General features: G+C 47.7%; 3 protein-coding genes and 1 long non-coding RNA gene across 10 annotated transcripts; all 4 read right to left on the bottom strand.

Moving 5' to 3' along the window:
- Positions 1-12,620: 12,620 nt before the first annotated feature.
- On the bottom strand, positions 12,621-48,739 carry Oscp1 (organic solute carrier partner 1). Of its 2 annotated transcripts, XM_028885445.2 has the most exons (11): positions 48,086-48,739; positions 41,356-41,385; positions 32,011-32,165; positions 27,650-27,817; positions 26,642-26,722; positions 18,453-18,556; positions 17,816-17,944; positions 16,852-16,921; positions 15,033-15,172; positions 13,681-13,744; positions 12,621-12,988 (listed from the first exon to the last, which is right to left on the bottom strand). In XM_028885445.2, the coding sequence occupies exons 1-11, from the start codon at positions 48,195-48,197 to the stop codon at positions 12,863-12,865; spliced, it is 1,179 nt and encodes a 392-aa protein (XP_028741278.1). In that variant the 5' UTR covers positions 48,198-48,739; the 3' UTR covers positions 12,621-12,862. The 2 variants fall into 2 exon arrangements, with proteins under 2 accessions (XP_028741278.1, XP_028741279.1); XM_028885446.2 differs by lacking the exon at positions 41,356-41,385 and having other exon boundaries at positions 48,086-48,320.
- A 2,867-nt stretch (positions 48,740-51,606) lies between these two features.
- Mrps15 (mitochondrial ribosomal protein S15) lies at positions 51,607-60,215 on the bottom strand. Of its 2 annotated transcripts, XM_028885447.2 has the most exons (8): positions 59,952-60,215; positions 59,679-59,720; positions 58,562-58,640; positions 56,861-56,909; positions 55,973-56,057; positions 53,647-53,705; positions 52,092-52,283; positions 51,607-51,770 (listed from the first exon to the last, which is right to left on the bottom strand). In XM_028885447.2, the coding sequence occupies exons 1-8, from the start codon at positions 60,079-60,081 to the stop codon at positions 51,633-51,635; spliced, it is 774 nt and encodes a 257-aa protein (XP_028741280.1). In that variant the 5' UTR covers positions 60,082-60,215; the 3' UTR covers positions 51,607-51,632. The 2 variants fall into 2 exon arrangements, with proteins under 2 accessions (XP_028741280.1, XP_037058821.1); XM_037202926.1 differs by lacking the exon at positions 59,679-59,720 and having other exon boundaries at positions 59,952-60,175.
- Positions 60,216-63,872: 3,657 nt separating this feature from the next.
- On the bottom strand, positions 63,873-81,652 carry Csf3r (colony stimulating factor 3 receptor). Of its 4 annotated transcripts, XM_037202924.1 has the most exons (18): positions 80,185-80,360; positions 79,980-80,109; positions 78,727-78,824; positions 77,579-77,662; positions 75,412-75,711; positions 73,765-73,888; positions 73,453-73,640; positions 72,010-72,179; positions 71,774-71,927; positions 71,607-71,686; positions 71,005-71,218; positions 69,643-69,822; positions 69,160-69,261; positions 67,301-67,447; positions 67,050-67,190; positions 65,513-65,606; positions 65,239-65,320; positions 63,873-64,767 (listed from the first exon to the last, which is right to left on the bottom strand). In XM_037202924.1, the coding sequence occupies exons 4-18, from the start codon at positions 77,640-77,642 to the stop codon at positions 64,291-64,293; spliced, it is 2,517 nt and encodes an 838-aa protein (XP_037058819.1). In that variant the 5' UTR covers positions 77,643-77,662; positions 78,727-78,824; positions 79,980-80,109; positions 80,185-80,360; the 3' UTR covers positions 63,873-64,290. The 4 variants fall into 4 exon arrangements, with proteins under 4 accessions (XP_037058819.1, XP_037058820.1, XP_037058818.1 ...); XM_037202925.1 differs by lacking the exons at positions 79,980-80,109; positions 80,185-80,360 and adding an exon at positions 81,500-81,652; XM_037202923.1 differs by lacking the exon at positions 79,980-80,109.
- A 19,686-nt stretch (positions 81,653-101,338) lies between these two features.
- Positions 101,339-112,132, bottom strand: LOC119087363. 2 transcript variants are annotated; one of them, XR_005090774.1, is made up of 3 exons: positions 111,552-112,132; positions 103,926-104,117; positions 101,339-101,870 (listed from the first exon to the last, which is right to left on the bottom strand). It is a non-coding gene; the product is annotated as an uncharacterized LOC119087363 (long non-coding RNA). The 2 variants fall into 2 exon arrangements; XR_005090773.1 differs by lacking the exon at positions 111,552-112,132 and adding an exon at positions 110,899-110,936.
- Between the last annotated feature and the right edge of the window lie 13,816 nt (positions 112,133-125,948).

The raw sequence follows: 125,948 nt of genomic DNA, 5'->3' as shown, positions 1-125,948 counted from the left end.
TATAGATATGTAAAAACAACATCGAGTTCAGTGGTCCTTCAGCATCTTCCACTTAAAGGTTTTTTTTTTTTTGAACATAAAAATAGGTTATAATTCCAAAGTCCAGAGTTATTTGAAACTGGAAAATATTTTCTCTGTAGAAAATAGTAGAAATAATAACATTTCCCAATAAGCCCTTTTAAGCCAAATAATAGCTGAATTATACATATAAATATTGATTAGATTCTGGGATACAGAAGAAATCTATCTTCATCTGTTCAGAGAGCTATGTTTTACTTAAGTTGTGTAAGTGAGATTCATCTTCATTTTCTTCTTCACTGTTCGATTTATGGCAGACATTTTTCTATAGGCTAATCCATAATCCAAAAAGATTTTAGTCCCCCCTCCTGAAAGTATGGCCAGCATTTTCTTTCATCAGCTTGATACAGAACAAATTCTTATCCTAATAGTGAAGTGTTTCACTAAAGCATTCCCAGTGAAACCAAAACTTACTATAACCCACAGTCATCCTAGGGTCCCCCCTGCTAGGTAGCCTCCCTGGATCTGTGGGTTGCAGTCTGATTGTCCATTGCTTTATATCTCCACTCTTGAATTTCTGACCCTTCTGTCTCCATCTCTGGAGTTCTGGGATTACAGTCTGGCCCTGCTGCACCCAGCTCAGGCTGGGAGTGTGACCTTGGGGTAGAAGAAAGGTCTGGCTTTGTGCTTCCCTGATGTGCCAGAGGCCTCTCCACCCTTGACCAAGTCAGGGAAGGAAGCAAAGGGCTTCTTCAGGTTACAGAGGAAAGTGTGTGGAAGTCTGTCACCATCCCTTCCAGTATGAGGGGACATTCTGCTGCCCAAAGGACAGATACCGTTTCCGATCCTTGTTAACTACTCTATGGACTTAGTCCTTAGGACTCAGCAGCCTTTAAATCTGGAGCCAGGGACAACCCAGCAGGGTGTGTTTCAGCTCAGTGCTGGTGTTGATGTCTCATGTTAATGTGCCTAGGCTGACATCGGGCCTATGTAGCTGAGGCTGCTCTTGAACTCCCAATCCTCTGGCCTCTACCTCCCAAGAGCTGAGATTATAGGCAAGTGCCAGTATACCTAAAAATCTTACCTCATTTTTGTATTTTTGGGGTCAGGGTTTGACTATGTAACCCAAGCTGAACTGGAACTCACAACCCTCCCCTCCTCCTGCCTCAGCATTTTAAGTGCTAGGATTAGGATAAGGAGCTGGAGAGATGGCTCAGTGGTTAAGAGCATTTGCTCCTCTTCCAGAGGTCCCAGGTTCAATTCCCAGCACCCACAGGCCACCACGCAACTGTCTGTAACTCCAGTTCCAGGGGATCCAGAGCCCTTTTCTGGCATCAGTGGGCCATGCCTGCATGTGATACACAGACATACATGCAGGCAAAATACCCATACACATGAAATACAACTGTTAGTACCCTGCTCTCACTCTTCTGGGTGTAAAGTCCTACGCCATCAGGGTGTTGTAGGTGACTGCTTACCACCACGTGATCCGCAATCTCTGCCTTAAAAAACCACACATGAGCAGGGCGGTGGTGGCGCACGCCTTTAGTCCCAGCACTTGGGAGGCAGAGGCAGGCGGATGTTTGAGGCCAGCCTGGTCTACAGGGTGAGATCCAGGACAGGCACCAAAACTACACAGAGAAACCCTGTCTCAAAAAAAAAAAAAAAAAAAAAAAAAAAAAAAACTAGAGCTGGCCAGTAGTGGCTCATGCCTTTAAGCCCAGCATTTTGGAGGCAGAGGTAGGTGGATTTCTAAGTTTGAGGCCAGCCTGGTCTACAGAGTGAGTTTCAGGACAGCCAGGGTTACATAGTGAGACCCTCTCTGGGTGGGGAAAGTGTTAGGATTAAAGATGTGTGCAACCAAGCCCAGCCAAAGTTTTATCATTTAAAAAATGGTTAGATACTTTTGTGGACAACAAAAACAACAACAAAAAAATGACTTTCCTTTTGAAACTAAGGGCGAAATAGTTTTTCTCTTTTTTTTTTTATTCCAAGTTTCTTTGGGCAACTATTGAAGTCTTGTCTTTTTACAGCCTTGCCTCATTCACCTCTAACTCGGTAAGAATAAGAGGGGAACAGTTTTATTTTTTATATATTTAATGTACATAGGTGTTTTACCTACATGTTTGTGCAACATGTGTGCACCTGGTGCCTGCGAAGGCCAGAAGAAAGCCCTGGTACTGGAGTTCCAGACCTTCCAGAACGTTGGGAAGCACCATGTGGGTTCTGAGACTCGATCCTGGGTACTCAGGAAGCAGCAGGGGCTCTTGACTACTGAGTCTTCTCTTCAGGCTGTGCAGTTCAAATAGGAAGAGGAAACGGCCACAAAGGAGCTGGAAGGACAATGTGAGGAATGCAGAGTGCAGGGCTGTGTGGGGACATTCTAACCCCTGGGTCTCACCGGGGGCAATGCCGGGACTCTAGAGTGTAGCACATTCCTGCTGAGCTCCTGGCCTGGCTCAAGAGAGCAGCACCTAGCCCTAATCCTTCCTTTGTGTAACTACACCTTTTGTTTCTCTTATCACCGGATGTGAATCTTGTCTGAGAGTCAAGGATCAGAGAGTTCCCCAAGGATCTAAGGCCTATGCAAAACTTGGTTCTGGAAACCCAGAAAACCATGGTACCTGATCAAGTAATTTGCACTTGGCATTTGGTCTCTGGGAGTTCCTTTTAGGTTGCTTTGAAGGTATGGGAAATTAACTGGCTAAACTGTAAATAGAGAGTAAATAAAAATGCCTTAGGTGAAGGGAAGGTTTTTCAGCCCTTGGAGGCTGGACCCCGGCAGCCATGAAAGGCTAGATTCATTCTTAAGATGCCTCTGAGTCTTCTTTCCACGGAGCCTCGTGAACCCACACACCTGTGTCCTGACACACAGTTATATTGGAGATTTAGCACATTCACTTGGGCCGGCTGGATTGGAGTCACTGAACTAAATCTGCCTCTCTCTTACAGTCAGAGTACTGATGCTTGGTGTGGTAACTGGCCCATGGTGGGTAACTGGCTAACATGGTGAATTTTGGGGCAGAGGCAGGACCAGAGAGCACAGTGTCCCAACTCCAACCATACTGGGCGTTGTATGAGACCCTGTACCTCTTTGGCACGTTTTTATTTGTTTGTTTGTTTATTGTTTGTGAGTGCATGGTGTGTACATCACATGATACAGTGCACATGTAGAAGGCAGAGGACAACTTTGCAGAGTGGATTCTCTCCTTCCACTTTTACATGAAGTCTGGAATTGAACTCAGGTTCTCAAGCATGTGTGGCAAGCACCTTTATCTGCTGACCTGTATTGCCCACCCTTTGGTCTGATTTTAAATGGAGACTTGTGTATTACTTAGTTAAATTTTTAGGTAGGGTTATTTATTTATTTAATGCTAAGAATGGAGCCTGGGGATTCATATTGTGCTGGGCCACTGAGTCACCTACCAATTCCTATTTTCTCTTTTATTATCCCTTCCTGACCCCCATGCTTTAACTACCATGCCGATAGACTTGTTTTCCTCAATATTTGTGCCGGTCTAGAAGCACGAAACTAAAAGATTGCTTCATCAGCAGAGATGCCTATCTTGTTTATTTACTGAGAAGGCGGGTCTGTTTCAGGTCCTCAGCACCTCTCCAGGACAGGAGGAGGCTGTCGTTTCTGGGCAGCTTGTGGCCCATCTCCTGGATACACTCCCAGATGACAGTGAAGTCTACATCTGTGACTGTGTGGAGAGTCACAGAATCTTCCGTTTGCCTTCACCCCGTCTGTCCTAGGCTGTGGGCCAGACTGCTTGGAGTCTAAACAGAATGCACCTGGTATTTGTAGCAGGCTGTTCAAGAAGTTTCTCCTCTAGCAGAAACAGGTGGATCTAACCTGCAGCCCGCGGGATACCTGTACCTCAGGAAGGCCATAACTGCAGCCTGACACAGAATTGTAAATTTAGCTGCACGTGGTATCGAACATCTTTGTTCTCAGCACTTGGGAGGCAGAGGCAGGCAGATCTCTGTTCAAGGCCAGCCTGGTCACATAGTGAGTACCAGGACAGTCAGAGCTACTGTCTCAAACAAACAAACAAACAAACAGAAAATGTGGGCCCTGGCCCCCCACTGTGAGTGGCTGCTGCCTTGCTGGCCGACCTTGACCAGATGTCCTCCCTATTCAGATTCCCTGCCTAACGATCACTGATCACTGGAGAGATCACCGGAGGTTCTTTGTTCCTGTATCCTGCATTTAGTGTAAACAGCTTAGATGGAGAGATCACCGGAGGTTCTTTGTTCCTGTATCCTGCATTTAGTGTAAACAGCTTAGATGCAAGAATGTAGAACATTCGGTAGCGAACTTCTGCCCTCCAGGGATCCTCCATTGTGCTATAAGCCTGTATTTAAATTTCCTCCCTCTTTCAATAAATGGCATTTGGCATTCGACATTTCAGCCATGGCAAATGACTTGCTGTCTCTTGTCTCTTATTTTCTAATCCGCAGCCCCTCGCTCGGACATGGTGAACGGGTATTGGTAACGCGGGCGTTACCGCAACAAGAAAACAATAACAACCCCCCCAGAATTGTAAAGTAACTAAAACATTAAGAAAGAGGCCAATGATGTGGCTCAGTGGATAAAGGTGCTTCTTTCTAAGCCTGATTACCTGGGTTCAGTCTTTGGGACCCACTGTGGAAGGAGAGAACAGACTCTGAAAGTTGTCCTCTGACCTCCACATTCATGTAGCACACATGCAAAAGAAATAATAAATGGAAAACAAAAACATCATTTGGTTTGGCTTTTGAGTCTTTTCCAGCTCCCCAGCGAAAGTCCTCTCTTATGCTGAAGGGTCCAAGAACATAGGAATAAGATAGAGATATAGGAGTGAAAAGTTATAAGCTCAAGAGATGGAAGCCGACAGGCATCAGCTCTGCCAGCAAAGAGGGATTAACCTTTGACTGGGTTAAAGGGCCCTTCCTCGTTTTACGATGGGCAGCTCTGACAGCAACCCAAATGTGAGTATTTTACTAAAGATTGCTCTCTGCAGACCTGGGGTTAGCTATTCTCGATAACCCCCTACCACTCACTACCGAAACCAAAGTTAACTTTTTTTTTTTTGGTTTTTTCGAGACAGGGTTTATCTGTGTAGCTTTGCGCCTTTTCCTGGAACTCACTTGGTAGCCCAGGCTGGCCTCGAACTCACAGAGATCCGCCTGCCTCTGCCTCCCAAGTGCTGGGATTAAAGGCGTGCGCCACCACCGCCCGGCCCAAAGTTAACTTTTAATGAGTTCTATGTGACAATCTGCTTTACATTGTTTCGTATTCCCCCTGCTATGGGAGCACAGCAATGTCAGGAAAAGTTGTTGGGGCCAACATCACTTAGCGGTGTCAGGGAGACTGTAGGGAGATTCTTTCGTCCATGCCTAATGCTTTCCCCTTACTATAAAAAGGGGCTCATAGCCCCCTCCAATCACCACAATTACAGAATCCCAAACTCTGGCCATGGTCTTAGCTCCCTGATAAGCGTTTTTGTGCCCTGCAGTGATTTTTTTGGAATAAAGTTTTGCTTCTGGTTTTAGACTGTGGTTTGCACCCCCATTATTTTGCATGTTCCCCTGGATGCGAATGAAAGGGACAAGAGACACAAAGAATGAGAGCAAGACAGGACGTCTGATCAAGCTCCAAAATTTTATTTTACTCTCAAGGCTTATATAGGTAGGCAAAGGGGGTTGCGAGCAGGAAGGGACTTAATTATGGGGGTTGCAAGCAGGAAGGGACTTAGTTATGGGCTGTTCGGCCAGCAGGAAGTGTTGTTCTGAGGGTTATCTATCTACCCTTGTCTAACTGCCTAATTGCTTAACTGCAGCTCGTTCACCTGATTTCTGAGAAGAGGTTCTGGTATCTGTGGGAAGAGGTTCTGGTGCTATGGAGACTTAAGCAAGGCCTAGATCTAAGAAAAGAGGAGAGAACCCAAATATGGCAGCATATATGTCAAGGGTCACTTAGGCTTACGGCTCCCGTCAATCTGGTGGCTTACCTTTCAGGATCTAAACACCTTGAGCCAGGCCAAGGGCAGGTTCCAAAACTATATCCCCACACTTCCCATGGGGTGTGGACTCAGTGGTCCTTTGAGTTGGTCCCATTTCACACATTGCCTGCTCAGTTGAGTTCCTCTGTCACCCTCTGCCATTCAAATATTCCTCTTGTGAGCACTAATGGACAGTCAACTGGCCCTGAGTTTATGGGTTCCTGGTCCCAAGAGGGAGTATGTGTGACAGGATTCCTGACCTTTCTAAACTATCCCAGGTAGTCCAGAGGCAGTTCACGTGAGTCCCAGGGGAAGGCACACAGCCTAAGGCTCTGAGGTTTGACAGTGATGTAAAGGACACTGAGGTCACAGCACATCAAGCTGATATCTTTGGTGATAAAGGCAGACTGGGGGAAGAAATACAAGCACCGAAGAGCAAGCATTTGACCCCCAGGTGTCTTCCCTGGGCCTAGCAGAGCCTGCCTTTGCTGTTGCCTGGCTTACTCTGCCTCTCAGAGGTGACAGGTTTTTTTTTTGTTTTTTTTTTTTTTTTTGTTTTTTTTTTTGCATTTATTATCACAATTATCCTTTTTTATTTTATGTGTATGGTGTTTTGTCTGTGCACCATGCGTGTGCAGTAAGTGCCTCCAGAGACCAGAACAGAGCACTGGATCCCATGGAACTGGAGTTGGAGGGAGTTGTGAAGCTGCCATGTGGGTGCTGCGAATTGAACCTTGGTGCTGAGGATGTGTTTCTGTATGCTGTGAATGCGTTGCTCTGATTGACTGATAAATAAAACACTGACTGGCCAGTAGCCAGGCAGGAAGTATAGTACAGGTGTGGTAAGCAGAGAGGAGAATTCTGGGAAGTGGAAGGCTGAGTCAGGAGATGCTGCCGGCCTCTGCTGTCATGAGAAGATATAAAGTACCAGTAAGCCACAAGCTATGTGGCAACTTACAGATTAATAGATATGGGTTAATTTAAGATATAAGAACTGGATAGCAAGGAGCCTGCCATGGCCAAATAGTGTATAAGTAATATAAGTCTCTGTGTGTACACTCGGGTCTGAGCAGCTACAGGAGCCGGGTAGAACTTCAGCTGAGTTAAACCAATATGTATATTTTAAAGGTACCTTGGCTGGGTGGTGGTGGCACATGCCTTTAATCCCAGCACTCTGAGGCAGAGCCAGGCGGATCTCTGTGAGTTCGAGGCCAGCCTGGTCTACAGAGTGAGTTCCAGGAAAAGCACAAAGCTACACAGAGAAACCCTGTCTTGAAAAACAAAAACAAACAAAAAAAGGTACCTTGACTTCAAAATTTGGATCTAAGGATATGTTGCTTTGGAAAGGAGGCTCTGCTTTTGTTTCCACAGAAAGCAAGAGACTATGGATTTGTTCCAGATTAAGATACATTAGGTTTGACCAGCCAAGACTCCCAATGACACCATGGCCCAGATGATCCAACATCCAGAATGGTTTTGAGGCAACTGGCTCAGACAATACAGCCTCATGGACTACCCCATAATCCTAAAATTTTCTTTGTGTCCCCATAAGAATACAGTGCCCTCATCCAGCAGCAAGTAGTATGAGAAGCTACGCCCAAATTCCCAAATATACCAAGCTGGCTTTGGAGATGAACTGACTCACTCCTTCTCTAAACCTAAGCATATTTCTTTCTTTTTTTTTCTTTCTTTTCTTTTTTTTTTTTTGTTTTTGTTTTTCTCTGTAGCCCAGGCTGACCTTGAACTCACAGAGATCCACCTACCTCTTCCTCCCAAGTGCTGGGATTAAAGGCGTGCACCACCACCACCTGCATATTTCTAAAAAAAAAAAAAAAAAAAAAAAAAACGGTTAAGAGATTTTTTCTGTCCCATATCAAAATATCCCTCTGGTGTGGGACAGAGGAAAATCAATATTTTTATCTAAAACAGGTTGATTATAAATGCAATATCTTTCTAAAAGAAGAAAGGGGGATATGATATAGATTATAGATATATAGGATATAGATATGATAGGGTAAAAAGGTAGATTAATGAACCTACTTTTAAAGAGCAACAACTTGTTTAGAAATGTTTTACATTGCTATGGATTTTAGTTTATTGATACAAGTTTAAACTTAATTTTGTTATAATGTATATATATTTCTACTCTCACTTGAGGTATTATGTGTATGTAACTCATTTAGGTTGTAATGGATAATTAAAAGATATAGATTAATAATTAGTCTTCTATGATAGTCAAACTTATAGTCATGTTAAGTTTTCTAGGTATACATAGATATGTCAATTAGGTAGGTAATCTTCAAACACTTCAAAGACCTACAGAATATGGCATTTAAAATGTTTTAAAAATTTAGACTTTCTGGACAGTGAGACATGTCTGCTCCTGGCAGAACTGATTAACTTCAGAGAGGAGGATGGGCATTGAAGACACTCTATATGGAGTTTATCTTCTTCTTAGCCAAAATAGCCATTTGGGCAAGAAACTGTTCTTGCCTGGACTGCTTGATCAACTGGACATGCAGGACCCATAGGAAGGTGACCACTGATCTTTGCTTGGCAAAATGGTCCTTCAGGTTCCTGCTTTGTAGAGGAAACTGCCAGACATTCTACAGGACACAAAGAGAAGTGACTGAGAGACTCTAGGCCTGTGGGCTGAAGACAGATGCCCCAAATTTTCAGAGAAACTTTGGATGACTGTCTAGGCTGCCAGCTGTCTCTGTCTACTCTCACAAGACTCCTGAAAGTTGCTTGCATCCTTCTCCCCATTTCTCAGGTAATATTATATCCTTCTTAGGTCTTTGATGTAGTTGAAGACTAGATAGTTATAATTTCCTTAGTTATGATAAAAGATAAGTTAGATATGAAACCTTAGACTCACAAATATAGGATAGATAGGATATCTTCTTTAATTTTGTCAAATACAAGTAGACTAGATATTATAACTATAATTCTTGCTTGATAATTGTTTTGTTTTATGTAATTTTACTATGTTAAAGTTAAAACCTTACTTTTTGAAAAAAAGAAAAGGGCAAATGCTGGGGATGTCTTTCTGTATGCTGTGAATGTGTTGCTCTGATTGATTGATAAATAAAATGCTGATTGGCCAGTAGCCAGGCAGGAAAGTATAGTATAGGTGGGATAAGAAGAGAGGAGAATTCTGGGAAGTGGAAGGCTGAGTCAGGAGACGCTGCCAGCCGCTGCCACCATGAGAAGTTAAGATGTAAAGTACTGGTAAACCACAAGCCATGTGGCAACTTATAGACTAATAGAAATGGGTTAATTTAAGATGTAAGAACTGGATAGCAAGGAGCCTGCCACAGCCAAATAGTGTATAAGTAACATCAGTCTCTGTGTATTTACTTGGGTCTGAGTGTCTGCGGCCCCGGCAGGACTGGAGAAATCTGTGGGTACACCCTGGTGCTTTGGGAGGGCAGCAGGTACTCTAAACCACTGAGCCATCTCACCAACACCTGAGGTGACAGCTCTTAATGTACAGGAAGTAGGGTGGGATGTGTAAACTGTGCCATGACAGACTGTCTTAGGGTTTCTCTCTCTCTTTCTTTCTCTTTTTTTCTCTCTCTTTCTCTCTCCTTCCTTCCTTCCTTCCTTCCTTCCTTCCTTCCTTCCTTCTTTCTCTCTCTCTCTCTCTCTCTCTCTCTCTCTCTCTCTCTCTCTCTCTCTCTTTCTTTCTTTCTTTCTTCAAGACAGGATTTCTCTGTGTAACAGTCCTAGCTTGTCCTGGAACTTACTCTGTAAACCAGGCTGGCCTCAAATTCACAAAGATCTGCTGCCTCTGCCTCCAAGTGCCGTCCCCCTGCTCAGTCAGGGTGTCTATTGCTCTGATGACACACCGTGACTGAAGCAAGCTGAAGAGGAAAGGGCTTATTTGGCTTACACTTCCACCTCACTATTCATCATCAAAAGGAAGCTGGGACAGGAACTCAAACAGGGCAGGAACCTGGAGGCAGAAGCTGATGCAAAAGCCATGGAGGAGTGCTGCTGACTGGCTTGCTCGGCCTGCTTTTCTTTTCTTTTTTCTTTTTCCTTTGAGACAGGGTTTCTCTGTGTAGTTTTGGTACCTGTCTTGGATCTCGCTCAGTAGACCAGGCTGGCCTCGAACTCACAGAGATTCGCCTGCTCTGCCTCCTGAGTGCTGGGATTAAAGGCGGGTGCCACCACCACCTGTCAGCCTGCTTTCTTATAGAACCCAGGACCACTGGCCCAGCGATGGCACCACCCACAATGGACTGGGAGTTCCATCAATCACTAATTAAGAAAACGCCCTCTAGGCTTGCCCACAAGCCCCATCTTAGGGAGGCATTTTTTTTTTTTAGTTGAGGTTCTGGCATCTCCAGTGACTCAAGCTAGTGCCAAGTTGAGGTAAAACTAGCTGCATATTGAGGTGACTGCCTGTTTCTATGATTTCAAACTTACCTGGAAGACAAGCCAAACAGAACACTCCCCAGAAACTTAGACTTTTTTGGGGGTGGGGAGGGTTATTTGGTTTTTCAAGACAGGTTTTTCTGTGTAACAGTCCTGCCTGTTCTGGAACTCGCTCTGTAGACCAGGCTGGCTTCAAACTCAGAGATCCACCTGCCTCTGCCTTCCAAGTTCTGGGATTAAAGGCATGTGCCACCACCACTTGACTTATTTAATTACATTTAATCTTTGAAATTTTGTGTGTGTGTGTGTGTGTGTGTGTGTGTGTGTGTGTGTGTGTAATAAGAAATGTGTGTGTGTTATAGTTAAGTGCAGGTACAAGTGTGTGGTGTAAGTGCAGGTACATGTGTGGTGTGTAAGTGCAGGTACATGTGTTTGTGCAGTGTGTGCTGTATAAGTGCAGGTACATGTGTGTTGTTGTAGTAATGTTTTTTAGTAAGTCATGTGTGGTGTAGTAAGTGCAGGTACATGTGTGGTGGTGTAAGTGCAGGTACATGTGTGGTGGTGTGCGTATGTGTTGTAAGTGCAGGTACATGTGTTGTAATATGCAGTACATGTGGTGCTGTAAGTGCAGGTACACGTGTGCTGTGGCACGTGTGAAGTCTGAAGACATCTTCAGATATTGGTTCTTGCCTTCACCTTGAGATGCGGGGTGGGTGTGGTGTGTGTGTGGTGTGTGGTGTGTGTGTGTCCCTAGTTTGCTACTGCACATGCCTGGCTAGGTGGCCTGTGAGGCTCCAGGGATTCTCCTTTCTCTGCTTCGGATCTCCCTGTAGGACACCTAGATTACAGACACTCACCATAGCATCTGGCTTTATGTGGGTTCTGAGATCTGAACTCAGGTCCTTATTCTTGTGTTACGGCACAGCATGCATGGTATCTACAGAGCCATAGTCCCATCCCTGGTTTTTTTCTTCTTTCCTCCCATTTATCTATCATCTATCTATCTACTCATTCATTTATTTTTGAGAGAGGGTCTCATAAAACCTAGGCTGGCCTCAAACTTGTTGCTGAGGCTGGTCTTGAACTCCTGATTCTCTTCCTTCTGCCTGTCAAGTGCTGGGATTACAGGTATGCACCACCATGCCCAGCTGTTTATTTCAGTGTGTGTGGAGGTGGTGGTGGGAGGGGTGGGTGGTGGTGGTAGTGCATGCCATGGTGTGCATGTGGAGGTCCCAGGATAACATTCAGGAGCGGGCTCTAGAATCTCTGGTTTCTGTTGCTGTGCTACAGACTGCAGGTTATCCGACCTGCAAACTTCCAGATAATTCTGTCTCCACTACCCATCTTGCAGCAGAGTGCTGAGATTATGGATGTGTGCTACCACATCGGGTTTGTTTTTTAACTTGTTTATGCAGTTTACATATAAGAGGGCATCAGATCCCATTATAGATGGTTGTGAGCCACCATGTGGTTGCTGGAAATTGAACTCAGGACCTCTGGAAGAGCTGTCAGTGCTCTTAAATGCTGATCCATCTCTCCTGTTCCCACATCAGGTTTTTTTTTTTTTTTTTTTTTTTTTTTTTTGGTTTTTGAGACAGGGTTTCTCTGTGTAGCTTTGCGCCTTTCCCGGAACACGTTTTGGAGACCAGGCTGGCCTTGAACTCACAGAGATCCACCTGCCTTTCCCTCCTGAGTGCTGGGATTAAAGGTGTGCACACCACTGCCCAGCCCCCACATCAGGTTTTTTACATAGAGGCTCTAGGGATCAAATTCAGGTCACCAGATTTGAATGGCTAGTGCTTTTCCCACTGAGTCCCCAACCTTTTTGTTTTGTTTTGTCTTGTTTTTTAGACACAGTTTCTGTGTAGCCCTGGCTGTCGAGAACTCACTCTGTAGCCCAGGCTGGCCTTAAATTCAGAGACCCACCGGCCTCTGCCTCCTGAGTGCTGAGATTAAAGCCATGTATCACCACGGCCCAACTAAAGATATGTCTTGTCATGCAGCCCAGAATGTCCAGGAACTTCCTCTCCTCCTGCCTCAGTGCAGGGGTTTCAGGTGTTGTTCTTTCTTTTGTCCTTATAGGGACTTGTGAGATGCATGTCCCTGCAGGAAAGCTGCAGTGGTAAACCCTTGGTGGTAATTAACGGCCATGCCTCCTTACTGACTTGGGTTCAGCCTCTGGCCTAGGATGCTTGTATGGTCGCCATTGAATTTCAAATAATGGGGAAGGTCTGGGTTAAGAGCCAGAATATATTTTGCTGAAAATGCATGAATGTGTGTGTGGCGTCAGAAAGGATGCTCTCTGAGAGATCTTCAGATTTTTTTTTTTTTTCTGACATAAAAACGGACTAGAGATGCAGATCTCAGTTGGAGAAACCAACAGGAGCACACTGGACCCCGGGCCATCTGTGCCCAGGGTGGTCCTCAGGCAGTCTCTTAAGGGCGGGTGGGCTAGGGGGTGCCCATCAGTCCTTCTATAGCTTGTCCATCATGGCGAGCAAGTCATCCCCCTTGCTTGTGCTCTGTTCTGTGATCTCCGGCTGGTCTGTGATCTCAAACTCCCCCATGATCCGGGCCAACTCCTCATTCCGTTGCTGGTCCTGTGGAGAAATGGGGGCAGAAGGAGGAAGAGGACATGTCTGCAGGGCTCCTGTGTGGTCAGGAGGTATTTCAATTTCATCCTCAGCTCTTTGCCAGATTAGGGACAAACACAACAGGGGACTGTTGGAGACCAATTTTTTTGTTTTGTTTCTCGAGATAGGGGTTCACTGTGTAGCCCTGGCTGACTTCGAACTCAGAGATCTGCATGCCTCTGCCTCCCAAGTGCTAGCTAGGATAAAGGTGTGTGCCAGCACTACCTAGCTCAATTTTTTTTTTTTTTTTTTTGAGACAGGGTTTCTCTGCGTAGCTTTGCGCCTTTCCTGGAACTCACTTGGTAGCCCAGGCTGGCCTCGAACACACAGAGATCCGCCTGGCTCTGCCTCCCGAGTGCTGGGATTAAAGGTGTTCGCCACCACTGTCCAGCTAGCTCAAATTTTTTAAAGATTATTTTATTTTTATTTTCTGTGAATGAGTGTTTTGTCTTCATGCATGTATGTGCCTATTGCCCACAGAGGCCATAAGAGGGCACCAGATCCCCTGGAACCAGAGGAACAGATGGTTGTGAGCTACCATATGGGTGCTGGGAATTGGATTAGCATCCTCTGCAAAAGCAGCCAGGGCTCTTAACCACTGAGCCAGCTCCATCCTTGGAGAGCAAATTTTTTTACAAGATGATGATGAGGATACGTACCTGTGTAGCCTGTATGTTGATGACATCATAGGATAACTCCTCCGGCCTGGACAGTGCCGCATGTCTGGATGAGGCAAGAAGAAACAGGCCCAGGGGTACAAGGTTAGGGTTTCGTCTTCCTTGCATGGTGAACCCCCTCATGAGAACACGGTAATCTCTTTTCTTTCTTTCCTTTTCTGCAGTTTTCCCTTGCCTTTCCACCTCCCCCTCACATTCCTGCATTTCAGAAAGGCATGTGTGTTTGCATCTCTCTGCTCAGCAAGTTCTGAGGCCAGATCACACGCCAGTCCCTTCCATCTGCAGTGTGGATCAGCCTTCACTACAGCATTTGTGACCTAGCAGCTAAGATGGCTTGTTCTTCATTCTCCTACCAGAGCCTCCTGAGGACAGGACAGGCTCAGAGGCTACCACTCTCTATTTGTGTGTGTTCATGAGTGTGTGCACACGTGCCACGGCAAGCATGGAGAAGTCTGAGGACACCTGTGGGTGTCAGTTGTCTCCTTCCAGCATGTAAGTCCCAGGGCTGGAACTCGGGTCTCAGGCTTGAGGCCTTGAGCTGCGGAGCCGCCTCTCCAGCCCAGCCTGGTCATCTTCTTGCTTAGCTGCTCTGTGTAGTAAAACACCCGGGCTTCTGGGGAATGACTTGGGGGTCCCATCTGCTTACTCCCCGGGCAGTCTTTAATCAGGTCAGCATGGGTTGCTGGTGTTTCACTTCCACTTTTTACATCTGTGTTTATGTGTTGGTATGCAGTTGTCCTCTCTGTGTTCTTATCACATGTAGGGGTTTATATATGTATTTACACTTCATTCAAGCCATGGGGACAAGAATGTATTACATATCTTTTTTTTTATTTTAATTTTTTAAAAAATTCTTTTATTTATTTATATTTTATGTATAAGTGCTCTGCATGTATATCTGCACACAAGAAGAGGGCATCAGATCCCACTATATATGGTTGTGAGCCACCACATGGTTGCTGGGAATTGAACTCAGGTCCTCTGGAAGAGCAGTCAGTGTTCTTAACTGCTGAGCCATCTCTCCAGTCCCTTGTATGACATATCTTTAGAGAACAGGTTTAGGGCTGGAGAACTCTCTTGGTTAATAGAGTGCTAGATCCAGCATGTACAAGAGCCCTGGATTTGATCCCGTATAAACTGAGTGTGGTGGCACACACCTGCAATCCCAGTCTTGGGAGGCAGAGGTAGGAGGATCAGGAGTTTAAGGCCATTCTCAGCTACAAAGTGAATGTGAGGCCATCTGGGCTATACGAGACCCTGTCCAAAAAAAGAAAGAAAGAAAAAGAAAGAGAAAGAAAGAGAGAAAGAGAGAAAAGAACAGGTTTAAAACATACTCCTCCTCTTCATCGGTCATAAACAGATTCAACCGGAATCCTGGTTCAGGGCCACTCGTTTTCTTGATCTCCATCCCTCCCATTAGCCTGGCCAAGAAATTCAGCTCTTCTTTGGCAAGAGGGTTTGGAGCAATGTTTTCCTGTAGAAACAACTATGTGATTTGTAGCCACACAGGGTGATCACATTTCCTGCCAAGACCCCAGAGATGCGGGGAGGAATTATACAACAAGGCAAAAACAGTAACAGTTTAAATTATTTCTGGGCTCCACTACAGCGCAGAACGAAAGCACAGCCATAATAATAATCCAGTCAGCAGCAGAGGGACGCAAAGAAGCAGACCACAGACTTTCAACTTTGAAGCTGAGTGGAATGCCCCAGGGACCCGCACTTCTCAGACTACCTTCCTCCTTGGAGGGGAGGAGAAGGCCCAGCTTCCTCTTTAGTCGGTTCAGTTCCCTCGGCCAAGTGGTTCCTGTCAAGTCTGCAGGGCAAGCAGCCGTCCCCGAGGAACTCCCATACTGCCCTCTGGTGGTCATACCCAGGAACGCAGACTGCAGGCCATTCCCTTCCCTCGCATCCGTTCCACACTCTGCCCTTCGCCTACCTGGCTCGGGGCTCTCTCTAACCCAATACACCAGTTACTGAAAACACACTCTCTTATTTCTGTCTTTCTTGAAAGCAAGCCCCCTACGTCCTGCATAAATAAGAAATGGAGTGAAGACCTTCCTTCATCAGACCCTAACGTCCTTGCGTCTGCTGTGGTATGAGGGGGCCATGGAGAGAAGAGCTGTCTCTCCAAACGAGACGACACTTTTCCTGTCTGTGTTTGTGCTCACCCTGACGCTTTGACTGACACCCACTTCTCTTCTTCTGCTGTTTGGTGTCTTGCCCACTCTGGAGCCCTATTTCCATGCCACCTCCTCAGAAAGCCTTTGTGGTCCCTTGGCCCCATGCTCCCCCCCAAAGGATGGCGCGCGCAGTCTTCTGGCATCGACTGTCAACACACTCCTTCTAGCTCGTGGCTGTGTTTCTACCACTGTCCTTCCCAGGGAACCAAAGCTTCTTCAGGCTGGGACCACATCTACGCCAAGCTTCTGTCCCGGTACCCAACCCATGAACACAGTTCCATAAATACTTAATAACTGAACAGTCCCTGATTTGTTCTGTCCTAGTGTGTGGCTAGTTGGTGAAAATTTGTAGATATGGAACTCAGAGGAACGAAAACCTCATTTTGAAGGTGGTTACCACATCCTTAAAACTAGGAATCAGCCGGGCGGTGGTGGCGCACACCTATAATCCCAGCACTTGGGAGGCAGAGCCAGGTGGATCTTTGTGGGTTCGAGGCTAGCCTGATCTACAGAGCGAGATCCAGGAAAGTCGCAAAGCTACACAGAGAAAACCTGTCTCGAAAAACCAAAAAAAAACAAAAAACAAAAAAACAACAACAAAAAAAAACAAAAAAAAACAAACTAAGAATCATTGAAGAGGGGTGATTTGATCCCTGGATTTGCACACATGTTGGACTCAGCAGCCACAGGCTTCATGGCTCTGGTACAAGGCTATTTGCCAAGTCCTGGTATGTGGCTCCTACTTAATGATGGGGTGAACCAATCCCCAAATTACCTAATAATCAGATCACTGGAAGGCTCCCAGCAAAGCTACAGTTAAACCCTGTGTGCTTGTAAGGCTGGAAGGGAAAGTGCAAACAGTGAGGGTACAGCTGACTTGTTCTGAGTCCCCACCTCCTCCCCATGCAGACTGCTGGATGTAGAAAGAAGCAGGGGTGGGGGGTGGTGAATGGGAAGCGCAGAAACTCACCTGTGACCTTGAGGCTAAGCTCTTTGCTGTTGCAGACATATGGGTTTCCACAGGCCGATTCACACTGTACCTGGTGGCAACAGAAAGCGGCGCTGTTTTCCAGCTGCACTGTTACCCAGCCCGGTTCACCCACTTCCCTCTAACTGGTAAGCATAGTTGTCGTTTATTTTATCGAGGCGTCAAATGGCACCCAGAAAGGGGCTGTGAGTGTAGAACTCACCTGAGTGGTGAACCGCTCACATTTTACTTCTTCCCCAAGAAAAGGCCCCGAAAGAATAGCACCGAGGCCGGGTGGTGGTGGCGCACACCTTTAATCCCCAGCATTTGGGAGGCACAGGCAGGCGGATCTGAGTTCCAGGCCAGCCTGGGCTACAGAGTGAGTTCCAGGACAGCCAGGGCCACATGGAGAAACCCTGTCTTGAAAAACAAAACAAAAGAATAGCACTGAGGACAGGAGCACTTAGATAACATCACAGGGAGGCTGTGTGGCCTTCCATGCAGAGACACTGGCTCCTTTCTCCTCCAGGGTTACCTAAGACAATGTATCTTTTGCCTATGGAATGTTCCTGGGGATCCTCAGCATTTAGATGTCAGGGCTCTGCATGCATTATATCTGGGGGAAATGACTCCAGTGATTAATGGGTTGGGTTGGGTTTTGTCCCCAGACAGGCTCTCATGTACTCTAGGCTGGCCTCATGTTCACCATGTTGCCCAGGATGACCTTGACGAACTTTTAGTCTCTTGTCTCCATATCCCAAATGCTGGGATTATAGGCTCCGACCATTACGCTGGCTTAGGTGGTGCTGGGGAGAGGGCAGGGTTTCCTGTGTGCTGGGCAAGCGCCCTGTTAGCTGAGCCACATCCTCAGTATAGTCAGCGGGGATTTTTCAGAGCAGAAGTCAGTTTGTTTTTAATGACATGACCTCTGTGGACTCAAGTTCCTCCAGGGGGAGAGTTTGCTTACATGTTAGTTCCCAGCTTCAAGACTCGGTCTCCGTAAAGCTCAAAGGAGCCCTCCTTGTGCGCAGCCACATAGCTTCCACCATGCTTGAATTCTGTCTTCTTTACTTCTTCCCCTTCCTCATTGAACATTCTGGAATACAAAGTATGACATGATGGGAGTTCTCTAAATCTGGGCAGTCTCAGAGGCCACCTTAGCATCCAGCACAGCAGGACAAAAAGGAATTTAACCCCTCACTGGCGATAAAGAAGCTACATTGGAGGTGTAGCTCATCACACTTGCTTAGCGTGTGCAAGACTGTGGGTTCTATTCCCAGGGCCCCTGAAACCAAGCGAACAAAAGATAAAGACAACTGTGCCAGTTGGGCAGAGGCACAGGAGCTGTGTAAGCACTTCAGAGTGTGGCCATTTCTTCTCACAGCAACCGTTTAAGAGAAGGGAGACAGAACCAGGAGTGGGTGGCATGCCCCAAGCATCCTCCGCTCAAGTGGCAAAGCTGGGAATCAGTCCTCGACCTCTGTAGAGCTGAGCTTTACTGAAGAAGAGACAGGTAAGCAGAGCCTGAGGGTAGTCGTGGGGTGGGCACGTTCTGTGTTCCTGGCACCTCAAACACTGCTGAACAGTTACCACTGAGGATTTACCTGATGACTCCGGGAACTTCAGTTCCCCAGGGAACAGGCCCAGACACTGGCAACACAAAGCGACCGTTAGAATTTTGAACTTTGTCCTTTAGAAATGTGGATACCTGGAAAAAAAAATATATATATATATTTGGTGTCATTTTTCTAGTATGTTTTCATGGACACAAATGTTCTGAGGATGAACAGTGGTTTGTGAGTGCTACCTAGCCGGCTTGTAACGTGAAGGGAGGGGCATACCATAACGGACATGGAGGTTTAGAGTGGCTTCACCCACAGAATGACTTTGTGTGTGTGTGTATGTATATGTACACACACACACACACACACACACACACACACACACACACACACTCATTTAGGTATATGCGTGCCTAAGTGTATGTGTGCAGACACATGTTGGTGCCTGTGGAGGCCAGAAGAAGGCAAGGGGTCCCTTGGAGCTGGAGTTGTAAGTGGTTATGAGCCACCCACAATAGGTGCTCCTAACTGCGGAATCACTTCCCCAGCTCCGTACAATAGGATGACTTCTGAGCTCGATCCTAAACCCTTCAAATGTTTTCGTATTTTAAAGATGAGGAAAATTGACAAAAACAGGATCTGGGAACATGAGTCCGTGGTAGAACCCTGGCTTAGCATGTGTGAGGCCCTGGCATCAAGGACGGGGAGCAGGCAGAACCTACACACACATAGTATATGCTCAATAAACGGTAGCTAAGTCTCTTTATTAGTCTGCTTGGAGGACTGGGCTGTAGCTTAGGTTAGAGCACTTGCTGAGCATGGCTGAGGCCCTGGGTCCACACTCTAGAGCTAGAAAGAAAGACAGTAAAAGGCTCATTTGGACCCACACCACAAGCATACATGTAAACCACCATGTGGTGGTCTGAAGGAGAATGTGCCTAGGCTCGTGTTCTTGAACACTTGGTCCCTGGCTGTTGGAACTGTTTGGGAAGGATCAGGAGGTGTGGTCTTGTTAGAGGACACGTGGCCTTGTTGGTGGGGCTGTGTCACTGGGGGCGGGCTCTGATGTTTCAAGAGACCTGTGTGATTCCCAGAGCTCGCTCACTCTGCCTTGTGCTTATGGATCAAGATGTGAGCTCTCAGCGGCCCCTGCATCTGCCAGCATAGACTTTAGCCCCCTGAAGCCTTGGGTCCGTTTCAATGCTTTCTTTTTGCCTTGGTCGTGGTGTTCCACCGCAGTAACAGAAAAGTGACTAAGACAGACTAGAAAGGCAGGCCTTCCACATAGCATACTTGAGCACAGCAGTTCACTGAACAGAACAGTCACAGGCTGGGGATGCCGGGGGCAGGAGGAAACGAGCGTTGTGTGCGATGCTCCAGAAGTGGAGATGAGCAGGCACAAGTCATGTTCTGAGGAGAATGGGTAAACTGGCTTGGTCAGAGGTGGGTGAATGACCTTTAAGGAATGCTTCACTTTCAGATTCTGTGATGAAGACATATGAGTTTAGCAGAAAGGAGGATGCTGGGCCCATGGAATGCTTCTCCAACTCACCCTACTCAGAAAAATGCCCACCGTTGCTTTTCCCAGCCTCCCTCACCCTTAAGAATTTCCAATCTCAGTGAGCACCACTACCAGGCCACCGGGCTAGCAGTCTGAGCCACCTACAGTCACCTTCCTATATCTACTTGGGGGTCAAGCCATGCCAGCGTAATATCCTGTCCCTGGCCTTCCTCTCTACCCTCCCTTCTGTTCCTCACTGCTGACCAGCATCTCCTGCCCTCCGTACCTGTTTTGAGCTTGCTCCCCATCCTACTGATAAAGACATTCTTCTGGACTCCTCAGCAACCATGTACCTTCCTTCAAATCCTTGGCTCTCTGCTGTCTCCCAGAGCAGGTCCAGCTACAGGCACATTTTTGACTCCTGCGTTTCCCATATGCAGGTGCTGACACCTTTCTTCCCAGGCCTGGCAGCCATATCCTCAGAAAGCTACTGAGCCAGTATCTTTTGCCATCTCTTTTTTGTTTGTTTTTTGAGACAGGGTTTCTCTGTGTAACACCCCTGGCTGTCCTGGAACTTGCTTTGTAGACCAGGCTGGCCATAAACTCATAGCCTGCCTCTGCCTCCCGAGTGCTGGGATTAAAGGCGTGCGCACCATCACCGCCTGGCCTCCCCTCTCCTTAGGAGCCTAGTGAAAATCTGTCTTGGGGTGGAGGGCAGATAGACAGAGCACAAGCTCAGTAGGTGAACTGCCTGCTGTGCAAGCATGAAGACCCAAGTTTCCCCAGAACCCAGGGAAAGCCAGGTGAGGTTAGTTTTCCCGCAGGAAAAGTGTTCAGTGTCCCACCTGCAGCTGCTGCTAGAGGGCATCATCCATCCCAGGATGGATGCTCGGGACAAATGGATGCTGACCAATGGCCTAAATCTGCCATGCCTATAACCCCAGATGAAGACAGGCAGGTTCCCGGGGCTTGCTAGAGAGCCAGCCTAGTCTAATGAGCAAGCCCCAGGCCCCAGTAGGAATCCCTATCTCAGAAAACAAGGTGGAGCGCTGGGCAAGGTATTCAGGAGGCAGAGGCAGGTGGATCTCTGTGAATTCAAGGCCATTCTGCTCTACATAGGAAGTTCCAGGCTAGCCAGAGTTGTACAGTGAGACCCTGTCTCAAAAACAGAAACAAACAAACAAAAACTCCCAACCAACCAACCAACCAACCAACCAACCAAACAAACAAACAAAAGAATCAATAACAAAACAAGCTGGATGTCTCCAGAGGAACAATACCACATATCCATTTCTGTCCTCTAACTGCACATATATACACAAATGCACTTGCATACACATGAACATACACATATGCACACAAAACATAAACACAAATGTGTTTACATACCCACAAATATTTGTCTTGTGTCTTTTTTGTTATTTTTTTTTTTTTTTTTTTTTTTTTTTTTTTCTTTTCTGACAGGTTTTTTTTCTGTGTAGCCCTGGCTGTCCTGGAACTCACTCTGTGCTGGAATTAAAGGTATTTGTTATCATGCCCTGTAGGTGGAACTTTTCATTGGACCACTGGCTTCCCAATAAATGCTCAGAGACTAAATGCAGCTGGAGATATGGCTCAGTGGTTAAAAGCACTGGCTGTTCTTCCAGAGGTCCTGAGTTCAATTCCCAGCTCACAACTATCTGTAGAGATCTGGTGCCCTCTTCTGGCCTGCAGGCATACATGTGTGTGTGTACATATATATGTACATATATATGTGTGTGTGTGTGTAATTAATAAATAAATCTTAATTATAAATGCTTGGCCCATAGCTCAGGCTTGTTACTAGCTAAATCTTACATTTTAAAAAGATTTATTATGTATACAGTGTTCTGTCTACATGCCAGAAGAGGGCACCAGACATCATTACAGGATGGTTGTGTGCCACCATGTGGGTGCTGGGAATTGAACTCAGGACCTCTGGAAGAGCAGCCAGTGCTCTTAACCTCTGAGCCATCTCTCCAGCCCCTAACTCTTACATTTTAAATTAACCCATATTTCTTATCTACCTTCTGCCATGTAACTCTGCCTACAATGCCCAGCCTGAGTTTTATTTTTATTTTATTTTATTTTATTTTTTTAGATGATGTCTCTAGGTAGCCCTGGCTGTCCTGGAGCTCCCTATGTACCAGGCTGGTCTTGAACTCACAGAAATCCCCCTGTCTCTGCCTCCCAAGTGGCTGGGATTAAAGGCCTACACTATCACTCCTAGCTCTTTTTGTTTAAGACAGGGTCTCATGTAGCCCTTCAAGGATGGTCTTGCATTCAACATGTAGCTGAGGCTGGCCTAGAACTCCTGCCTCTACCTCCCAAGTGCTGGGATTATAGGCATGTGCTACCACATCATGCTTGAAAGCTTGTTTTTAAAATAGCATTAGGGGCTGTAGAGATGGCTCAGCTGTTAAGAATACTGGCTGCTCTTTCAGAGAATCCCAGTTCCATTCCTAGTACCCATAACCACATGGTGGCTCACAGCTGTCTGTCAGTTCCAGAGGATTCTATTCCCTCTTCTGGCCTCAGGCACTAGGCATGCATGTGATACACAGACACACATAAAGGCAAAACACCCATTTTTTTTTTTTCTGACATTTTCTTATGGTGCTGGCTTTGGGTTTCCTAAGAGCTGTATGAGTTATCAACAGACTTGACCACCTAACTGAAACTGGCTGCTGGGCAGGAACCTCTGAAAAGAGCTGCAAGCAGGAGTCACACATCTTCAGTAACTCCAGGGAAGTCCAGGCCAAGGGCTGGAGGGAGAGGGAGAGGCATCTTAAAGCTATCACCTCCAGGGTTGCTGAACTTCCTGATGCTAACCATCTTCAGGATCAGAGTTCTACCTCATTTTCCACGTGTCCAGGTGGCCAGATTCTGGAGACTGCTTGCTACCCTGACTGTAACCCTGCCTTCAGAAAGGAGGCCAGGCTTGGGAGTACCAAGTCCTGGAAGTACACAGCAGGGGCTGAACGAGGATAAAGATAATGGACATGCTAGAGTGGACTGGAGGTGGGGTGCAACACGGACCCCGTGAGACCTCAACCCTACACAAAGAACTACAGGAGAAATAAGACTTCCCCAGGGAAGAGCATGCCAATTGGTGATCTACTACCAAAGGGTCAGCCCTGAAAACATACACCCAAGCATCATCATCCAGACTGAGCGAGGTATATTTTGTAATACTATAATCCTATACTTAGACATATATATGTGTAACAAGAATTAGTGAAAAAGAGACCATGAATTGGAAAGAGAGCAATGTGGGGGAAATGGAAGGGTTTAGAGGAAGGAAAGGGGGAAATGGTATAATTATATCTCTAAAAATAAAATAAAAATTACTAAAACAACAACAACATCAAAAACTAAAATGATTACAGATTGGCAAGGTGTGGTGGCACACTTATTTAATCCCAGCACTCAGGAGACAGAGGCAGGCAGATCTTTAAGTTCGAAGCCAGCCTGGTCTACAGATTGAGTTCCAGGACAGCCAGGGATACACAGAGAAACCCTGTCTTTTTTTTTTTTTTTTTTTTTTTTTTTTTGCTGTAAGTGTATTTTTATGTCTTATCTGAGTGTATGTCTCTACACTGTTAGTGCAGTGTCTCAGGGGGCCAACAGAGGGCACAGGATGCCCTGGAATTGGTGTTATAGACAGCTGTGAACCACCCTATGGTTGCTGGAAATCAAACCGGGGTCCTCTGAAGGAACAGCCAGCGTTATTAACTGCTGAGCCATCTCTCCAGCCCTCAGAAGACTTTCTTGTTCCTCTTAGGGAGAGCTGACCCACTCTCCTCTGTGTCTTCTCTCTTAACTCTTCTATCCCAGCACAGGTCTAAACATTCTCACCATACAGGGGTTTTATTAGATAGTGCTGACCTAATCCATCCTCCTGCCCTTCATAATCCTCCTCATTACCACTTTCCTAAAAGTCTCAGTTAGGAACAGGATGTATTTGTTCTCGGGGCTTCCTATTAAGATCCTCTTCAACAGGAGCTTGGTCTTGTTCATTTAGGTACCTCAGACACTCACGAGGGAGTCAATAAACATTTGCTAGACTATGTTTCAGGGTAGAAGTCTTTCCCAAGAAGAGTAACGAAGTGGAAGTGTAGGGAACATTCATGGAAAGCTAAGACGGAATGATGCTTCCAATAATGCACATGATGGGAAGAGCAGGAGAGCCATGATGGAAGAGTGCAAGGATGTGGGGTCATAGGTCAGGGGGAGGGTCAGGAGCAGCTCTGGAGCGTCTCTAGAGGGTTGAAGAGGATTGTGGGGCTGAGACAGTTGTAACTAACTCCTGAGGAGCCTAAATGGCACTGGTCCTAGTGCAGTCTCCGTCAAGGTCCCTGTGCACAGGTCAGGACCTTGACCGTATTCACGATGCCTCATGATAGAGAAAGCTTGGTATGGAACATGCAGTTTTGTATTTGCTTTGGTTAAAAAAGCAAGAATTCCTGGTGCAGAACTGTGTGTTCTCGATTTAGTTGGTTTTGCTAACAAATTTAAAATCTATCAAGACTATTTTGAAAACAGAAATTTTGTATAGGCAATCACAAGTTGCAGCGGAATAGAAACACCATTAAAGACCAGACATGGGAAGCCAGCCCAGATGTTCAGATCATCGGCAGAGGATTGCCAAGCTGTGTGATTCATCCCCACTCCAAATCAACCCCCCTCCAGGGCTAGATACATAGCTAAGGATGACCTTGAACTCCTGTTCCTCTTGCCTTTACCTCCCCAGTGGAGGATTACAGGCACGTGCCGCCATGACTGGATGTGATTTTGATGTTTCCTTCTTTACCCATTTAGCAATTAAAGCCCAATATATTTAGTGGCTTAATACATTTTAATGAGTTCACTGTAGAATTATTATTAGGCATGTCTTTTCATTACAATGAATTTTATCTCCTCACAACTGAGAAATCAATATGGCTGTTTATATTACTGCAATCCTTAAAATATGCTTAAATATGCATGGTCCTAGTAAAACTACCAAGTGGAATTTTCAGTCTGTTCAAATTGCTGTTAAATCTGCTGCAAAGCTTAAGCTTGCTTGTACTTTCATATTTTTATATTTTTACCCACAAACATTAGAGATCTTTAGTTTATATTCATGTTGTGTTTGCTCCATCCATAGCTAATACAATGAAATTATTCATGAGGGTTAAAAATAAAAATTGGCATTAGAGCTGAAATCTATTTATCATCCCTCCCCTGGAAGAGAAACACATTCAGGCATGAACCATCCTCTAGTCCTCTTCTTGATTCTGGCTTTCATGTGTGCCTAAGTATGAGGTCCCAAAGGTGCAGAAGGGGCTGTGTCCCTCTGTTCTGCTTGTCCTCCACAGCTCCTCACTCCAGAGGCAGGACTGTGACCAGTTTCTCGCATACCGCCCCCCCTTTTTTTTTTTGGTTTTTCAAGACAGAGTTTCTCTGTATAGCTTTGTTCTTTTCCTGGAACTCACTCTGTAGCCCAGGCTGGCCTCGAACTCACAGAGATCCGCCTGGCTCTGCCTCCCAGTGCTGCGATTAAAGGCATGCACCACCATCACCACCACCACCTAGTTTCTTGCATATCCTTTGGAGAAGTGTTCTATACCATTCACATGTAAGCACCCACATGTCCATTATGTATGTTCCTTAGGGTTCTTCCAGCGAACTCCAAATGACACACTGTCATTTCCACTTTCAGGTAAAGAAGCTGGGATTCCAGAGCAGTGATTGGCTCAGGGTCAAGGGCTCAGTGTGCATGATACTGTCTAACACCAGGGGGTTGCTATAGCATGCCATCTTTCCCCCTCAGTTGGCTCAACTTTAGGAAGGAACAAGCCCCATCTGGCAGAGTCACGCCCCCCCCCCCAAGTTTAGACGTGCGTGTTTGAAAGTTAGGGTACAGAACTGTTTGGAGTAGGCATGGCACAACGAGAGGGGGATATTTAGGAGACAACAGCCAGGAAGAAATGAATGCGGGCTAAGGACTCAGCTCAGTGGCAGGGAGCTTGCTTGGCACACATGGAGACTTGGTCATGGTCCCGGAAACTGTAAAAAAAAAAAAAAAAAAAAAAAAAAAGGATGTGAACCCAAGCCAAAGTGTCAGCAGCCTGGAGAGAAGGGCAGAGCCATAGAAGGGCAAGCCCTCTGCACTTCAGAAGCAACAGGACAGATCAAGGATGGAAAATCAAAGTGATGTTGGTCCTGAGCCAAGTGAGTGGTGGAAAGAAAGCGTCCTCACCAGGAGCCAGAGAGTCAGGCACGCTTGGCTTTTGGGCAATAGTTTTGTTGCAGACGTGAAATTATGGGTCCAGTAGGCCTGATCATGATGGATTTCAGCAAGTGGGTGGACGGCAGGGGGAGGGAGGCTTGGAGATAGGTGGAGGGAGAGGGAGAGGAAGACCCAGGGAAGGGGAGCAGGAGGGCAGCCATGCGACAGTGTCTGAAGCAGGGACACTGAAGATGGGAAGCTTGAGAAAAGCTTTGAGGCCAGACTGGCACCTGGCCAGCACAGTTCTTCTGTAGAAGCAGGGGATAAACCCACATTTCAAAGAAGCTCAATGGAGGTGGGGAAAAAATGGCTGAAATCTATCATAAGAATGTTTATAGTCGCGGATTCAAAGCGTAACAGGCACCACTTAGGCGGGCAAAATCCTGCTCCTGGTCTTTCTGGATGACTGGCTTGTGGCCAGGGGTTCCAGGCACTTACTCGGATGTGCAGGTCTTGGAAGAAGATGAGCAGTGTCTGCCGGATCAGCTGGAACTCCCCAGCAGAGAGACTCCCATATATCTGCCGAGGCAAGGGGGGGGGGGACAGAAGTGTCAACACCCACCCTCCCAAGTAGAACAGATCCTGCCACGTGTGGAGATATATTGTGTACCCTAATAAACTTGCCTGAGGGTCAGAGGACAGAGCCAGTCACTAGATTAGATAATGAGGCCAGACAGAGGTGGCACACAAAGCCAGGCAGCAGTGGCACACACCTTTAATCCCAGCACTGGGAAACACACAGGCCTTTAATCCCAGGAAGTGACATAGCTGGGCAGAGAAAGATATATAGGACGTGAGGAGACAGGAACTAAAGCAGTTCAGCTGAGACTCTTTCGGATGAGGACTCAGAGACTTTCAGTCTGAGGAAACAGGATTGGCTGAGGAGTTGGTGAGGTGAGGTTGGCTGTGGCTTGCTCTGCCTCTCTGATCTTTCAGCTTTCACCCCAATATCTGGCTCAGGGTTTTTGTTTTTGTTTTTTTTAATTAAAAGACTATCTAAGATTTGAACAACAGCCATGCCAAAGGCCTTTCCCCACAATTTAGCAGACATGCACTTCCAAAACCCTTTCAGACAAGAGGGAAGTTCTTTGTTGTTATTTTCCCTCTACAAAGGCCACAACAGAGAGCATGAAACAATAATTGCCCATTGTAGTTACAAAATAGGCAGCTGTGGGATTTTAGAATGTTCTAGGAGAGTGCCGGTTCTTTTTTTTTTTTTTTTTTGGTTTTTCAAGACAGGGTTTCTCTGTATAGCTTTGCGCCTTTCCTGGAACTCACTTGGTAGTTCAGGCTGGCCTCGAACTCACAGAGATCCACCTGCCTCTGCCTCCCGAGTGCTAGGATTAAAGGCGTGCGCCACCACCGCCAGGCTGAGAGTGTGGGTTCTTACAGCTGGCTGAGAACAAGGGATGTGGCAGTGAGATGACAGGCTGGTGACATGCTTACTTCTATCAGCTGCCGGAAGGTCTCGTCCACTTGCTGCAGGATGGTGGGGGAGTCCAGGATGAATCCCTTGATGGAGTCTAAATGGTTGAAAGTGACCAGCAGCACATCCTTGGGGCGTGGACATAGCAGCACTTGATATTTGAAAGCCATGGTCATCAGGTCATAGAGCTGTCAACACACACACAGAACAGATGAGATCACAAAACCAGTTCAGAACCCGAGCAAAGCAGTTGTGGAAAAGCAGGCCACGGGCTTGCCACACAGCTCAGGTGACCACATGGGTTGCTACCCAAGTCAGAGCACTTCTGAGAATACGAGATGTTACTAACTAAGCTAAGACAACAGGAGTAGCCAGAAAGTCTCTGGGCAAATCATTGTTTCTGGTCATCCTCCGTGTCTTCCTGATGGATACATATGAAACCATATTGGCTGCTGTGAGTTCTGCACTGGGCCCTGGACTTGGGAGGATCTGGAATCCTGATTCAAGTACTTCTTTGTTCAATTTGTTTTCTTTTCTTTCTTCTTCTTTTCCAGACAGGGTCTCTCTGTGTAGTTTTGGCGCCTTTCCTGGATATCACTCTGTAGACCAGGCTGGCCTCAAACTCACAGAGGTCCATCTGCCTCTGCCTCCCAAGTGCTGGGATTAAAGGCATGTGCCACCACTGCCCAGCTCAATTTCTTTTTTATATTTCTTTATGTGTATGCATGTTTGCCTCGGGGTGTGTCTGTGACCATAGAAGCACCTGGTGCATACAGAGGCCAGAAGAGGGTTCTGGATCCTCAGGAATTGAAGTTACAAACAATTGTGAACTACCTTGTATGTGCTGGGAATTGAACCTGGGTCCTCTATAACAGTAGCCAGTGCTACCCTAACCCTAACCACTTGGCCATCTTTCCAGGTCCTGTAGCTTGCTTTCTGTATGAGTACGGTTCTTTTTTTTTTCTTCCTTGTTTTTTCTTTTCTTTCTTTTTCTTCTCTTTTTGTAGTGCTGGGAATGGAGCCCAGGCTTTGTGTACACTAGATGTGGTGGTTTGAACAGGAATGGCCCCCATAGGCTCATACATTTAAATGCTTGGTCATTAGGAGTGGGGCCACTTGACAGGGATTAGGAGGTGTGGCCCTGTTGGAGGAGGCGTGGCCTTGTTGGAGGAAGTACGTCACTGGGTGGGCTTTGAGGTTTCAGGTGATCAAGCCAGGACCAGGGTTTCTCTCTCTTCCTGCTGCCTGCTGATCTGGATGTAGAACTCTCTACCTCTCCAGCACAGTGCCTGCCTGCGGCCATGCTTCCCACCATGATGATAATGGACTAAACCTCTGAAACTGTAAGCCAGCTCCAATTAAATGTTTTCCTTATAAGAGCTGCCATGGTCATGATGTCTCTTCATGGCAATAAACATTGATTAAGACACTAGGCAAACATTTTACTAACTAAGCTAAATCCCCAACCCTATCCCCATTTTAATTTTTTTTTTCATTTTTCAAGACAGGGTTTCTCTGTGTCATTTTGGTGTTAATTTTTAATTTTTTTAAATTACAAAAAAATTTAAATTATATGCATGTGTCTGTATATAGGGGTGTAAACATGATTGCTGGCAAGAGGCACTGTTTTCCCCTGGAGATGGAATTACAGGTGGCTGTGAGCCACCTGATATGGGAACTTAACTTGGGTCCTCTGCAAGGGCAGTATATGCTCTTAAGCTATACACTTAAAAATATGCTCTGAGCCATCTCTCTAGCCTCCACTCTTATTTTTTAATTAATGAACTGATTAATACAGTTTTGAGACAGGCGACTAAGCTCACTATTAAGCAGAGGCTCACGCTGAACTTCTGATACCCCTGCCTCGACCTCCAAAGTGCTAGGATTATAAGTGTGCTTCACAACACCTACTTCCTAGCGCCATTTGTAAATGCAGCAGGTAGTTTTTGTTTGGGTTAAACAGAAATAGAAGTACACATTCAGCCGGGTGGTGGTGGCGGCACACGCTTTTAATCCCAGCACTCGGGAGGCAGAGGTGAGTTCGAGGCCAGCCTGGTCTACAAAGTGAGTTCCAGGAAAGGTGAAAAGCTACACAGAGAAACCCTGTCTCAAAAAACCATAAAAAAAAAAGAAAGTACACATTCATTCATTTTCTCCACAGCATAGTATAGTAGAATATTATTGTAAGGTGTGTTACTTTTGTTTATGTTGCATTTGTTTAACTCTGTGAGGCTGTGTTACTGTGCCTGTCTAAAATACCTGATGATCTAATAAAGAACTGAATGGCCAATAGTGAGGCAGGACAAGGGATAGCAGGCAGAAAGAATTAATAGAAGGAGAAATCTGGAAGGAAAAAGGAAGTAGCCAGAGAAGGAGGGAGGACACCAGAGGCCAGCCACCCAGCTACACAGCAAGCCACAGAGTAAGAGTAAGATTTTTTTTTTTCCCGAGACAGGGTGTCTCTGTGTAGCTTTGCGCCTTTCCTGGAACTTGCTTTGGAGATCAGGCTGGCCTCGAACTCACAGAGATCTGCCTGCCTCTGCCTCCCGAGTGCTGGGATTAAAGGCGTGTGCCACCACCACCCGGCAAGAGTAAGATTTACAGAAGTAAGAGAACGGGAAAAATCCAGAGGCAAAAGGTAGATGGGATAATTTAAAGTTAAGAAGAGTTGGCTAGCAACAAGCCAAGCTTATAAATATAAGTAAGAATAAACCTCTCTGTGTGTGATTTATTTGGGACCTTGGTGGGGGCCCCTCAAAAGAGCAAAAAACAAACAACACTCCCTTGTTAGTGAGAAAACAGACTTAGGGATGAAGTAACTTTTCCAAAGGAAGACAATGGGACATAAAGGCTCATTTATAGCTAGTGTGTCTCACAGAGGCTTCTAGTACCAGCAACAGATAGATGTTGAGTCTGTGTACCCACCACCTAGTGTTAGTCTTCAGGACTTCAAAAAAAAAGTTCATATAAGGGAGCAAGTTGAAAAATAATTATTGTTATTCACGTCTAACTTCATAATTGTCTACAGTCCCAGAACTTGGGGTGTGGGGATGTGGCTCCGTTGGTAGAGTTACCTAGCATGCAGGAAGTCCTGAGTTTGATTCCTAACAACACAACCAGATGAGGTTGTGTAGGCTACCGTTTAGGAGGTGGAGTCAGGAGGATCAGAAGTTCAAGATCATTCTTAGCTTCATCGTGAGCTGGAGGCTAGCCTGGGCTATGTGAGACCCTATCTCATTAGTTTAGTTTCTCCCCAGTGTCCTAGATTTTTATGTGCAAGTGTGTGCCTGTGGAGGCATGACGTTAACCCTCAGTGTCGTCCTTAGGAATGCCATCCTCCAGCTCTTTCCAGACAGATATCTTTCTGTCCACCATGCCCAGCATGTGGTTCTGGGGTCAAACTCATGTTCTCGCGTTTGTGAGGCAAGCACTTGTGACTGAGCCCAATCCTAATGTCCCACTGTGCTATAGGGTTCCCTCCAGAACACAACGGTATGTTTGGCTGCCGGACTTTCCTGGGTTCCTCTTGGCTGTGATGGTTTCTCTGACTTTGGTCAGGACAATTAAAAAAAATTATTATTTATTAAGCTGGATGGTGGTGGCACACGCCTTTAATCTCAGCACTTAGGAGGCAGAGGCAGGCAGATCTCTGGGCTCAAGACCAGCCTGGTCTACAGAGTGAGTTGCAGGACAGCCAAAGATACATAGAAAAACCCTGTCTCGAAAAACAAAAACAAACAAAAAATTTATTATTATTATTATTTTATTTTTCAAGACAGGCTTTCTGTGTGTAGCCCTGAATGTTCCAGAACACTTTGACAATTTTATCTCTTCAAGACAGGGTTTCTCTGTGTAGCCTGTCCTGGAATTCTCTCTGTAGACCAGGATGGCCTTGAACTCAGAGATCTACCTGCCTCTGCCTCCTGAGTGCTGAGCTTAAAGGCGTGCACCACCAGCACCCGACTAAAACCTAATTATTAGGATATATTTATTATTTATATTAATGGGCTTCACTGTGACATCTGCATACAGGCATGTCATGCTTTGATCGTATTGGTCTTCCTAGCACTCTCTTAGCCTCTTCCCAGAGGTAAAGCTTGGGGGCTGAGAGCCTGAGCTGGGGCGGCAGGTGCTCATGCCCATGAATAGGGACATGAACAGCAGGGCTGTCTTGGGGCCTGTGGCGCACGACAGAGGGGTTGGCTGCAGACGCCTTCTGAGACCCTCTCAGCCTGACGACTAACTACAGCTCATACTCAAATGTACTTGCTTCTCCAAGACACCATGACATTTAGAATCCTGTTTGATCCCGCCTAGGACCACCCACAACGGGTAGGAGATGGGCAGCTGAGCTGAGCTGATTAAGCGGCTGTCTGCTCACCTTATCCATGCTGGCCTGGTTCAGCCGCATAATGGAGGCATGAGCCAGGCGGTCATACACAGTCCTCAGGGCCTTCTTAGAGTACAGCTCCTGGGGTTTGAACAGCTCCTCCATAAACTTTCTGTTGAACATGGTTGAGATGATGTCATTTAGAACTGTGGAGACAAGAGAGAATCCAGATGAGCAAGGAAGGTACTGTAAGAAGCCCTGTGTAGGAGTCTGTCAGTCTGTGAGTGGGTGGCAGGCACAGACAGAGCTGAGATACGCAGTGCTTGGTGGGAGCAGCCCCTTGGGGAGACACCCCGGGGTCCAGTAGGAAGCAGGGCTCAGGAGTGCTCTATGACAACCTTCCAGGCAAATGTCCATGATGACAATATTAGAAGACTGGGCTTCAGGGGTCACACATCACTTTCCCCACCATTATATGCTTTGATAAGGAAAATCTTTCTTTTTTTTCAAATTAATTTTTTTTATTTAATGTTCAAATGTTCATTGGTGTTTTTTTTCCCCCCCTGCATGTATGTCTGTGTGAGGGTGTCAGAAGCCCTGGAACTGGAGTTACAGACAGGTGTGAGCTGCCTCGAGGGTGCTGGGAATTGAACTTGGGTCCTCTAGAAGAGCGGTGCTCTTAACCACTGAGCCATCTCTCCAGCCTCTGGAAAATCTTTCTTTAAAAAAAAAAAAAAAAAAAAAAGTACTCCTTTCTCGGGCTGTGGTGGTGTTGTGGGATATCTTTCTGTATGCTATGAATATGTGTTGCTCCCATTGGTTAATAAATAAAGCTACCGGGCGGTGGTGGCGCACACCTTTAATCCCAGCACTCCGGAGGCAGAACCAGGCGGATCTCTGTGAGTTCAAGGCCAGCCTGGTCTACAGAGTGAGTTCCAGGACAGGCACCAAAACTACACAGAGAAACCCTGTCTCGAGAAAACCAAAAATAAAATAAAATAAAATAAAATAAAATAAAATAAAATAAAATAAAATAAAACAAAGCTGCACTGGCCTATGACAGGGCAGAATGGAGCCAGGCAGGAAATCCAAGAAAGACAAGGAGAAGAAGGCAGAGTCGGAGGAGACACTGAGCACTGCCAGGGGAGCAAGAGGTAATGGAACAGAGGTAATGCCACAAAGTCACATGGCAAAACATAGATGAATAGAAACGGGTTAATTTAAGATGAAAGAGATAGCTAGCAAGTAGCCTGAGCCACAGACCAAACAGTTTGTAATTAATATGCAAGCCTCTGAGTAATTATTTTGTAAGTGGCTGTGGGTCTGCGGGTGGGAGAAGTTTGTTCAGACTGCAGAGCCAGGCGGGACCGAGAAACTTCTGGCTACAGGTGGTGACACACGCATTTAATCCCAGCACTCGGGAGGCAGAGGCAGGTGGATCTCTGAGTTTGAGGTCAGCCTGGTCTACAGAGTTCCAGTGTAGCTAGGACTACACAGAGAAACCCTGTCACAAACAAACAAACAAACAAAACAAATTTAAATAATGAAGAATGTAGGGCTGGAGTGATGGCTCAGCCGTTAAGAGCTGCTGCTGCTCCTGGAAGAGGACTTGTGTTCCGTTCCCAGCACCCACACAGTGGCTCACAACTGTCATTAACTCCAGTTCCATGGGATCCAGTGCTCTCTTCTGATCTCTGAGGGCACCAGGCATGCATGCACATGCTTTTCGTGCATACATCTATGCAGGCAAAACACTCATACACATAAAATAAATAAATCTAAACATTTTCTATTAAAAAATAAGTAAAAAGACTGTTATATGAAGACTTTAAGTTAGAGCACATCCTTAAAAAGAGACAGACACTCTTTTTTAATATTTATTTTTAGGTGTATGGATGCTTTGCCTGCCTGTATGACTGCACCATGTATGTGCAGTGCCCACAGAGGAGGGTGTTGGATCCTCTAGGCCTGGAGTTACAGATGGTTATGAGCCACCATGTGGGCAATGGGAACTGAATCCAGGTCCTCTGGAAGAACAGTCAGTGCTCTTAACCACTGAGCCATCTCTCCAGTCCCCTAGCATACACATTCTTAAAAAAAAAAAAATTCAGGCGGGGCATGGTGTTGAATGCCTTTAATCCAGCACATGAGAGGCAGAGGTTGGTCTCTGTGAGGTGGAGACCAGCCTGGTCTACAAAGTGACTTTCAGGCCAGTCAGGATTACATGATGAGACTCTGTCTTAGAAAAACAAAAAGAGGGGGCTGGAGAGATGGCTGACAGGTTAAGAGCACTGGCTGCTCTTCCAGAGGTCCCGAGTTTAATTCCCAGCAACCACATGGTGGCTCACAACCATCTGTAGTGAGATCTGGTGCCCTCTTCTGGCGTGCAGGCAGAACACTGTGTATGTAATAAATAAATCTATAAACCAAGACATTAAAATGTCACTATAGTTTGTGTGTGGAGGTGTGGTGGTGGGGCCTGGAGGACAGGGGACAACTCTGTGGCTTTGCTTCTTCCTTTCCACCTTTCCAAGGGTTGTCGGGACCGAACTCAGGTCGTCAGGCCGCATGGCAAACATTTTGCCTGCTGAACCACCTCACTGGCCCTTTACAGAAAGTGTTTTACTTCATTATTAGCACGTGTGTGTATGATGTGTGATGCTCTCTTTTAAGCAATCTAAACCATTTTCACTTAAAATTAAACTTCACAAATGTCAGGCAAACAGTGGTGACTGACTTTTCGTAACAAACATTTTATGAAAATAGACACAGTTGCCACTGGTTAGAGATGATGGTGTTTTTAGAGCGTATACAAAACATGCCCTTCAGATTGCTCCATGTTAGCTTGCCCTGACCCCTCTTTCATCTATGTATCGATTTCACAGCACCGGAACATATCCCATCCGGTTGGGCCAGTGAAAACGTCCACCTGTCGAGAATTAAAGACTTGTGAAAACCAACATAGCCTCAGTTCCAGTCACATGGATATTTCACACTGTTCAGGTAAGTGCAGGGAGGGGCAAGCTCTGGTGTGAACACTAGTGAACACTAGTGCAGGGAGGGACAAGCTCTGGTGGTGTAGTGCTCTGGTGTGAGAACAGCAGCAGGTACAGGTAAGTATAGATTGTTCTTAATGTATTTGTATAATGTCATTGTGTGTTGTGTGTGCAGGTGAGAAGTACATGTGTGTTAAGACGCACATATGGAGGTCACAGGACAACTTCACAGTAAGTTCTCTTCTTGCACAATTACGTGGATTCTGGGGACTGAATCCAGGTTGTCAGGGTTTGCTGGGCGGGTGCCTTTACCTGCTGGGCCATTTGCTGGCCTAGATGAGTCTTGAAAAAATTTAAAAGCTGGGTGGTGGTAATGGTAATGGGCCTTTAATCCCAGCACTCACACTCAGGAGGCAGAGGCAGAGGCAGAGGCAGGCGGATCTCTGAGTTAGAGACCAGCTTGGTCTACAGAGAGAGTTCAAGGATGCCAGGGCTACACAGAGAAACCTTGTCTCCAAAACACTAAAAAATACCAAACCAAACCAACCAACCAAACAAACCCAAATGAAATTATGTGTCTGTGTGTCTGCGTGTGCAGGTGCCCCCTGGAGCTGGAATCCACCTGACATGGGTCTGGGCACTGAACTTGGATCCTCTGTGACAGCAGTGCATGCTCTAATCACTGACCCATTCCTCTAGCCCTCCAGATTCTTCTTCTTTTTTTTTTCTTTCCGAGACAGGGCTTCTCTGTGTAGCTTTGTGCCTGCCTCTGCCTCCTGAGTGATGGGATTAAAGGTGTGCGTCACTGCCAGCTGGCCTATTTATTTATTTTTTAAAGCTATATTTTTATTATTTTTAATTATGTGTATGTGTGTACATTTGTGGGTAAGCATGTACATGTGGTATAGGCATGTTCAAGAGTGCAGGTACCCAACAGAGGCCAGAGGAGTGGGGTCCCGCTGGAGATCAGTTACAGGCAGTTGTGATCTGCCTGATGGAGTTGCTGGAGACGGAACTCTGGTCTTCAGGGAGAGCAGCACATATAGGTGTGCTCTTAACTGCTGGACCATCTTTTCAGCCCGTGTTTTTTATTTTTAATTCTATGTGTTGTGTAGCAGGAATTTTAAAACGTTCTTATTCATAAAATCAAACCTGAGCCAGGTATTGGGGTGAACACTGGATGATCAGAGAAACAGAACAAGCCACAGCTACCTCACCTTGCCGGATCCTCAGCTGGTCTTGTTTCCTCAGACTGGAGACCTCTAAGTCCTCATCCAGAATGGATCTCAGCTGAACTGTGCTAGAAGCCTGAAAGCTTAACCAGGCCAAATGCTTCTAGTTTCTGGTCCTCACGCCTTATATACCTTTCTGCTTTCTACCACCATTCCCTGGGATTAAAGCCTCACTTTCTGGGATTAAAGGTGTGTGTCACCATGCCTGGCCTTTCCAATGTGGCCTTGAACTCACAGAGATCCAGAGGGATTTCTCCCTCTGGAATGCTAGGATTAAAAGTGTAAGTGCCACCATTTTCTAGCCTTTGTATCTAGTGGCTGTTCTGTGCCCTACCCCAGATAAGTTTATTAGGGTGCATAATATTTCGGGGAACACAATACCACCACATTTCCTCTCTTTTTGTCTAAAATTAAAAAAGCTTATAATTAATACAAGACAAATTATATTCAATAAGTATATACAATATACACAGTCAAGATTACATTAATGATGTCTAGTCCATTAACATTTGACAGATTCAGATAAAAACTCCATTATATATATTAACAATGTCCAGTCCAGTAACATCTGATAAACTCAGACCAAAAAATTTTTCATTACTTATCTTATTTAAAACAAGTAATTCCTTTTTAAAAGTATTTTTTCTTTTCATAATAGATTCAGTAATCTACCTTTTGTCATTTTTATATCTTCCTCTTTTTCTTTTTAGCATAGATTCAGTCATCTACCTATTTATCCTATTATTCTTTATCTTTTTTCTCAGAATAGATTCAGTGATCTATCTCATATCTATAGTGTTGGATCTGTGTATGGGTGAATGCAGGTTCCCGTGGAGGTCAAAAGAGGGTGTCAGACCTCTGTAGCTAGAGTTACAGAAGGCAGTGAGCTGCGTGGTGTGGATGCTGTGAGGTCCTCTGTGAGGGCAATACAGACCTCTTAACAGCTGAGCCGTCTCTCCAGCCCCTAAAATGAATTCTTTTTTTGGGTTTTCAAGACAGGGTTTCTCTGTGTAGCTTTGCGCCTTTCCTGGGACTCACTTAGCCCAGGCGAACTCACAGAGATCTGCCTGGCTCTGCCTCCTGAGTGCTGGGATTAAAGGCATGCGCCACCACCGCCTGGCCTAAAATGAATTCTTAATTATTTCTGAAAGATACAAACTCTATTTACTTTGTCTTTTCTTTCTTTTCTCTTCTTTTTTTTTTCTCCCCTTTTTTTTGTTTTGTTTTGTTTTTGAGACAGTTTTTCTGTGTAGCCTTGACTGTCCTGGAACTCTGTAGACCAGGCTGGCTTCAAATTCACAGAGATCCGCCTGGCTCTGCCTCCAAGTGCTGGGATTAAAGGCTGGAGCCACCACCGCCCGGCTAAACTCCACTTTCTTTTGCTGAGGCAAAGGAAGTGCTGGGTGGCTGGCTCGGGCTGTATGTATACGTTTAAAGAACTAAGGCAACAAAGAGCAGGGAGTTGTTTGTGTTTCTCTGTGCAGATATGGCTGTCCTAGAACTCACTCTGTAGACCAGGCTGGCCTAGAATTCAGAGAGCCACCTGCCTCTTTACTTAGATTTCCCTGTCTTTTTAAAATTAAAGAGAGAGATTGAGAGGGGGGGGGGATTCAACTTGGCAATGGCAAATGGATTTATAGTTTGCCTACACCAGGGAGAAATGTCTCCTTTCCCTTGTCTCCTCTGCAACACCACAATCTTATAGAAAAGATGAAAAGAAGCCGGGCGTTGGTGGCACATGCCTTTAATCCCAGCACTCGGGAGGCAGAGCCAGGCGGATCTCTGTGAGTTCGAGGCCAGCCTGGGCTACCAAGTGAGCTCCAGGAAAGGCGCAAAGCTACGCAGAGAAACCCTGTCTCGAAAAATAAAAAAAATAAAAAAAAAAAAGAAAAGAAAGAAACAAAGAAAAGATGAAAAGAAGACCAACATGTGCGTATACTAATTCAGCTGTGGGGTAAATGGCCCCAACTGTGTGAAGTCTTCTAGAAGGTAAGCTCCTCCTCTGGCCGAGGCAGGGCTGCATAGTCTTTCCCTCTGCACAGCACGGGACTGGGGGAAATCTGAGTTCTTTGGAGTCCGCTGTTTCCATACGCTGACAGTTGATGGCAGGGCACACGTGTCTCCAACTAGAACATCCCTTCCCCTGCCAGGGCCAGGCTTCCACCTCGGTGTTCGTTTTTGACACTCGAGTGAGCTCTGCCTCTTTTTCATGAGGCAGAACAGAGTGGAGTCAGATTTGATCATGAAGGGGGTGAAGCTGGGAGGGGATGAAGCCGGGAGGGGAGGGGTTTCCACACGGACATCAGGAGGGCTGGAAACAGGGCTCTTGACATGAGGCTCCTAGTTTGGACTTAGACAGATGATGAAGTCAGTGTCTGCTGATTTTTTGGAACACTTCTGTTAAAATAAGCTCCAGCGCTCTAAGTATACACATGAAAAGCCCTCCAGACCCACACTCCACACCTGAAATTCTGCCAGGCATCAAAGGACGGCCAAAACTTGCTCAGGGGAAGTGTCAAAAGATGGTTGTGAAATGGAATGAAAGCAACCCGGCACCTCAGTTGGGCGGCTCTGAACCCAGTCTGAGGAAATAATTATCTCGATGAAAGCAATTCAGTTTCTACCAATTACCCCTGCTCCAAACCTCACTCCTTTATGGAAATACGCACTATGGAGCCAAGGTTATAAGAGAGAAGCCAGGGAATGTTCTGCATGACTACAATGGTTTGAATCTTTACGCAGTTTGGACACTGGGCTTAGAACTTTATGTACAATGGCTCGTTTAAAGTTCAAGGCAACTCTAAATTATCCCCATTCCCACATTCCATTGACGAGGAAAATTTAATCTGAGAGTGTTTAAAATCCAAGCTGACACCACTGATGATGGAGTTGAAATTAGAAAGGGTTCTGTCTCATTGTATTATTATTATGTTTAAAAGCATTATTTATCTGAGACAGAGTAGGTAGCCCTGGCTAATCTGGAACTCACTATGTAGACAAGGCTGGTCTTGAACCCTCAGACATCTGCCTGCCTCTACCTCTCGAGTACTAGGATTAAAAGAATGCACCAGGAGCTGGAGAGATCATTTAGAGGTTAACAGCATTGGTTGTTCTTACAGAGGACAAAGGTTTGGTACCCGGCACCTACATGGTGGCTCACAGTTATCCATAACTGAGGTTCTAAAGGATAAAACTCCATCTTCTGACCTCTGTGGGCACCAGGCATGAATATGGTACACATACATCCATACAAGAAAGACATTCATACACATAAAAATAAATAAATATATTCAAAACCCCTAAAATATAAAAGTGCACCACCACACCCGGCCTGATTATATAGTTGTATGTGTGTGTGTGTGTGTGTGTGTGTGTGTGTGTGTGTGTGTGTTCGTGCGCACGCATGCGCGCACACAAAGATCAGAGCACAATTTGCTAGGGTCAGTCTTCTACCATGTAGGTCACAAAGATCAAACTCACGTTGTCAGGTTTAGGAGCAAGTGCCTTTACCTACTAAACTACCAATGGCTTTTCTTTTCCCCTTCGAAAATGGCATCTTACTATGTAGCCCGGATTGGCCTGGAATTATTTAGACCAGACTGGCTTCAAACCCAGAGATCTGCCTGCTTCTGCCTCCTATGTGGTAGGATTATAAGTGTACACCACTATACCTTGATTATATATATATATATATATATATATATATATATATATATATGAATAATACACATACACAAAGATTCAGAATGTTGTAATTCAATAACACATCATATTTACATCCATCTATCAAAATTTGCTAGATAGATATTTTATCCTATCTGTCTTTGCTTATCCTGTTCCAGATTCTTCTTCATTCCCTCTCTTGGCATTGTTTTAAGTTTATTTTCTTTTATAATTGTTTTTGTTTTCTACCATATCACAGTCTAAGTAAATTTCTATCACAATTAGGAAAATATTTACAGTTGGGCGGTGGTGGTGCATGCCTTTAATCCCAGCACTTGGGAGGCAGAGCCAGATGGATCTCTGTGAATTTGAGGCCAGCCTGGGCTACTAAGTGAGTTCCAGGAAAGGCGCAAAGTTACACAGGGAAATCCTGTCTTGAAAAACCAAAAAAAAAAAAAAAAAAAAAGGAAAAATATTTACAAAGTCAAAAACATTATCTCCCATAATAATATAAAATCTATGTAATTAATTATGCTAAAAATTGTCTTCCAATAATAAAAGAAAACAAACCTACACCTTTAAACTAAAAATCAGAGATATCAAAGTGCCTTCAGTGGGCCTTTCATATTTTAAATATACATACATTTTATGCACAAAAATTAAAAAATGTTCATTAGCATATTAGTTATGCATAATAATGGCATTTGTTACACGACATTTTCACACATGTACATGATGTACTTTGATCATATTTACCCTCATTATGCTTTTAAGCATTATAAGTATATAGATCTGGCACATCTGTGTGAGAAGAGAATTTAAAATACTGAGGATGGCTGACGAGAGGCATAAACCATTCCCATGTGTCAAATGAAGGCAGGCACCTATGACATATAAACACTGAGAAAAGCGGAGGTCTCGCTCCGAGCAAGCCTCCACCTTCCCAGGTTTGCGGCTGGTTGTGGGTGAGGGGGAAACAAGACTGGACGGAAGGCAACAGTACATGCATGATCCCATGCCTTCGGCCCACACTCTGGGCAGCCATGCAGCCACATGCTCCCATCTTCCTCCGCTGCTCAACAGGGATTGCCGCCGTGTGCCAAGGGGAACATCTCAGGAGGGCCACTCACACTGACGCAGACTCTCTGGTTAAGGGACAATGTAAGAAGGGGCCGCTTCGGACTACCAGAGGACAACCTACCCGGGGGTGGAGCTTCTGCCCCCGCTGTCCCTGAAAGCTTGGACCAACAGAAGGGTGGTGGTCGGGGGGCCCTCAGATGCAGTGTGGCCCTTTACTGGGGCTGGCTGGGCTCTCATCTTGCACAGTGTGTCTATTCCTTTGGAGTAGAACATTCCAAAGTAAACCCAGTGTCTTAGCTGAAGAAACTCACGCCTAGTTCTTACCTAGAAACACTTAAAGTGGTCCTGCTTTTAAAAGTCCACTTACAACGGACTGAGTGAACCTGTAAACGCAGACGAACGCATGCAGCCCAGAAATAGCATACCTCGTTTTCTGTCCACCTCTGTCCATTCATCTATATGAAGCATACAAAAAGAAAACACCAGTTCAGGAAGCAAGAACATTAGAACATTAGTTGCATGGAGGCTTTACAAATACCATATTCAGTCTCTGGCCAGTCGAATTTTGTTTTTTATTAATATTTGAATTTCACGTCTTTTTTTGTTTTTGTTTTTTCAGGACAGAGTTTCTTTGTGTAGCCCTGGCTGTCCTGGAACTAGCTCTGTAGACCAGGCTAGCCTCCGAACTGCTGGGATTAAAGGTGTATGCCACCACTGCCTGGCTCTTTGTGTGCATCTTCTCTGTGTGTGTGTGTGTGTGTGTGTGTGTGTGTGTGTGTGTGTCTCTGTTTGCCTGCATGTATGTATACCACATGTGTGCCTAGTGCCCTTGGAGACAAGAGGGAGTCATCCTCTAGAGTTACAGACAGTTGTGATCTGCAGTGTGGGTGCTGGGAATTGAACGGGTGCCTTCCAAAAGAGCAGTCCATGCTCTTAACCACTGAGCCGTCTCTCCAGTCTGTTGAATTTAATGTCTTATGTGCATGTTTCACCTCCAATTAGAAACTTTTTTTTTTTTTTTTAAATTAAGAGCTGTAAAAACTAGGTAAATGACTAGTGGAAAAAATAGCCCAAGAGGACGCTCAGGAGGACTAGCTCCCTTGGGGCTCCTCTTAGAAGGCTCCAGAAGTTGTGTTCTCCAGTGCTATAAGAACATACATTATGCTGGGCACAGTGGCACACATCTTTAATCCCAGCACTTGGGAAGCAGAGGTAGGCAGATCTCTGTGAGTTCAAGGCCAGCCTGGTCTACAGAGTGAGACACTGCCTAAAACAAAAAACAAAAACAAAACAAAACAAAACAAACAAACAAACAAAAAACCAGCAAGCATACATAATTTAAAGCAGACTTTTAACACTAGCTTCCCAATGAAGAATAATTCCAAGAACAGACAGAAAAAGGAGTTTCTTTTTGAAAGTCTGATTTAAAAAAAAATAATTTATTTAACTTTTGTTTTGTTTTGTTTTGAAGACAGGGTTTTTCTGTGTAACTTTGGAACCTATCCTGGAACTCCCTTTGTAGATCAAGCTGGCTTTGAACTCAGAGATCTTCCTGCCTCTGCCTCCCTAGTGCTGGGACTAAAGGCGTGCGCCACTACTGCCTGGCTATTTAACTTTATTTTATGTGCATTGGTGTGAAGGTGTCAGATCCTCTGGAACTGGAGTTACAGACAGTTGTGAGCTGCCGTGTGGGTGCTGGGAATTGAACTCGGGTCCTCTGGAAGAACAGTTGGTGTTCTTAACCACTGAGCCATCTCTCCAGCCCTGGACAGTCTGATTTTTTTTTTCCTCCCTAGAGCTAGGATTGAATCTAGGGTCTTGTGCATTTTAGCAGGTAAGTGTTGTACCTTGAATTTCATGTCTTTTTTTTTGTTTTTTTTTTGAGACAGATCTCTACCCTAAGTCCTGAAAATCAACTTTTTCCCTTTCTCATGTCGTTGGTGGGAACATTTCAGTCCACAGCCTCCCTCCACTTCCACTTTCCCACCCCTTCCAATAAAGAGTTCCACACACAAATCCACGTGTGGAAAGCATTTCACAACTAATGGCATTTTGGGAAACACTTGCCACTGTATTGCTTGGGAATGATCTGAAGTACAGTGAAGCGATGCACACCTTCACCGCACACTGGCAGGGCCTCCACATACAGTACTAACAGCTCTTTTGAGACTAGCAGGCTCCACTGTGAGGTCAGATTCTCCTCGAAGTCACCGTCTTTCTCAAGAGTCACGGGCTTAGCTGGGCCTGGTGGCACAGGACTGTAGTTCTAGCTACTCAGGTCGCTGAGGCTGGACCAAAAGTTTAAGATCTGCTGGACCTACAGAATGAATCCAATGGCAGCTTAGTGAGACGCTATCTCTAAATCAGGTGGGCTGGGAAGCTCAGTGGCAAAGCGCTTGCCTAGTGTGCATGGCATGCGCTAGGTCCAGTTCCCAGCACTGGGGGGGGGCGATAAAGTCATAGGCTTTTGGAGAGACTGTCACCGGGAAGCAGGCCCTGGTCCGGCCTTCCTAAAGCAGTTATTTGTTTCTTGGGCATTGTATTCACACCTGATGGTTCTCTGTGGTATTAGCCCCATGGACTTGCAGTATTTAGTGATGGAGAGTTTTCATCCTCTTGACGATGTGTCTGGGGACAATGACACTCTGCCTGCTGTGGATAAAACTGGAAAACGCCAGGGAGCATTGTGACTCCAGTCGGCAATGGCACCCAGCACCAGCAGAGGGCTCTAGAGAGCTGCCAGGTCCTCCCCATTTTCCTCTTTAAAGAGGCAGGGTAGGTACCGTGGGCCCCGCCTTCTGCCCTCCGGATGAGTCAGTCTGTTCAACTTCAGTTATACTTTGCATGGGATGTAGGCCTATGGGTTTCGGGGCGGGCTGTTAAATTTCATCCAGAAAAATCAGAATAGAACACCACTGCTATTTAGTCCTTCGGTAGGACATGTCTTAGGAAAACAAAAACAAAAACAAACAAACAAACAAAAAAAACAAGCAAACAAACAAAACAAGAACAAAAAGCCACTTCACAGTCATGTGGTCATGATCTCAGTTTCCTCTCTCGTAATAAGAAACGTAAACACGACGTAACAGGGTTTTGGCTCTAGGGCTTTTCTGAGGACAGAAGTGAGGCAAAAGGTAGCTTTTATTGCCCACTCTATTGCTTAAAATGCGAGACAGCATTTAGAATGCACCTCTCACCTGCAGCCTCATTAAGAGCATGCTTCCTTTCTGTTCAACGCTAAACTCTGGCTGCATTGTGGGAGAAACTGCAATGCCTGTGCTGGCCTTGTGGGAACAGGGACGGCCTCCAGGAGACCAATTAGTTGTGTAAGATAATGAAAACAGCTCCAAGAAACACAATTGCCCCAAAGCCTCCATGAGGACTAATTTAGCAAGTCTGTGTTTTTATTGGCCGGTGTATAGGCATCTGTCACAATGGCCCTGGCTCCAGCTTCTGCAGCGACACCAGCTTTAACAGCAGAAGAGCCTCGCTCTTCTCAGCTTCTCCATTTCATGCTGTTTGCTTTCCTTCTCTTCTACAAGGCCTCACTGGTCAACTATATCATCATTTCTCTTAGAAACTCGATATGCACACACACATGCACATTGTGCCCATTTGTGTGTGTGTGTGTGTGTGTGTGTGTGTGTGTGTATCTCAAAGTCTTCTGTCTCCTCTTGATCCACCAGATCCCACAGAATTCCCATACAGTCCAGTCAGAAAAGGCAACATAGTGCCGCAGTTAAGGACAAGCCGGACAGGAGGAGGAGCTCTGAGTCTCATGGCCTCGAGTGGTCAAGTCGCTTACTCTTGCCACCACCGTGCAACCCTAGGCAAAGCAGCTTTGGCTTTTCTTGTAGATTTGGCTGGTAGTGTTATCTAATGACAGAAGGGCTGTAGGTATCAATGAAGTATTGATACAGTGGAAAAACTGTTTCCATAGTCAGGAGTGGTGGCTTGCGCCTACAATCCCAGCACTTAGGAGGTTGAGGCAAGAGGACTGTTGAGAATTCCAGGCCAATCCATGCTACTCAGTGAGTTTTGGGACAGCTACAGCATGAACACTGTTTCAACAATGCAAAATAAATATTTTATTGTTGTTGTTATAGAGATGTGTCTTGAGTTTTAGAATCAGTTATGGACTGGGCTCATCAATTCCACTTCCAGGAGCTGCACAGAAAGGCTTAATCCAGTTCTCCCTAAATCTCACATGGCGTGACATCTGCCAGAAACTGTGGAATGAGTGAGCGTATGAAAATGAATTACTAAAGACGGCTGAAAGTCCATAAACCTGGATCTAGGCAAACCAGAAAGACTACCACTCCTAAACATTTTTTTTCCTGGATATAATGGCGCACAACTGTGATACCAACACTAGGGTGGTGAGAACAGGGGGATCAGAAGTTCAAGGCCAGCCTTTGTTACATGAGACCCTGTCTCAGAAAACCAAAATAGTGAGCTTTCATATATATTGTACTTCTGAGACAGGGTCTCACTATGTGGTGCTGGCTGGCCTGGGATTTACTAGGTAGACCAGGCTGGCTTTGAACTCACTAGGTAGACCAGGCTGGCCTTGTATTCATTAGGTAGCCCAGGCTGGTCTTGAACTCACTAGGTAGCCCAGGCTGGTCTTGAACTTGCAGTGATTCTCTTGCTTTAGCCATCCAAGTGCCTGGCTTACACACTATAGCTCTTGGTTTTTAAATTTTTATTTTATTTTGTTTATTTATTTATTTTTTATTTATTTATTTATTTAGTGTGTGTGTGTGTGTGTGTGTGTGTGTGTGTGTGTGTGTGTTTAAGACAGGGTTTCTCTGTGTAGCCTTGGCTGTCCTAGAACTCACAGAGATCCGCTTGTCTCTGCTTCCTGAGTGCTGGGATTAAAGGCGTTCGTCACCACACCCAGCTAAATTTTTATTTTTAATTATGTGTATGTGTCTGGGTATGTGCCTGTAAGTACAGGTGCTCTGGGAGGCCAGAGGAGGGTGCTGGATTCCCTGGGCTTGGAGTTACAGGTAGCTGTACACTTCCCAGTGGATGCTGGGAATGGAACATTGAAAGTGGAGCAAATGCTCTTAACTGCAGACCCTTTTTCAGCCTGCAACTTTAGTTGTTAAAGACAAAGCCTGGCTCCTATTTACAGAACCTTGCCCAGACCGCCTCTGGAAAGACAGTATTAACTACTAACTGTGAACATGAAATGCATGTTCATTCAGTCCTTACAACTTTGCTTTCAGGTGTGTATTATTATTATTATTATTACTATTACTACTACCATTTTATAGAAAAACAGGCTCACAGAAGCTACACCCCAAGATCATACAGCTAGCTAAATGTGGAATCTAGACCTGCATGCCTCCAAAGTGCACACCTTTTTTTTTTTTTTTTTTTTGTTGTTGTTTGTTTGTTTGTTTGTCTGTGTAGTTTTGGTGCCTGTCCTGGAACTCACTCTGTAGACCAGGCTGGCCTCAAACTCATAGAGATCCTCCCGCCTCTGCCTCCTGAGTGCTGGGATTAAAGGCATGTGTTACCGCTGCCCGACTAGGGCACACTCTTAATTGCTAATTTACATTGTCTTCCAAGAGGCAGAATATCTAGAGAAAGCTAGCCTGTCAGTCCCTAGGGTCATTAGCCTGAGTGAAATCACACCACACAGGCAGCAACAAACACAGAAGCCTTCTGAGGAAGGAACAGGATGCTATATAAAACTGCCAAGTTGTTCAGCAAACCTTTCCAGAGCACTGCTTTATTCTGATCTGGTGTTGAATGCTAGATGCTGAAGTCCAAACACGAGTAAGCCAAGTAAGCAGGCAGACACACATAAACAGATGTGTACCAAACAGCCATGTAGTAAAGTATAGAGAAGCATGGACAGGGTGCTGTGAGCATTTCGGAAGTCCTTTTCCTATAGAAGGAGGCCTCCTGACGGACAATGGTTCCTCAGGTCAGTGGTACAGAAGATGAGGGAAAGGATGGAGAGGCAGAGACCACAAGCATGGAGTCATGAAGGAAGGACACAGTTTAAAGATCTACATACACTCTGGTGTGATTAGAACTCAAAGTGTGAATCAAGCAAGGATGGGAAATCACTGGGAAGGGTGCCAACGTGTCTTGCATAGGACTTGGCCTCCATTTAGAAAGGAGTGGGAAGCTGACTGCAGGTTTTAGGGAGAGATGGTACTAGACATTTTTGCTTTTTGTAAAGCCCTCTGGTAGCAATGTTCCAAATGAATGGAAGGGAACGACATAGGGAGTTCTCTTATCTGTCTAGGCATGAACTTACACGAAATCAGACACAACAGTAATTAACCGAGTGTGTACGTTTAACATCAGTTGGGTGAGTGTGCATAAGCTATTGAGAGAGAACAGTGTTTTCATCAGTGTTCATCACCTCTCCTTAGAAATATAATAGTTCACACTCAATCCCAGGAAATTTGGTGAACAAAGTTTGATGAGAAGAAAAAATGTGACAGTGTTCTGGGTGGTCGTTTCTCTGTGTATCACATATGGCATAATTTTGCATTTACAAGCTTTCCAATATCTTCACAATCACATTCCCCTCCAACACTTGCAAAGGTAAAGAAATAGGTTTTTACTCTTATCTATATTATTTTAGGCCCCTACATTTCTAGACATGACTTCTGAAATGAGCATGACTAATCTTCAGCGTATGTGTGAGGACAGAAACACGCGGGGGTCAGCATCTGTTCCATGGGGGTTAGAAGAGGATGGTGATACTAGCCCAAAGCATATTATCAGGTGAGCAGCCGGGAAACTTTTGGAAGTGGGCAAATTTCAAGAGACCAGGAAATAGAGGTTTCAGGTACTTTGAGTATGTCCAATGCAGGTGTTAGATTTCTCTGTGGGGAAATGCTCTTTTGGAGAATTAATTTGACTCCTGAGGGCTTCCAACTGCATGGACGCTGCGTCTTGTGAGAAAGGTACCCGGCTGTCAAAGTGAAGTGCGCAGAGGCCTTGGTCTGGCTGTTGGGAAGGGGGCATGGGGGCAGGAATGGGGTGCCGGTCTGGCCTTACGCATAGGGGGTGGAGGCGGGAGAGCGAGGCGCGCGGGGGAGTTGGGGAGGGCTAGGCTGAGGGTCTGGATGGGGACACTTAGCATCGTGGTGATGAGGGGAGCAGGCTGTGGGGGCCTCTTACCTTTGCGGGCCTTGTCTCCGGGAATGTTCTGAGCCCTCAGCCGCTGGTCCAGGACGTAGAGCATCTCCCCGCCCAAGTTCAAAAAGAGCAGCGGCAGAGTCCGCACCGACATGATGGAGGAAACCCGCAGGGCAGGTGAAGGAAGAGCCCCAGGGTTAGATTTAGCAGCCTGGAGGCCCCTCCGCGTCCCATAGTCCGGTTGCTGGGGCAACGCCGCGGACCGGAAGGAAGAACCAATCAGAGGGCGGTTTGATGAGAGGTGGCCCAAGAGCGGGGGCTCATTGGGCTAGGTGACAAAGACCGCTTCAGGGGATTGGTCCGAATGGGTGCGCGACGTTGGCCTCCGGGGAGCGCTGGTTTTGAGTTTTCCATCGGAGCCTTCAAGTGCCACGATCCTTCCAGACAGCCCCGCACGGTGTGTCGCAGCATAGCCAGGCCCCAGTCTTACCGTGGATGAACAAGGAAAGTCAGCCCCAGCCCTGGGAGCCGCCAACCCGGTCCAGAGTCTCGACCCGCTGTGCTGTTCCGGGCAGATTTGTCAGCATCTCCCAGAGATGCTCGGAGAAACCAGTGAGATCACGGCAAGCGCCACGAAGACACCCTAAGTTATACCAGTCCCTCATCTCGATGAGTTATATCATTTGTATTTCCTTCCTAAACCCTCCCGGAAGCGATGCCACACCGGATTTCCTACTCGGTGGAGCAACGCGGCCCGGCCCTCTTAGCGGCTTGAGCAGGCTTCGCACACGGTTCTCCACCCTCCGCTCCAGGATTAGGTTTGGCTGGTTCTTTTCAGTGGATCCCAGTAGATTTCAGTGTTTCTGCTAATCATTTCCCCCTCCAGCCACAGCAGTCTTGAGTTTTGGCTCCGCATCCACCTTTCTGGGTCCTATTAATAATCAGCCACCAAATTCTTTTTCTCATATAATCTTTCTTTTCTCAGGTTTATCCTTTTATTTCCCTTTCTGTATTCCTATGTTCCTTCGAATCACTGCTTTGTGCAGCACTTAAAAATCACTTAAAAACAGCACGTTCCAGACTGAACGGTGGTGGCGCACACCTTTAATCACAGCACTTAGGAGGCAGAGACAGGCGCATCTTCGTGAGTTCGAGACCATCCTGGTTTACAGAGTTAGTTCTAGGGCAGCCAAGGCTACACAAAGTAAACCCTGTCTCAAAAAGCAAACAAACAAAAATAACAACAAACCCTCTCCCAGCACATTGGTGGCTTCCTCCTTCTGGCATCCTCCTAGTCGGTTTCCTTTCCTCTTAGCAGCCAAGCTTTTTGAAACCATATCGTACAACTTGAGCTTCTGACACCCCAGTCCCACCTGTAATAAACATCTGTATCTTATGCTGAGCCTCCATGCATTGTTATCAGCCTAGCTCCCAAAAGTATTTGAAGTTTTGTCAAAACAGACTCTGTTTCTTTCCCCTCTGTGAGTGTCAGGCAGTATATGGAATCAAGACTGAACTAGGAGCCAGGCTTGGTGACACAGGCCTTTGGTCCCAGCACTTTATAGGTAGAGTCCAGCCTGGTCTACATAGCAAGTTCCAGGACAGTCAGGCCTGTGACTTTGTCTTAAAAAACAAACAAACAACAACAACAACAACAACAAAAAACAAAACTAGAGGGAGCTAGGTTTGAACCCTAATTAACTTGTGAATTTGGACACGTTGCCTAAGCTTGCTGAGCCTGTCTTCAATAGGAAGACAAGTAGGTCAGGTGCAGTGGCACACACTTTTAATCCCAGCACACAGGAGACAGTGGCAGGTGGATCTCTGTGAGTTCGAGGACAGCCAGGGCTACACAGAGAAACCCTGTCTCGAAAGACCTAAAAAACGAGAAACAAAACAAAAAATATGAAGATGAATTGTGTGGTTATCCCCTCCAGGAACAGTACGAAGGCCTTAATGAAATGGGCCTGGAGTGGACTAGAGGTCCAGTGCTACAGGACCAAGTGCCAACCTCTCAGGCGACTGAGGGGTAAGGAGAAAAGGGTCACACTGGTGGATCAGGCCGCAGGAAAGGCAGTTTTTTTTTTTTTTTTCTCGAGACAGGGTTTCTCTGTGTAGCTTTGCGCCTTTCCTGGGACTCACTTGGTAGTCCAGGCTGGCCTCGAACTTGCAGAGATCCACCTGGCTCTGCCTCCTGAGTGCTGGGATTAAAGGTGTGCGCCACCACCGCCGCCCGGCTTGGAAAGGCAGTTTTAATGTGCCACCCCCACCAGGCTTCATCTTCACTTCTGAGTCTTTCTACCCACTCACCTTCCCCTTCATCTCAAGGGGCTCCTGTGCCCTGGGAGTCATTTTTCCTGACATGGCCGGTTTTCCTTTTACATTGCTTCCTGGTCAATATAAACTCTTGGAGAGGGGCTGGAGAGATGGCTCAGTGGTTAAGAGCATTGGCTGCTCTTCCAGAGGACCTGGGTTCAATTTCTATCAACAACATGGCAGCTCACAGCTGTCTTTAACTCCAGTCTCAGGGGATCTGACACCTTCACACCAATGCACATAAAATAAAATTAAATAAGTTAAGAAAAAATACTCTTGGAGAAAGGGTTTCATGTAGTCCAGACTGGTCTCATACTAGCTAGTTATGCAACCAAGGATGACCTTGAAATGAATTCCCAAGTGTTGGAATTGCAGTCATTCAAATGCCACAGCCCAGTATCTCCAGGAAATTACACACCCAAGGCTTCAGCCACCTGGCAGCTCCCAAACTGCTCTGGTTCAGGTCTCAGCCCTCATCTTCCACCTGTTCTTTGGTAGTAGCACTTTAACATATCTTTCTCTTTGTAGGGTTTTCCTTCTCAGAATGAGGTCCAAAGTTCTTTCTTCAGTATGATGAACTCCTAGGCTGAAGCCCTATGTTACAGTATTTAATTCTGAGTCCCACTGTCCCTGAATCTAGAAACCTAGATTTCTTTCCCTTTTAACTTGCAGTTTCTTCAGCCTAGATGCCATTTCTCTCTGCCCTGTAAACTCTTCTGCTGTGGAATAATCCTGTACACTGTGTAGATTACGCTGTTGTTGGTTTAATAAAAAAGCTGATGGGCCAATAGCTTTTTTGGCCCAATAAGGTTGGGCAGGAAAACCAGACTACGGACACCAGGAAGAAGGAGGAGGAGGAGAGTCACCAGGAGATGCAGAGGGAACACATGCTGCAGGACAGGTAAAGCCACACACCACATGGCAATATGTAGATTATTGGAAATGGGTCAATTTAAGTTGTAAGAGCTAGTTAGTAACAAGCCTAAGGTATTGGCTGAGCATTTATAATTAAGTCTCCGTGTAGGTTATTTGGGAACTGGTAGGCAGGAAAGAAAGGTCCGTCTACACTCCTCCTCAACCTTTAGGACCCAGTCAGGTAGAGAGTTCCTACAGCTGCCCTCCTACCCAGCCAGCATTACCTCTCTGAAACACACCCCATGACATGTTTTTATGACTGCATCCACTGGGTGATAGGCGGAACTCTGCCTCTGAGATCCCAGGGCCAAATGAAAAGAAGGCATCTTCCATCACTCTCCAAGCAGAACGGACTTTATTAGTTTTCTTTGGTCACCTCTTGTAGGGTTTGGGAAGGCTTCTCCGGCACCCCCTGGCTGTTTTGTTTTTTGGCAGCCACTGCAGCAGCTTTTAAGGCCCTTCTTTGCTTCTTCCGCTTCTGCACCTCCTGGAAAACCTGGTGGTTGAAAGGGGATAGGAAGGGCTGGGGATTTAGCTCAGGGGTAGAGCACTTGCCTAGCAAGCGCAAAGCCCTGGGTTTGGTCCTCAGCTCTGACAAAAAAAAAAAAAGGGATAGGAAAAGGCTTTCTAATTTTACGCAAAACCTCAGGTTTGGCGCAGGTCTGGGGGAACTCTCTGATGGAACCCCATTCTTTCTCCATGTGCTGGTGACCTGGGCCAGTTCTAAGCCATGGTCAGAAACAGACAACTTTTCCCTTCTACTCTTCACCCCGGTCCGGGGAGACCGAACAAAGCAACCGACCCTATTGATTCATACCCGAGTGCACAGGGCCTTCTTGGCAAGGATGCGGCGGTGGACCTTCTGGAAGTGCAGAGGGGGTAAGGTATATTCCACCCCCAGCTCTCTGCACGCCTTCTCGAAGACATCATAGTTGGTCTGCCGGAGGAGTTTGAGCATCTTTTTCCTTTGGTCGATGCTCATCAGCAGATGGCGTTTGTGGGCTTTGTCCTATAGAAGAATCTGCATTACTATTATTATTTGTTGTTTTAAGACAAGGTCTCACTCTGTGGCCCAGGCTGGCCTCAAACACATGGCAATTCTCCTGCCTCAGCGTCCTGGTTGCTGGGATGACAGGCCTAGGCCACCATACTCATTACTCTTAATTTTAGTGTTCTATAAGTATTAACGGTGTTTACCGTTAACGAGGTATGGTCATTTCATTGACCCATCCCAACAATCTCGTGCAAACATTACTGCACTTCTGCAGGAGATGCTGTCAATGTACATAGTTACAGACAGGAAAATAAAGGCTTGAGCTCAGGTAACATTCAACAGCTCTTCAGACTGTGGGCCCTGAGGTCAAGTCTTCAGTCTGGGTCTACTGGCTGGTCTGACTCCAAATCTCACACTCTCCCTTGTACTATCCACTCAGCTTCTCCGGCACTTAGCAGATTGTCAGCTTGAGTAGGGAGAAACAGGACCTTACTCTCTATTCCAGGTCCTGCTCCGTGAGGGGCCTCTGCAGTGGAGCTAGGATTCTACACCTCAAATGAGCAAAACTGATTTCCAAAGAGCATACTCAACCAGCTCCTGGGAGTACTCAAGGCTAGACCAGTCTGTGTTCATAATTACATACTTATTAAAAACCACAAGCAGTGTGGTGTGATGGCACAGACCTATAATTTAGCTCTCAGGCAGCTGAAGCAAAAGGATGGAAATTCAAAGTCAGCCTGGACAGCACAGGGACCAAAACCAATGGCGATTTCCTACTTCTGGCAGCTACTGCACTGAGTGCTTAAGAACATGGGGCCCTTGGCAAGACTGCTTCATTCCAAGTGTCAGGCATCACTTCTAACAGTGTCCCTTGAGGAATAATGTCACTCCATGGCAAGACTGCTCCTCTGGAAGATTCGAAAGACACAGTCCCAGGTTCCCAAGAGATGATGTGAAGAGCCTAGAGGAGTGCTGTGCACCATATTAATTGCTAGTATTAATTCTTGTAATCCTTGCAGTCCTGTGGCAGGGGTCCTACTTTACAGATGTGACAGGCTCACTCCAATAAGCTTCCCAAAGTCACAGCGACTTTAAGTAGAAGTAACAGCTAGGATCTGAACAGGTCAACCTGACTATCCATGCATTCAACAGATATTTATTAAGCACCCACTATGTGTCCAATGTGACCATAGTCTACAGTCTGTTTTCTTGACCATTGACGACTCTCAGCAGAGTTCTGTAAGGCTCCCTTTGTCCCTCTAAAGGCAGAAGGGGAGTGTTTTCCTACTGGGGTTGAGATGTCAGTCATTGACGTCTTACTCCCAGACTCCTCTCCCCCAGGCTACTGTGGTTTAGCTCCTCTGTGTACAGGGCTTACCTTTCGATGTTTCTGCATATGTTCTTCATAACTGCGGATCTTGACAGTCAAGGCAACAACTGAAACCACAAACCACAGAGGATGAGAGCTGGGCACAGAGGAAGGAAGTACCCAGGCCCACCTCATGTTTTAAGAACCAAAGAAATAACAATCACCAATGCTTTTGTATAGCTTTCTAAATTCCAAAGCACTCTGAATTGCAAGATCTCAAAAGACTTGGATTATCTTTCTACTAGAAAAGCAAGCTCAAGAAAAGGAAATGACTTAATTCATAAAGGTCATTATCCACCATAGCAAACAGCATTGTGTATGTGGTGGTGGTGGTGGTGGGTGGTGGGGTAGTGGGAGAAGATGGTTGACACAAAGTCTCACTATGAGGCTCAATCTGACCTTACACTTGCTATGTAGCCCAGACTGAACTTGTAATTCTTCTGCCTCTGCCTACTTTACCTAGAATTATGGGTGTGTGCCACTATGCCTGGCTGATAAACAGCACTCTCAATGGCAAAAATTTAGTCCTATTTTTGACACTGTGATACAGTGTTTTCATGTACAAAGCTCATGCCTGAGAACAGTGCGATTCAGCCACAAAAATGACAGAGGCACAGGCAGGTGGGTCTCCGTGAGCTGTCGACACCGCAAGTTTCAGGCCAGCTGGGGCTACACAGGAAGACAATGTCTAAAACAATGGCTGTCAATCTGTGGGTCTCAACCCCTTTGGGGGACACCTATCAGATATCCTGCATAGCAGATATTTACATTGCGATCATGTCAGTAGCAGAATCAGTTATGAAGTAGCAACCACAACATGAGGAACTGTAATAGAGGGTTGCAACATTAGGAAGGCTGAAAACCACTGGTCTAAAAGGAAAGAGACAAAGACCCTAAAAACAACAACAAAACCAGAAACCCATCAATGTTTTCACTAAGCTTATGATTTTGTGTTGAGTTGGGCTGCATTCATAGCTACCTGGGGCACATGCGGCCTGCAGGCCACAGTTTGAACATACTAGCAAGAGCATTAAATTCAGGAATTAACTCTAGCATACAATCACAGTTAGTGACTCACCACTCTACTAGAGATCTCAGCCAGCACATTAAGATAAGATTCTAGGGCTGGAGAGATGGCTCAGAGGTTAAGAGCACCAACTGCTCTTCCAGAGGTCCTGAGTTCAATTCCCAGCAACCACATGGTGGCTCACAACCATCTGTAATGAGATCTGGCACCCTCCTCTGTGTACATAATAAATGAATCTTTAAAAAAAAAAAAAAAAAAAAAAAAAGATAAGATTCTAAAACTGTCAAGAGGGTCCAGAAGGTGGCTGAGTGGGTAAAGATGATGTGGCACAAACTTGACACCTGAGTTCACTTCCTGGAGTCCATGGTGGAAGAAGGAATGGATTTCTGAAAACTGTCCTCTGATCTCCACACCCTCACACGTCATATACTTACACACACAATAATAATAATAATAAATAAACTGAAAATATACTATTTTTCTGTGCTTTCATTATTAAGTTTTTAGAACTAAAACTTCTCAGAGGACTGGAGAGGTGGTGTAGGGTTAAGAATAGCTACTATTCCAGAGGACCCAAGTTCGGTTCCCAGTACATAGTGGCTCATAACCATCTGTAACTACAGCTCCAGGAGATCTGAAGCCTTTTTCTGACTTCTGCTGACATCAGGCACACACATAGTGCAGACACACATGCAGGCAGGCACCCATACACATTAACAAAATAGATTTTTAAAAAGTGAATGAGGCACGAAGAGGGAGGGGGTACTAAACGCTGTAACGTAGGATAATGGCTAGGTAAGGAAACATGCAGAGACTTCACTGGGCCACTAATTCACCCCCCTGCTGCCCCGTGGTTCAAAAGGCTTTCACTCATGTCTAAGGAGGGCTATTGCCAATTCCAGCTGGAAACTAACAGGAACATGGAAACGTTCAAGCCAATGGGCATAACAGCACTCCACAGATGTGAGTCTCACTGTTACTAGCCTAATCTTTTGTTTCCGGAGTATGTTCATATTCTCTAGATTCTCAAGTCTTGCTACAAAGTAGGACACACAGTCTTCTGCCCTGTCCCCCGCTAGCTCCATCTTCAGAGTGGGAAGCAGGGACCCTAGAGAAGATAGGTGACCTGTGTGATTTCACACAGAGCAATGGGCAGGATACAGTGGATGACTCAGCATCACTGACTTTGGGATCCAGAGTTCCAGTCCATCATATCTCTCCCCTTCCCAAGCCCCATCAAGAGCCCTAGACGAGGTACCAGCTAGCAGACTCCTTTGTACCTCCACTTCCAAGGGCCCCTGGACCAACCTCGAGCCTCCAAGGTTCTGGAATCCTCAGGGTTTTCTGAAATCTTGTTCATCCATTGTTCTTGTTTGATTTTCAACCTCTCTTTCTGTTGAAGACAGAAATTGGGGGAAATCTGTGTGGTTTATGATCCTTGAAGGACCAACCTTCCTGACTGGAAGGCTGCAGTTATGTGAGGCCAGAGCTTACTATATTCACTAAGGCCTTGGCCAACCACATGGCTACGCATATCCTCATGAGCCCAAGGTCAAAAATAGAAATAAGAGAAATAGTTTGTTGGCTTAATGTCCTTAAAATCTGCTTACTCATTCATGTACGCATCTGGGGTGGTCTGAGTAAGAACGGCCCCCCTAGATCCTGTACTTGAATGCTCAGTCACCAGGGAGTAGCGCTGCCTGAGAAGGATTAGGAGGCGTGGCCTTGTTGGAGGAAGTGTGTCACTGGGGGTGGACTTTGGCCTTTCAAAAGCCAAGCCAGTCCCAGTGTCTCTCTTTGCCTATGGATTGGGATGTAGTTCTCAGCTACTGTTCAGTGTCTACATGCATGCCACCATGTTTCCTACCGTGACGATAATGGACTAGACCTCTGAAACTGCAAGCCAGCCCCAAATTAAATGCTTTCTTTCATAAGAGTTGCCTTGGTCACAGTGTCTCCTCACAGCAAAAGACAAACTAAAATAGTGCCTAAGATGACAGCTTTACTGTGGACCTATTTATCAGATGTCAGAGGCACAATGGAGGAGCAAAACTCTCTCTTCATGGTGCTTACGTTGGAGAGAGACTGACGGTGGGAGAAACGTTCTAACTGGGGAAGCCTGAGGTGTAGGGATGGAAGGAGCTCCCAGGGAGAAGACTGAGGGAGGCCAAGACTTAGGGTAGCACAAGTACTCACCTTGTTGGCCATTTCTAAAGACAAGATTCTTTTCACAACATCATCAACCCTGCGGAAAAAAGACAGCAATGAGACAAGTACTAGGAAGGGAAAGAAATGTTTTTCTCTTCAAAAATTTATGTATTTGTATATGTGCAGGTGTCTGTGGAGGCCAGAAGAAGATGTGTGACCCCTGGAGCTCTGAGTTATAGGTGATTTTGAGCTGTCTGGCATGGGTGCTGGGACTACAACTCCTGTCCTCTGGATGAGCAGCAACACTCACTGCTAAGCCATCCAGCTGGTCTAACCACGAGCCGTTTAAACTAGTTGACAGTAGTTTAAAAGGGAAGAATGGCAGAGTAATACTTTATCTTAAAAGGTGGTGGCCCTGGAGAGATGGCTCAGTGGTTAAGGGCACTTGTTGCTCTTGCAGAGAACCCAAGTTCAGTTTCCAGCTTATAATCATACATAACTCCAGTCCCAGGAGATCCAATGCCCTCTTCTGACTGCTGTATGTATTTGGCACACATGTGGCACACAAACATATATGTGGGCAAAACATATACATAAATAAATCTAAAAAAAAAAAATGGAAACAAAAACCAAAAGTAATCACGAACGGGGCTGGTCAGATGTCTAAAGGTGCTGTGTAAGCCTGGGCAAGCCTGAGCACTGGAACCACAAAGCTGTAGAGAACTGACTCCACAGAGTTGTCCTCCGATTTCCATATGTGACCTTGGTAGCTATCCTCTCCTCTCCCATCATGTACACACACACACACACACACACACACACACACACACACACACACACTTATTATAAATTAAAAAAAAAAAAAAGCGGGGGGGGGGAAGGACTGGAAAGATGGTTCAGTGGTTAAGAGCACTTGATCTAGCAAAGGGCCAGTGCTTGGTTCCTAGTACCCACATCAGTTGGCTCACATACTCCTTGATTCCAACTCCAGGAAATCCAATGCCACCTTCTGGACCCTGTGGGCACTCACACATATGGACACACATGCTGACACACACATGCACATAAATAAAAATAAATTGTTACGGAGAGTTATAAAGCAAGAACAAATGACAGTTACTTCTATAAGAAATGCAGCTCTCCAGAAGTGGGCAGTTATTTCTCAGGGACTCAAAGGCAACATGGCTCTCTGGTTTGTTGGGCTGAAGACAGCACCAGACAATTGGGGCTGTTGGCTTGAGTGTTCTGGTCTTGTCTTGGGGAAGGCAAAGGGAGGATTTACACCTTAGTTGGACACAGCCAGACTGCACAGTAGGCAAGACAGTCTGTCAGCTTGAGATTCAAGTGCTAGCTCTGTCTCTTAGATACTTAAAACAGAACATGTCTAACTCTATACAAATAGGACACAATTTCTTCTCTCACAGGGCTCGTGTGAGGTCAAGAGAAGAGAGATTTCTATCAAGTAGAATCTACCAGTAGAGCACGTTAGTTCTTTGGCATCTATTGGTACAAGGTCTTTACTCAGTGTACCAGGAAGAAAAGGGCAGTTGAGCTCTATGAGCATTGGCTGTCCCAGCTGCCCACCCGAGCCCACCATCCCTGGGGTCCTTCCCAGTGCTCACCACACCCAGGGCTCCACATAATCAAGCCTTAAGTACAACAGGCCAAGTCTTTAAGCCACCCTTTCCCCGCTCCCTGCCCATCCTCCCAGGATCCCTGTGTCCTCAAGTAGGGTTTCTTCCTGCTTACTTCTCCATTCTGGGGATGATGTCCTTGTATTCTTTGATGAATGTGGAAGGGGGTGGCTCATCATCTTGGTTGGGCTGGACTGTCAAACACAGGAATGGAATGGAAAACAGGGTTAACTCTCACTCTCCCAGGCTCTACTCTTCTCATCCACTTACCAAATCTGTGAGAAATGCCTAGGGTCTCAACAAGGTAACAGACTTATCTAAGCCAGTTTCTCCTCTGCAAGCCCTGTGGGCGCCCTGCTCTCCTATTTCATGTTGCAAACAGATGGCCTTCAAAGGATGTGTTCTGTGCCTGAACTTCTCACAAACCCACTTGCTTTTTACAGTGATCAGATGCCACAATGGGACAGGTTCTCCCATGGACAGGAGTGAGCTTGGCTTCCTTTGAATCACTTAATTTCCAGTCTGGTCCATGGTCTGGCCTAGAATAAGACTTTAACAAGCTTGCAGGTTGACTACATGAATGAAATAAAGGGGCAGAGAAAATGCAGGTAGCTTTGGGGGAATGCCAGTATCTAGTATCGATGACCAGAAGCTCAGCTTTGGTGTGTGCAGCATCCCTACTGTGTCCCTGGAGTCCAACCAAGATGATTATCCTGTTTAGTCTGACTCTGTTCTGCCACTCTGTAAAGGACACTAGCTGCGGTAAATACTACTGCACCTTACAATTTATTGAGCACAGGGCTAAGGGTGTTTTTCAAACGTGATCATGATTGAATCCTAATAACAACGTGTTCCAATGGATCCTTTGACACTCACATCAGCAATGGTTCACACAAAGTAAACTTGCCTCAAATAACATTTGTTGGTTGGAGGGCCCTAAGGCATACTAACTTGGGATGGGAAACTACACCCTTCAAGTCAGAATGGCGGATAAAAAGCGCTCCACTCTAGGAAGGTCTGGTGTTGCCAGCCAAGACCTCAATCGTTTCCACTAATATTCCACTACCTCCTCGCACACCCTATAAACGAAGACTTCTGGCCTAGGGCTCTATATGACATGGATGTAGGGGGTCTTCTCCTGCCCCCTGTGCACCACCTCTGTCCCTTTGTCCACCCCGAGCTTTCCAAGCGGTCTCTCTTCTGCGTCAAGTCTCAGCCCAAGTCCTCGCTACCTGGTTTCTGGATGGCGTATGCGCGGACGGCCTGCAGGAGACCTATGCAGAACAGAGAGAGCTGAGACTCACTTCCTCCGCAGCCCAGCAGGACCCGTCTACCACGGACTGTGGGCACCTGCACCTAACTAGCGCCCTAGTTCCCTCTCTCCCACTTGGTCACTCCTTTCCTAGCCACCACCCTTTGTTTCTCATCCTGCCACTGCCTTTCTCCGGGTGCCTGGTGTCCTCCATCTTCGCCCAGCCCCACTGCCCCCCAGCCCGGCGGCTCACTCGGAGGCTGCAGGCCGCAGCGTGCTAAGGCCAGACTGGCGCTTCCTCCGCCCCGCAGCGCAGACACTGGAGCCTGTGCCACTGCATGAGCACGAACGGAGCCTAGCGAGCGCCACGCCGCCCGCAGCATGGTGACTCCTAACCCCGCGGGCCGGCGCCGCCACTGACCCAGCTGCGGTGGCGCTAAGTTACATGGGCGCAGCCATGACGGTTCAGGCTCGACCAATCGAGGTGAGCGCTCGACCAAAGCAACCGAGGCCTGAGCGAATGGATTGGTTGGGAGTGCGGAGGAACTGGGGTGGAGCTGGCAGGTTTGGCCTGGTGGGTGGCCTTGCTCTATGGCTACTGGCATAGTGCTCTGTGTAAACTCTAAAATGCCACTTATTGACCTTGCATCCGGTCTTAATCACTTCCTGAGTTCTTGACCTTAGGTCAGTGGTTCTCAGCCTATGGATAACGGCCCATGGGGTGGGTGTCGAACGACCCTTTCACAGGGGTCGCATATCAGATATCCTGCATATCAGATATTTATATTACGGTTCATGACAGTAGCAAAATTACACTTATGAAGTAGCAGCCAAAATAATTTTATGGTTAGGGTCACCATAGCATGAGGGATTGTATTAAAAGGTTGCAGCATTTGGACGGTTGAGAACCATTGCCATAGGCTCTAGTTTTTTTTTTTTTTTTTTTTTTTGGGGGGGGGGAAGGGCTTCTGTGGAACTGGCCATACCCTTCCCAGAGGTTAATATTCTTTCTCATCTCTCCTTCCCTGGAGTCAGGGGCTCTGTAAGAACCCCAGGTTCCAGCCTTCTTTGGGCGGCTTGTAGCCCAGTGGCTAAGTAAGGATGGAGGTTTTGGAAGGGTACTGAGTGAGCGTTACTATGAGACCCTGTGGGCAAAGTCTACCTCTCTGGGTCACAGTGTTCTCAGACATCAAATGGGGATGGTAATGTGTCTTTTAAGTTGTTCAACCTATAAACTGAGCCTATAAATTGTATACAAAACACATGGTTAAATAGTTGGCATTCAGGATTCAGTTAGCTGTGATAATAGGGATGTAAAGACACATATAAAGGAAAAGTTGGGGGTGTAGGGGAAAGGGCCAAGGAAAGAACACCCTGGCCCTGACTTGACCCCAAGCCTGAGACCAGGGCCAGAGGAAAGTAGACACAGACACAGGCAAGGTTTTTCTGAAAAGGACTCCAATAGCACAGGAAATAATCTCAAGAATTGTTGAGAGTGTGGTTGTATGAAATTAAAATGACTTTGGGCAACTGGGGATGTAGTTTGGTTAGTAGGGTCTCTGCCTAGAATGCATAGTCCTGGCTTGGATCCTTAGCAGTATGTACAAATTGGATGTAGTGCCATGTGCCTGTAATCCCAGCACTTTGGATTAGAAGTTGTTCAAGGTCATCTTTGGTCATGGAGACCAGCCTGGGCTACATGACACCCTGTCTCAAAAAGGGGTGGGGTCAGGGAAGATGCTTCAGGTGGTAAAGTGTCTGCTGTGCAGCCATGAGGAGCCAAGATCAGATTTTAGCAGTCCTGTAAAAGCCGGGCACACTGCCTATAATTCCAGTGCAGGGGTTCAGGGAGGCAGAGTAGATGAATCCCGGGAGCTCAGTGGCCAGCTAGTCCAGGTGAATCCAGGAGCTCCAGGTTCAGTGAGAGACCCTGCTTACAAAGTGAGGTGAGGGCTGGAGAGATGAACACTTGTTACTGAAGGGACACAAGCCCACTTGAGCATGTGGCTCTGGCAGGCCTTGCCCTTCTCCCCCATTCCCTCTTCCTTGCTAAAAACCATTATATTGCATTCCTAAAGCTAGCCTCCAAGGTCCATTCCCTTATTTGGCCACTTCCTCCACCTGAGGCTGACTACCAAGGTACAGTTATTGGAAGTATTGAAGTTCAGCAATCAGAATCCCCCTTTGGCTCACCTAATTAATATGCCCAATTAAAATTAAACACTGAGCTGGACAGTGGTGGCGCTTGCCTTTAATCCCAGCACTTGGGAGGCAGAGCCAAGAAGATCTCTGTGAGTTTGAGGCCAGCCTAGTCTATAGAGCGAGATCCAGGACAAGAACCAAAACTACACAGAGAAACCCTGTCTTGAAAAACAAAAAACAAACAAACAACAACAACAAAAATTAAACATCTCATCCTAACACAGGGTTTCCTATTTTACCTTCCTCCATTTGGCTATGGGCCATGTCTGTCTCTATTCAGAGGCCGTCCTTTGTCGTCCCCCGCCCCCAACAATCCCCCTCCCCCCTCTCTCTTGTCCCCTTCCCCCTCATCCTCTATCTCTTTTACCACCACATCCCAGCCCATTCAAACACAGGCCTCCCTCCTTCTCCTCTTAATATTACACCGGCGCTGGGTAGCAGTGACACACGCCTTTAATCCCAGCACTCGGGAGGCAGAGTCAGGTGATCACTGTTCGAGGCCAGCCTATAGTTTACAGAGCGAGATCCAGGATAGGCACCAAAACTACTCAGAGAAACCCTGTCTTGAAACAAACAAACAAACAAAATTACACCTGCAAGGTCATTTGCTGCTGTTTCCTGCCTGAGTCAGAAAGCACCCACTTTCACTTTTCTTCCCACTTAATAAAGGGTCTCTCTGCGAAAACAGGTGTTTGGGTGTGGTTTGTTCCTAATCTGGGGTCTGGAAGGGAGCCCCTGCTGTTTGGGGTCCTCTTCAGTTGCTCTAGCAGAAGACCTGGGTTTGTGTCCTAGCATGTGACAGTTCACAGCCTTCTGTACCTCTCCTTCCAAGGGATCTGATGCTCTATTCTCATCTCTGAAGGCACCAGGTGTGCATGTGGTGGTGCACATACATACATGTAGTCAAAACACTCATACATGTAAAATAAGTACATCTTAAAAAAAAGTAAGCTGGATGGGCATAGTGGTGCATACCTTTAGTCACAGCACTTAGGATAGGTGGATTTCTGTGAGTTTGAGGTCAGCCTGGTTTACAAAGCAAGTTTCAGTCCAGCCAGAACTAGTGAGATCCTGTCTCAAAAACAATACAAAACAATAACTGTGGAAAATAGAGTTCAACCTTTGGTCTCTACACCTTCCTGTTTCAGTCTCCCAAGTGTTGGAGCTGTAGGTACCCCCGGGGCTAGTCTCTTCCTGTCTCTTCACTGTGTTTCCCAGCACTCCAGCTCCTCCCAAGAAGTCTTGCCTGTTTCCTGATAACCAGTTTCTTTCTTTCTTTCCTTCTTTCCTTCTTTCTTTCTTTCTTTCTTTCTTTCTTTCTTTCTTTCTTTCTTTCTTTCTTTCTTTCTTTCTTTCTTTCTTTCTCTCTCTCTCTCTCTCTCTCTCTCTCTCTCTCTCTCTCTCTCTCTCTCTCTCTCTCTTTCTTTCTTTTCACCTTTCCTGGAGCTGACTTGGTAGCCCAGGCTGGCCTCGAACTCAGAGAGATCCACCTGGCTCTGCCTCCCGAGTGCTGGGATTAAAAGTGTGCCCCACCACCTCCCGGCCTGATAATCAGTTTCAAGTCTCCACTGCCAGTATGGGAGCTCTCTATGGGGCCCTGAGCTGTCCTTTTTGAATCTCTGATGCTAGTGCAGGACTTAGATGCTAGGCAGGAGCTGGTGGAAAGAAGGAAGGAAGGAAGGAAGGAAGGAAGGAAGGAAGGAAGGAAGGAAGGAAGAGATGAGTGATTCTGAGAAATACCTTCTTGATTGTTGGGCCCTGAAAAGTAAAGACACTCAGCCATGCCCAAGGGCTTCTTTTCTAGGACCAGTGAGGTGGCTCCATAGGAAAAGGTGCTTGCCACTAAGCTGTGAGTCCAATTTTCAGGATCCACATGCTGGAAGGACGGAGTCAACTCCCAAAAGTTGTCTTCTGACCTCTGTGTGAGAGCCCCCATCCCAACAAAATAAATCAACGTAAGAGAAAGTTTATTATTTATTTAGCTTTTGCTTAATTTTTGAGACAGGATCTCCTTATGTAGCCCAGGCTGGCCTGGAACTTGCAATCTTTTTGCTTCTTCTTCCTGTGTTGGAATGATGGGCATGTTGACCACCATATCTAGCAAGAATTTCTGAAAACACCAGCCCTAACTCAAATTCTAAAATCAGTTTAACAGACTGAAATTGTGGGAAACAGAGTGGTGGGCTGGAAGCAGTCTCTATCTGGATCTTGAGAGTATGAGGGTGTCCTGGGGTTGCAGCCTGTGGAGGCTGGGGTGAAGGAGGGGTACTAGTGGTCAGGGATGGAGCAGATTAGGCCTTTCTGCATCTCTTAGGGCCAGTAGGTTTCAGTGGAGGGCTCTTTTCCTCTGAACTGGCCAAGGCCTCCAAGATTCAAGGACCCAGAAAGTGCTAGAAGCCTTCTTGTTCTTCAACTCCATGGACCTGGAGCCCCTGAAAGCGGGGGAAATCAAACGATGGCCCAAAGACACAGTCATCTTTCTGGCTTGGAGGTTGAGGCACAAAGGTCTCCTGGTGTCTTGGATGGAACCAGATGTTTTCATAAGATTTAGGGCTGGGTGTGAGGCCCCCCAAAAGGGGCTGAGTGGAATCACAGCGAAGGTACCGCATTACTCCTGGGCTGGTGGGGCTCCCCAGGACCTGACCATAAAGGACCTGGTCATTAGTGCCAGAGGAGGGTTGGAACTGGTTGGAAGTTGCTCTTGGATCTCCTTGGAGCACGTAGGCCTGAACCAGGGTAGGGAGGCTGCTAGTCTGAGAGTTGTCACTGGAATCCCAATTGGCCAGTTTCTTATCTTCCTCCAGCACAGTGATCTTGGTGACTGGTGGCATGCCAGCGTCCCAGAGGCTGGGCAGCTGGAAGATTTCCTGAGCATAGGGATACAAAATAAGACATGGTTTGTCTCAAATGTCCGCCCCACCCACTGTACCTTCCTGAAATGAGGCAACTGTGTGATCTCTCTTGCTGCTGTGTGGCAGAGCACAGAGGGATGTGCTTGCCTAGCACCTGTACAATTCCTGACATGTGTCATGAAAGACCTCCCCCTGCTCCATGACCCACCCCCACACCCCCAGCCCCCCTGCAGCCCCAGCTGCAGCACCTATGAATCCATTGCATAGTGAGGTGGTGAAGCTTTGAGAGTCAAACTCAGGCCTGCATCTCTTCAAAGCAGCATGCGTGCGTGCGTGCGTGCGTGCGTGCGTGTGTTGGGGGGTGTCTCTGGTTGAAAGTGAGACTTAGGTGCGTGTTCCTCAGAAGGGCATCATATCATCCCTTTAGTGGCTGTGCCTCATCTGCCAGTCATGTTATATATATATCCCTTTCTGCCTCATGATTACCTCAGTCATGACCGTGGGCACCCAGGATCTCAGGCTGCTGTGGGCTGGATCTGGTACATTTGGCCAGAAGAAATTCTTCCTGCTGGAGAAAGGGACAAGTGAAGTCTGGGTCAAGTGTGCCCCCCCCCCCAGTTTGTCATTCTCCGCCCTACTTGGAGAGCTGAAGAGGGGAAGAAGTGGAAGGACAGACTCCCCAGACTGGGGCCCGGAAGTCCAGGAAGGCAGGGAGGCACTTCCCCACCCGAGGGTAACAGGAAGTCTGGGATACACTCACCTGTGCTTACAGCAGAACCAGACGGTCCCACAGAAGCTGACGAATGAAATTAGGAAGACAAGCAGGCCCAGGAAAACTTGTAGCTCAGATGTCTCTGGGGTGAGAGAAGCAAGAAGAGTTTGCTGTGTGGCTTTTCCACCGTGAGTCATGATCCTACATGAAGGATCCATCACTGAATGTGGGGATGGTACCATTTTGGCTGGAGTAAAAGGTTTTTAAAAGGATAACAACCAAAGATTAATTTTAAAAAACCAAACACATGACGGGTCTAACATGTGTCTGCCAGTGCTCACCTGGGTTGCATCCTGCAAGTTCACTGCAGCCTTGGTTCTAAACACACACACGTGCACTTTGCACTGTGCATGCCACCGCATCACACAGTACCACCAACTATTGCCTGAAACACCTCGACTCAGATTCAAGACTAGCATATGCTACGAACCTCAGAATCTCATTGTGTTTACTGGGAACATAACGGTTTAATTCTGGAAATAAAGACTTCCAATATTTTTCTGCTGTCAATCCTCAGCATGTGGACATCAAACCAGTGTATCTTTGGATTGTATCATGTCAGAATGATTAATTTTAAGAATTGCTGTTTGAGTTGAATTTCACAAAAAAGAAAAAAAATTGTTGAATGAATTCTGGCTTGGGATTAGACCAGAATTCCTAACAATTTCTGAAATGTGGCCCTAAGCACACATCTGCCATTTGGTACTAGATATTTATGCAATGTGTGGTTCTTAGCATCGATGATTGTAAAAATCAAAGTATTGATTAACTCTGAAAGATGCTGAAGATGTTCTTTGCCCCAAGTGTCAAACATCCACCCAACATTTAATTATCCGTGTAAGAGAAGCAAGCACATCCATCTCATTAGTATGCAGGTTTGTTTTAGTCTTTAGTAAATGAAAATTGATATGCATACCAAAGAACTGTTTCAAAATAAATCTATTATTTATCCTCAGTAAGCGTTTGATCTGTGTGTTTTACATGTGTACATACTCAGAATTGTGTAAAACTTTCTTGTGTGAAAAGTGTTATACATCCTGGGCAGGAGTATATGTGAGTAAGACTGGTGGGCTGCAGGTCCCCTTCAGATGGACCCTGGTTTCCTCTTCAGAGTGGCAGATCTGAAGGCAGGTCCCATTACTCTCAAAAATTAAGATTTATTTTTCCTTTTTATCAGGTTGGCCTGGAAATTTCTATGTAGATCAGAATGGCCTCATACTCACAGAGAGCTCCTTCTGCCTCTGTGTCAGTGTTGAGATTAAAGATGTGTGCCATTAGCCAGGCATCGGTGGCGCACGCCTTTAATCCCAGCACTCGGGAGGCAGAGCCAGGAGGATCTCTGTGAGTTTGAGGCCAGCCTGGTCTACGGAGTGAGATCCAGGACAGTCACCAAAGCTACACAGAGAAACCCTGCCTCGAAACAACAACAAAGATGTGTGCCACCACACCTGGCAAAATCAGGATTTCTTGAGAGGCAAAGTGGGACACCCCTCCAGCACCCTGCACTGCCAGCCTTCCACCTTACCTAGGGCCAAGGTCATCAGGGTTAGGCCTGTGCTGTTGGAGGACCCTGCCCGGCTGGTGGCCATGAGGTAGACATGATATAAACTGGCCGGTTCCAGGTGGTCCAGGACAAAGCCATGGAAGGAGACGTTCAGGGTGATGGCTGTGGGTGGAGCATATTGGTCAGCTTGGAGTGTTAAAACATCTCAATATCTGCTGAGGAACACCCCTTCCAGGCCTCCCAGGCTCCTGGGGAGCTGAGGATAGACTCACAAAAAGACTGATTCTGATCATTAGTCCAGAAGATGGTATAGTGGGTGAGGGGTATCATCCCGAGCCAAGAGGTCTCAGGGACCCACTCCACCTGTGCCCAGGTCCTGCCAATGTGCTTTAGATGTAGCTCTGGAGCATGAGGGAGGGCTGTGGAGAGAGAAGGGGGAGGCAGAAGGGTTGACGTGATCAGAGCGAGTGAGTCTGACCGGGCTCCGGTGAGTTTTTGGACCCAGAACCTGGAGTGTGCAGTAGATGATTGAGAAAAGAGAGTTCATGGAGCTGAGTGTGGCTGTGCGTGTCTAAAATCCTAGTACTCTGGAGACTTGAGGCAGGAGGATTGCTGTGCATTTGAGGCTAGCGTAAGACCCTGTTCTAAAACGAATATAAAAGGAGCCAACAAAATGGCTCAGCAGGCTGGAGACCCGAGTTCAATTCCCTGGACCTTACAGGCTCTGCTTTTCTGTTGCTGTGATATATACCATGCCCAAAAGTGACTTGGGGAGGAAAGTTTATTTCAAGCTTACACATCTAGTCATGATTCATTGTTGAGGGAAGCCAGAGCACACACTCAAGAAGGAACTGAAGCAGAAACCGTGGAGGAAGGCTACCTACTGGCTAGCTCTCTGGCTTGCTCATCTAACTTTTTTTTTTTTTAAATATTTATTTATTACATATACAGTGTTCTGCATGTATGCCTGCAGGCCAGAAGAGGGCACCAGATCTCATTACAGATGGTTGTGAGCCACATGTGGTTGCTGGGAATTGAACTCAGGACCTCTGGAAGAGCAGCCTGTGCTCTTAACCTCTGAGCCATCTCTCCAGGTTCCTCATCTAACTTTCTTATACAGCCCATCCACACTGCCTAACTAGGCATGGTGCTTCCCATAATGGGCTAGGCCCTCCCGCATCAATTAAGATGATTTCTCACTGATGTGATCACAGGCCAATATAATGTGGGCAATTGCTCAATTGAGGTTCCCTAGACCCAGATGACTCTAGATAGCATCAAACTGATAACGGAAGCTATCTAGTACACCACACAAAGGTGGAAGGAGAGAATGAACTCTGCAAAGCTGCCCTCTGACCTCCACAGGCACTTTGGCATGTGTGCATCCATTTGTACACATCATACACACATAATAACAAATGAATTAAAACAGTAGCAGAAACAATAAAAATCAAACTCCAACCCACAAAAGCAAAAGCAAGTGTGTGTGTGTGTGTGTGTGTCTGTAAGACAGAGACAGAAACACAAAAGAGACATCCCTTCCAAGAGGATACTGTATTTGTTTGAGTTGGAGGTCTCACCACATAGCTCAGGCTGGCCCCTAAATCATAATCCTACCTCATCAGAATCGTTAAGGTCAGAGGTACACACTACTTTGTCCAGAGTCCCCCCCCCCCCCGCCCCCCCCACCAACCCCAGGATTTCATCTGAATTCCCTTGCCCTTTATGGTTCACACGTGCAGAGCCTGGGTTTGAAACCAGTTCTGTCTGGTTGCAAATCTTTGCTCTCCGATTTCTGCCATATCTGTTTTTATCTGACTTGGTATCTGATTTCTGCCACTCACCCTCTGAATCATGTCGGGGACGCCATTCAATTCTATCAGATCTGACACTGGATTTCTGCTGGGGCCATGGATTGATTCTGTGAGATCCCTCCCTCCCTGATTCTCTCACATTCACAGCTTCCTGTCTTCTACCCCATCTCCTGAATTCTGTCCAGCTTTGGGGGGCCCAGTGTAAGCCAGGATAGAGAGCACCCCTCTCAGAGGCCAGAAGTAAAAGGGTACCATTTCCTTATACTCCCCGTTGCTAGGGCCCAGCCAGGGAGAGAAGATTCCGATGGTGGACAAACCTCTCTCTCCAGAGTAGGTGTAGACATTTGCAGAGGGTCCAACGATGCCTGGATATAGGGGAGCCACGGTGATTTCATAGAGCTGAAAGGGATTTATGTTTTCTGCAGAGAGAAGATGGGATGATGCTAAGGTTGGGGGCTAACCTCTGCCACCCAGTTTCAGAATCTCCTTTCTGCATGGCCTGATTTGGACTATGGGACTAATGGCAGAAATCTCTTTTAGTTCATTTGATGGAGGTCATGAAGGGAAGGTGGAACAGAGAACTAACTAGGAAAGGAGCAGAGTGTGGGCTAGACAAAGACAGGATCTGGCTAGAGTATAGGAAGAACTTCCCCTAGGTAAGGGTTCAGAAAAGGCTGGGGAGGCTGCCTCTATATGGGGGTTCCACTGCCCTTACTCCCTCTAGACAAGCACCACCCCCTCTGTTCCCCTTTCTTGTCCCTCAACACCCCCCCCGCCCCCGCATCCCAGGCCTGTCTCACCCTGTAACAGAATTCCAGTGATGTTCCCATTGGGCTCCATCCTCCAGGTCTTATTGTTGGAATTGGTCCCGCAGCCCCACTCAATCAGATAGCCCTGAGGCAGGGAGCTGGGTGCTTCCCAGTCTACCCAGATGCTATCTGGGTCTTGGGCCATGGCGTGGAGTCTGGTCACAGCTGGACCTGGAAAGAAGATGAAAAATATGGCAGCCTCAATACTAGACACTTGGATTCCAATCCTGCCTTTGCTACTAACAGACCTGTGATCCAGGGGGCAGCAACATCGGAGCCTCAATCTCATCGGTCAAGTGGAAGTGTTAACAAAAAAATCTCCACCTTGTAGAGGCTTGGGGTGTGTTAAAGGAGGGTGAACAGAACAAACCTGGCCCTCAGCTTGACGTATGGGATTCACTGTATTTCCTAACAGTCACAGCAGGGAGGTACTGCCGTCGTCTCCTTTTTAATCAATGAGTAAAAAAATGGGAGATACAGAGAGGCCGAGAGGCTTATTAAGATCACACAGCTCTCTGGGCGGTGGTGGCACACATTTTTAATCCCAGCACTTGGGAGGCAGAGCCAGGCAGATCTCTGTGAGTTCAAGGCCAGCCTAGTCTACAGCGTGAGATCCAGGAAAGGCGCCAAAACTACACAGAGAAACCCTGTCTCAGGGAAAAACAACAACAACAACAACAAAAAACCACCAAAAAACCAAAAAGATCACACAGCTCAGAGCTGGAAAGCTAATCTAATTGGTAAAGTGTTTGTAAGGTAAGCACAAAGACTTGAATTTGATTCTTAGAATCCATGTGGAAATAACAACAACAACAAGCAAAACAGGCATGTGGCACTTATAATCCCAGCTCTGGGAAGGTAGAGACAGGTAGCTGCCTGGGGCTAACTAGCCTCCATAGAGTAGCTTCTAATCAGTGCATTTCAGACCAGTGAAAGGTCCTGTCTCCAGAAAAAGTGGACAGCACCTGATGAATGACATCTGAGGTTGTTTGCCAGCTGCTATCTGCATTCACATGCAACTTATAAGTGGGAATCTTTAGCGTGTGTGTGTGTGTGTGTGTGTGTGTGTGTGTGTGTGGTGTGTGTGTGTGCATGTATGCATGCATATTCTCCCAGATAAGCCTAGGTCTGGCTAACAATACTGATTTAGAAGTTGGTTCAAAGTTGGCTCCCCCCAGAGGCAATGTTGGTGCATCCACTTGCAGGTTCTGGAGACAACAGGGGCCAGGGAGGGAAGTAACCTGTCCAGGTCACTCTGTCAGCAAGCCGTGGGACTAGACAGGCAGGAGCCTAGGCAGCCCAGCCTTCACATTCCCATGCTGCTCTCTGCTGTCCGCAGCCAGCCCCCTCTACCTTGGTTCTCTAAGAAAGCCACTGGACTAGGAGGAGAGGTCCCCCCTGTGTTATAGGCCACAAGGGTCACGTTCTGGGCCCCTGAGGGCAGGTGGAAGATACAGCTGAGTTCCGTGGTGTTGCAGAGGTGTCTGTCCGGCCCTTGTTGATCTGAGGGGCTCGAAGAGAGCAGGTACCCCTGGATCTGCCCGCTGTCTTCCTGCATGGGCGTTGGCTGTGATGGGTGAGGAAGAACATGGTGAGGGAGTTGTCTAGCTCAACTGTGAATTGGCTAGTACCTAGGATACGTGGGCCGTGGGCCGGCCGTAGGAACTGGGTCCTAAGCCCCGCCTCCCCCTTCCTCGATTTCCCTGTGGCAAAATCTATAAGGCAGAGGCCCAGTTAGTACATGCGGGAGGTGCTGCTTAACTCTTCTCTGCCTGGACCCTTTGGGGCACAGGGGATCCCAGAGCCCAGCATTGCAGTCTCTCCCCAAGGCCACTACCCAGCTTCTAAGGCTTGTAAAATGCATGCAAAACTGCCTCCCAGTCTTCCAGGTACATTGCAGTCTTGAGCCCCACCTTGGGGCTCTGTTGGGGAGGGAAGGGGTCTCAGAGAGTCACCTTCCAGAACAGTTGCACATTCACAGTCCCAGGCTCCAGTTGCTTCTTTTTCCACCATGTGTCCAGTCTGATGGTAGGGGCTGTAAAAAGGGGGGAGAGGAGAGGGTTTTGTTGGGGAGGGCCCTGGGGACCGGACTAGGCTCTGATGGCTGCTCCTGCCTTCTCACCCTTAAGGCTGGGCCTCAGCTGCAGGCCAGGGCTCCAGCTGCTCCAGAGTCCAGGCAGAGGTGAGCGGATGCATCGAATCTGCAGAGTGTATACTGGCGCCTGGTGGAGCCCGCAGAGCTTGAACTGGTCCTTGCTGGAAGGCAGGTGGGACACCTGTTGTGTGCGAGGTGACACTAAATCCAACGTGTCCTCTCTCAGTCCCCCACCTCCATCTCGAGGTCACCCTCTGTCTCACCAGCGTCCAGTTGGCTCCCCTAAGCTGTGGCTGGTAGCGGAGTTCGCACTCCTGCTCCATGAAACCACCAGGCTCCCATGGCTTCCAGCTCAGCCACAGGCAGCCGGGCTGGCGTGGGACTAGGTCAGGGTTAACGTCCAGGGCCTGCAGCACGGGAGGCTCCAATTTCACTGTAAGGAGTGGGGTTGTCAGACTCCACCCCCCCCCCCCCCCCCCCCCCCCCGCTGCGTGGGGAGGGCTCTGCCTTAGCGCCTCTTTCCATGTCTCTTCCTCTGCTGCCCTATCTCTACAGGTGTGAATATCTGTGTTTACTAGGTGAAGGCCTGCCTCAGGGGCTTTGAACGGTTGCGATGTCAGCTTACAGCATTCTCTTTCCAGATACCCAGTGGCTTGCTCCCTCAGTTCCTCCAAGAGTCTACTTAGTTGTCAACTTCGAAAGTCATCGGGCATCCCATTTTATTTATCGAAAGTCATCGGGCATCTCGTTTTATTTACTTTGCCATCGAAACTGTTGCAATATTCTGGGGGGTGGGACCTTTGAAGTTTTGTTCACTGCCATATCTTTTTTTGGGGGGTGTTTTGAGACAGGCTTTCTCTATGTTTTGGTGCCTGTCCTGGATCTCGCGCTTTAGACCAGGCTGGCCTCGAACTCACAGACATCCGCCAGGCTCTGCCTCTCGAGTGCTGAGATTAAAGGCGTGCGCCGCTGCCACCCAGCTCACTGCCACCCAGCTCACTGCTATATCTTTAGGACTGCCACAGCCTAGTAGGTGTGTGTGGGGGGGTGTGCACAGGGGAGGAGGGGAACTTCAAGAAATCAGCCGAAGGCTGCGGTGGTGGATCCTTGGGCAAAAGAGCTACTACGCAAACCGGACAACCCAAGAGTTCAACCTCCAGACCATGTCAGAAAGCCTAGTGCAATGGGGGCATATCTGTAATCCCAGCACTACTGTGGCTAACTAGGAGGTGAAGACAGGAGAAACATCCCGATGCTCCCAGGCCATCTTGCCTGGAGCACAAGGGCAGCTCAATCAGAGACAAGAGAGGCCCAGCCTTCAAGGTAGGAGGAGAGAACGGTTCCAGAAAGTCCCTCTGACCACCACATGTGCCCCATGATATGTATGCGCAGCCCCTATAAATAAGTAAATAAACAAGATGAGCTGGGTGATGGTGGCACATTTTAGGCCAGCCTGGTCTACAGAGCAAGTTCCAGGATAGCAAGGGCTACACAGAGAAACCTTGTTTTGAAAAACCAGCTAATAATTAAATAAATAAGATGAAAGAATGAACCTAGTCTCTGGTCCTTATTTCTCTCTCTTTTTGTTTCTCTCCAGGGCTCCCCAAAACTCCCCGTCTGTGCCTAGGTCTGTGTTCCCTCCCTAGACCCCTCCAGGTCTCCCAATCTGGAGATTTCTCCCCTTTCTCACACCCAGTATCACTCACCGACATCCATGGGGTCAAGGCACAGCTTTGGGGACTCGCTGGTCCCTAGCGCGTTCTCCGCTTGGACCCAGATGACCATATTCTGGTACAGGAGCAAGTGTTTACGGTGGATGGAGCAAGTGTTCTGCCTGTCCCCCGGCACACAGTCCGGGATGGAGTCCTCCTGGTACCGACAGTCAGCCCGGCTCCTGCCGAGAGGCTGGGCTTTGGCAGAAGGCAAGTCCCCCGCCCTTTTCCTCGGCCCCCCCGCCACAGTGACTCGTGCCCCTACCCAGGATCCGGAGGAAGGGGCTGGCAGGAAACTCTATGTACCTGAAGCTCTTTAGGGTGAAGTTGGTGGGCAGGTGGGTCTCAGGGCCTGGCTCCCACTGGCAGACCAGGCTGTTGGTGGTGAGGTACATGAGGCAGGACAGGTTGGAGGGGCTGGCAGGAGGGTCTGGATGGGGTGGGAAGAACGTTAGGAGCCTTCATGGGCATGGGCGGGGTGGACTGGGGGCCTTACTTCCTCGGGCTGGACTATTCCTTCTGCAGTGTGGATCTGTCAAGGCTATGTTACTGTCAGGTACAGGGGCGAGCATCCCAGACCCTCAGAGACAGCCTGGGTTTTATTCTGGTTTGGTCAATCACTAGCCATTGGATCCTCAAGTGGTTGAACTGCTCCTGTGCCTCAGTTTCCTTATCTGCAAAGAGGGGCGAGGGTAACCAACGTCTCTCCTAGGTTTCTTTAAGGGCTGTTGGTTTGATTGACAGTGGCCCCCAAACACTCGTGTTTGAATACTTAGTTCTCGGTTGGTGGAACTGTTTTGGGAGGCTTGTTGGAAAGGGTGCGTCATGGAGGGTGGGCTTTGAGGTTTCAAAAGATTTGTCCCGTTTCCGGTTAGCCTTCCTCGTCTCCTGCTTGCTGCTCAGGATGTAAACTCTCAGCCGTTCCCGTCCCCATGCCTTTGCTCCACCATCGTGGACTCTCACCCTCTGGAACTGTGAGGCCAAGTCAGTGCTTTCTCTTACAGCTTCCTTGGTCGTGGTGTCTTGTCACAGCAAGGGAAAAGTAACTCCTACGAGTGCTAAGTGACTTCCTATGTACAGGGCACCCACCCTTATGCAGGTGGGAGCCGTGGTGAGCACTGCTTTCTTTTCTTTCGGAGACAGGTCTCATGATAATAGTCCACGCTAGTTTCTAATTTGCCTCCATGCCTGGCTCTGTTATTGATTGGTGTGGTGCTAGGGTTGGAACCCAGGGCCTTGTTCATTGTTAAGTATGTATTCTACTATGGGGCTACATCACCAGCTCTAGCACTAATTTCGTTTTGGGGGGGTGGGATAGACAGGGTCTCACTGGGTATCCCTAGCTGCCCTGAAACTCAAAACGTAGATCAAGCTGTCCTCAAAATCACAGAGATCCTGGGAAGCAGAGGCAGAGGGATCTCTGTGAGTTCAAGGCCAGCCTGGTCTACAGAGCAAGTTCCAGGACAGCCAGGGCCACACAGAGAAACCGTGTCTCACAAAAAACAAAAACAAAAAAACAAACAAAAAAATCCACAGAGATCCACCTTCCCCTGCTGGGATTAAAGATGTGCCATTATGCCTTGGTTCTTATGTTCCTTATACCTCAGCATGGCACAAACTCCATGCTGCTCAATTTGGAAAGAACTGGGACTGGGCTTAGGAGGAGCTAGAAGTAAGCCTCTCTTATGGCCAAGGACCTGAGCTTGTCAAACAGCCATGCAGACAAGTATTTCTATAAGGAACACGGTGGAGAGTGGCCTTCTGTAAGTCACTCGCCCTCACCAGTGGTCGGTTTCTCCATCTGGAGAATGGGCTAGATAATAACACCTGATAGGAAGAACCACACCCTCCTCTGTCATACTCACAAAGGGCTACTAGAGCGAGTTCATTGCTCTCCCTGGTTTTGGCAGAGGGGCATTGGAAGCAGATGGGTGGATGGTGGGAGGGACTTACAGCCTGCCCGAATCTCAGCTTGATCCAGGACCTGGAAGCTGTTGGCCCACGGCACTAAGCAGAAGAGAAAGGCCTTGGTGTGGTTCACGTGAGGCAGAGTGATGGTGGATTCCTGGGTCCCATCAGACAGTCGCCACTGTTTGTCTCCCGGCTGGTTCGGTCCATCTTCCAGTCTCCATAGGATCCGTGGCTCTCCGTCCAGTTTGCTGCAGTTTGGGCTGACGGTGCAGGAGGCCATGGCGGGATCCCCCAGGCGGACAATGGGGACTGAGATCCTGATGTGCCCACAGCTCTCCAGACCTGGATCGATAGAGTGGGCCCTGGAGGATTCCTCTGCCAGGCCAACCTTTGGACTCCTAGCCTCAGAGCCCTCCTCTGTCTTCTCACCCTCCCACCTGGAAGGACACGGGGACTAAACATGAAGAGTAAGTATGGGGCCTGCAAGATGCCCTATAGGGAGAGATAGAGACAATGTGTTCGTAAATGGTTATCAATGAGCTCTGCAGAGAAAAGCAGCTCCTGATTTGTGGTTGTTACTTCCCTTGGCGTGAACCCTCCTTACAGTGTGAACATCCCCCCGGAGGTGTGAACACTTCCAGAAGCATGAACACTTCCTGTGTGTGGTGTGAATGCTCCCCGGGGTTATGAGCACTTCCTACCATGTGAGCATGCCCCATGGTGTGAATGCTTCCTGTGACGTGAACAAGCCCTGTGGTATAAACACTTCCCATGGTGTGAAGGCCTTCCCCACGATGAGCATACTCCCTGCTGTGTGAACATTTGTATCCCATGCCTTCCCTGAATGCAGTTATGAATGCAGTCTATTCCTCTCAGACAGCTTCAATTCTTCACCAAGGAGGGGACCGCCACAGAGTGGCGTGTGTAGTGAAAGCCACAGAGTGATAAGAACCCTCAAGGCCACAGCAATCCCTGTCCAGTTCAGATCTGATTGTAAGAGCCCGTCTTGATTGTGACACTTCAAAGGCGTGACTGCCTGCAAAGGCAGGCTGATGTGATGGGTGTGAGCTTAGACACAGTACTAGACTGCCTGCCTGTCTTACTTATTATTAGTGACCCTAGTATATGTAAGTGGGACTCCCTGGGTCTTACTATTCCATCTGTGAAAGAAAGAAATGGTTCCTACCAGTTAGATCCCAGAGCTGTCCCTGTAGAGTGAACCAGTCAAGCCTTACATCCTATCTAGTACCTTCCCGAAGCTACTAAGATCCTGGCATGTAACGGCCCCGAGGTAGGATGGGATAATCGGGTTAGCTTCCCACTTTATAGCCTTATAGCCTAGTCAGCACTTCCGCTGCTAAACCCAGAGACCCCTATAGTCTAAAGGTATTTCCTCTCTTTCATGGGCTGCTGTGGGATCTCTGCCACACTCCAGCCTCCTGTGGCTGTGTGGCTGGCATTATTAAGGACCTAATTACTGGCAGTAAGTCTCAATACCTGTCTATGGTGAATCAGCATCAGGCTTGATTTCCTTCCTTATCTAGCACTACCTTTGTGTCTCTGGAAGACTCTGATTTTTTGTTTTGTTTTGTTTTATTTTGTCCTGTTTTGAGACAGGCTTTTACTGTGTACCCTTGGCTGTCCTGGAACCCACTCTGTAGACCAGGGTGGCCTTGAACTCACAGAGATCCACCTGCATCTGTCTCCAGAGTGCTGGGATTAAAGGTGTGCGCCACCACCGCCCAGCTAAGAGAATCAAATGTCTTCCCACAGTTGTGCAGAACCCTAGCTGGCAGGTCAGTACGCTCAGTCAAGAGTAGGACGAAGTTCCACACCTTTCACATAGCCCCTGGCCTCACTCTCACTGCTTCAGCTCAGACCGTGGCTTCAGCTAGCAGACACCGGGTCCATCCTTGAAGAAGCAACATGATCGCTCCCATCTGTGGATCTTCGCACCTGCGGTTCCCCCTTCATGGTGCTCCTTTGACCCTCTCCCACCAGGTTGGTATGTGCGCATCTTGGTGAGCAGACTGCATCCTGGAGTCCCTCTACCCCTTGTAATTAGAATCGTGACTGCTCTGCTGCCTCTGAACTCTGTGATGTAGACACCTTGGCTGTTTTGTTCATCGCCACCCTCCCAGGGTCCTGCACACAGCAGCCTGGGGGCCCGTGCCTCCCTTTTAATCCTCCTCCCTAGCCCACAACTTACTTTTAGGGAGTAGCAAGAAGATCAGGGCCGCTCCAGTCAGGGTGCAGGCTCCCAGCCCCACCATTGTGCCAACTTGGTGCTTACCTGGAGGCAGTGAGAGCTGGTTAGAACAAGCTTTGTAGCCAAAGCTGAGGCTACTCCTTGCTCTGCCACAGTTTGGTCAGGTTATTTGACCTCTGAGCCTTAGTGTTTGCAACATGGAGGTAAGATTGGCCTGCACTCCCTAGGATTTTGAGAGAAAGATGTGAAATGGTTCAAATCACGGACTTTCTCTCAGCTTGACATTAAGGAAATGACTGTGTGTGTGTGTGTGTGTGTGTGTGTGTGTGTGTGTGTATGTGTGTGTGTGTCACCAAGGTGAAACCTGCCACCCAGAAAGAACAAGGATCAGAGTCACTAGGAACACAAGCTTTTCTTCCCTCTTGCCCAGGACATCTCTGTCTACTAATCCTTGTTTGGTAACTATGCTGGCTAGTTTTATGTCAACTTAATACAAGCAAAAGTCATTTGGGAAGAGGCACCCTCAGCTGAGAAAATGCCCTCACCAGATTAGCCTGTGGGCCAGCCTGTGGTGCATTTTCTTGATTGATGTGTGATGTGAGAGGACTCAGATCTCTGTGGGCAGTGCCACCCCTGGACTGGTGGTCTTGGTGCTCTAAGAAGGCAGGCTGAGCAAACTGTGAGAGCAAGCCAGGAAGAGCAAGCCAGTACTCCTCCATGGCTTCTGCTTCAGTGCCTGCCTCAAGTCCCTGCCCTGACTTCTCTCAGTGAAGGACTGTTGCTTGGAAGTGTGAGCTGAAATAAACCCTTCCCTCTCCAAGTTGCTTTTGACTAGGCTGTTTTATCACAGCAATAGAACCCTTAGCTAAGAAAATAACCTCACATCAGCACACCAGTTTGATCATCTCCCATCACCACGTGCGCACACCTGTACACACTGAGTGGGAAAGAGCCCCAGGACTCAGGGCGCCAGTCAAGAGCAGGCAGCTGAATGCAGAAAAGCCTAGGCATCCTCCCTAGGCTGCCTGGGGCTGGCACGTTTGGCATCAGTACAGTCCCCCAGGTGAGTAGGAGCTTGGGCTGGAGCCTATGCCTACTGTATGCAAAGAGGCCGGGAACCCAGTTCTGATCCGGGTTCTCACACTTACCTGCCTGGTGAACTTGGATGAGTTACTTCACCTTTCTGAGCCTCAGTTTCTTCATTTGCGAAAGGACAATTAGCAGTAACGCTCATGTCTCAGCAGGGCTATAAGGACGAAGTGAGACCATTAAGATTAAATAAAGCCTGTGCTTTTTTGGCACTGTGCTTGAGGAACAAGCTCTCAGAAGCAGTGGCTGTCTGTGTGAGCCCTAAAGCAGGAAGTCAGCCAGTGGAACCAGCAGGACTTAGTGCCTGTCCCCACAGCCTCCTGGCACCGCCAGCTTGCCCTGGTCTGTGCCACACTGCACGGCCCCGTTTCTGGGTCTGCTTCTAGCTCCGAGGTTCTCAGGCTGCTCCCGTCCCTCTCGCTGTCTCTGTTGGGCTCTGCAGCCGCTCTCATTGTGCCCACTGACAGGGCCTTTGCTGCTACAGCATCCCCTCTTCCCGCTGGCCTCTCCGTTACTCACCATTGCCAACCTTCGCCCTTGGTTCCCTTCTCCTGTCCTGTTCTGTCAGTGGGAAGAGATTGAGGAAGGGGACATCGGGACTAAACTAAGGGAGAAGGCTTCCAGGTGTGGTAGAGATAAAGGGAGGGGTGGATGGATGGATGGATGGATGAAGGAAGGCTAGACGGGATGCAGGAAAGAGATACACAGAAACAGACTGAGGCAAAGCCTGGCCCCGTGGCGTGGGCCTGAGATCCCAATTGCCTTGGAAGTAGAGGCAAGTGTATTGCATGCACAAGGCCAGCCTGGGCTATCGAAGGAATTCAAATCTAGTTTGAGCGTCTCGGTGAGAACCTATCTCAAAAATATAAAGCAGATGGGGATCTAGCTCAGTTGGTAGGATGCTCGTCTAGCACACACAAAGGGCTAAGCTTGAGCCGCAGTACCACACTGAGAATCAGGCATGGTGGTGCAGGCCTGTAGTCCTAGCGCTCGGAATTCAGGAGGATCAGCAGTTCAAGGTCCTTATCTGCTTACATGGTGACATGCCTCATCTGTGTGAGAGCCACACACTTCAACAACAACAACAACAACAACAACAACAACAACAACAACGATAATAGTAACAACAACAGCTGGAGAGATGCAGAGAGAGGTAGAGAGGCAGAGAGGCAGGCAGCAGAAGCTAGAGCCCAGTGGATCTAGAGAGCCAGAGGGGCCAGGACGGCCAAGTCTTGTAGTAACTGTTTAAAGTGAAGAGGCAAAGGGAACTGGGAGAGGAAAGAGAGGCCCAGAGTCTCTGAGACAGCCGTACTTGCCGAGAAGCAGCCCAAAGGGCTGAAAACGGAGTAGCCAAGAGGAAATCCTTGGTGGATCCGGGCCACTAGAACACATCTGAGGGACAGAGGCCCCGGGAGGGATGTGTTCACCCCTCAGCTCAGCTCCTGTTCCCGAAGAGATTCAGCTGTCTGACTTGCCCGATGCCACACACACAGAGACTCCCAGTTCCCAAGGATCACCTGTCGAAGGCCCCCTGATGTGGCCCTGGCAATGCTGGGGAACGGTCTGGGGCCTCCAGGGCTCTGCCCTCCCCTGGTTATGCCGGGGCCAGGGCGATGCGCCCAGCCTCGGTGCTTGCTCTCTCTTCTCTTGCTCCTCTCTTCTTGGGGCAAGTTCGGGAAACTTCTCTTTCTAGCTCTGTCGTTAATGACAGGCCAGGGGACCCAGGATTGCGACACCTTCCTGGCTTCCCTCCTGCTCTACCCTGAGCCCGCACCCTTGGGGGACATAGGCAGCCCCTTCCTCTCAGGAAGGAGGTTGAGGGAAACTGGTGAGCCAGCGACCTTCCTGCCTCAGGGGTCTTAGAGGGCTGGGCATTGTGGCAACCTGGCTCGAGGCCCCCCTCTCCCTTCTCTCCGGATTTCCTGAGCTCACCGCTTTGAGTCTGGGCACGGCACCCAAGACAACACAGGGCCGAGGGAGAGCTGGGGTCTTCAAGGATTCATTCAAAACTGAAGCGGGACAAAAAGACAGGGAAAAGTAAGGGGCGGCGAGGGGAAACCCTCTCTGCACTGAGTCTGGTTGAAGCCTCTGCCGGAGGAGAATTGGTTCCGGCACAAGTAACGTTTACTTAGGGTTGTCTTCCCTTGTCAGCTGGAAACCTGCTGTTTTCTAGGGCTCTCCTCAGAAAACCCCCTGACAGTAAAAGGTCATGCCCTCCTCACCTGTTTGTGTCAACGTGGGGGCTCCTGGTTTTATCTTGTCAGGTTTTAATCCCTTCCAAGATGCCTCAGAACCCACCCCATGATTTCAATTATCCACAAAGAAAACCGGGCATGGTGGCGCAGGCATTTAATCCCAGAGGCAGGTGGATATCTGAGTTCGGGGCCACTCTGGTCTACAGAGTGAGTTCCAGGACAGCCAGGACTGTTACACAGAGAACCCCTGTCTTGAAAAAAATCAAAAAAAGAAAGAACAAAAGAAAAAAAACCCCACCAAAATAGTATATTAGTGTGTTAGCCAGGGTTCTCTAGAGCAGTGGTTCTCAACCTTCCCAATGCTGTGACCCTTTAATACAGTTCCTCATGTTGTGGTGACCCCCGACCGTAAAATTATTTCCGTTGCTACTGCATTACTGTGATTTTGCTACTGTTATGAATCATAATGTAAATAGCTGTGTTTTCCGATGGTTTTAGGTGACCCCGGTTGAGAACCGGTGCTCTAGAGGATCAGAACCAACAGAGTGAACACACATACCTGCATTAATTAAATTAGCTTATCTATGCAACGCAGTCAAAGTAGGTAGCAACAGCCATCGTACATCTGAGCACCCACCTGGGAAGTCCTCAGGACATGCTGGGTGCCTCAGCAGCCCCAAGGTGGTTCTGAAGACCCGGAGAGTGTCTGGTCCTCAGTCAACGTTGGAAGCCCAGAAACACGGATTTTTAACTTGAGTGAAGGAATCTTCCGGGTGGTGGCAGCAGGGTAGATTATCTGGCAGCCAGAGGGAAGGTCTGAAGGCGCCACCCACATGTAGGGTGGGTCTTCCCACATTAATTAAGGCAGTCAAGATAATTCGGAGGGATCCTGCTCAGGCAATTCTAAATCATGGCAAGTTGACTTTTAAAATCAAACATCATGATCAGTCCCTTGTCAATGATACACAAACAGGTCACTTTAAAAACCATAACCTGGGGTTGGGGATTTAGCTCAGTGGTAGAGCACTTGCCTAGCAAGCACAAGGCCCTGGGTTCGGTCCTCAGCCCTGGAAAAAAAAATAACCTTCCTTAGTGTGGTGGTGCATGCCTTTAATCCCAGCACTTGGGAGGCAGAGGCAGGAGGATCTCTGTGAGTTTGAGGCCAGCCTGGTCTACAGAGCGAGATCCAGGACAGCCAGGGCTACGACACAGAAGAACCCTGTCTCAAGAGGAAAAAAAAAAGTCTCTCAACTATAAACTTCTTCCCCCCAGCCCCCAAGTGCTGGGATTAAAGGTGTGCACCCCCCCGACCCCCCCGCCTGGCTTCCAGGGTAAACTTCTATGACTATCAAAAGCACATTAGACATTTTCAACATATTATAGCACTAATAAACAAATATCTGTTCCAGTTGCTTTCTGTTGCTGTGATGAGTATCATGACCAAAAGCAATTTAGAGGAGGAAAGGGTTTATTTCAGCTTACACTTCAGGTTACAATCTAGCTTTGAGAGAAGCTAGGAGCAGGAGCAGAGGCAGGAACCATGGAGGAAGACTGCTTCCTGGCTTGCTCACTGGCTCATGCTTAGCCAGCTTTCTTATATAAGCCAGGACTTCCTGCCCAAGGATGATACTGATCTGGACAATTCCTCAATTGAGGTTCCCTCTTCTTACCTGACTCTAGGTTGTGTTAGGTGGACAATGGTTCAGGGACGTGGAATGTTTTCCACAGCTGGTGTTTTGTTTTTTTGTTTTGTTTTGTTGTTGTTGTTGTTGTCCCTCTCCAGGATTCTCTTGCAATTATCCACAGACACTGAGGATTCAGGCTGCTCACAGTTAAATACAGTTCACTACCTGATAAAGGTTAGGTACCAGCACACGGGTACCTGCAACATGTTAATCCTGTGACTCTTCCTTCACAGTGTACCTAGTACCCCGGGCATGTGGGTGTTCACAGTAAGGTTCAGCTTGGCTCTGTGTCCGGATGTTTTCAGGATCACACTTCGGGACAGTGGCTGTCATGTCGCCCTCTGCCCCAAACCCTCTGATGGCTCCCGCTCACTTGGAGGCAAAGTGAGAGTCTGCTCGGTGAGCTGCCTGGCTTCCTCTGCCTTCCTCAACCCTCTTCCACCATCCTTGCTTCCTTTCACTGGTGTCTTCCAGCTTCTCTCTTTTCCTTGTTTCTTGGGCTTGCTGGACTCTTCTAGCACCCCAGGACCTCTGTGTTTGCGGCTTCTTTGGCCGGGACTGTTTCTCCTCAAAGGAGGGAGAAATGTGGGGCCCCTTTCTCCCCTTTTCAGGTCTTTGCTCAAGTATCATCATCCTATTAAGTCTTCTGGGAACCCTTAAAAAAACCGTCCCTCGTCCCTTATTCCTGTTTTGGTCCTTCCATCCCCATCCCTGCTAGAACTGAACCTCCATGCTGGTAAAACGTTTCGTCTGTTCTGTTCAAAACTGCGGCCCCAGATGGTCGCATTGGTACATGCTTGTAATCCTAGCACTTGGAGGTGAAGCAGGAGGATAACCATGAGTTTGAGGCCAGCCTGAGCTTTATAGAGAGTTCTAGTTCAGACCCTGACTCAAAACAAACCAAACAGGGCCGGGAGATGGCTCAGTTAAGAGTACTCAGTACTCTTGCAGGGGATCCAGGTTCAGTTCCCAGCATCCACATGGCAGCTCACAACTGTCTGTAACTCCAGTTCCAGGGGTTCTGATGTCCTTTTCTGGTCTCCTAGGGCGCCAAACACATGTCTGGTGCACACATACATACATGTAGGTGAAATACTCCTACACATAGACAAAATAATTCTTTAAAATAACATAAAAAATCATACAAATAAAGCCAATGAGAACCAAAAACCAAATGGGCACATCATGGTAGATGCAGTATCTACAACTAGCTCATCACAAGGTAAGTTAGCAACCCATGCTTACTGAGTTATTGAAAGGCTGAATGCTCTTCATCAAAACGATCCCTATTCCCATTGACTTGTCTAGGTAACTTGATGACAATTTCCTCCTCCCCAGGGACTCGGAGCTATCCTTCCCCCTCTGGGTGGGATCTCTCAAAGACCACAGTCAGCGGTGTTGCAAGTGAGCCAAGAAGGAAGTTGGGTTCAACAGGACTGAGACTCAGTAGTTAGTGTTGGTTCAAACTTCGAGAGTCTAAAATTATTTTAGGCATATTTGAAGTATAAAAAGTTTCCTGCCAGGCGGTGGTGGTGCACACCTTTAATCCCAGCACTCGAGAGGCAGAGCCAGGCAGATCTCTGTGAGTTTGAGGCCAGCCTGGTCTACACAGTGAGATCCAGGACAGGCACCAAAACTACACAGAGAAACCCTGTCTCGAAAAAACAAAACAAAACAAAAAACCCAACCAACCAAACAAAAAGTTTCCTGGTGATGAATACTTCGAAATTCTTTATAAAGACCACGTGACATCGACCATAAAGATGGGTGCTGTAGATTGACTACCCAGGACATCTTAGGGGTCTCGGGGAAGATCTGGTGTGGTCTCAGTTATACAGATACCACCAGGCTATAAACCACCTCCGTTCCCAGCCTTCTGGGCAGAAAACAGGTTATACAGCCCTGCATGTTTAACATTCTTGGTTTTCTAGTGCTTATCTGTGAGTACAGGACCTCATTTCTTCTATACCCCTCCTCCCAGGGCTGCCCACACCCATCTGTCTTTCTCTGCCTAGCACCTGGAAGACAGGGTTTTTTGATCCAGTCCTTAGCTGGGGATCCAGCCCTGGCTTTTACAGAACACTAAACCCTTGTCTCCCTCCTGCCCTGATCCTGTAGCTCATCTCCTCCTCTGCTTAAAGGCAGAACCCTGTCCTCCTAAATCCCTAGAATAGTGGGCTCTCAACCTTTGCAATGCTGCGACCCTTTAATTCAGTTCCTCATGCTGTGAGGACTCCCAACCATAAAGTTATCCTCATTGCTACTTCATAACTGTAATTTTGCTACTGTTAAGAACGGTAATGTAAATATTTTGGGGAGATAGAAGTTTGCCAAGGGGGTCTTGACCCACAGATTGAGAACCACTGCATTAGAGGTTCTAGCAAGCAGCCCACGTCCCCTCGTGTGGACATCCACTTCCGCTTGTCTCCCGCTCCGGCCAGGCTGAACGGGTTTGCGTTTTCCAGCCTGCCCAGGCTCTGTGACACTTCTGTGTTTTGGTTCTTGCAGGACAGGGCTGTCATCTCTCTGCCAAGTGAATCCCCTTCCTGATCTAGGCTTTGAGTGGCGTCCAGCGTCCTTCTCCTCGTCCGTCTTGTAACACAGTAGTGGACTGTTGCTGCCTGCTTCCTTCACTAAACTTCAAAGTCTGTTCGGGGCAGAAACTCCACCCTGGCCTCAGCTCCTAGCTCATCCCAGTGTAAAGAAGCCACAGACAGCCCTCTTTCCTTTGGGCTGCAGAATCCTGGGGACATGGTTATTCTCCCCCCCCCCCCAGCCTCTGCTTTCCCACCTGCCACAGGGATAGTAGTCACTCTCCCCAAGGGATGATTAAAGGAACTCTCAGAACTGCAGTGATGGATGGAGCCTGGCATGGTGGTGTGTGCCTGTAATCCCAGCACTGGACCTCAAGTCTCAGGCTAGCCTGGGCTACCTATCCAGACCTTGTCTCAAAAGTAGACAAACACAAAAACACCAACACCAGTACTCACCGCCACACCCAAAACAACACAAGCCAACCAAAGGAAATAAAACAACGGAGGGACATGCCGTCAATGCTCAGCATGGCAGCCGGCACGCAGCAGGCATTTGGTTGCTCTGCCTTCCTTTGCCTCTGCCAATTTGATACTTCAGAAAAACACTTTTCTGATCTCCTTGGTCCACTCTCCTCTGAGAACTTACACTAGGAAATGGAACTCTTGGGGCTGAGATGATCATTAGATGGGAGGAAACGAAAGTTGGATTTGCGGAAGCACTTTTCTGGGCAAGAAGTGCTAGAGAGTAGGGAGCCTGAGAGCGTGGGATGAAGAGTCACACTGCTTGCTTTTGTCACTTCCTGTGTGACCGAGGCAAGTCATTTAAGGTGTCCGAGCCTCAGTTTTGTCATATTTTGTTTTGTTTTTAAGATTTTATGTATCTCCGTGTGTGCCAGAGTGATTGCCATGTGCCCCACGGGCCTGCAGTGCCTGTAGAGACAGGAAAAGGGCATCCGATCCCCCGGAAGTGGGGTCACGGTAGTTGTGAGCTATCTGATGTGGGTGCTTACAATCGAATCCGGGTGCTCTGCAAGAACAGCAAGCGCTCTTCACTGCTGGGCTGTCTCCCCACCCCTCCCCCATTTTAAAGAATGATTTGTTTTTGTTTTATGTATACCAGTGTTTGCCTGCGTATATGTATATGTACCATTTGCATGCCTGTTACCTTTGGAGGCCAGAAAGGGTGTTAGATTCCCCTGGAACTGGAGTTACACATAGTTTTGAACCTCTCGATGAGTGCTGGGAACCAAACCTGGGTCCTCAGGAAGAGCAGCCAGTGCTCATAACTGCTGAGACGTCTCTCCGGCTCCCGAGTTTTGTTTTTGATGTTTTTGTTGTCTCATATGTAGTCCAGGCTGACATGTATGTATCTTACGTAGTGACTTTGAACTTCCTATCCTCCTGCCTCCACCTCCTGAGTGTTACATGTTTTGGGGTCAAACCCAGGAGTCTGTGTACACCGGGCTATTGCTCTTGCAACTGAGTCGCATTCCCAGGCAGTTTTGACAACTTAAAGATGGGGATCATGGTGCTTGCCTTCTCATCTTCCTTAAGGGAAGTCAGTGAGAAGTAAGGCTCGTGGAACAGAGTGAGGCACTAGGCAATCATTTAAGGAGTATTTACTACGGGAGCCCAAGCGCTCAAGGCAACAAGGCTTCAGCCCTCCACCTGCCTCGGGCATCTGCTGTGAGGGACTTCCTCCTCTTGTCCCCTCCTTCCTCCATCAGATGAGGCCTCTGCGGTTGGAACACTCCCTCCCTTCCAAGCAATTGTCCTATTCTCAAAAGGCTGGATACCTAGAGCTGGACCATGAGGGACTGCTGCATGGGTCGGGGAACTGCTGGGTCCAGAGGGGCTCCGTCAGGCATCGCAGGTCCGCCAGGCAGCTTGAGTGTGCAGAAGCACAGGCTGTGCTCCTCCGCCAGGGCTTGCTCTGGGTGGAATAGAGCAGTCGGCTGAGATTGTGCAAGCAGGTCATTGTGCAAACACATCCCCGTGTGTGACCTTGATTGTGCAAATAGGTGTTTACTGGAGACTACCAGGCTTGGGCAGCGTGTTTACAAAAATTGCCAAAGTTGTCAACTCGGAACCAGCATCTGAGCTGGGCGTGTTGGATGTGTCTCTCTTCCCAGTTCTCCAGAGGCTGCGGCAGGAGGATCAAGAGTTGCAGGCCACTCCGGGCTGTGTAGGGAGAGTGTCTCAGAAAACCACCACCACCACCGCTATCACCACCACCACCACCACCACCACCGCCACCACCTCCAGCAAGCCCTCCAGCAAACAGCATCCTTCTGTTAAGAACTTGATGATTCACTTTTCTTATTTCCAGACTCAGAGACAATGCCCAGTGCCCTCCAGGATTTCATCAAACACTTCCCCTCATTTGCAAAGTCAAGGCATTTGATACTCAGGATTGCTCTTGAAGCTCTTAAACACACACACACACACACACACACACACACACACACGTAAATATATATATATAATTTTTTTCATCTTTAAGAAGCTTATGAGTGCACATCTTCGTGTCCTCTGGAGAAGTCTTCAGAACTATAGAGCTGGAGTTCAGGCAGTTGTGAGCCACCAGACAGGGTCCCGGGTATGGAATGCTATCCTTTGTGAGAGCAGCAAGTGGTCTTAACCTCTGAGCCAGCCCCGCAGCCCTCTCAAGGCTGTTTCGAGATGGCAAACTTCACCAGTTCAAGAATCTTTTCTTCTTTGCCTCTGAAACTGAAACGGTCAGGAAACTGAGGCCCAGCGGGGCAAGTGACCTGCTGATGGCACACAGCTTGAGGGGGAGCTAATTAGGCCACACCCTCACCTCTCTTTCAGACCCACTTCTGACCCTGGGTCTTGACTCTAGTCCTGGAGTGGAGTGGAACCTCCAGCCGGGAATTGAGGAGTGGGTGGAATTCAAGAGGAGGAGAGCCTGGGTGGAAGATCTTTGGGAGCGAAGGCCTAGGGCCTGGAGGAGGAGTGTGTGTGTGTGTGTGTGTGTGTGTGTGTGTGTGTGTGTTCGCCAAACGGGAACGGTGGTGGGCTGAGGCCTGCATTCTAGCTTAGATTCTAATTCTGACTCTGTATGACCTTGACTAACACTTGGCAGTCCTGCTTCCTAGGTTCCCACTTATGGGAAGCCCCTCAGACACTCCAATCCCTCACCCCAAACTGAGTTCCTTTGCACTTTCTTTTGAAAACCTACTTCCTGTTCTGTTGAGTGGCTCCTCTGAAGCCCCTTTGCCCTCATCCTCACATCTGGCCTGATATGCCTTCTGGTGGGTTCTGTTCCTTCTCTGTAGCCTCAAGGCCCTTCAGGAGCTGGGAGTCCTGTCTTTTCCAGTTAGCATTAGCTGTCAACTTGACACAGACAAAAGCCGCTCCCTCCCTCCCAAAGAGTCTCAGTTAAGAAGTTTTTCTTCCAGGTTGGTCTGTGAGCATGTCTGTAGGGCAGGATTGTCTTAATTGATGTGTGTGTGTGGGTTTATTGTGATTGGCATCATTTCCTGGGTAGGTAGTCCGGGACTGATTAAGAAAGCTGGCTAAGCAGAAACCTGTGGGCGAAGCCAGAGAGAGTCAGTCAGCAGCTTTCCTCCATGGTTCCTACCCCGACTTCCCTCAATGACACATTGGGATGTGGAAGTGTAGCCCAAGGAGACACCCCCCCCCCAACCCCAAGTTGCTTTGGTCAGAGTTCTTTATCACAGCACCAGGAAGAGAAGATGAACACTGTCCATCAGGTATCTGGATGGCTGTAACTGCTTCCTGCTCATCTCTGGGTTATTGCCCACAGGATAAAGTTCTAGGTGGCCTTCAGGACCCTGCCTCTCCCAGCCCTGGGGCCTCTTCCCTGGGTTCTTCCTGTCACCTTGCTTCTTTCTGTGAGCCCAACACTGAGCCATTCCACTTCCATTACTGTCCCACGTGGTCTTTCCACAGCTTCAGGTCCTTCCCATACCTCCCTTCTGCTCAGAAGCCCGTTTCTCTGATGTCTGTATCTACAGAAGAATCCCTCATGATTCTAAACTCAGCATCAGCATCATCTCTCCTGGGAGCCCCCTAAGCCTCCCAGGCTTGGTTGGATGCTGCTCTGCTGGCCTCTCAGGGGCCCTGTGAAGCAGGGATAGACCTGTGTGACTCTGGGACCTTCTGGAGCCTGGCAGGGAGCACCTGTCCACCAGAGGCTGATGTGGCAATACCACCCAGTTACAGAGGTGTAGTCTTGTCCACTTTGTGGCAGGCAGCACCACATCCTCCTGCTTCCCTGGCACTCGATAGGCAGGATCCCCTGTCTGCCTTTGATGGGCTTTCCCGGGCAAGCAATGAGAGAAGCGGGACCCGTTTGACCCTGAACGACGGTGAGGAAATCACAGGACTGAAGACTGCGATGAAGTTGGACCAGCTGCCCAGGGGCTCTCTTGGGGAAGGAAGTAGGAGTCTAACGTACTCTCTCTCTTCATGTCCCCTGAGGTCTGCTGCCCATTGGGGACTCAGCTCTGCATCTCAGGGCCTGGTTGCTCTAGTATGGTTGGAGAAGGGCTGTCCTGGTGAGAACTGCTGTATAAATCAGAGGCTGAGACACATACTTGTTTAGATGCCTATCTGGCTTGCAGGAAAACTTTCCCTTAGATGAAGGTATGTGCCCCCAGGCTAGGCTGCTTCTGCCTCATCATGAACTTCTTTGGAAGAAGGCTCTAGATCCATCTGTCTAAAGATGGCCAACTCTTCCTCACCAGACAGCTGGCTTAGGCGCCACTGTTCAGAGTTGCGCAGGTAAAAGTGAGAAGGTGAATATTTTTGTGTATCTTTTTTCCTAAAAACATTGTCAGGAGGAGTAGCCGGGAAAAAAAGGACAGGCTGAAGAGAGAGGTGAAGGCAGATCAGAATGTCTGGATCATTGTCTCTGTCTGCAAACTTCCTGCTTCTCCAGTCTGGATTGGATCCTGAGAGGGAAGAGGGGTTCTGTTCCCAGGAGGAGCCAGTACTTTGCTCCGTCTCTGCCTCTTCAATTGGGACCCCTGGAGCACAGGGTTGGATGCCTGCCCACAGACAAGCCTTTGGGCTGGGAGGCAGGCACAGGGCAGAAAGGCTGGGCCTGTTGTAACCTTGTGGTTGCAGTGTTCTTAGGAGTCGTATAGCCTGCAGGGCCAGGGCTGGGTTTGTGATCTCTAGCAACTGTCTGGCTTCCTGTGCTGTTCTCCTATGCTTTCTGGAATACCTGCTTATCTAATTCGTTCATTCACTTCCTCACCACACCCATGGCTTATCTCTCTTTCTCCCATTTATTTCTTAGCCATCTATTTATCGATCCATCAATCACACCCATCCACTCATTTGTCTCCCCACCCTTCATCCATCTGTCCTCTAAACCATTTATCCACCTACCTACCCATCTACTTATCCATCCTTGTAGCCACCCATCCATGCATCCATTCATCCTCCATGCCCTCTTTCATCCAGTATATTTGCAGACCAACTACCAATCAGCTCCTGAGCTTGAGACTAGTAATGTGACCAGACTGCTGGCTCTTATAACATGTGACAAGCAAACTTTCACCCATCCCCATGGGTATTGCACTGTTAGCCATTTCCTAAGACCTCCAAGTATCTCCCATCCCCGAGGACACTCTAACATCACCCTGCTACTCTCACAGATTTTCCCCCAAGCTCTAGGTATGACAGAAACCAGAAATATGGTTGGTGTTCTTCCTGATTCTCAGCCTCATATCTGAAGTGGGTCCCCTGGAATTGGAGTTATAGGTAGTTGTCAGCCACCTGACATGGTGCTGGGAACTGAACCCAGGTCCTCTGCAAGAACATCTGAGTCATCTCTCTAGCCCTTCCTTTATTTTTTTATATGGTGTGTGTGTGTGTGCATGTGTGCACACATGTGTGTATATTTGTGCATTTATATACACACATTAGAAGCCAGAGCAGGGTGTTGGGTATCCTCTATCACTCTCTACTGTATTCCCTTGAGACAGAGTCTCCTACTGAACCTGGATCTCACTGGGTGAATAGCAAAAAAAAAAAAAAAAAAAAAAAAAAAAGAACAGAGCTAGAGATATAGTTCAGTTCAGTGAGTGATTGCCCAGGATACAAGAGATCTGAGGTATACACACACACACACACACACACACACACACACACACACACACACACACTGTTCCAGGGACCAATGGCAGGTTGTCAGGCTTGTGCAGCAAGTGTTTTTGCCCCACATCATCTCTCTGCCCTCTGTCATCTCTTTTGGGGGAGTTGAGAATACAGCTCTATGACTACTTTAGAAGGGTAAATTGTATGATAAGAGAATTATATTGCAACAAAACTGTTTTATGAGAAAATATTTAAAAGAAAGCATCTTTTTTGACATTTATAAGAAAGTAATCTGCCCAGCACTCGGGAGGCACAACCAGGCGGATCTCTGTGAGTTCCAAGCCAGCCTGGGCTACCAAGTGAGTTCCAGGAAAAGGCACAAAGCTACACAGAGAAACCCTGTCTCGAAAAAAAGAAAGAAAGAAAGTAATCTGAAGTAATCCGACACTAACAGACTGGTTTCTTTCCTGCTCTTCCCTGTCAGTACGCTCAGTGGGAGCTCTGGTTCCATTTGTAGCCTGGAGGCTGCCCTGATTTACACATTGTGAAAAAAAGCTGATGACATCTATAACTATTTTTTCAAGACAAGGTTTCAGGGTTTCTCTGTGTAGCCTTGGGTGTCCAGAACTCACTCTGTAGGCCAGGCTGGCCAAAGGTGTGTGCCACCACTGTCTGGTATAACTAAATTTCTTGACAAAGCTTATCTATTTCCCTCTTCTGCACAGTCCAATATGTGTCTATTAGTTTTATCCTTTTTTTTTTTTTTTTTTTTTTTTTTTTTTTTTGCTATTGGCCTTTGAGATTTTTTTTTAGGTGGAAGCAGAGTGTGGCAGGATCTTGCTGTGAATCTAGGAGGGTCTGGAACTCTCTCTCTCTTTCCATTTTATTTTATGATCATGGGTGCTTTGCCTGCATGTATGTATGCACACCACATGCATGCTTGCAGAGGCCAAAAGTGGACATCGTTCCCTGGGATTGAAGTTACAGATGGTTGTGAGCCACCTTGTGGGTTTTGGGAATTGAACCCAGATCCTCTTTGTTCTTAACCGCTGACCCATCTCTCCAGCCCTGGTCTTGAACTCTAGATCTTCCTCTCTTAGACTTCCAGGTGATGGAATCAGAGTTGTGCCCCTTGCACAACTGACACAGGATTTAGCTACAGAGACCAAGCTGGCCTCAGTCTGGTGATCCTCCTGTCTCTGTGCTGGAATTACACTATTGACATTCTTGGCCATGTTTTACGGTCCTTACGGTTATAAGTTTCTTTAGCATCACTGGCAGAGTAATCAAAATATTCAGATTTACAAATGGTACTGTTTTGTTTCCCCGAATGTTTGTGCTAATTCATAGCCTAGCTTGCTGAGTGAAGGAATATCTGCTGCCTGGATCCTACCAGCCCTTGGTGGGAAACTGTCTTCATTCTGCCAAATTAGGGGGCAGACAATCTCATGTTGTTTTCGTTTTATCAGTGGAATTGATCTTTTGTGACATTAATTGGTCTTTCAGGTTCCACTTTTGAGAAATGCCTGTTCATGTCTGTTGTTCATGGTCTCCTTGGGGCCATCAGTAGAGTGTGTCTAAGTAACTGTGTCCAGTCAGCGGCTTGTCTCTTCATTTTCTTTAGGATGCCTTGATGCTGAAAAGGTCTAAATTTTAATGTAATTGAACTACTGAATGTTTTCTCCTCCTCCTCCTCCTCCCTCTTCCTCCTCCTCCTCCTGTTCCTCCTTCTCTCTTTTAATGTTTATAAGAAAGTAATCTGAAGTAACTTTCTTTTGTTACATTTCTTCTGTTGTGTGCTTTTCAAGACGGGGTTTCTCTGTGTAGCAGCCCCCGTTGTCCTGCAACTCACACTGTAGACCAGGCTAGCCTAAAGCTCATAGAGACCCACCTGCCTCTGCCTCCAGAATGCTGGAGATTAAAGGCATGCGCCACCACTACCCAATATGAATATTTTCTTTATGGTAGATGCTTTTTGTCTTATTGATGGATGGTGATTGAGAATTGAATGCTGGGTCTTTCTTTGCATGCCAGCTAAGCACTCTACCTCTGAGCTATACCCTTAGCTGGTGATTTTCTTTTTCTTTCTTCTTTTTCCTAAAATAAAAGATTTAGTTTAGTTTTAACTATATGTGTGTCTATGTGTGAGTATGTGCACATGAATGCGCTTGTACATGGGGGCCAGAAGAAGGCACTGGATTTGCCTGACACCTGCACTGGGAACCCAACACAGGTCCTCTGGAAGAGCAGTGCATGCTATTAACTGCTAAGCCAGCTGGCTTATTATTATTAACTGGCCTCACAGCTTTACATCTTGTTGAAGAAACCATTTCTTTTCTTAGGTCATAGAGATGTTTCACACACACACACACACACACACACACACACACACACACACACACATTTTATACATACATATATTTATACTGTTGTATTTGTTTGTGTTTGAGGCAAGATCTCAGTATGTAGTCCTGGTTAACCTTGAACTCACCTTACTCCTTCAGTCTCAGCCCCCTGAATGCTGGGATTACAGATTTACATCGCCATACCTGTCCTTATATTTTGTTGTTGATTTGCTTGTTTTGTAATAAGATTTCCCTGTGTTGCCCAAGCTAGTCTTGAACTCACAATCCTCTTGCCTCAGCCTGTGACATCATAACTAACTATACTTTCCTCTACAAATCTGCAAGTGTTGCCTCTGGTATTTAAGTTTCAGATCCACCTGGAACAAGCATTTTAGGGCTTTTGGAAAGTTCCCTATTGAATGTTTCTATCTGTGGATACACACCTATTCATTTATCAAATCCTCCTCCTTTCTGCAGGATCCATGTCCTGTCTCTATCCGTGCCCCAGATCAAGTCCTCACGTGTCGGTGGTTTCTCTGAGGCCCCATTCTGCTCCAGAGATCCATGGGACCCTCTGGTATGCATGCCATCTGTCCCAACGATTTCGCTTTTCCCTGTTGGGATATCTGGTAGGAGAAATCCCCCCCCCCACCTTTCCCCCTTTTCCAGTGCTGTCGACTTCTGTCTTTGCTTTTTCAAGGCATTTTAGAGTTCACTTGTCTAGACCCATAGAAGTTCTGCTGTGGTTTTGGTGGAGTCCCATTGACGTTATCAGTTTAGAGGAACTCAAGTCTGCCTTTTCAGTGAAGGATTTGTGTGTGTGACCTGTGTGTGTGTACATGTGTGGTATGGACATGGTGTGTGTGTGTGTGTGTGTGTGTGTGTGTGTGTGTGTGTGTGCATACGAGGCTGGAGGACAAACTGGGGTGTCATTCCTTTGGAGCCATGTACATTTTTTTACTTTTTTTTTTTTTTTTTTTTTTTTTTTTTTCGAGACACGGTTTCTCTATGTAGCTTTGCCTTTCCTGGACTCATTGTAGCCAGGCTGCTCGAACTCACAGGATCGCTGCTCTGCTCCAAGGCTGGATTAAGGCGTGCGCCACCGCCGGCTACTTTTTTTTTTTTTATTATTTATCTATTTTTATTTTATATGCATTGGTGTTTTTCCCTCCGTATATGTCTGTGTGAGGGTGTCAGATCCCCTGGAACTGGAGTCACAGACAGTTGTGAGCTGCCATGTGGATGCTGGGAATCAAACCTGGGTTCTCTGGAAAAGCAGTCAATGCTCTTAACTGATGAGCCATCTCCCCAGCCCTGCCTGGTTTTTGGGTTTTTGAGACAGGGTTTCTCTGTGTGGCCCTGGCTGTCCTGGAATTCACTCTGTAGACCAGGCTGGTCTTGAACTCACAAAGATGCACCTGCCTCTGCCTCCTGAGTGCTGGGATTAAAGGCGTGCAACATCACAGCCTAGTGGTGAATTTTTATTTCTTAATTATTTTATTTTATTTTAGTGTGTGAGTGTTTTGCCTGCATGTATGTCTGTGCACCACGTGGGTGCCTGGCTCTTGAGGAGGCCAGAAGAGGGCATCAGATCCCATGGAACTGGAGCTACACATAGCTGTGAACTTCTGTGTGCATGCTGGGGACTGAAAGGATTCTCTGGAAGAGCAGGAAGAGCTCTTAACTGCAAGTGCTGAGCCGTCTCCCTAACCCCTGCCCTGTTTTTGAGATGGGGTCTCTCATTGGCCTGGAGCTTGCCTATTAGGCTGAGCTGGTTGGCTAGAGCTTCAGGGATCTGCCTTTCCTCTTCCCAGTACTGGGGCTGTAAGTGCATGCCATGCCCCGTTTTTTTTGTTCCCGTGTCCACGCCCCCACCCAGCCCACTCTTATGAGGAGTTCTGGAATTGGAGAGTTAAAAAAAAAAAAAAAAAAATATTATTTATGTGGCTAAGAAGATGACGTATTCAGTAAAGTGTCTACTCACAAGCACGAGAACCTGGATTTGGATCCTTCGCACCCATGTAAAATACGATGTGATGGCTGGCACACATCTGTAATCCTAGGGCTGGGTTATGGCACAGCACACATCTGCAGCCCTAGGGCTGGTTGTAGGAGTGGATCTCTGGAACTTGCTGGCCAGCCATTCACTCAAGCAGTGAACTCTAGGCTCAGTGAGAGAACTTGCTTCTAAAAGTAAGGTAGAGAGAGCTATAGAAGACACTTGACAGTGATCTCTGGTCGCCAGCACATATATACGCCTAGGCGAGCGCACGCAAGCTAGAGCACACACACACACACACACACACACACACACACACACACACACTAAAAATAAAGGTAATGAAAAACCCCAAATTTTCTAGAGGTTTTGAGTAGATACAATCTTTTATTGTTAAGTTTCTCCTCTTAATTTTCCATTCATGATTTTAAAAAAATCACAAGTGTTAAATCATATCAAATACTTCTGTATTTATTAAAAAGATACTAATAATAGTGTATTACACATTTCAAAATAGCTAAGAGAGCAAATTTCAAATGTTCTCACCACAAACAGTGGTATTTGAAGTGATGAATATGCTAATTAGCTCGATTGTGTTCCTAAAGCATAACATCACTTTGCACTACATAAACGCTTGAGATTACAAATTGTCAATTTGTTATAAAGTTAAAAAAGAGAGAGAGAGAGAAGAGAGAGAGAGAGAGAGAGAGAGAGAGAGAGAGAAGGATAATGTATTCTTTCTCATTGAGTCTCTAAATGAGATGAGTTCACTTACAAACTCAAAATATTAAGACATCCTGGCAAGGCCTGGTGAAGCCAGGGCATAGGCCCCACTACTCAGGAGGCTGAGGCTGCAGGATTGTGAGTTCAAGGCTAGCATAGGCAACTTAGAGAGACCCTGTGTCAAAAAGTGACAAGCAGGGCTGAGCATAACATTGTCTAGCATTGCTGAGGCCTTGGATTTGATCCCCAGTATCTGGGGGTGGAGGTGGGGGGGGGAAGGCATCTCAACAGTTCTAGGGTACTCATCATGTGGATACTGGCTTCAAGTTATTCTTTTTTTTTTTTTAAAATGTATTTATTTGTAGTATATGTACATTGGTGTTTTGCCTACATGTATGTCTGGGTGAAGGTGTTGGATCCCCTGGAACAGGAGTTATAGACAGCTATGAACTTCCATATGGTGCTGGGAATTGAACCTGGGTCCTCTAGAAGAGCAGCCAGGGCTCCTAACCTCTGAGTCATCTCTCCAGCCCCTCAGGTTATTCTTTGCATTAGCTTATGTGTCTGCTTTCTAGATTTTCCCATCTTATAGTCTGCTCGTTCCTACTTGGAGTCAGAGTTATGCTGTTTCAGGGGACTGGGCTGGGCCTGGATGAGCCTGTGTCAGCTGGAATGAGCCGGTCACGTTCTGGCTTTCTGGCTTCCTAATCTCTCCTGGATCCTAAGCTGCTTCTCTATTTTTAATAACTGTTCTTGGGTCTCTCTCTCTCTCTTAATCAATTTTACCAGAGGTTTGTCTTTTTATTAGTTTTTGTGAGAGACCGATTTCTGACCTTGTTGATTTTATTTTTCATATTGCGTTTTGTGCTTTGATTTAATGATTTTTCTCTTCTTAGCTTGCTTATTACTTCCTTTGGGCTCATTCTATTTTTAAGAAATGTGTAACTCCTTAAGTTGGGGGCTTAGCTTATTAATTTTTTGACTGAACCTTCAAGGCTCTGTATTTTGTTAAATGGTCTACTGTGGTGCTTTCTTAAGTTTTTAATTTAATTTTAATTGGCTACAATTTTGCATATTTATGGGTACAGAGTGATATTTTGATACATGTATAGAATGTGTAATGACCGAATCAGGTTAATTAGCATATCTGTCTCCTTAGAGCTTATTGTTTCTTTGTGTTGGGAGCAGTTCAAAGTCCTCCCTTCCAGCTATTTTAAAATAGACAGTAGATCATTGTTAGCCACAGTTGCCCTACTACGCCAGAGTCCTAGAGCGCAATCCTGCTCTCCCTGTTCTTGTCTCACCGTCCACATTCTCTACTCTCTTCTGCCTACCTGCTCCAGACTATGCTAATAACCACTGCTACTTTTGTCCCCCAACCAAGTCTCACTGTGTAGCTCAGGCTGGCCTCAAACTCTCCATCCTCCTGAGTGCTGGGATTACAGATGTGTGCCACCATGCCTGGCTACTGTTAATGCTCTCTGCTCATACAAGATCAACCTTTGTTGTTGTTTGAAACTGGGTCTCATGTAGCCTAGACATCCAACTTGCTATGTCACTGAGGATGACCTTGAATCTCTCTCTCTCTCTCTCTCTCTCTCTCTCTCTCTCTCTCTCTCTCTCTCTCTTTGGTTTTCTGAGGCAGGGTTTCTCTGTGTAGCCCTGGCTGTCCTGGAACTCGATTTGTAGATCAGGCTGGCCTTGAACTCACAGAGATCTGCCTGCCTCTGCCTCTGAGTGCAGGTACTAAAGGCATGCACCACTACCTTCTAGTGAGCTTGAATTTCTAATCCTGCAGCTCTGTGCCTCCACTTCCTGAGTGCTGGGATTACTGGTGTGGATCATGGAACCTGGTTTATGCTGGGCTGAGGAGCTGGCACATGCTAGGCCAGCATTCTACCAACTGAACTGCAGCCACACAAACCCCGACCCTGATCAACTTTCAAAATTTCCACCTATGCGCCTTACAGTTCTCGTTTTTCTCTTGAGACAGGGTTTCTTTGTGCAGTCTTGGCTGTCCTAGAACTAGTTCTGTGGGCCAGGCTGGCCTCGAACTCAGAGATCTGCCTGCCTCTGCCTCCCAAGTGCTGGCATTAAAGGTGTGTGCCACCACCTCCCTGCTTGTTTTTCTTTCGTTCTTTCTTTTTTCAAACAGAGTAACTCTATCATGTAGCCCTGGCTATCCTAGAATTGGATTTGTGTGTGGCCTTGCACTCACAGAGATCTGCCTGTCTCCCGAGTGCTAGGATTAAAGGTGTGTGTGACCAGGGCCAGCATGACAGGCAATTATTTTCACTGTCATTAACTTTTTTTTTTAGTTAAAAAAGAAAAGGGGAAAAATAAACTACATTAATTTCTCTCTCTCTCTCTCTCTCTCTCTCTCTCTCTCTGTGTGTGTGTGTGTGTGTGTGTGTGCGTGCGCGCGGCGCGCACATGCACCGAGGTCAGAGGACAACTCGAGAGTCAGTTCTTTTCTTCCACTAGGTGGCTTTGGGGCCATTAAGCTTGGGACTTGGTGGCAAATGGCTTCACTACTGTGCTCTCTTGCTGACTCCTCATTGTCACTTGGCTTAGATTTCCGTTATGATTTCTTCTCCGACTTACGAATTGCTTAAAGGAAAGCTTTGCCAGCAACAGGTGTGTGGATTTACATTGATCTGAGTCTTCGAGACGCATTGTAGTGAGGGAGCCTGGGTCTGTGGAATGAGACTTGCCTGATAGCCTTTCTAGTACGTGACTAATGTAAAAAGAGCTTGGGGCTGTCTCTCAGCAGTAGAGTGCTCACCTAACTGTCCTGGATTCCATTGGCAGAAGTGGAGTGGGATGAGGAGACACAGTGCTTGCTGGGATGTTCAGTCTGTAATGATATTTCATAGGCTTCCATCAAGCTTTGAGAGATACATGGTTGGATCCCCCTGACTAATAGGCTGGCTGCTTGGCCATGGAAAATCATGCAGAGGTAAGCAGCAAAACCCGTACCGGGAGTCCATCATTGCCTTTTTGTTGCTGTTTTGTTTGGAATTCTTGAGACAGGACTACTGTGTAGCCCTGGCTGGCCTGGAACTTATGATGTAGACCAGGCTGGCCATGAACTCACCAGCCTCTGCCTTCCAGGTGCTGGGATTATAGGTGTGTGTGGCCGGACCTGGCCCCAGCACTCTTTTGCCTGGCATTCTGACGGTCTTCAACCTGTCTCTTTATGTGTTTGATGTACACAGAGAAGAGGTGAATTTTAAAATCCCACCCAACAACACGTCTTTGAAAGGGCACATTTAGAATTCTTATGTGGCTTGTGATGATCGATGCACTCTGACTTGTTTTTATTATCTCATTTTCCTCCCCCTGTGCATTCTTCCTCTCCTCTCTTGCTCTTCCTCCAGCTGGATTTATTGGGTTTGTTAATTTTCTCATGCTGTTCTCTCCTCCTCCCTTTGCTGCCTTGGATGCATATGCCTCAGTCTGTATTTCTTTTCTTTTTTTTTTTTTTTCTGGAGCTGAGGACCGAACCCAGGGCCTTGCACTTCCTAGGCAAGTGCTCTACCACTGAGCTAAATCCCCAAGCCCTCAGTCTGTACTTTATAATGATTGCTTTTAAAAATGATTTTGACTTGTTATTATGTGTGTATGTATGTGCAGGCCATAGCATACATGCAGAGGTTAGGTGACCACGTTTGAGAGCTGGCTCGCTCTTTCTGCTCTGGGTTCCACGATGAGAGGGGAACCCAGGCTGTCAGGCTGGTGTGGCTTTTCTACAGAGCCACCTTGCTGGCCCCAGGGGTTTGCCTGGGAAATTCAGTCCTATCTGCATAGGAGTCCTGACTCTGCTGCAGATTGGCGTTATTATACTTTCCTCAATATTCTAGTTCTCTCTGCCCCCACAGTTATCCTGACCTCATCCGTTTGTGCAGATTTAGGCACACCTTTCTTAGTTTCTTTGCCCAAAGCTCTTTTTGCCACACCCCTTCTTCCTTCTGGGATCATTTTCTGTTTTGCACGCTCTCCAAAGGTTCTGTTTCTAAAGAGTTGCTGTTTTCTTTACCGGGTCAGTAGTCCTGGTGTCTCTGCCTCACCCTCAGCCTTGCATGGCAGTTTTACCAAGTTGGAAGTCTGGCGGTGAGTACCCTTCTTGCTGGCTTCGAGGACGCCTGTCTCTGGCTCGCCGCTGCTCTTCCCGGAGGCCTGTGAACGTAGGTGGCCCCTGCTGTCTAGCCGTGAAGACCTATGTCTTTGGGGGGTGTGCAGCCTCACCACAGTGACCGTGTGTTTCCCTTATTGATCTTGTTGATGCTGGAGTACTCCCAAGTGTCTTTTCATTAGTTCTGGAAAGTTCTCAGTGGTCGTATCTTCAAACCACTCCTCCCTTTCTCTCTCTAGTCTCTTTCTGGGGCTTTTATTCCATATATATATATGGAAGTGTATATGTATGTATGTATTGGGGATTGAACACAGAGTCTCACATATGCTAGGCAAGTATTCCACTGAGCAATAACCTCAGCCCTGGATCATTCCTTGAGCTTCAGCACTCTCCTGCTTTACCCATCATGTCAAATATGACAGTGAACCTATTTCTTTGTTCTCAGCATATGTCATTTGTGTGTGTGTTCATGTGCATGTGTTCTTGCATGCTCATACACCTATGTGAGTATATGGATATGAGCACCCAAATGAGTTTTCAGAGCCTAGAGCAGGACCTTGGGCATCATCCTCTATCTCTGCCTGATTGTCTCGAGACAGGGTCTCTCCCTGAACCAGAAGTTTGGTTGGGATGGTTGGCCTAAAATACCAGCATTAGGCAGACTGAGGCAGGAGGCAGACTGATACCGCCGGGTACCAGAATCTAAGCTATCAGAGGCCTTCTGGGAAGGGACATTAACTACACAGGGCCCCTTGCTTTCCCCATATTCTCAAGGTCACATATTTCTTCCTGGAAATGCAAAACATCCTCCCCATTCTCCCCCCTCCTTGCTCCTCCCTGCCCCTCCCTTCCCTCCCCTCCCCCTGCCACCTGGGAAGCAGACACAGCCTGACTGTAAATACTATGTGCTACTCATCAGGCACGTGGCCTGGAATCTTTCACTCTGCCCCCCCCCCCCTCTGTCACGTGACCTGAGTTCTCAGAACCTCCATCATTGGATCTTTCTGTGTCATGAGTAACTCTTCTAATAAGTCTCTTCCTCAAAGGGCAATCTGCCTCGATGTCCCTCTTGAACCACAAATCTAAGACCTTTCAAAAGAGAAAGACAAGATCCAGCCAAGCTGAGACATTTGGACATTGCCAGTTTTCTGAGCTAGGGGCAAACACAAGCTCCCTCAGGACCTCCCATCTTTCTGCTCCTTGGCTATGTCCCATCTTGCTGCTAGCTGTTCAGAAGGTTTTATTATGCCACCCATGCAAATGAGTTCCTGGAAGTATCTGTCACCGGGAAGGAACTGATCAGCTTCCCCTTTCTGGTAAGAAGAATCTCGGAGCTTAGTGTTTTCCTTTTCACCCTGCCTTCCAGGAAGCTCAGAGCTGAATTTCAGGATCCATCACAGCATCTGCAGGCAACCCGTGGTTATTTTCTCTCTTGAGCACCAGAATCTGCTGACAGAGTCAATCTGTCTTCTTGTTACGCCGTCTCACAGCCTTCTAAGGGGAAAAATGGTTTTAAGTTCTAAATCTGTAACAACACTGTGGTCCATCCAAGCTGCAAGGGATGCTGGGGAGAGCCTGGCTGCCTCAGTGCAAACCCAACTCTGCCTCAGGGCTCACATGCAAGAGTCTAGTGATGTCCCTCTGTACAGCTGATGGGCTAGGAACCTATGCCAGCTGTGCTGTGTACATACGCATGCACACACACCCGTCTTAGTACATATGTAAATTAGGTTCATAGGAACTTGAAGGAAAGCCAAGGGGGACAGAGGTGGAGAAGGCTTCTGGTTGGAGCAGGTGACCTAAACAAGCACTGCCTTGGGGTGCTTGGGGCAAGCACAAGGCTGTCTTGGGGCTGGGAGCCAGGAGACTGAAGGGGGGGGGCAGAGGACTGGGGAGCGGGAGCCAGAGGACTGGGGGGCGGGGCAGGGGCGCAGGGGCCAGGGGCCAGCCAGGGAGTCAATTAGAAGTGTGGGACAGAAAGGAGAAAGGAACCCACAGCTCCTGGCACAGGGTGTACAGAGGGGAGCGCGAGTGGGAACTCTGAAGGAGATCCCCTCCCTGCCCCATGTCCCTTGAAGCCCTGGGACTCCCGCTGGGCCTCATGTGACTGGGGGTAAGGAACAAGTAGAGGCTTGAGTGCCATTCCCTGTACTTGGCATTGGCTCTGCCCTGCTGCAAGTTCTCGAGAGCCTGATGATGGTCCAGAAGAGCAGCTGCAGCGCTGCTCAGGCTAGTGCCCAGGGCAAGGCCTCCTTGGAGAAGTGAAGCAAGCTGCTGGGAGTCCCGGTGGGTGAGGCCCTGGTACCGAGAAAGCAGACATTTTCTAACAGGTGACCTGCGAGAAACAAAATAACAGAAGTCCTTGCTGGGCAGAGGCTGGGAGTTCCCAGAAGGGACACAGGACAGAAGAAAAAGAGCTATGCGGACCTGAGCAAGGAGGGCAGTGTGAGGTGGGGTGGGGAGTGTGGGCTGGCCACGGAACACAGAAGGACCCTGAGCTTGCTGGGGAAACCAAGGCCCAGAAATAACCCCAGAGCTCAGAACCCTTCTGTTTCCCATAGAAAAGAAAAGAAAAGAAAAGAAAAAAGAAAAAAAGAATAGAAAAGCATCCATCCATTTTGCTTCAGCAAACAAATCAATTAGCACATGCCTTTAATCCCAGTGCTTGGGAGGCAGAGACAGGCAGTTCTCTATGAATTCAAGACCAACTTGGTCTACATAGTGAGTTCCAGTCCAGCCAGGACTATGGATTAAAACTGTCTCAAAAAAAAAAAAAAAAAAAAAAAAAAAAAAAAAAAAAAAAAAAAAAAAAAAAAGAAAAAGAAAAAAGAAAAAGAAAAGAAATCAGCATCATCTCTGCTCCATGAGAGGTTCCAGCAACCTCCAGAAAGTTCTCAGTACCCTGAGTAACACTTCCTGAAAAATGTCTTTAGGGACAGAGACATCCTTTTTGAACAAGGCTGAAAACTCGAGGGCCATTGAGGAGAGCAGTTAAGTTTGACCTCATAAAGTAAAAATCTCCTTCAAGACGAAGGGTACCACGAGGGAAGGCAAAGGACAAGCCTTGGACCAGGCTCGGAAGGGACAGGTAGAGAAGAACCTCTGATTCGCACTCAGGGGTCCTAGGCCGTAGGAGGGGAGTTAAGGAGAGGAGGGCACGAGGGAGGCTCCGTATCAAGCCACCCTGACTTTGATGATCTTGTCTGATCTGGGAAGCTAAGCACCAGTGGTCCTGGATGAGAGGAAGTGGAGGGGAGGGAAGCTGGAGGAGTGATAGATAGTTCTGATGTGTGTCTTTACTGGGCCCCTCGGAAAGAATGGCACACTTTACGAGTGCCCATTTTATAGGGGCTGCCCTATTTGATGAGGGCAGTTTGACGTTTGCTTTTCTTCACATCACATCACAGAGTCCTGGGCAGGTCTGTGGAGCCAACAGCCTGATGCGTTTCCTATAAAGCCTCCCGAGTTACTTTGGTCCTGCACTACCATCCACCAGCTGTTCTAGTGAGAGGTGGAATTGTCCCCACCCTTTCCTAACCCAAGTGTCACCTGTGGTTCCCACTGCCAGGACAGCATTTGGAGTGGCCCCAGCCTTCTGAGGCTAGCTTGATGGAGGCTGGCATCCGGGAGAGCTGTGGGTGGGGCTGGTTCTGCCCGGGGAATGCTGAAGGGTAAGGTGAGGGAATGTAGCAAGGCCAGCCTGCTCCAGGTGGGGCCAGGTAACAGACATCCAGCTGCTCCCTGTTAAATACAATAAAAGAAAGGATGATAAAGCAGCCGTGGTCTGTCTGGGACAAGGAAGCTGACACACAATTGCCTTCAGGAAAGGCTTACTGTAGAAAGGGCCTCGAGGCCATGATCTAACCTCAAGGTGGAGGAAGAGCATCGGACAGAAAATGCTACCACTGTGTGAAGAATCAAACACAATGGGAGGTTTTCTCTGTGTAACAGTCCTGGCTGTCCTGGATCTCACTCTGTAGACCAGGCTGGCCTCGAACTCACTGGGATCCACCTGCCTCTGTCTCCCAAGTGCTGGGATTAAAGGCGTGCGACACTGCCGCCTGGCTCACAATGGGACCTTAAAGGGAAGGAGAGGCTTCCTTTTAGGACCAGGAGAGAAGCTTTAAGGGTGAGAATAAAGGCTGGAGAGGTGGCTCAGAGGCTAAGAGCATGCATTGCTCATGCAGAGGACCTGGGTTCGATTCCTAGCACTCAGCTTAGATTCCTTACAACTATCTGTAATCCAGCTCCAGGGGATCCAGGGCCCTCTTCCTGCCTCTGTGGGCACCTGTACACATGTAGCATTCACTCACATAGGCAAACACATATATATAAATAAAAAGAATACAAATACATCTTTTTCTTTAAGTGAGAAAAACAGAGGGAGAGAGAAAGACAGCTGCCATGAGAAGATGATGGGGAAAGCAGAGGCACTTTGTACTGGTTGGTTCTGTCTCAACTTGACACAAACTAGAGACATCAAGACGGAGGAGCCTCATTTGAGAAAATACCTCTGTGAGATCCAGCTGTAAGGTATTTTCTCAATTAGTGGTCAATGGGAGAGGGCCTAGCCCATGGTGCTCGATGTTATCCCTGGGCTAGTGGTCCTGGGTTCTATAAGAAAGCAGGCTGAAGTTGGGCATGGTGGCACACGCCTTTGATCCCTGCACTTGGGAGGCAAAGGCAAGCAGATCTCTGTGAGTTCAAGGCCAGTCTGGTCTACAGAGTGAGTTTCAGGACAGACTCCAAAGCTACACAGAGAAACCCTGCCTCAAAAAAAAAAAAAAAAAAAAAAAAAAAAAAAAAAAGCAGGTTGAACAAGTCACGGGGAACAAGCCAGTAAGCAGCACCCCTCCATGACCTCTGCATCAGCTCCTGCCTCCAGGTTCCTGCCCTGCTTGAGTTCCTGTCCTTGACTTCCTTCAGTGATGGGCAGCAATGGAGAAGTATAAGCCAAATAAACCCTTTCCTCTCCAGCTTGCTTCTTGGTCACAGTGTTTTGCAATAGCAACCCCGAGGAGGACATGCCTTCTCAGAACAGCCTCAGAGCAATCCCAGGGACAAAGATGTGTCAGACTTTTGTAAGTTTTGGGGCTGGCAGGAAGCCTCACATCATGTCCTTTTTGTTTGTTTGTTTTTCAAGACAGGGTTTTTTCTGTGTATTCTTGACTGTCCTGGAACTTGCTCTGTAGACCAGGCTGGTCTTGAATACAGAGATCCGCTTGCATCTGCCTCCTGCATGCTGGGATTAAAGGTGTGCGTCACCACTGCCCTGGTCATATCAAGTCATTTAATCAACGTAGCCTAGGACATAACAAAGAGCATGGAAGAGTCAGGTACCAAGTTACAGCCCAGATTACTTCTTAACTATGTTCCAGAGAGCAGCCAGGGTGTGTGGCCCGATCCATTCAGGCAGCAGGATCCAGCCTAAATAGGGCAGGCTGGTGTTGAACACTCCCTGACTCAGGTGTGCTGACAGCCCAAACCTGGCCCCTGAATCCTCCCCCACAGCCACACTGCCAATGGTTGAGTTATGAGGATGTGAGGAAGTGTGGGTTCCACTCTGGTAGGACCAGAACCACAGTGGTGGTGGACTCAGTGGTTTCATTTACAGGGGTATGTCACTTACAGCCTAGACCAGAGGTTCTCAGCCTTCCTATTGCCACAAACCTTGAATACCTTTCCTCATGTTGTGGTGACCCCCAATCATAAAATTATTTTTGTTGCTACTTCATAACTGTAATTTTGCTACTGTTATGAATCATAATGCAAATTATGCGATATGCGACTCCTGTGGGGGTCAAGACCCACAGGTTGAGAACCACTGGTTTAGCCTTCCATCCTGTAAATTTTGGGGGCCTTCAAACATGTTAGAAGAGGTCCAGGAATGCTGAGTGTATGGTGCTGACAGCTTATAGTTCCAGTTCTCAGGAGGCAGAGACAGTCGGCTGGGAAGTTCAAGGCCGTCCTCGGCTACACAGTAAGTGAATTGGAGGTCAGAACGGGCCACAAGGAACTGAGAGGAAAAAAAGCAAGCAAGCATAGGTTCAGGGATGAGGCTGTGGCCACTGGGCTTGTCCACAGGCTTCTTCAGTGACTCCCAGGGTGAATGGGTCTCTTTAAAGGGAGGGTGTTTGGGAGGTAGCAAGCGGCAGTCAGTCACGGGGCTTCGCCCTTACCTAACAGTAAGTATGGAGGAGCAGCAGGTGGTTTGGTCCCGTTTCATAGAATTCTATTGCTGTGATAAATACTCCGACAAAAAGCCACTTATGGGAGAAAGGGCTTATTTCAGTCTGGGATTCCATGTTGTGGTCCGCCATCATACAGGAACTTTGAGTAGCTTAGTCACATCACAGCGGCGAGCAGAGAATGAAGGCACACATGCCTGCGCTCGGTGGTCAGCTGGATAGCTCCACTGTCACACAGGGCAGGGTCCCTTGGCTGAGGAACAGGGCCACATGGTCAGCCCTCTGGGTAGAATTTCCCACAGAGGGGAGCTTGGAAGAGAGCGCTCACTCCTGGAAGCTCTGCTCTGTGGGCCAGTGGCAGACCCTAGGATAAGGAAAGAGCAGCAAGCCAGAAAGCTGACAAGGAGGGCCAGTGAGATCGCTCAGCAGGATCCTGTTGCCACGACTGACCTCGGAGTTAGAGCTGCACATGCGTATCATGGTGTGATGCCCCCCACATACATGCTGACATGCACACACAATGAATAAATTAAAAAAGCCAGGTGCGATGGCACTCACCTTTGGTCCCAGCACTTGGGAGGCAGGAGGATCTCTGAGTTCAAAGCCAGCCTGGTCTACAGAGTGAGTTCCGGGACAGCCAGGGCTACACGGAGAAACCCTGCCTTGACAAACCATTGCTGCTTGACAAAGTTCCAGCATTTTGACATTGCAGACCACACTTCTCCAGTACCTTTTAACTTTCATTTTTAATGCTTCTCACTATTTATGCTGTTCCCTGTGGGAAATTTTGTAGCGGGCTTTGGTAAAGGATGAAAATGTGTACAATGGTAGCCTCTCTAATTCTTTGGAAAAAATCCCTGCTTTCTCAGAACCCGGAATTCCATTGTGCCTAATTACACCAGGAACAGGAAAGTTAGAGATTTATTAGACGCACCTGATCCCAAGGATGAAATGCCTATAATTCAGATCCAGAGCCTGAGGCCATTAAGGGCAAGAGTTCGGTTAATAAGTACAGAGAAATCAGAATGACACACCCCAGCTCCCATGCCACCTCTCCTCCTGTTTAACCATGTGAGCAACTGTAGAGTATCAGAGTGTATTCTTTTTTTCAATTAAACGCTGCTGGCAACCATCTTGATTCACCCTCAGATCCTGTCCATCTCTTCCCCACTCCCCCAACTCCACACATCCTCTTTGGGACCTGAAACCCCACCGAAGGAGGTCTTTGGCACAAAAAATTAAAAAAAAAAAAAAAGATCCACTCCTTACAGCCCAGGCAGGATGGCCAGAAGAGGCAAGCCAGGCCTGGTGGAGCGGCTCTCTTTTGGGGGGCAGTGATTATTACCTCGTGGGCGTTTCAGCTGAGAACAGCACCCTGATAAGAGACTGTACAAGTCCTCCTTGCTCCTCTCTGTCTGATGGGAGAAGCAGGCAGCATTCATGAAGGGAGTCAGCGAGCTGGACTTTCACTTACAGTATCTGGTGGGACAGTATTGTGTGTGTGTTGTGTGTGTGTGTGTGTGTGTGTGTGTGTGTGTGTGTGTGTGTGTGTGTGTTTAGGAAGAAATGAAAATATATCCCCTTTCCACGGAGGGGCTAAGACCCTGCTCGTTTCTAAGTCTGGGCTCCTTGGTACTAAGGAGTACTTGTGTACGTGTGTGCACGTACAACTAAGTGTGTCTGTATGATGGGAGGGAGAGGTGAGCTCTTCTGACAATCTTATCCCCCAAGAACTTTGAGAGAGGAGTGAGTCGGGGTTCTGTGTGGCTCAGCCCCACCGAAGGAAGAGCCTGCAGGGAAATGCAAGCCAGAATATGTTAACAAAGGGAATTTAATGCAGGGCATTGGCTTCCCTGGAAACTGACAAGCTGAGAAGCCAACAGGGGAGGGGCAGTGAGACAGACTCAAGGAACCACTGGAAGCCATCAGTACCTGTGGGCAAGAAAGACAAGAGAGGAGGCAGGCGTCCGAGGCTTTGCGACTGTTGTCAGCCCCACTGGGGCGCTGACAAGCAAGGGTTGGCGGTAAGAAGTGGACATAATGGCCATCAGAGGCGCTACCCAGGAGGGAGCGAGGCCAAGTACGCTCCGGCTTATTTTCCTTCCCACCCTCCAGTCCCCGACCAGTGCTTCTTGTAGGACCAAGCCAGCAGGCCAGGAGGCTGGTACCTGCAGCCTTCGGGGACAGCCTCTGGCTTCAGTCTAGGAGGGGACCTGCAGGGAAAGGGCCTGAGATCTGCACACAGAGAAACTGGAGGAGAAGCTGACAGGGAGAAGGAGGCCAGGTCAGGTCTTAAGGCTGGGGCTCTGGAGACTGCAGCGAGTTTCCGGTGGGATGTTCCTAAGATGTGGTAGCCTCAGTGCCTGAGATCAGAAAAACACCCAGTCTCAGGTCCCAACTGCCTCGTTGGGATTTTCTGTTCCCCGGCAGGGAATAATCACCCCGCTTTGCAAAGTCCTTACACACTAGAAACGTGGTCCTCTAGGGAACTTAAACTGTAACAGAACCGCTGGGTTCTGGTGGATGAGGGAGATGGGGGGGAGATTGGGAGGTGGGAAGGAGGATCACGAGTTCAAGGTCACCCTTGACTACATAGTGAGTTCAAGGCCACCTTGGGCTACATGAGACCCTGTCTCAAAAATTGTGATATAGAGAGATATGATAGCCAGATATGCAGGGTCTTGAGATTTAAAAGAGAATTAACAAGGCTTGGACACTGTGGTAGTTTGAATGTAATTGGCCCCCAAAATCTTATAGGGAGTGGCACTATTAGAAGGTGTGGTTTCTTGGAGTTGGTATGGCCTTGATGAAGGAAGTGTGTCACTGTGGGGACAGGCTTTGAAGTTACCTATGCTCAGGATACAGCCCAGTGTCTCAGTTGATTTCTGTTGCCTGCAAGATGTAGGACTCTCAGCCACCTCTCCAGCACCACATCTGCCTGCACGATGCCATGCTCCCCATTATGATGATAATGGACTGAACCTCTGAAACTGTAAATTAGCCACCCCAATTAAATGTTTTCTTTATAAGAGTTGCTGTGGTCATGGTGTCTTTTCACAGCAACAGAAACCCAAACAAGACAGACATCAACTGGTGGTGACCAGGGGACACAGATTCTGTATCATGGGAAGAAGAAATAGTCATGATCCCTGGTATCCAAGGGTAAGACTATTGACCACACACCATGAAAGTACTCTCTCTCTGTCTCTCTGTCTCTCTGTCTCTGTCTCTCTGTCTCTGTCTCTCTCTGTCTCTCTCTCTCTCTCTCTCTCTCTCTCTCTCTCTCTCTCTCTGTGTGTGAGAGAGAGAGAGAGAGAGTGCAGGTGCCTATGGAGGCCAGAGGCATCAGATCTCCTTCAACCAGAGTTACAGGCAGTTGTGATCTGTCTGACATGGGAGCTTGAAGTTGAACTTGGATTCTCTGGAAGAACAGTACATGCTTTTAACCAATGAGCCATCTCTCCAGCTGTGAAGGCTATTCTTGGTTGTTAACTTGACTATATCTGGAATTAACTAAAACCCAAATGACTGTGAGGGATTTTTCTTTAATTAAATTTTTTGAAGTGGGAAGACCCAATTCTAATCTGGGTGTCTTTTGCTGACAGCCTACATAAAGGACATGGAAGAAGTTCTCTCTCTCTCTCTCTCTCTCTCTCTCTCTCTCTCTCTCTCTCTCTCTCTTCTTTCTTTCACTCTCACTAGCAAAGTCCATTCCTTCACTGGTTTTCTGGTATATAGTAAAGACCAGTTGAGACATCCAGTCCTATGGACTGAATGACTACTGGATTCTTGGACCTTTTGTTCATAGGCAACCATTGCTGGATTACCTAGACCATAGCCTGTGTGCTGACCCTGAGGAAACACTTCCCAAAAGATTTCGTCTCAATGATGCTGGTCACTTCTTAATCGCAGCTGATTCTTCAGTCCCAGCTGACCAACCAACATCCATCATCCCAGAAAAGCAAAGGTTTCTCTTTAGTGTTTTGGGTATCTTGTTAATCACAGCTGATTTTTCAGCCCTAACTAACCAGAACCACAGATTCTTAACTCAAAGGCCAAGTAAAGTCTTTGCTTCCCTCTGAAATGTCACAAGCCCGGTCTCCATCATCTGCACTACCCCTACAGAACACCCCACTGAGCTCTCAACACTCAATGACTTTTCTAGCCCAAAGTTCCCAAGTCCTTACACAACTCTTCCCAAAACACGGTCAGGTCTGTCACACTAATACCTCCCTATGCTGGTACCAATTTCCGTCTTAGTTAGGGTTTCCATTGCTGCAGTGAAACAGCATGACCAAAAGCAAATTGGGGAGGAAAGGGCTTATTTGACTTACACTTCCACACTGTAGTCCCTCACTGGAGGAAGTCAGGTCGGGTAGGAACCTGGAGGCAGGAGCCGATGCAGAAGTCATGGAAGGATGCTGCCTTGCTCCCCATTGCTTGCTCAGCTTGCCAGAATCATCTGCCCAGGGATAGCACCACCCACAATGAGCCAGGCCCTCACACACTAATCATTAATTAAGAAAATGCCTACAGGCTTGCCTACAGCCCAATTGTATGGTGGCATTTTCTCAACTGAGGCTCCCTCTTCTCCAATGACTCTACCTTGTGTCAAGTGGACATAAGACTAGCCAGCACAACTGACCCTTGTCAACTTGCCACATAAACACATTACTATTAGGCCACAACCTTCCCTTTCTTATCATTCCCAAGATCTCACATTAAAAACATAAATAACTTTAAAAGTCTCCCAGTTTTCAAATTCAAACACATTAAAAGTTCAGTCCTTTTAAAATATCCAGTCTCTTTAAAAATCCAAAATCTTTTCAGATTCGAAGCCTCTCAACTATAGACTCCTGTAAAAGAAAAAAGAAATGCTTTCTTACTTCAAGAGGGAAGAACCAGGGCACAGTCACAATGAAATCAAAGCAAAACCAAACTCCAACTGTGTAAATAACTCAGTAGCTAATGTCTGGGATCCACTTACCATCTTCAGGGATCCTTCAAAGGGCTCGGGTCACTTCTCAGGCTCTTCTCTCTGGTGCTGCACACACAAAGCACCTCCTCAGTCTGGCTCCACTCCCTATCTGTTGCTGTCCTTGGTGGTTGTTCCAATGACACTGGGCGTATCCAAAATACTGGCGTCTTCCGCTGCAAATGTAATGCACCTTCTCCAGTAGCCTCTCCTGGACTCTCTTCAAGGACTCTAGCCCTGTCACACAGTGCCAAGCCTCAGCTGCTTCCCCTGACCCCTTTATGCCTTCAAAACCAGTACCACCTGGGAGACTCTTACACCACCAAGTGTGGCTGCCAACAGGAAGGACAACCTTGGCTGCCTCTGGAACACAGCTCCCGTATGCTGTTCCTTGTGATTCAAGGTATAATTCCCAATGGGAAAATATGGATGCATTCCAGGAACACAAAACCAATATTTCCAAAATCATTCGAGTCGTTCAATTTATTTACGTATTTTTTAAAATGTGGATTCTGGGGCTTGAACTGAGGTCCTCTGTGGGGTTGGACTCGGCTTCTCATGACTGCAACTACCTCACCAACTGAGCCGTCGCCCCAGCCACTCACCAGGGCAACTTTCTGAGGGAAGCCCCTGTTGCAAAACACTCTGGTTCAGAGTTATATCAGGGAGAGGCGCAGAGAGGGCAGGCTCAGAGGGAGTGCCTTTTTTCCAGGCTGCCATAGTTTCAGATCAGGGTGTAGTGGAGAGCTCAGTGGAGTCCTATTCAAGGAAGAAGCCCGTAGTTTGTCCTGGGCATTTTGGGGCCCGATCTGTGATAGTGAGGTCCTGCTGGTATTGGGAGCCGTAGGACAAAGTTCACAGCTGGTCAAATGCCTGCCTTCAGACTGCTCTCGAGAGTGCTCCCAGATCCTGGGATAACTTTCCTCATGTTCCTTGGTCACGGTCATTCCAGAGGCCAGAACCCATTCTTCCAGAAGCCATAAGCCTCAGCTTCCTGACTAGAGGCTCTAAAGGATGCCATACACTTGCCCTGATGTGGTGGCATTTGTGTTCCCCAAAATATTGTGTACTCTAATAAATTTATCTGGGGTCAGAGAACAGACAGCCACTAGATACAAAGACTAGAATATGGTGGCACTCACACCTTTAATCCTAGCATTCCAGAGATAGAAATCCCTCTGGATCTCTGTGAGTTCAAGGCCACATTGGAAATAGCCAAGCATGGTGACACACGCCTTTAATCCCAGAAAGCCAGCCTTTAATCCCAGGGAGTGGTGGTAGAAAGAAGAAAGATATATAAGGCGTGAGGACCAGAAACAAGAAGATTTTGGCTGGTTAAGCATGTGGCTGGTTAAGCTTCAGGCTTTTGAGCAGTAATTCAGCTGAGAGCCATTCCGGATGAGGACTCAGAGGCCTCCAGTCTGAGGAGACAAGACCAGCTGAGGATCCGGCAAGGTGAGATAGCTGTGGCTTGTTCTGTCTCTCTGATCTACCAGCATGGACTCCAATAACTCTCCTCAGGTTTGATTTTATTAATAAGAACTTTTAAGAATCCTGCTACACCCTGACCCTCTCCATTCCCTGCCCAGGTTCTGTGCTCACTGCTGGTCTGGTCTGCCATTCCTGGGAAAGAGGAATTATGGCAGTTCTCAGGGGAGCCTAGCTTCCTCCTGACTATGAGCAAGCAAAAATCTAAGGCAACGTTGTAGGCTACAAGCCTTGATTGAGCCCAAGACACAGCCCTCAACCTATCATACCCATTGCACAGATGGGGAAAACCCTAGGGTCAGAGAGACAATGCAATTTATAGTCATCCACAGACCTGAGAATAACTCTGGCCATGGGCTTGGCCCTGGGGGGAGCTGAGTCTCATCATGTTTATGACAGTCTTGATGAGGTCCTCATTCCTGTACCCCATCAGCACTCAGGCTCCCTCATCCGCAGATCTGTGTTTGCCTGGTCCTGGCTGCACACCTCACACTACTCTTCATTTTCCACCCTGCTTCTAACCACTCAGTCTGGGATAGGGGCTCCCTTAGGCCAAGAACTGGGTGGTTCCTTTCTTTCCAAGACCTAAGAGTCTACATAAAACACCTGAGAGGTGAATTGAAGGGAGATGATCATTTTGCATTACTGTGCCTTGCATTTGAAGGAGATTTTGGTGACTCCTGAAACAGAGAGAGCATCCTGGGTCCTAATCTGATGCCTTTCTCGGGGAGGTGATAAAACCGCTCCTCTCTCCCCTTCCGAGCTGGTCTCTTGGTGCTCTCCTTTGGTGGCCAGCAGGTGGTGCTGTGGCCCCAGATTTGCCGGCCTCAGCACCGGTCTGCTCTCGCTTGCTTGCTGCCTGGTCTGCAGTCTGGGCTGGGTCCTGTAGCTGTCGACAGTTGATGACCCTCTTCCTGTTATCTAGTGGGGAGGGATACTACTGAAGGCCCAAGTTCACAGTGTGCCCTTTGTCTCAGCTCCTCGATGTCCTGAGAAACCACTCAGCGAGCTGCCTGGGCTGTTTTCTGTGGCCTGGGCACTTCCGTCCCCAGCTGTTTCTATGTATTGTGCTCCTCGGTGGACACAGCAGTCAGATTCCCCCGTATATGAAATAGGGACCCACGGCATGAGACGGTATGCCAAAGTCAGGGTAAAATCTTGTGAGTCTGGGACAAGTGTACACCTAGCTCTGTTTTCACTCCCTGCCTGGGCCATAGCCACATCCTAGACAGATTGCTGCTCTTAGACCAGAGGTCTTAAGGTTAGGACCCTCTTCCCCTCTTCCCACCTATTTTTAGCGTTAGGGTACATCGTCCACCTGTGTCAGAAATGACCGTCCCAGATGGGGCCGGCCTCCTGCAAGGGAGGGTCAGGATGAGGGACTAAACCAGGACCCACCCATGCCCACCCCCACCCCGAGGCTGGAGCCTGTCTGGGCCTCTGCTTCCCACCCTGCCTCTTCCTTGCTCTGCTTTTCCCCCGAGCCCACCATCGTCTTCCTGCTTCTCCGTGCCTGCGCCCCCCCCCCAACTCCACCCCTACGCCCCTTTTACTATGCCTGTCTCCGCCGCCTCTCCGTCAGCCTGTCTTCCTCTCTTTCACGTCCCTGTCTCTCTTCAACAGAATCAGAGTTAAGTGACAAAAGAAGAATGATCCCCTCCTGCCAGGGTTATTAAAATCATGTTCTGCAATTGAGCGGCCAGAAGAGCTCTGGCTAATGACGGATGATGAGGCCTCAGCGTCCCCGCCGCGGGAGTGAGGCTACAAGCGGCTGCGGGATTACCACCAATTACTCTGCTTTCCCCTCCAGACCATCCTTCTCCTGGTCCTGGCAGATAAAGTCTAACCCTTGGCAGGGAGGCTGGAGCTGGAGTATGGGGAAGGGCAGAGCTGCTGTGCCGTTCTGAGGGCCCAGGCACCCCGCTTATCTGTTATCTTGTTTAATTAGGGCTTTTGTCTCCACACCACAACCCTAGAGGCAGGCAATGCTGGGTTCTGAGCTCCGGAGGGCTCGGGGCTCAGAAGAGGTTAGGTAAGCTGCCCAAGGTCACATAGTCAGGAAGTGACACCACTGCTACTCGGACCCCAGACGCCAACATCCCTTTACTTATTGGGCAAAAACTTTCCCTCCATGCAAGGAACATTGGGAAGGATTTTTGTTCTCTGGAAAATGACAGTCATGTTTTACAGGATGCTGTATATGTGTGCGCTTGTATTTTCTGGCGTGTTTGAATGCGTGTGTTGCCATGGGTGTGGAAGCCAGAGGTGAATCTTGGGTGTCATTCCTTAGGTGCTGTCCACCTTGTCTTTGGAGGGTCTCTGGAATCTGGGACTAATTGATTAGGTTAGACTGGTGCCAGTGATGTCCAAAGATTTGCCTGTCTTCTTAAAAAACAAACATTACATTTATTTGTGTGTGTGTGTGTGTGTGTGTGTGTGTGTGTGTGTGCAACACGACACACACAGAGGTCAGAGGCCAGCTTGCGGTACTCTTCCTCCACTGTGTGGGTCTGGGAGATTGAACCCGGATCACCAGGCTTGGCAGTAGGAGCCTTTACTCTTGAAACCATCTCACCGGCCCCATTCACCTGTCTTTCGGCTTCGCTCTGCAGTGGGATTATAAACGTGTGCCACTGTGTCTGGCCGGCTGTTTTAGATGGGTCTGGGAATCGTGCCCCAAGGACAAGCACTTGGTTGACCGAGCTGTCACTCCTGCTCCTCTAGAAGGCTTTAATCTTCAGGGTACCCATGACAGCAAGCAACTACAAGGGCTGGGGATACACTCAGTGGTTCAGGGCACAAGCTGCTCTTACCGAGGATCTGAGTTTGGTTCCCGACACCCACACCAGGCAGCTCTCAACTGCATCTCTAACTGGCTCCAGGAGAATCCAAAACCACTGGCTTTCTTGGGTACTGCACTCACAGGCACAAACCCACCCTCAGACACACATGCACATAATTAATTTTATTTAAAAAGTAAGCAACTGCATTACAGGCAAGTGGAGTTGAGTCAGACATTTGGAAGTACTTCCCAAAGGAGTGGGTTCTAAAAGAGGGTGCTGAGGGCCTGTGTTCCCTTTCTTCCAGGGTCTTTTGAAACCCAAGTGGTCCCCTGGAAGTCTTCCTAAGGCAGGTCAGGTTCTGGTGCTGGAATCTGAGTGTCCTGGGTGTGTCTGTGGGATCAAGGAGGCTTGCTGAGGTTGGCTCTACCAAAGCAATCATGAGGCTCTTTGGCTAGCCCAGGGCTGAGGCTAGATGGAGGAGCCCAGCCCTTTGGGTTAGAAGTGCTGCTTCTCATGGGTGGGGTCATGCCCACTAGGCCTTCCCACCTGCAGCTCTGTTCTGGCTTAACTCTCATCCACCCTGTGGAGCGAGTCTCCCCATTTTCCACGTGAGCCCTCCAAGAGGGGAGTGTGTCTGTCAAGGTCACATTGGAAGGTAAGACCCTGTGCCTTGGCTTTGACCCGGCTCCTCCCATGCCACCAGGCTGTGAGGAAGCCACAGGGGGCTTCAGTGTCCTGTGCTCCCATCCCCCCATCCAGCTTCAACTACAGCTACCCACCCTGGAGCTGGGGCCCACACTGGCACTGTTCAGGACGAATGAGTATCGCTTTCCCATCTGGATTCTATTATTTTTCAGTTTATACTGGTCAAACAGCACAAGATGAACGTCTGGAGGAAAAAAAATATAATCTTTGAGAAAATTGAAAATATATATCATTGTTTGGGGCTGGGGGCCCAGGGTCTCAGGAGAGTAGCTTTCCCTGCTTTAACCCCAGCTTGGTGCCTGGCCAGCCTTCCCTGGCACATAGTTGGCTGCCTGCAAGATTGCGGGCCCCCAGGCACACTCAGGGGTCCTCCCTCTCAGCCTTGGGTCTCTGCTCAAGAACTGATCTCCAGAACAGGTGTATGTCCCCGAAAGACAGGGCGGTGCTAGGAGGGGGAGGCGGATCTACCTCTTTCCTAGGGGACAGCTTTCCTAGATGTATCCAGGACCTCCAGATTTTCCCCCAGAAGAAGCAGTACCCACCTTGGTGGTAACAGCCGAGGGGCGTGGGGGCTTCATCGTGTCAGAACTCTTCTATGCATTCCATGCTCCACCTCCCTTATCTTCAAGCCAACAGGTTATCAAGGCACCAGCACCTGCATCTTCAGGATGAGAAACAGGTCCCAGAGAGCTGAAGGCACACATCCAGGTTCACAGAGTAGGGGGCTGGGACCACCCAGATCTACAGCTGAATTTCAGGGCTCATCCGTCAACCACGGCTTTGTCAAGTTTTCCTTCACAAAAAGAGGAGGGAGCCAGGGAGGGAGGGGAGAGAGAATATGCACATGGGGGGAGGATGGGAATGATTCTAATAGTGTCCCTGTTTGGGGCTGGGAGGAGTACACAGTTGGTGTGTCCTATAAACCATTGTGATTGTTCATTCACCCATCAGCCACATCTATCCTCTCACATCTACCTACCTACTTATCTACCTACCGACTGATCTGTCTGTCTGTCATCTACCTACCTACCTGTCTGTCTGTCTGCCTATCTATCTATCTATCTATCTATCTATCTATCTATCTATCTATCTATCTATCTATCTATCTATCTATTATCTATCTATCTATTATCTATCTATTATCTATCTATCTATCTATCTATCTATCTATCTATCTATCACCTACCTACCTACCTATCCATCTCTCTACCTATCATCTATTTATCACCTATTTTTTTCTTTAAGCCCATCTATCAATCACCTGTCTGCCCAGCTGTCTGTCTATGTCTGTCATTGCTCCTCTGTTTTAAAGCATGTAATCACGGGGATGTGGGGCTGCTTCCATGCACGTCTGTAAACATGCTGATCATATCTGAATGTGTATGACATGTGTCAGTATAGATGTGTATGTCCAGACCCGAAATCACCAGAGACCCTCCCCCCACTCCCACAAAAGCTACACGAAGGAGATCAGGGAGAGGCCCAGGGCCTTGGTTCCCCATAGAGCCCCAGCAGAGAGTTAATTAAACCCCTTTCCCAACAAGTGTGGTAATTAGTGCTAATGGTTCAGCCTCAGCTCGGCAGCTGAAGAGGCTCCTGCTGGTGCGTGCGTGTGTGTGTGTGCATGTATATGTGTATGTGTGTGTGTGTGTGTGTGTGTGTGTGTGTGTGTGTGTGTATGTGGTAGGGATAGGTGGGGCCTTTGAGGGGAACCTATTCTTCTCAATATACCTATTCTTGATCTTTAGGGGCCGGAACAGTGGGTCTCCATCATCCTGGCTTGAGGACTCAGGCTCTGTAAGTGTATGTAATCTGGCCTTGCTGTTGAGTGTGTGTGTGTGTGTGTGTGTGTGTGTGTGTGTGCCTGTGTGAATGCGGAACACTGTGCACTTTGCTTTGCTTGTAAATGACAAGTATGTAACAGTAATATGGCCTGGAGTTAGCAATATGATGACCCCAAAACATGGGTCACAGGTTTGTGTGCCGTGACGTGTGCACGGTTATGTGTTTCTGGGTGTCCTCCACCTATGCTGAGGTGTGCCTGAATGTGGGTTCTTGGGTGTGTATGCCTGTGTGTGAAACAAAAGGCAAGGAGCGGCAGGGCAGCTGACTTCCGGGGCCTGACTGACACCCCTTGCAAATAAATGTGACAATGAAATATAGTCCTGGAATTGCTGTGGATGCTCCATCAAGCAGGCGACACAGAATAGGTGAAGTTGTAAAATGTTCCCTGGGGAGCAGCTGTGCTGAGTGACAGCTGGTTCTCTGCCTGGCACTCCCTGGCGAGGCCCTGGGGCTGAGGACGCTCATCCCGGGAGACTCAGGAGCCCCTTCTATAGCTCCTTTGATGGGCGAAGGGCAGAGATGACCAGTCCATCCCGCTCCCTGCAGGGTTGTCTTACTTACCGTCTTCAGAATGACGAGTCCCCAGCCTCCGCTCCATGCATCCAGCCTGGGCCTCCTAATGTCAGGGCCTGACCCCCTCAGACGAGGCTTCCTGAGGAGAGGGGTCACGACCCTCTTTAGCTGCAGTTCCAGAGGACACAGCTGTACCTCCCTCTCCGAACGGGCTCGTGTGGGCATGGATGTTTCCTCTGAGATTGGGGTCCCCTCAGAAGAGTGTCAGATGTTCCCTGGAGCTCAGGCATGCCCGAGTGCCTTCCATCTCAATGACCCAGCATATGGGTATGGCTGTGAACTCATGAATTCTTCTCTGGTTGTGCATCTATTAATGTGTGTGCCGAGTTTGGAGGCTGTACAGCCGAGAACACGTGAGCTAAGGTCTTGGGGACTTGGTTCCAATCTAGCAGTGACCTCAGTCATGTATGATAGCTTCCACAAAGCCAGACTGCTGTTGAGGCTCTCATGGGCCTGCCTGAACAGGAAGGGAATACCGTTTATTTAACACCACTTTGCCTCTGCTAACCCATTAGCCCAAAGAGGCTTACCATATCAGTTCCTTCCCCTGTAGATCAGGCTGCTGCGGCCATGGCAGAGTATGTGCTGTGGACAGAGAGACAGGATGGACTAATAAAGCCTGGTCCACAGTGAGGCCATGAGGTGGTCTGGCATTTTAAAAGCTGCTTGGGGCCATCTTGGTTTATTGGTTTCATCTCCTTACTTTTCTTTTTTTTCTACCCAGAGGTGGGTGTGGGGGTCGTGAAGTGTGTGTGTGGGGAGGCTGGTCTTCAAAGCCCGCAGCAGATGGCTGGGATGGGAACCCTCCATCTGGGTTCGCCCAATCCTCTGGATACACTTCTGGGGCTCTCACTGCTCCTCCTGGGGCTGCCCTGAATCTGTCTGGGTGCTATAAGTCGTGTGTAGAGGACGTACACACAGGAGAAAGCCCTTGTCATCTGTTGTGTGTCCCCAACTGAGCACAAAGCCCAGTCCCTCAGCAATGGGCCGAGAAGTGCCTCTGTGGAGCTTGGAAGACTATGAACCCGTGGGTGGTTCTTAGTGACGTCCAGGAACCTGCACATGGAAGCTCTTCTGAGAACATGCTACAATCCCAGGATCCGTCGGTCCACAGCTGGGGCTTCTAGCATGGTGTGTCACTGCAGAGGTGGGCATGGCGGCTCACAGCAGGCAGATTGTTCTGGGTCTCTGTGGATGGGGATGCAGGTCAGCAAGACCCGGATGAGCCCCACTCAAGAGAGAGGTTTTCCCTTGTCTTTCTAAGCCCTGGGGCATGTGTAGGGGGGCAGGTAACTTCTGCTATCCGCTACCAGACATGGAGCTCAGCATGACGGCCTGGCCCTGCAGGGAGACGTGTCCTTATGCCTTTGGTCTCCTTCCTGAAGACTCCTTAGCTTGTCCTGGAATCTTCCAAGTGGGCCACCAGTTGACCCCTGGGAGTCTTGAGGCCAACTTGAAAATTTCCAACCTCTTGATAGAGCCTATGAGCCCTAACTGTTTCACCTTTCACAAATATATTCTTGTTTACAGATGAGGTATAAAAATTATCTCCTGTCTAGAGGCTCCAACTTAACAAAAGCGCACATTCAGGTCAATTTAATCAGAACAAAGGGAAGATGTCACGCTGACGTCTGATCATCGGATTGTTCAAAATCGTTCCTGCTGGAAAGCAGCTGCCCACGCCCAGGTCACTGGTAATTTCATTTTTGTATCAGGCCATTGTATGGTGAATAATTATATACCTCAACGGCAGGCATGATAACTGGAATGAAGGTGCAGGCGTGGTGCTCAGGGCCAGAGCACAGGCTTTTGTTCTTTCTGATAGAGAGGAGACCTCGGGTCAGTTACTTTGCTGCTCTGCATCTCAGTTTCCATGACTCTATGGTAAGAAAGACACCTGTTTTGCAGAGTTTTCATGAGTAGGAAGTCACAGTATGCATGAAAGCTCATTGTTTCCTAAAAAGTAGTTGGTATATTGTTACTTTCAGGCGTCTGTGGTGTGCATGACAGACATCTGGACATGTATATTATGGATATGTGCATATGTGTGTGCATACCACACATGCCTGTGTACATGCAATGGATGCCAGTGTGTGATTGACAACTGTAAGTGATGAACACCTCAATATCTGTGTGTTTGTGATGAATGTCTATGTGTATATGTATAATGGACACATGTGTGACATATGATGTGTATGGATGCCCGTGTATGTGTATGTATGTGTGTGTGTGTGTGTGTGTGTGTATGTGTGTGTGTATGTGTATGTGGTATGTGTGTGTGAATGTATGTGTGTGTATATGTGTGTGTGTGATGGACACCTACCATAAATATTTATGTGGTGGACAGTCATGATTGTGTATGAAGGATTCTATATGTGTCATTGTCAAATGACAAAATCACAAGAAAGCTAATTGAGTCTCCTTTTTGTTGATATGGGAATTGAATCCAGGCCCTGTGCCTACGCAAGCATTCTATCTTTGAGCTACATCTCCAGCTTTCTTTTATCATAAACATTTTTTTAAAGACAGGGTCTCTATAACTTACCCAGGCTGGCCTTGAACTTATGACTCTTGTATTAGCCACTCTACTGTATGAGACTATGAGCTTGAAAACACTGGACATGGCTCATGGCTCTTGCTGCAAGATCTTCCTGACTACTATTTTCCATTCAGAACCAGGCAGCCCTCGTTTGGTAGGACTGAGTGGGCGTTCTACATAGAGAAGGCCCACAGAGGCAGGAACACAAATACCAGGCTGTTCACTTTCAAGTGCCCTGTCTCATAAAGACTAAAGCAGGGCCTCCTAGTCGGGCGACACCACACTTGTAGGCCCGTTTGGAGATTTGTCTGGTGTCTCCCACCCTCCTGGTGGCTGAAACATTAGCACAAGGCACTCCATTTTGATTTGGTTTATTGGGTCTAGTCTAGGAGCTCATCCCAAACTGACAGCTTCCTACAAATTTTACTTGGTAATTACAGAGTGCAGGGAGCCAGCGCTGGCCAGGCTCTCTGAGCCTGGATTCTATTGTTGTGTATGCGACAAAGAACCGACTTTTTTTTTTTTTTTAACCTACTTTCTCATTTGTGAAATTGGGATATTTAATGAGCGTCCTACTATGTGCCAGGCTAACAAAGATGCTCTCATCCTGGGCACCTACAGGGTTCTTGTTAGACTCACAGGTGGTACCCTCATGCTTTGCACCCTGAGATGTCCTGGTCACACAGGAGGAGAGGCCACTGAGGATGTCTGTGTGCACAGTATCTTTCTCTGTTTCACAGCTGGGATGAAGGGGACACATTCCTGTAGACAGACAGCTTCACTCACACCACTGAGTGTGGACATGCACCCACACATAGCCACATCTCTGCTGTCATGTGTCACACACGTGACTCCAGCCAGCCCATGCTCTCCGACATGTCCCCATGTGGGTGTGAACGTGCCCACGTGTGCACATGTGCCTTCTGGCATGGGCCCCGCTCCATCCCCACACATCAAAGTATGTGTTTGTATCCTTTTACTCATGGGCTGCTCATTCTCAACAGAGCGGAGAGCTCTTCCTGGCTGCTGGTCTGAGCTGCGGGTTTATTTTTCTGCACTCCCTCCCTCCCCGCTTCTGCCCTCCATCCCCCTTCTGCCCTCCATCCCCCTTCTGCCCTCCATCCCCCTTCTGCCCTCCCTCCCCCTTCTGCCCTCCATCCCCCCTTCGGACCCCTGCATCTCCACAACAAACCTGATCCTATCTCTAAATAGCTTCTCTTGGACTACAAAGTCACTGAGAATGATTTTGTTTTGGTCACAGGTTGGGGCCCCTGCCCAGCCATTTCTTTAGCCTATATACACAAACACAGAAAGAAAATGTTAATGGTATTGTTTTTCTTCATTGGAAAATGTAATACATGCCCATTCAAAACTTCAGGTAACACAAGAAAATGGGAAAAAAGTAAAACCATCCCTGCAGCAAGCAGAGCCAACCAGCGTGAGCATCTACTAATTTAATTTTTGAATAGGCAAAATACATTCATAGGATTCAAAATTAAAAAATTATAAAGAGGTATTATTCAGGGAAAAATTTCCCTTCTGCATCTCAGGCTTTTAGTTGTCCTGCCCCTCCCTGCAAAAAAAAAAAAAAAAGTCATTAATTCCCTATGTATTTATCTGCAGATATTCTGTGTTTTATAGAGTTATTTTAAGCTATTGTCAGGTTGGGGACTGGGGAGAAGGCTCGGTGGTTAAGAGTGTGTGCTGACGACTCCTCCAGAGGACCCGAGTTTGGTTCCCCGTCCCCATGTCAGGTGGCTCACAACCACCTGTCCCTCCAGCTCCAGGGGATCTGACTCCCTCTGCTGACCTCTTCATGTCCCTGTACCCACGCATGCATGCATGTGTGTGTGCGCATGCACACACACTTACACATAAATAAAAATAATAAATTAAGTGTTAAAAACAGATACCACAGGGCTATTTTGAGCCTCTCTCTCTCTCTCTCTCTCTCTCTCTCTCTCTCTCTCTCTCTCCCTCTCTCTCTCTCTCTCTCCCCTCCCCCTTTCCTTTCCTTCTCTTTTTCTTCCTGGCTGTTTGCTCAGATGCCTGTGGTAGAATTCCTTTCCTACAGTTTTTAAGTCCAGCACTTACCCTCTCCCCTTACACTTGTACTTCTTGGTCTAAATGTGTTGTTTCAGGGTTTGGGCATCACTGGACACTCTTCTGTGGATCCATGGAGCTCTATGACATCCTGTCCTCATCAAATATCTTTGTCATACCCATTTGCCACACCTTCAGTGGTGCGAACCATTTGTTTAATTGACAGCTTCCACTTGCTCCGACAGTCCTGTTCCCCACCCACCTTCCACAGAAATGAAAGCACCTGGACAGCTCTGTGAAGCAGGGCTCAGGGTCTCATCCGGTCAGGAAGCTGGCTGATGTGTGTGGATGTAGTGGGATAGGACAGTGTGTGTGTGTGTGTGTGTGTGTGTGTGTGTGTGTGTTTATTGACACAGGGTCTATGTTAGCCTAACTTTACTATGTAGACCAGGTTAGCCTCAAACTTGTGACTATCTTCGTGCCTCTGCCTCCTGAGTGCAAGTATTTCAGGGGTGTACCACCATGAAGAACCGAGCCACTGGTTGCTCTGGTGGGGTTCCTTTCTCCTGGCAATAGTAACACAATCATGAAACAAGTGCAATTTCCTGCCAGGCACTGGGTTGAACTCGGTGATGTTGTTTACTCTATCCCGTAACCTTAGAAGGAATGTATGGTTACCAGGCTCAGTTTACATTGAGGAAAGGGGTTTGGAGAGGTCAAGTAACTTGCCCGAGGCCACACAGACGTAGGAGGCTGAGCCTGGCTTGCAGGCCAGCCTCTGAGTTGCCCTAGCTGTTGGTGGGTTTATGACAACGGAGTAAAGTCAGAGTGGTGCCACCGCTGGCCCTGCATCCCTGCCCCTGCATAGCCACCTTCCACTGGGCCTGGCTGGCACAGAGCCCCAGGCCTCATGGCGAAGAGTCCTCTCTTCACTGGGCTCCAAGGGCCAGCATGCCTAAGGCTACCATGCTCCTCTGAGAATTTCCTTTGCACACTTTTGAGGAAAGTTTTTTTTTTTTTAATTTAACTTTTAAATATTATTCATTGACAGTTTCACATTCACATGTATATAGTATATTTTCATCATACTCACCTTCCACACCCCTCTCTTATAATCCACCTCCTCTGGAGTTCTTCTCCTTCTAACATGACCCTCTCCTACTTTCATGATTTTTCAGAAAAAATTACCGACTGAGTTTAAATATGGCCGCTGTCATGAGCATGGATGTGGGTTTATTTACTGTAGCATGGGCAACTTGTTGGTAGCTACACCACTGAAGAAAATTGACTCCCCCTTCCCCAGCAACCATTAATGCCAATAGTTCCTTGACTTGGGGTGGTGTCTGCCTTTCAGGGCCATGGGCTGGGGGTGGGGTGGGCAGTGAGGGATGGTGTGGTCAAGTGTTCTGTTGAAGGGTACAGGTTCAGAAGGCAGACTACATCCCAGCCACATTCTATCCCTTACTGCTGTGTGTCCTTAAACTAGCTCCCTAGCCTCTCTGGACTTCTTGGCCACTTCTGTAAAGTGGGAAGAATCACCGAAATGATGTGTGAGAGACCCTGCACATTGATGAGGTACTTTTGTGACTGCAGAAGCCAGCCAGGAGCTCAGAGGACTGAGGTCGCTCCCCCGGGCCATCCTTCCTGCCACTTTCCAGCTTCTTCCTCTCCAGTGTACAATGTAGTTCAGCCCCCGCCTAGGCAGGGTCATGGGGTAACTGTAGAAATAGGCAGTCCTGGGCCTACCTCAGAGGATACAACATGAAGTGGCTATAGTCAAGGACTCAGGTAATGACAGATGGGGTGACTGAGGCCCAGAAGGAGCAGGGAGTTGGGTTGGCCCACTCTGTTCTCTTCCCTGTCTGTCCCTGTTTTCTGAGTCAGTCCACAGACATGCCCTGGTTCTGCTATCACTCGGTCTTTCTAGTTCTTACTGGTAAAGAGTCTCTCCCTCTGCCCCTCCTCCCCCAGCCAGAGGTTGACTTTGGGTGTCCTCCTCTATTGATATCCACTACATATTCTCAAACAAGTTCTCTCACTGAACCTGGAGCTCACTGATTCAGTCAGGTTGGTGGCCAGAGAGCTTCGAGAATCTCCCTGACTCCGTGGCCTCCTCCCCTGGGCTCTGGAGCCACATTCCCTCCTGAGTTTTACATGGGCCCTGGCGATCTGAGCTCAGGCCATGTTGGCACAACAAGCATTTCACCAACAGAGCCGCCTCCCCAGCTGATGATTCTGGCCTTTTGCCTCATCTAGCCAGGGGATCCACTGGGAAGATGCTGCAGGTCCGGCTTCCCCTGGCCTTGGCTGCAGCCAACCTTTGAGACTGGTGGGTCATGTCTCCATCCCAGGCAGAAGCTTCTCAGGGTAGGAGGGCTACTTCTTCTGACTGAGCTGTCCTCAGTACAGCTTTGCCATTCCTCTGAGAATGAG

This window comes from Peromyscus leucopus, chromosome 2 (assembly GCF_004664715.2).
Source record: "Peromyscus leucopus breed LL Stock chromosome 2, UCI_PerLeu_2.1, whole genome shotgun sequence".
NCBI lineage: Eukaryota > Metazoa > Chordata > Mammalia > Rodentia > Cricetidae > Peromyscus > Peromyscus leucopus.
The sequence above is the reverse complement of the archived record's forward strand: the minus strand, read 5'-3'. Positions and strand labels throughout refer to the sequence as shown.

Excerpts from the sequence above, each read along its gene's own strand:
- Oscp1 (XM_028885445.2), bottom strand. The coding sequence starts at position 48,197 with ATGTCGGTGCGGACTCTGCCGCTGCTCTTTTTGAACTTGGGCGGGGAG. Across the intron at positions 26,723-27,649 it reads CCTTCCGGCAGCTGATAGAA|ATATATGGGAGTCTCTCTGC; the intron begins GTAAGCATGTCA and ends TTGCCTCGGCAG. Across the intron at positions 12,989-13,680 it reads TCAACATACAGGCTACACAG|GACCAGCAACGGAATGAGGA; the intron begins GTACGTATCCTC and ends ATTTCTCCACAG.
- Mrps15 (XM_028885447.2), bottom strand. The coding sequence starts at position 60,081 with ATGCTGCGGGCGGCGTGGCGCTCGCTAGGCTCCGTTCGTGCTCATGCA. Across the intron at positions 58,641-59,678 it reads ATACGCCATCCAGAAACCAG|TCCAGCCCAACCAAGATGAT; the intron begins GTAGCGAGGACT and ends TGTGTTTGACAG. Across the intron at positions 51,771-52,091 it reads AGAAGGCCCTGTGCACTCGG|GTTTTCCAGGAGGTGCAGAA; the intron begins GTATGAATCAAT and ends TTCAACCACCAG.
- Csf3r (XM_037202925.1), bottom strand. The coding sequence starts at position 77,642 with ATGGTGGGGCTGGGAGCCTGCACCCTGACTGGAGCGGCCCTGATCTTC. Across the intron at positions 73,889-75,411 it reads AGCTGAGATTCGGGCAGGCT|ACCCTCCTGCCAGCCCCTCC; the intron begins GTAAGTCCCTCC and ends CACCCCATCCAG. Across the intron at positions 72,180-73,452 it reads CCTTGACCCCATGGATGTCG|TGAAATTGGAGCCTCCCGTG; the intron begins GTGAGTGATACT and ends CACTCCTTACAG.